Genomic DNA, 137,504 nt, shown 5'->3' on the forward strand with positions numbered 1-137,504 from the left:
ACATTACTGGTAAACTTTCATTAGCACATCCAATAAACGTCACCAGATGCATCATGATGTATACAGGAGCAGTGTGTTTCCGTCACTTTCATGTATCATCCTCGTTTGACATCATTAATTTAGATTTTTACTTGTGGTAAATCCATACAAGAGCTGAGGTATCGAGCTCATGTCACGTCAAAACGAAGACTCTTACAGGATTCTTGACTACAAATCAATAAAATCAACTCACAGAGGACAAAAAAGGTACTACTTTTAAAGCAAAAGCGTTAGATCATAGACCACAATAAATGGATTAGAAGTTTGAGACTATAATTCGCCGTTGTAAACAATATTTTGATAAAACACCATGCATAAGTGACTAAGCTGGAAATTTGGAATAAACTAAACCAAACTACTAGATTTTAAAGGATGCCGGACTCGGTGCGACGTGGGGCAGCTTATAGATATATTATCACATTTGGGGTGGTCCTCAGCTCAACCTAACAGGCCTACATTAATGCTTCTTAGTCTACTTCCAGGTATATGCAGCAAAAACTGTGTTGTTAACCGGTGTCAATACTTAGAGGACCAAACCAGTTATTTTGCACCGGTGTTAAATCGGTGGTGTCAATTTTACACCTATAGGTGTTATTACAACACCTATATGGTTGTTACATTTACACTCTTTGGTGTTATGTTCAATCTCTAGGGTGTTATTTTAACACCTCAGGGTGTGGTCCTCTATTAAAACCAATTGGTGTCAGTCTTAACACCACAGTTTTTACAGTGTACATATATGAAATTTGAACTAATTTTATGCACATATACTATAGCCTACTACAGTGTATAGTTCATTTATTTTTATTTATTCATTTATTAATTGGTTTATTTATTCATTCATTTATTTGTTTGTTTTTTATTTCTAATAATATAATAATTCATCATTGAGTTATTCATTTGTTATAATTTCAATATCAATTATGATTTTTTTTGCACCTTTCACTCATTTTGACTGAGGCCCCAATTACATATTCTCTGTTGTAGCCAAAAGAAAATTACAGAAAATATTCTTAAGGCAAAAGAAGAGGACGAAAAAAAGAAAGGAAGAGAGAGAGCCAAGGGGGAGACAAGAAAAGAAGAAAAGAAAACACTGTGAAAAAGAAAAATATGCAAAGAAAAGAAACTGTAAATGGGAAAAGAAGAGGAAAGCAAAGAAAAAAAAGAAAATTAAAAAAAAACTAAAATGAAAGAAAGGAAAACAGAATAAAAAAAATGAAAAGAAAGCTAGAAAGACAAGAAAAATGTAGGAGAAAGAAAAAAATATCATAGCTATTATTTTTTCAGAAAATAAAGCTCCAAGGGCAAAGAGCAAATAGTGGCAAAATGACTTTTTGCCAGTCAAACCAAACAAAGAAGAGAGTTGTCATAAGTACCAAGTTAACTGACTCCCGTAAGGCCACTGGTGATTTTTGTTTTGATGATTTACGAAAACACAAGTCTCAAAGAGTACCCTAACCAAAAAAAAAAATAAATAAATAAAAATGAATAATCCAAGGAGCGATTTGTGTATTTCGCCCTCTCTTTTTTTTCAACATCACGACACTGCGCATGACCAAATTTCATTAATTTTCGCTGCACTCCATGTACATATTTACCAAACCGGCTGAACTTGGAAGTACTACGAATGAAAAATAAAAACTTTACACCAGCGAAAATTCATACTAGGCCTACTGCAGTTTCTCAGCTAACGGTGAACTATATTTTTTTGAGGAATAGGACATGTTTCATCGTATATTTGGTATTAAGGTAGGTCCCAAATATTTTTGATATTAGTATATGATATAGATAGTGTCTATGAAGCAATCTGTTTGAGAAATATGTTATGAAATCAATAAGAACGTACTTTTTACAGTAAGTTTATCGTTTTAATGATTTGCAGATTGGCAGAAAAGAAATTGGGGTGCAGCGCAGATTGCAATATTTCTGCACATAATTCGGCTCATGTGCACTTTCGCACCTGGGCTGGGAGCCGTTTCATAAAGCTGTTTGGGCATTATCGTGATATTGGGAACCACCGTTCACTTCATACAGCAGCACTTTATTCAGTCACACGTAGTCTTGAGGACGCAATGATGATGATTTTTTTAGATATGTCATATATTTCTTCATCATTGACGTCTTGACACTCTCCATAGTGCCTTCAGCGAACGACCAAAACAAAGATGGATTCCCCCCAAAAATCCATCCTTTTAAACCGAATTCAAGAGCATTCATTTAATTTTATTAATTCTTACACCTTCCTACGCCTAATGCGTAGGAAGGTTTTAAATATTACTATTTAAAAAGGCAGTGTATACAGCCACACGCGTGTGTCTTTACCATCCAGCCACACGCGTGTGGTTATATCCAGAACACCTATCTGTGGATACCGCCACACGCCGCCAGTAATAACAGTAAAACACGTATGTAGGTCTGACCGTCTATATCACGATCAAAATAACCTCATTTCTTCATTAAATTCTTACATTCTAAACCCCTTTGATATCCTTAGATCGTTTCAATTTCATTCTCACCGTCTTCTCTCCTTGCTTTTCTTGTCTTGTTACAAACGGTCGTCTGTTTAACAGCAAATTCTCTTTTTCTACTTGTGTCGATTCTGGCTTCCTTCGCGGTGGCAGACCCATACAGCGTTAGCGCAGCGCAGTAGTAGACATACACAGTTTGTACCAAGCGTTAAGCATGCACGAATCCCGAGTTTCGTACGTACGCACGTACGCGCACATAGCCTAGAGTCAGTAGAGAATCGACACAAGTAGAAAAAGTGTGGAAATTTGCTATTTAACAGGCGGCCTTTTGTAACAAGACAAGAAAAGCAAGGAAAGAAGACGGTGAGAATGAAATTGAAACGATTTAAAGAAATCAGAGTGGTTTAGAATGTAAGAATTTAATGAAGAAATGAGGTTATTTTGATCGTGATATAGACGGTCAGACCTACATACGCGTTTTACTGTTATTACTGGCGGCGTGTGGCGGTATCCACAGATAGGTGTTCTGGATATAACCACACGCGTGTGGCTGGATGGTAAAGACACACGCGTGTGGCTGTATACACTGCCATTTAAAAATGTAAAAATGAAGATTTCTTACCTAACTGATGCCGCGTAGACCCCTCGTTCCACATGTAAACAACGGAAATACAATAGCGTCGACCCTTGAACCGCTTATGTATGACGTACTTCCGGAAAGCAATGCCGTCTTAACGAACAATTTAGAGATAAAAAATCTTATTTAACAAATATTAGAATTTATTTCGTGATCATAAATAATTCATATCAATATATATAAATTATTTATGATCACAAAATAAATTTTAATATTTGTTTAAATAAGATTTTTTATCTCTAAATTGTTCGTTAAGACGGCATTGCTTTCCGGAAGTACGTCATACATAAGCGGTTCAAGGGTCGACGCTATTGTATTTCCGTTGTTTACATGTGGAACGAGGGGTCTAAACGGCATCAGTTAGGTAAGAAATCTTCATTTTTTTTACATTTTTAAATAGTAATATTTAAAACCTTCCTACGCATTAGGCGTAGGAAGGTGTAAGAATTAATAAAATTAAATGAATGCTCTTGAATTCGGTTTAAAAGGATGGATTTTTTTTGGGAATCCATCTTTGTTTTGGTCGTTCGCTGAAGGCACTATGAGAGAGAGTGTCAAGACGTCAATGATGAAGAAATATATGACATATCTAAAAAAATCATCATCATTGCGTCCTCAAGACTAGTCACACGCACGGTTCCCCATTTCCACCTCTAGACCTTATCGCAAATAGCGTCTGTCACGTGAGGGCGTCTGTCATCGCAGAGGATCACGGGATGCGAAAGGGGGTAAACGCAGAATCGGCTTTTGGGAAGCCATACAACGCCATATGTTTTGTGCAGTGTCACTCAAAATCCAGGCCTTTTTAAAAGTCTGATTTCTTCGTATTTAAATTAATACTTTGGATACTTGAATGTGGATTTATAAAACAATCTATGTATCATGATTGCCAAGTGAAAGTATGAACTCAATACTCACCGTATTTTCGAAGTTTTATGGGGCTAACTTGGGAAGATTTTGTGGGAAAAGTGAGACGGTGATTGCGGGTCAATGCCGATCGACTTTAGAAAAGAGCACGTCGGCGATCCCAATTAGATAGCAAATTTTTCCATTAAAGAATATTCATGAGAATCATAATGTAGACCATATATCTCCATATAATTTAGCCAAGGCTCGACATTAGCGGTGGCCCGGTGGCCCGGGGCCACCAAAAATTCATCTCGGGCAACCATTATTGAAAAAATGTTAAGTTTTGGTGGCCCGAATCGGGCAACCAATAATTTTCGAAGTAGCGCAATTTTTCTCCCGATTTTGCATGCATTTATCAACCTTCTACAGTTAAAATTGCAAGCCAATTCGTCATGCGCCTTTTTTGTTAATCTACACACAAATACACACACACAAAGAGTGCATAGTCATGACAGTATGTAGGCCTACCGCTAGCATACAGTAACTATTATTCAGCCGGCGCCGCCGGCTGTCTGGCTGAGCTTTGCGCATATGAAACCAATGCAGCAGCTAGCTGTGCACGAGCAGACTATTCAGACCAAGGGAGCTGCGATACGAAATGTTACTGCTAAGAAATCTTCCCCAGAACTTTGGAAATGTAGGTCAAAGTCACATTTTACACCAATGAAATGCCCTTCTACAGTCCATATTACTGAAACCTGATTAATTGCAAGCATTAAAAGGAGGAATTATGACCTCTCTTTTCACTCAAAAAGACCGATTTCCAAATGCATTAATACACATAGGTGAGTACATCACAGTCCCATATGTGCATTTGTATGTATGTTGATAGTTGGTTTATTTCGAAGCTGTGTCTCTTTGAGCCAAAAATAAATAGGCCGCTCTTTCTTTCTTGTTTACAAATGACTTCTTAAACCACTCTTAAGGAAGTAAATACTTTGGGAAGGCATTTCATTGATATGACATGTGATTTTTTTTCCATCATTTTGTCAAATATAGGGAAGGAATTGTCTCACTGTTTTTTCCAGATAACTTTTGCCATTTTATTTTTTTCTTTCATTTTTTTTCAGTGATTAAACCATTTATACCCCTTCCCATTGAAAATACCTGATTAAAGAACATGTTTCTACTGAATAATAATAATTTTCCCAATTTTTTGTTAATTTTGTTTTATTTATTTTTCTTAAATTTTCTTTTGTTTTTCTCAAATTTTTTTTATGACCTGTTCTTTGTTTTTTTCTTTCTTCATTTTTTCTTTTGTTTTATGCAAAGTAAAATAACAGCAAGCACGATTTATATACAAGATGTACAAAGAATAGTGTTAGTGATTGCAGAATATTTCAGTTTGTTTTATTCATTTTTAATTAATGTTTTCTTTATAGTTTTCGGGCCACCAAACTTTATTAGTGGGCCACCAAAAAAAATTATTTGAAGGTTTTGGTGGCCCGAACGGGCCACCACCAAAAAAAGTTAATGTGGAGCCTTGGTATAGCTATATAGTTTTTGTTATTTTGGGGCAAATATAGTCCTCCTTTGCAACTCGGGCTCTTTTAGTTTGATCATACAAGCTCTATATAGGGGGTGAGACAAATCTAAAGTATATAAAAAATAAGCTATGCAGTATATCTATTTATTTATATATATATACATAATGAAGGACATATAAAAATGACATGCAGATTAAATAAATCCCTGAATTTGAAACATCCCTCCAACTCTCTCTGTAATTTTATTTTGTCTGAAACTTAGTAGATGATGGATATTTAATTCATATAAATGATATATATTCCATTCTTTTGATAAAAAAAATCTTATTTCAACATTTACATCTTCAATTTATTTCATCGCATTCAGTCACTTCTCTTACAGATCACCTTCCTCATTAATTTTCTTTTTGTATCTTATTTTTCTCTCAATATATTTTCATCTATTCTCATTTTTTCTCATTATTTCATTCATTATTTTGTCTAAGCATGCCAATAATTAAACTTCAGAATGTCCGACCACGATCCTGAATAATATGCAACTATTATGTAGCCTACTCTGTGGAGAGAAAAAGAAAACACAGCTCGGTTTTTAGGCCTACTGAATAAAATCATGATTGAGATAATTATTTATGAAACATGTATTCTTGACTATCGATTGATATTACAAACATACATAACTAGAATAAAGTAATCAAATGTACTGCAGAGTTTGTTTTATTGATCATCATTTTATTTTTGCTGAATTGGGGACTAGTTTCCTCCACTGCCTCGCCGACGTACACTGTCCCCGGGCCGAGAGTGCATGCCCACTGTCCATGCATGCAAGCACATTGCACAGCTGCTGCGCATCTCAAAACACGCACAGTGCGCGAAAATGAAAGAAAATTATACTTTTCTTCATAAAATCTGTGGTAATTCTTGCAGCTATAGACAGCACATCTATCTCTGCCACCCATGATTAAGAAGAAAAGTGATGTTAGACTCTGAAACAAATGTGACGGGCGTTTACTGGAAGTTGGCAAAATGTTGGCTGCGGGCGTCGATCGTATTTTGATACACTATGGAAATCGTACACTTTATTGTTGGCTGCTTGCGCTCGCATGGTCGCATCAGGTCGCATCAGGTCGCATGGTCGCATCACAACAGCGGCGCTATTGCCCCCTTTGCGATCCATGATCCTTTGCGTGAATCTATTTGCGATAAGGTCTATTCACTTTGTACACAAGTGCGCGTACACAAATCTATGACTATGACATTAGTATGGCAGTGAGTCCAAACTTCGCGCGTGTCCATACTTCGCGGACGGTCATTATCTAAAAACTAGCCAATATCCTTAAAATCTGACATCATCAACGTGAAAAGCGACCCACCTAAAATCACCCTTTGGTGAAAGTTTCTTTAGGATGAGTTCAGTATTCATGAAAATATTGGCAAAAGATCGGCAAATTTGTCACCGCTAGCGCCTGTTTTGAAGAAATCAACAAGCATCACCATGATCACGATATCACCATTTTGCAAGCAGAAATCTTCGAAAATGTGGTACTAACCGATTCTATAGCATTTGCCATCAACCTGATATAAATATTTCACTTTTTGAGCTTGAGTTTTTGTTTAAATCTCCACAAAAGCTTTGGGACGCGAAGTTACATGTAGGTCACACTTTTTCTGAACTGTTTTCCAGCACAGCCCGCATTCGCCGATCGGAATAGAATTTTGAGATCGCGATACCGGCGAAACCCCTTGACCTACTTCACATTTTCGTCCATGATTTTATAGTTAACGATCTTGCCGTCAATGTGGTAACTATTTCTTGTATTGGTTTTGTATAAATTATGAATATTTTGTGAAAAAAAATAAGCCTGATGAATATTTTTTAAAAGTGCGCAAAGTTTGGACACCCCATCATATGAGTGGTTCCCAAAACCAACGATTTGGCCTCTGTAAGTTAAAAGTGAGCCAAGGAAGTTAAGAACATTAGCAGATTGGTGATCCTTTCTTTACCTTTACCCAAGATTCTGGAAGAGTGCACCCATGGCTACATCTCTGCTACCGACTACAGACTAGCCTGGCCTGGAGGCGTCTGGCAAATATCTGGGGAGTGAAAGTCATAGGACCTATACATAGGCCTACTGACTGTACGTATGGTCACTCCCCACTGACGCCTGGGACCCCTACCTAGTCTTGAGGATGCAATGATGATGTTTTTTATAAGCTGTCATATACTTCTTCATCATTGACGTCTTGACACTTTAGCCATAGTGTCCTAAGCGAATTACAATAATAAAGATGGATTTCCCTAGGTCCTATGAAATCCATCTTTTCATAAGATGAGCGCTCAAAAAACGTTAATTTTATTAATTTTTACACCTTCCTACGCCTAATGCGTAGGAAGGTTTTGAAAAATGTTAAATAAAAATGTCAAAAAAAGAAGATTTCTTACCTCACTGATGCCGTGTAGACCCCTCGATCCACATGTAAGTAAACAACGAAATACAATAGCGTCGACTTTGAACCGCCTATGTATGACATACTTCCGGCTAACGACGCCGTTTTGAAAAACCATTTATAGATAAAAATTATTATTTTAGAAATAATAAAATTTATTACGTTATATAATAATTTATTAAATGCTACAAATTATAATTACGAAATAAATTTTATTATTTCTAAAATAAGTTTAACATGCCCTATCTTGAAAAAGACAACCTTTTTACATGTTTTTGGGGTCGCGCATGGTATCCACTTGTCAATGTAAGTGGCCCCCCGGGAGTATCACTGAACATCCTGTGCATGTTTCAGGTCACATGAACAAGGTCATTGGTCATTTAAGCTCAATGAACTTTAGTTGACTCATATTAGGGGTATTACATGTGGTTGAATTGTCATCAGAAAGTTAAAATATATGATGGGGGTACCTAAAGCTACGCACTTTGTTTTCAAACAATAAAAACTGTCCCAATTTTCAGATTTCACTTATTTGTGGCAAACATTAAGATCATTAACCAAGAGGAAAATATCGCAAAACTCACTAATAGGAAAATCCCGCCGTGTTTTCCGAACACCTCTTGATTTTGCTGCCCGATGTAGAAGGAGTCATAAAGCTATCGCACTCGATTTATCATGCAAAAAAATAGTATTTCCTGTGCCTCAGTTTCTAAAATAAATTCAAATTATTATAGGATAAAATGAAATTAAAGCGAATATAACTCCAAAATTCCAAACAGTTGTTGGTTTTCTCTGCATTTAAAGATTTACGGCAGCCTCTGTAGAAAAAATTGAATAGGAATCGTTCGTCATTCTGCAGTCAAAGTTCCACACACAGAGTGCGCATTTGCCATAAAAACTGCATGCGCGATGAGTGGTGCGTAGCTTTAGGACCCGCGCAGCTTTAGGACCCCCTACCATAAAAGTAACAATAAGTTGTAATATAAAAATATAGGTGGTCTTGCCTTAAGATACAAGTATCAATTGTAAGGCCTGCCACTCTGAGGGCATTTACATTTACCTCCCGCACAACAACCCACAACTCTCAATTACCCCCAGACAAGTTACTAATACCTGATTAACGTTTATGATTCTGTCTTGTTCTTGTCCCTTACCATTTCCAGATATGACTGACTTGACAGATGTAAGGAAACAAGAAAAATCTCAGATGATGTTACCCAGAGATCATGCAAAGGACATACTCCTACTTGGACTATAAACAGAAACCCTCTGATCAGTCACAATCTCTCATACTTTATATTGACTTGTGATCAGATATAAAAGGTTTTCTTTCTCCTGTTTGAGCTGAAGATAAGGAAGGGAGGGGTTCAGCATGGACTCCATCCCAGAGGTCATACCGATGAGGAGTTATAATTTTAGGAAGGTGGGTCCTTTTTCTTCATTTCAGTTACAGATTAAACATTGTAATTTTGATGTTTTCTTAACATTTATATTTAGTGTGTCTGGCAGACATGTTGTCTGTTCTCACTCTACATCGCATGTGAATTTAGATCATTAACCGTGCTTGATTTAAATACCACAACTACCACAACAAGGTTATTTAATTATTTTATTTTGCAAGGAATATTCTTGATTCATACAACTGCATTAATGGCAACTTTATAACAGACTCGATGTGCACATTGGATGATACACCATGCCACCAGGCCTAAATGGCCTTTGAAAGCATTGATTTAATATAAGCCACCAATAATTGTATTCCTAACTATAATACTTATATTTTCTACTGCAGGCCAAACTGAACTCATCTGTGGCTTGGCTCCTTAGCAAGGCTTACAGTGATAGAGAAGAACCACCTGCAGATCTTCTTGATCCACTTTATCAAGACAATGTAAGTCAAATCACATTTTAGATGGATGTTGATCAAGGCTTGTTGATGATCATGGTGATGATGTGGAGGATGAAGATGACATTGGTGATGGTGACGCTATTGATGGTGATGGTGATGGTGATGATGATGGTGATGATGATGGTGATAAAGAAGAAGATATGTTGTAATGGAATTGATTGGTGATGGTGATTATGATAGCAATGGTGATTACAAAGGTGGTACAGTAGTTGAGATGATGATGGTGCTGCTTGATGCAGATATATTATGATGTTAGTGATGGAGATAATAATCAGGGGTGTGAAAAATCAGATTTTTTTTATCTGATTTCAGCTGAATTTCAGCTTATATTTGGCTTTCCTCAGTACAAAAAGTATGGGAGCTCTTTCTTTTTCAGACTTTTCCAATACTCTTGGTCAGCTTTTTTCAGATATTTTTATTTGTGACTACTCACACCCCTGAATAATGGTTGTTCTATAGTTCATGGTGCTGTTGTTGCAATGGTGGGGGGGGGGCCACTTACATTGACGAGTGGATACCATGCGCGACCAAAAAAACACGTAAAAAGGATGTCCTTTTCACGAAAGGGCACGTTACGTACGTAACGTGAAAAGGGTGTCAAAAACACAAAAATAATGAAAAAAAGGGTATCTATTTCGCTAGTAAAATTACGTGTTTAGGGTCGAATTTGCGGGGATGATAAAACAAAATTAAAATGTTTTATAAAGGATGTCCTTTTTGCCCCAACACTACGTGTTTAGAGTCCTATTTGCGCGAGGTGTAGAAGGTGGGGTCGTACTAAACCAAATAAGGTAAAACCGACAACCATAGGACCCGTAACAATAAAAAAATTCCTTTACTTGTTTAGGGGTTCATTTCAGGAAATATTTGCCAAGAGTATCGTTTTGTTTCCAATACTTGTTAAGGGTAGTGTTTCACACGCCAATACTTGTTAAGGGGTGCATTTTCAGAATATGGAAATTACGTGTTTAGGATGCTTTTCGAGACCCCATGGTCGCGCATGGTATCCACTCGTGAATGGAAGTTGCCCCCCCGGGGATGAGTACTTAACGTCAGTTTTGTTGATGCTGCTATGACTAGTTTTGTGCTCCTTGAAGTGTGTGCCGACCGAGTAGCACACCCAAAAAATGCGAAGAGAGCTGCGCGAAGAACGGTTGTGGCTTCATGTACGCTTAAACAGTTTCATGATGCAAACTTTCAAAGCATCTTGAAAACCACATGGCAGAGTGGTTCTCCAAAGTGGTTTGCAAGACGAATATTGATTTCAAGACCGCTTCAAGCTTTCCATATTACGATAAACTGGTTTTCACTAAATTGGTATCCACTTAATTAGTTTAAGGAAGTAGATGAGAATGGGGTCCAAGCTACATTATGAATGGATATCTGGCAGGAGTAATTCCTTGCATGCACTGAGTGCTGGTGATGGTAGCTCGAGCTAAAGCCGGGGTAATAATAGCAGCGCTTTGTGTATCCTCAGGCAAAAAGTGCTTTATAAATCCAGCTGTTATTATTATTTATTAATACTGAAACATTTTTGTCACCCAACCCTATTTTGATATTGGTCCAACTCTGGACTGGTCTGGTTCAATTAGGCCTTGGCCTCTGAGGTCTGAAATCTTGAAGTATAGTACATGTACATGGCTTACATACCTACATGTACATGTAGCATTGCATAGCATTGCACTCAATCACTGACTTCTGCTGATGTTCATGATGGTCATTGTCATGAATACAGGTTGTATGATGAAGATGGTGATGATGATTGATCGTTAAAAAAACGGTCTATGGAGATGATCAGTGCTCAAATGAATTTTTGATGAAAATTGAAAATGACAATGACAGTCATCATTATGATAATGCCAACCTTTTTTTAAGTGTTTGCTGCTTTTGAAATTGGGTGTACAGTATTTCTGAGAGACATATGACCGCTTTGTAAAGGATCATGTCTGATAAAGTCTGAATTTTCAAGTAACATTGATGTGATAATGTCTTATAATTATTTTGCCTGTCTTGATAGAAGTTTCCTACCTACATTGTATACATGTACAAGTGCACATACATGTAAACCAATAGTACTGATAAATGATAATGATTCAATATATTTACAATATTATGGTTTGGTTTTGCTTCATTGAGGAAGTAGAAAAACAGAAGTCCCATACATAATAGTGCTGTGTTTACAGGATTGAAAAATGTGTGAATTTATTATATGTAACATACCCTTCATTTGAAGGGGAGACTGACCTACATACATGTAATACATATTGATTTGAATTTAAAGTATTGAATAATAGATTGCACACCCATTCTCAGAAAGAAAAATGGTTTTCCAATTTTTTACCTCGTCAAATGTTAGGGTGAAGACCATGTCAAACCATCGGTCATCTACCAACTTGCATCAGGAGAGCTGTACAGTCGAGTGTGTTCCAATATCTTTCCTCCTACCATCCATCCTTGGGATGGACATGTAGCCATCATCCAAGGTTTCTCCAGGAGAGGAATCCATGTGGTGGATGATCGGAACCAGCCAGTCACGGAATCTATACTCTCACAGACTCAAAAAATTAAACTGGTGAGTTTATAAGGATTAAGTCCTGTCTACATCTACCTAAATGTTTTGATCAACTACATGTATGCCCGTACCGTACATTATTTGTCTATTTTTAGTTCATTTGCGTGATTTGTATTTATTTATTGTAGGTAAGGTAATTCTTTTTTTTTCACTTCAGAAATTGTCAGAATTTAGTTTCATTTCCTCATTGATTTCTTCATATTTTTCTCTTTCATCATTTATTTTATTTTCTTTGAATTTTATTTCATTTATTTTATTATTATTTTTAGTGTGGGGGGGCATGAGTTGTTGTTTCCCTCTCAATTTACTGATTTGTATTCATATGCATGTAGTTATTACTATAGTTATTACATTTCAGTCATGTTATATAATCCTTGGACTGACCATTTGGTCCAGACTCCCTTTCCCCGTGCCTTATGATAAAACCCTGAAATGGGGGTTTTAGAAACTGACTACAAAGGATAAAAGGATAAAATATGGGGTCTTGGGAAATGAAAATATGGGGCAGTGTGAAAAATAGGTTCCCCCCCTTTGTAATTTGAGTGATAACATACATGTACTAGGAAAATTAATTATAAATGCAAATGCAGTTTGATTATTTATAGACATTTTGTTCAGTGATGCACAAATCCTATGGACTATGGAGCCTCTGGATACATAATGTACAGAGCTACCAAGTCTCACGAATTATGCGTGAGACTCGAGCATTTTGGACTCTTGTTCATCCCCTCAAATCTCTGTCTCACGCAACTATCACAGCCTATCCCCATATACATTGTGATCTCACTTAGATTCATAGAAAATCTCACGCATAGCTGGTCTTTGAACTTGGCATCTCTGAATGTATATCATCCCATGATACATTATCTATCCTGTCATTTCTTTAATTGTTTGGTTTCAATAGTATGTAGTTGCTTGTTCACTTTGGTTAAATTTGTAATTTTTTAAAAAGTAATTTGTACAAGGACATGAAAATTGATGCATTTTAGTGATGTAACCCTATTCTGTGGAATATGAATATGGAGGTTTCACATTTGCAAGGAAATACATATGTGTCCATGATGAACTCTATACATTTACACAAAACATGTAAGAAACGGTCAGCTGACTTAGGCCTATGTTCTGAAAGAACGAATTTGTATATTAGTTTCACTACATGTACTTGTTTACATGTAATTTTGCTACACATAGCATTACTGCATGTACATGTAATTACACATGTGTAATTAGTTATGTTTCAAAGAAAACAATGGATGGGCGTGAGTCCTTCTAAAAAGAGGCAGATGATTCTGTCTGCAGGAATTTTTTTTATTAGTAACTGTGCCTAAATTATCATCTGGCACAGCCAGCAGCCGGCTGCATAGTCAGTGTATTAGTACAAGTGTGAGAAAGAATAAAGTGAGTCATGGACGATGTGCACACACAGACATGTACACACAGGGAATATCTACATACATGTATTCTAGACATTGGAGGTACCGGTACTTGTACATTGCACATTCGGTCTTGCCTGTGAACTCAAACAGTATGGATTGCGTGGGGGTGCAAGTGCATTTTGTGCAGCATTGGTGCATACAAGACAGGGTGCAACTCACAATTTTCACTGTCATTACATGGAAAGTGCATTACGAATGTCCAAATTTGTTTGAATATTAAAATCGATCAGTCCATTGACCTACACATGTACATGTACAGTGATTTTCTGCATTCCTTGATGACCGTGTACAGTGTCGGCCTACATTATGCAATTTGTTTTGGGGCTTGATTTAAATTAAAATATTTTTTCAGGTTGTAAATTTGATTTGTTTAATGTTTTCCAAATACACAAGGTCGAAACACTTTACAACAATCAATGTATAGAAAATACGTGTAAGGCTTGAGTACAAGACAGTGTACATGTAGGCCTACATAAGTACATGCCTGTACCTTCATAATAAGATGTTTCCAGCTTCTTTCATTTCTAAGTTTTCTCCTGCAGGCTGTCATTCAACCCCCCCCCCCCACCAAATCCTGATAAAGATGCAAAGAAGCCTGGATATTTTTTTCATTTGAATTTGAGATGGAAAAAGAATGTTTGAAGAAGCTGGGAAGTCATACAATCACCCAGTATTGTTGTCTACATTGTTGAATATCAATTTTGTCTTATGTGGTACAAGAGTGTAATGCTCTTTATAATTGTCTACTGGACCTTATTGAAATCTTGATCCCTCCTGCTAGGCTTGGTACACATTTTGAATACAGAGAGGTGAATAGCCATTGATTTGTTTACTACCCAGGGGTCTGGTGGCAAGCCCCCTGCACAACCATTACATGTACATGCATCAGTATACAAATACACAAGTCATCAGTATGTCTTGTACAGTTAATATGTTGGTCAACATGACTGACATTTTATGTTTATACATTACCTGAATACTACAAACGTTGTGCATCATTCAGTGCACATTACATGTACTATTCTTACTGTTCAGTACCTTTTTTTTTCTCAAATGATTAAACTTGCCTTTGCTATTTTGGGGCCCATATATGTATATCGGCCTACTGCCTGTAATGGAGAATGAATTTATTAATATTTTTTATTATTTATTTCATGACAATTCAATATCAATACAAAATACATATGTAAGTTGCACATATACATGTACATGTAGTACTGTACAATACATACATGCCCACATGAATATTTTACATGTACATGTACATGTTAGCCTACATACAATGTAGGCATGAAAAAACGTCATACACCTACATGTACCATACCATGCAGATGCCCACATGTACTCATGATAACAAGGTTCTATTTTGTTTAATTATTGTAAGTACATTTTTGTGTCATAAGTGGTGTGGTTCACCCTATAGGCCTGCCTACGTGTACATGGAGGCCTAATACGACTTGCCTACAGTGTACTTCCCCAATTGCAGTGATATAATATAAAGTATTCATTGTAACGGTGGGGGCCTTGCCAGATGTGTGGGTGAGACTTCACACATTGTGTATGCCAGACGAACAATTGTCATGACCTTCAGATATGCTTTCTACCCCGAAATTGGTACATATTTGACACAGATTGCATAAACATTTAACATCACCTTGCATGTGTATAGACTATGCAGCTTTGTTATTCCTTTGTTTTGCTAATATTTTATTCTTTTTGTTCCTTCTAGAATTGATATTGTAGTCAAAACAAAACAAAAGCATATGTATACCTTCAAAATAAGTGTATTGAGAAATTCATTTGAAAAGAAATTTTTGTTTTGTTTTGATTAACACCTACATACTGATGTACATGTGACACTATAGAGTTTTTCTTACATTACCCTAGCACTAGGTCAGAAAACTTTTGACACTTTATAGTATAAATGACACTTTATTTAATTAGGGGAGGGGGCAAAAGTATTGATACTGAAGGTACCTAGACTAAAGTTGATTATATATATGCTTAATTTTTTTTTTTTGGGGGGGACCATTCAACTGTTAAAAAACTATGGATACAGGCAGTTGTGTTTAAACTTGAGAGGATGGGATGTAAATAAAAGGGAAAAGGTTTATTGTATGAAGTACATGTACATGGTGCACAGTAAGGTGATAATCAGATAGGCCTACATAAACTCTTTCTTGGTCAATTCACTCCCACTATGAGATAAAATTTCATATTTCCTTTAAGTCCTGAGTAAATGGCATTGACCTGTAGTCCCACAACATTATTTTGAGGAAGTGTTGATTAGAGATTAGGGTGCATTGAATGATCATTACAGTGGAACTTTACACAAGTTACACCACTACTAGATCATTTCCCTTTGGATTGCATTAATGTCAGTCAGGGCTTTCCTTTTTTACACATAGGTCACATTGAAAGATAAAAAAAATCATTGTACATACCTGTACATTGTATTTACATGATGTGTGTCCCACTGTCCTTGCCTCTTGATTTTTGGAAATTCATTTTATTGTAGTGATAAAACTTATTTTGTATATAGGCCTACATGTACATTATTCTTTTAAGAAGCCAGTAAAAGTATGGCAGATGCATAAATAATTATACGTCTGCATACATTTTATTTTAAATTTATCTTGTTTTCAAAAGAATGATAAATGGTTTTCTACAATAAAAATGATATTATTCAGATGTATATATCCCCCCTCCCAAAGTTCTCAATATTGACTTTTTTTAATATTGCAAGTGATAAAAAACATATCATGGAAAATGGTCCGATCATATACACTATTATACAGATATTGACTAATGGGGTGTGTAATATAAACATTCTTTGGACCGCCGGATTTGTATTTTCCCGAGGGCTTATATTTTCCCGAAGCGCGCAGCGCTGAGGGAAAATATGATCACGAGGGAAAATAATAATCCTTAAGGTGGTCCAAAGAATTTTTTTTTTTTACACATCCCATCAGTCAATATCTGTTATATTAGATAGCCTCTAATGATGAAGATAAAGTTAGGCCCTACGATGCGTGCAGCATGTTTATGATATTCACAATTGATTAAACTTATAGATCTAGTAACGTTAGATCTTGATCTATAGATATCTAAGTATTGTTAGTCTAACGCAGTGAATGACCCTTTTCTATTCAAATCATTAGATCTAAATCTAAGTTCGAGCCCAGTCCAGGTCCAGGACCCAAGGCAGGCCGATAATGCATGGTAACATCTAATCTAAAAGAGGGCGCCATACACGTAAAAAAAAAAATATTCACGGACCGGCTGGTCAATATATTCATCGAATTTGGACCGGCTGGGAAAATACATTGATTTCGATCATATCACGTGACGCGCTATGGACCAATCGCGCTTGGCTATCTGTCTTGGCTATCTAATATATATGAATATTGAAGTCTCCTTTGGATCACTGCACTTTAATAATATTAATGTGTTAATTATTCAAATTTCAATCATTATTTTCTCCTGGCTTTAACATACAATATAGTTTGTACAGAATGATAAACTTGAAGCACTGTATGATGCATAACATACATGTACCATAGTTTTTGTTGAATTGAAAAATGTACAGGAGAGAGAAGAGAATAATTATGTTCAAGGTTATTTCAGCTGTATAGTATTTTAGGGTTTACACTGTAGGTATTATTTCGTTACTGGATTCAATCAAACAGTATCATATGAATTTATGCATGATCAATCATTTGTGCTATTTTATTCAAATAAAATTCAGATCCACAATGGGGAAATAGTGGGCAGACTGGTTTGTGAGATATGTGGGATCACTGAATATTGTACAGAAAACCAGAAACCACATCCACTTGCTGCTTTCATACAGAAAAAGATTAATTTTTAAAATTTGTTTTGATATTAATGTTTGTTGTAACTCCCGTAAGAACTCGGCAGGACTGCATATCGCTGGTAAATGCCAAGCTGGTATATATTTTACGTCTAGGTTAATCAGTGGCTGATGGCTGACCTTATAGACGACAGATATTACTCTCGGGCCTTTTTATCAAAGTGGAGAGAATGGCAGAGTGGGGATTCGAACTCACAATCACAAACTTGTGATTATGAGTCCAATGCTCTAACCACTGGACCACACGACCCGAAATGTAGTTACATGAAGGCCTACATGTATGTACATTACATGTATATATTTTGGGAATGTTCAACATTGATGCCCCTGCCCGAGTAGTAGTGTGGTACTCTGCACGAGCATGTACATGTACATGTAATGTAATACTGTACAGACCTGTAGTATTATGCATACAGATTTTATGATGAAACTTGTCAAGATCAAAACTTTATAAGTTTTACATTAAGTAATACATACATGGTATGTACATGTATATTGTGTACACTCTGAACAGATGTGTGATTGTTTGCTTAGATTCAAAATCAGTACTTGATAATGATAATGTTGAAATATTCTTTGTTTACTTCTCTTAAAATAGTTTCAGTGATAATGAAACAAACCAGTGTGACACATCGGCCTTTCGATCTCTCAGTGTCGGGCTAGGTCCAATGATGATTTAACCCCCCCCCCCCCCCCCTTTACTGTGATGCTTTTTTTAGATTTAAGTGAAACTTCATAGAGAGGATTTTTTACAATATATGACAATTACATGTATGTAATTATTGTTATTTTTCTTCTCTGTTTCTTTCTGCAGTGTGAATCATTACCACGTGCATTTAAGTTATTGGTTGGTACTTTTTCTTTAGACATACTGTAGTTGATACATTTCTAACCGCTTCAACGAGCTTTGCAATAAAAAAAAGCAACTAATTTACATTATTGACTCCATTTTTAATAGCACCCAAAGATCATGAAGTTATCACACATTGATACATTTTATGGATTCAGGTTTTGTTTTATTCATCTTGTACATGCATGTCAGGCCACATTATGGACCTTTTCTTAAACTGCCAGTCATATTCATTTAATTGGAGCCTTGCCCTTGAACTTCAATATTGCTCAGAGTCAGAGCTCATGCTGCTATTTGAAGAAAAAGAATGAACAAGTGTTCCTCCTTTTGCCTGTGAATCTTTAACATTGAGTGTTGATACTTGTCAGACAAACACGTACATAAAAAATGCTAAAATCAACCAGATATTTCGTTGTTGTTTTTTTATACAAAGTGGAGTTCTTGTTTCCATTTCAACTATGATAGTGGATAAACTTTAACAATACTACATGTAGGCCTACATGTAAGCACCAGTATACAAATACTGTTCATTATTTATATTGGTTTTCATTTTCCCATGATTTGCTTATTACTAATACATGTAGGTATAAAAAATTGATACAGGCTTTAATAATATGTTTCTTTGAAAATTTTCAAAGTAGTCATATGACATACATGTAGCCTCACGAGCATAAAGGTGGTATTTTTAATAAGTTACTCCCTTGAATTGGAGCAAACAGACAACTGCTGAGATGGAATGTGACTTTTTGTCACCAGTTTTTCAGAAATCTTGCCAATGTTTACAGTTGTGGGATACACAAAGCTTAATGGTGTGCCAAAGGTTCATGGATGATTGAAAGAAGATAATTTCCTCAAATTTTTGTAATAGTGGAAAAAAAATTCATTTGAAAATTATGTAAATATGAAGTGTTTGCCCTCTGAATTTTCTATAATCGTAAGAATCTTTAAGTCAGAGATCAATAATATTTCTCGACAAATGTTGTTTTGTTCAAACACTTATTATTCTTATATTAGTGGAGATTCTTTTTTATAATCGTGGATTATTTATTTATTTCAGTGTGACTAGTTTTTTTTTTATTACATTTAGTGCTTTGATATATGAGGATATGCATTGTGCTTAAAGAACGAATTTGATCATCTATGGACAAAATTTATTTTTTTCCCCTCTACATTTATTCATTGCCCCATCTCCAAATGAAATTTTGGAAAATGCATTTACATGTACAGGTACATGTAGGTGTGGTATGTTTTAAAATGCCTCTTCCTTTTATTTATGAATTAATATTATTTGTACATGAATTTGTGATGTACAGAATAGAGATAATATTTGTAGTTAAACTTGAAAACTAGCAAACAATATGATGGGCATGGTAAAATTTTCTTTATAAAAATGAAGTTTTCCCATCACTTCTACATGTACAAGTACTGTAACAAATCACTCTCACTATCATTTTGTAAAAAAAAAATCCCTTATCAGTTTTCCCCAGGGTTTTCACATGGATTTCTCTTTCTTTTTCTTCTTCTTTCATTTTATTCAAATTGAGATAAATTGTTGAATTGGAAAAATAGTATTTTTGTTTTGGAATATTAACCGTTCATTATTGATAATTAACTCAAATTGATGCGTGTACAGGCAAAAGTCACCATTATTGGTATTTACAAATAATACTTGTATAGTAATCTAAACACCAAATGAAACATTTAGAAGTCAAAGTAATAATGGAATAGTGTGCTTTTTTAATTGCCTCAACATTTCCTTAGTACAGATTAGCTTGAAAATGTGTCACGTACATGTATGTTGTATGTATTTGTGTGATATCATGTAACCACTTGCAAGGTCAGCTACATGTATTTCAGAGAACTATGACATTCGCTACTGAACACGGGAATGCTGTAAAAATATGGGTGTGTTAAAATGCAGTAAAATGTACATGTTTTATAGTGGGAGTATTTAATCTGTGACAGATGTACACAATATTTCTCACCACTTTAGAAAATGGTGATGATTGAATGATGCATTGAGAAAATTAGAAGGTTTGTGATTACTGCATCATGATTAATCCAGTGATTCAGATTTAAAAATCACACCAATGCTTATCAGAAACTATAAATGGTCTCACGATAATTCATATCAATTCACTTTGATGAAGTATTCTTTTATTATTGCACATACATGTACAAGTAGACATTCACGTTATTGAATAATTATTTCTATTGTGAATTTTGATCTGAAGATGAACGTGGACTTTCTCCAGCAAGCAACTGTAAGTTAATACTTGCTTCACTTTCACAGAAAATGGTTTTGAGTGCTGTCTCTAGTCTATTAAGATTATTTTCAGAATCCATCCACCTTGTTGTGTTATTTTTAGCCCAAACCTATCCTTACACCCCCATTCCCTATTGAACTTGATATCTAAACTAAAAGAACTTGGGTTTTAGAGTCCACTTTTGAGATGTGAAGCTGAATACATTGCTTTATACAGTTCTTTATTATTGCTATTTTTAAGGGATTTTTTGTGTGAATGTGGGTGTACATATTAAGGATTTGTCCACTATCAGTTGTTGTTGTTCAACAGCTCTTTATTTGTGATGACACACGAAAAGGGGTATAAATCTCATTATGCAAAATCAATTTACTGGTAGTTTAAAACTGAAAGTGGAATGTTATAGTTGTGATATTGTTTGTGATCAATATGCACCCTTCTTTTTGTAGAAAGTTGTGTTTGATTGATCAGAACTTCCTATCTCAAATGATATGATATTAATATTTAAAATAAATAATAAATTATGATAAATTTCACAGATGAACTTCCATGATAACAATAAATTTCATGTACACCTGTATATTGCATCTGGTCATGGATGCTTGAATGGGATTGATAATGGTAGCTGTTATCATTTTACTAATAATACATTTTAATATAATTGGATTCTCTGAATGGAAGTATTCTGATGTGAAGAAAAGTTGTTTTTTTATTTCTTTAAAATCTCCTTATTTTGAAAACCCACCTTGATGCAGCACAAATCCTTTACATGAAGTGCACATTGACACTGACAGTTGTAGGTTTAGACCAAACTCAAATATTTCCAGAGTTATGTGTGTTTCTTTCACCTTTCCTCTCTACACAGGTCTTTACTTACAATTGTACAAGTTTGTTTACATGGGAAATTAGCTTTAGGGTCTTTATGATTCTATAGAAATTTGCAGGCTTTTGTGTGCCTGCGTGGAGGTGTGTCTATCCACAAATCATGACCCAAATACCATTTAGCTTGTGGACTAGACCACTTTAAAAGTTTTCAAATTCTTTCATTTTTTTCAAGTTTGCTTTCCCTCCTATCCGAGTTTGTTGTCACTGAATTTAGTTAAAGAATTCCTTCGAAGTTACAGTACATGTACAGTGTACACAGCACATTGAAGAGTGGTTGTGAGTAGGCCTACATGTACATTGTAGTTTTATACAGTATTAAACTTTTTGGGGACAGTGCTAAGTCTTCATGAAACTATAAAGCTAGCAGCGAGTCTGACGTAAAAAAAATATCTAATTTTTTACAAACTATATGTACATATCTGGGTGATGCACACAACTAGGGGATATGTTTTTCATGAATATTCTCCCAGGTATTATTAAGAATACCATTATGTGATATACATATCCAATATTCAAATAACACAGTTTCATACTAAATGGCAGAGGTTCTTCTCTGCTCATTGCTCAGATCCTAGAAAAAAAATCACTGTCATTTATTCAAACATGGAAAGTGGTAATCTTGAATGCCTGAATTATTATTGATCATAGTGCACATACAAGGATGGAACCTGTACAGGCTCATGGTCTTTTTCATGATTGAAAATGCATCCCTTTTTGGTCAAGATTGAATGAATTCTTTGTATTATCCTGTGAGCTATGCTTACACTTTAGTTATATTGACACAGCACTGTCGTTTGTTTAGGAGATCTATTCAGTCTACATTCTTGGAGTAAGATCTGACACCTCTCTGTTGTCTTCTTGTACTGACTTCAAATTGCTAAGCAAATGTTTATTAAGAGAATGGTCCTACAAGTTGAGTGACAGAATTTCTCAAATATTCATGTTGGCCTTCACAGGTAGGTTCATTGATAAACGTGAAGAAAAAAAAAAGGATTCACGGAATGGTATGTCTCACAGACTCTCACTTGATTTGTTTGTTTTTTGCCAATCTGTTTAAAAATTGCTTCCAATTGGTACATGTATAAAAAAGAGAAAAAATATGTTTCTGCTAAAACTTTGAAACCAACTCGATGTCGGGGTACACTCCCTCTTTAAAAACCACTTTGAGCTCCACCTTCCCTTCATTGTACATGTGTATGTACAACTGCATACAAATGTACATCATGTACTTGTACCCGACACACCTCTAGCAAACCCAATTAGGAAAACCAAGTTTATTATCCAAATAAACTACTAGTCTGTTTCACATGTTATATGCATTCTCGGAGGTGCAGTACCTGTAACCTTTAGGGACACGAGTGACTGACTTGGAGTAATGTCAATAGAAATATACAGTATGCATGTATGACAGATAAGGCTCATTTGTAATAAACCTGTTATTCATTTTCTATTTGCTTGTCCTGTCAACCTGATGAGTTTGAGATGAGTAAAGACAAAGAAAACAATAGGTGTTTTTACACCTGCCTATTACCAAAAAAATGCCTGGTATTTTCACCAAAAGAAAATACACACAGATTGGCAGGTACTCTTTCAAATTACAAGAAATTAATCAATGTATAATAGTTTATTGAATGAAATGACAAAAAATATGTTTGATTTGGGGAAAGAAGTAGGCCTTTGTTCATCGTCTGCTGTAGGAAATTTGAGGGGGGTTTTCAGGCTCATAACTCATAACAAAAGAACTTTATCTGGTTCAGACAGGTGTTAGAGCAATAAATTAATGAACATGCATTTTAAGGCTAAAAAAGTTCTCATAATTTACAGGTATTTGCCTGATCATGCAGATATGAATGCAATCTGATGTCTTTGTCATTTCATTCATTGAGGTTATGATTTGCATCAATCTTCATGGGTTTAGCAGGAAAATAAACAGACTGCTATCCAACTGATTGATTTTCGAAATTTGTGGTCATGCTATGCAGCTTTTTCATAACTTATTAGAACCTGTTTTCCATAGCAAGTTTGTAATGCTAACTGCTAACACCCCCTTCTATTCTTTCAGTGAAAACGTGTTCACTTTTTTTGTATGGACTGTTTTGGGATATTAATAGATTAGTCTCGTTCTTTCTGAGTTTTTCTTAAGGGTAGATGCTTCTAAATGTATTTTTGAAAAATATTATAAATGAGAATAGTGCTATAAGGGTGTTGCAATTTGCAATATCTGCAATTCACAATTGATTATAACCGTAGGCCTATTAGTATTAAAAAAATCAGGTTTCCTTTTCAACAAGCAGAGCAGCAATAAATTACAAATGGCAATTTAAACCAACACAAACTTTGGAGCCTATTAGAGAATACTTTTTAAGCCCATAATATTGCTTTAGTTCTCTATGTGCTTTGTATTGCATAAGTCAAAATATGAATTTTCTATTTAAGAAAATTTATTCTTAACAAGAAAATAGTGACAAAACAGTAAGGTAATTCATAAATTTTAACACTAATTTTTTTTTTTACAAAGCTCCCCAATAGTGAGTTGGAATATTATGTCTGTACTGTTACTTGAATATTCTTCATCAAATGCTATGAAGCACAATGCTGGGTACTTGAAAGTAAAATGGAAAATGCCCATTCCACGTGGTGCCACGCCCTTTCCCCCATCTCAATATTGATGATGTACCCAGCAATATATTAAGAAGATGCTGACTGGTAGTCCTGGGGCATCATTAATGATCAATCCAATTCCCTTTTTTTTATCTCCCTTATGTTTATAAATTCATGGAGTTGAGTAGGATGATTATATGTGCACAGTGTCTGGGAGAGTGACTCAGACCGTTGTAAAAATTAGGCGTATGGTGAGAGATGCGATTTATGAGGTTTTGATGGATGCATTCGCTGCTTCCAGGATCGCTTTATTTCTTTTAAAGATACATGTACATCTGTACGCTTTATTTCTTTTAAAGATACATGGACATGTACATTTTGCTGTAAAGAATACTTTCATGTTATTTCTAATTTAATAATTTATGGCATAGGATTATAGCTTTTCCCATCTAAAATTGTTATGAGGAATTTCAAATGTCATGATTTATTACATACATGTAGCCATAGAACAGATGATAACACAGAAACACAATGTATAATGAGGTTGTCAAAATTAAACCTTTCAGTTAGAGGGGTTAAAAACATGATGACCTTGCATTTTTACAATGTATCAAAACTAAAAAATGCCAGAACCCTTGTAAAGTATATGGATTTAGCTTCATTTTATTATTTTTTTTGTTTGTATGATACTATTGAGAAGAAAATTAATCCCATCCCTGTTGAAAAAATCTCTCATATAGGTTGCATAGTTGATCAAAGACAGTCATAGGTTGCACACATTTGGTCGCCTTTAACTCTCACTGGGGAAAAGCAAACTTCTGAAGGAGAAGGATAACTGATGCCAGGAATTATGATATGCCTACTTTGGCTTGATCATGACTGTATTTATGCACGTAAGAAGAGACCTACACATATTGACTAATGCGTGACCTGGAAGCAATCGACTCAAAGGGAAATCGGAAAGATTTGTGTTTTCCTATGCACGTCTCTCTCTGGTTTACTGAATACGAAGGCTGGGTTTGAATAGGCCTATAGAATATACGGTATGTAAATGCATTTAAGTAGATAAGCGCATATGAAGTAGATGTAAATAGTGCAGTATGAAATGTGCAGGATACATTACATATTTGATGTAGCTCACCTATTGGTAATGAATTTTGATAAATTTAGTTTACATTTAACTTTGCAAGCTGCAGGTATATTTTCTTGATCATGTAATAGTCATCAAATGAGGAAAGTCTCACCCTTGAGAATAAATCCTATTGATATCTTTCATACTGGTCAATGGTAGGCCTGAATGTTGATTATGTAGTCTATAAAATAGCACACAAGGCCTTCAAATTCAGAGAAAGACAAGACTTATGCATTTTGGTTGGATTTTTTTTCTTTTGAATTTCCGATAAATCTGATAATTACCAGACTCAAGAATGCTTGGCCATTTTATATGAAGGTTAGCAACATTTACACAGTCTAGAATACCACTACCAGAGAATATGATAAAACTGGATGATATACTTGTATTTTCATTTACGTATTTCAGTTTGTCAAACCACACAAAAACGTACCTTTAATACCTTGAAATAATTCAAATTGTTTACAGACCACAATAATCTTTAATAGCAATGTTCAAAACTTCCCCTCCACATAGTCCTCCATCAGGCCAATGTCACAAAAATTCTTGCATGTACATGTAATTGCTTAGTTTTATTGTGCAAAATTCTTCTAGTCATTTAGAAATTAATTCCATTAGTGACTGAAGGACTCTCCACTAATAATGATCCATTTGTCTCTGTCACAACAAACAATGCACATTAAATCTGACATGCATGTTTAAAGATTATAATACCTTTATATTACATGGGTATGTATGTATTTTTCTTCGTTTTCTTCATATTTTTATTTCCTTCATGATGGTTACTAACAGAATATAATTTCTGGGTGTAAAATGCTGAGGCAAGATTGTGTTTTATTATCATGGAGGTCAAAAAGTGCAACAAATAAAGACTGGGATGAGTCATTGGTTCAGAAGTAAAATAATAAAAATGAACTCACAATGACAATTTAAGCTTTTTTTTTATATGGGACCAGACACAGCTAAAAAAAAGTGAAAACTGTTTTATAAGAAAGTATGTCTTTTCTCTTGAATGTAATGATTATATTTGTATAACTAACCATGATTATCTCTTCATTTTATCAATTATTTTCCTAAATATTTTGAATTTACCAATTTATTTTTCTTTTCTTTTTCCTTATGTTGTTTTCACTATAGAATGCCCATGTAGCAATGATGGATGCAATTATGAAGGCTTATGTGAATGAGACGATATCTGTTGAAAACGTTGTACAAGCTGTCAGGTATGTTATGACGACATGATTCAAATGTGCAGTGATAAGTACATGACTACATGTATCTTCTTTCAAAAAAAGTAAACAGTCAAAACTGGTAATAACAGTGGTTGCTTCACCTTTAATTACAGCAAGTTCACCCCTTTTTCCCCTGTGACTTGGACAAATTAGAAATAATGTTTGGAGATAGAATCTTTCCATTTCATTCAGTTTGTATTTAAAGATTAAAACTACATTTTATATGCCGGCCAGGCTTACTTGATGCAGTTTGATTTAATTCTTCATAGTCGTTCCTATATTAAAAAGTTTATCATGTCTTATTAGTACATTGGGGTATCAGCTTAAGATTTTCTAATATACTATCTATGTATTTGTGGTTATTCCTGTGATTAGCTTTCACTAACAAGGTTTATCTGTTAATGCATTTGTTGCTAACAGGAAATTCACAACATTCAATGCTTCGAGTGAGTTGCCCTTTGACCTGGAGGATGCACTTCGGTTCTGGATCAACAAGGTTTGTTTGGCTGTAGAACACCAGGTAGAGAGAGATAGAAAGACACATCAGGCAAACATCATGCAATCAGCAGCACCAGCTGTAAGTTTCTGCATTGAATGTTTATTTGTGTTGACCTTGTTAAAGGTAAAGATCACCCTGATTTGATCAGGAAAAGAAGGGGGATGTTTAACACCCCTGGCTTTAGTGATCAACTGAACTTACCCATTACACCAAGTTTTTCTTTTGTTTTACTGTCAGTATGGAATATGCTGTATGTAATGTTAAATTCCATTGGTCGGCAAATTGAAGGGGGGTGGGGGATACGAAAAAAAATGCTTATAATGATAGTCGAGAGGGATTGTAGTTTAACTTAAACTTTATTCTTTATTCTGAACTTAACTCTGGTCTAAAGCTGTGGTCTTACTATCAATAGCCAACTGACACAGATCTTTGACAGTATAGGTTCCATTTGTCAGCTCGTCTATCACTAAGTTCATTCATAAATGTAATAACTGAATTAGTTTATTCTCTATTATAGCACGAAGAGAGATCACAGTGAACATAAGAAACATACAATCTTAACAAAATTGTGACATTTTTGGCTCCCCATAATTTTAGCAGAGAGTTAGACCATGGCCTATTAAAGTCAAACCACACTTGAGAATGTGTGCTTTAAATTGCAAGTAGGTCTATTGCAAATGAGAAATGGGATGAGAAGGGAACTCGATGTTGTTATAACCCATTGGACTAGTCAATAAGCTGAAGTACATTTGACAGTCTATGATATTGGAGTCTATATTAGATATTGGAGGCTATACTAATTAATCATATTACTTATTAATCATATTTAACTCTGCTGTTCCTCTTTGTGAGCATAGTTTGGTACTCATAATAAATTCAGCTTCCCTTTGAAAATGTCAGTTCCGTTTACATTTATGTATTGTTGATAATGTTTTTGGATTCTTTCCCTCTCCTTCCCCTTTCTGTATTATTTACGTTTTATTCATATAGGCCTACATGTAAATGTTCATATGTTTAAATACTTGATTTATGAATCTGTCTTTTAACACTTTGTATATATCTCTCTCTCTCTCCCCACGCACCTTCTGTCTATTTATCTGTCTCTCTGTTTACCCCCTTCCCCAACATATATATCAATATCTCCCTTTATCTGAATTTCTCACTTGCTCTGTGCCTTACTTTTTCTCTCTCTCTCTTGTCTATCCCCATTTTTTTAGCACACTAGTTCTTTAATGTTTTGAATATGTGGACTCTTTCTCTCCCTGTCATACACCTGTCATTTCCCATTTTTTTTTGGCAAACTAATTCTTTAATTCATTTAATATGTGTACGCTCTCCCTCTCTCTCACACCTGTCTATCACCATTTTTTGTGCCCTAGTTCTTAAATGTTTTTATTTTAATTTGGACTTCATAATTTATTCCATATTTTTTAATTGTGTTGATCAGATTCGAGTGAAGAGGGATCAGGTGCAACCGAAGGAGATGCTACACTTCCCCAAGATGAATGACATGATGAAGGATCTATCAGATGGATGTTGCTTAGCAACCATTATTCATCATTACTACCCTCATCTTCTATCATTGGAAGGTTAGCAAGATTTTACCCTCCTCTTGCGTATTTGTAACTTGAGACATTTTGTTAATTGCATCAATATGCCCACTGCTTCACTCTTGGAGATAACAGGATTTGAGATAGTCATATTCATAATGTTGTGCTCCAAGACTGACATTTCCAGACTACTTAAGAATCAAATCCCTATGCATACAATCAGTGACATATGCTCTCCCTCCCACCCCTCAACCTACTTGCCACTGATGATCTGTACAGAGGCCATGTCTTCATAAGGTCTAGGAATGTTATTCATTATTCATTTTACTAATATAAGTTGTACAAAGTTACACTTGAATGTGGTGAAGACTCCCTGTGGTATTTTTTATTTAGCTGGTTCATTCCCCAGATAATGATTATTGTATTTTATTCTTGACATATTTTTTTTTCATACAATGTCTACCATATAGTTCTATGACCAGACCCTCCATTCGCGAATAGTTCTCTTGATGTACACCATAAATATAGTTGCTTGATCATAAAATTGAAGATTAAAGTCCCATATAAAGCACACCTGTGTACCCCTTTGACTTCTCATTCCTCCTATATAAGAATTGTACAGCAGACAGCCTAACAGTAAAGGTGTTTTGCTCTTGTCAAAGTCTTGTGTTTTTACTCAATATTTCCAATTTTTATAGTGAAGAGTTTGTGTTTTCATCCAACTTTTCCAATTTTTATTCTGTTATTTGTTGTAGATGTGGCTCTGCATGAGTCAATGTCGTTTGCTGATTCGCTGCACAACCTACAGGTGGTGACGTCTTTCTTCCAGCGTAACCTACCCCATCTCCTTCACTTCACATTGGAAGATCTACTCTACTGCCATGAATCCATGAAATACAACATTGTGGCGTTGGTCGCTGAGATGTTCTGGTGCTTTGAGGTGGAGAAACCCAGCCATCTAGAAGCGAATCAAGGTAAGCACTTGACACCGGTTAGGTGGTTTGCGGCCCCTAGTTTTGTTTAGCCAGTGTGTAGTGTGTTTTGTGAAAGTTATGTTGAATAATGCCTGAGGTATTTGTAACACTTAGAAATTTAGAACTTAGCATTCGATGTTTGGTTTTGTGAACACACGCACCAAACAAGACAGTAGTTTAGAATTTAAAGTTCAATGTTTTACTTTGTACTGATGTGAAAGTTACATGAACTAATGCTCTAGGTATTGTACCTATTAACAACTAAAAATTAGCAGTTTAGAATTCAATGTTCAGTGTTGGTATTGATGTTGAATTTTTTTTTGTTCTTGCTCACATGAGATAGCAGAAGGTAGAGAAGTGCAGTGTTTTAAGTGTAGTTTTTTTTTTTGTGGGGGGGATGGGGGTAGAAGCAAAGTAAAAACTTTTAAACAACACTGCTACGCAGTTGTTTGATATCGATGTAAGGAAGCATTCATAGTTCTCATGATTTTTTGTGGGGTGTAAACTTTTTATGATATTGCTATAGAAAAAAAGATGTATGACTCTAATTTACTTTGGTTAAATCAAAAGATCCATCTATTAGAAGCATTCTTTATTGCAATTTAAGTTGCAGTGTCACTGTTTTTTTTTTTTTTTGCTGTTGAAATGCACTGGTAAAGTTTTATGTAAAAACAGAAGAGCAAATAAATAAAATGAAAAGAGATAAAGATCTAACCTCTGAACAGTTTTCTTGAATAGACAATTTGAATAATGAGATATTGTAAATCTGTTGTATGACTAGTAAATGTTTTTATTTTAACAGAGAAGGAAGACATTGTCAAATAAAAAGAAGTGAAAACTGCATTTGTATGTAACTTCTGTTTAGGTTATATTTTGAGGCATTTATCAATATCTTACATTCATAAAATGCCTTGCAATTAATCTACCTTCCAAAGTTGCTCAGACCTTTTGGTGTTTCCAGGCCAAACCGGCTGGCCTTGCTGGCTTAGGTAAGCACTTCCATGAAACATATCAAGCAAGAACATTGAAACTGAAAAACAAAATGATAAATGGGCACCAAATGCATGCTCCAATGGATGGCTACATAAAATCAAGATTCTTTGCAGGATTGTTCCACCGATCTTTCCTCCAGTCAATAGTATGTTTATAATATACTTTGTAAACAGCAGTAGGCATTCTATTCCATATCTGCTATTTCCTGAATTAAAGGTCCTTGCCTTGCAATGACTTAATAACATTGAAACTCAATGCTAAAGCAGAGATAATACGGTACATTTTCGTCTTTATTGCATGTTTTATCAGATAAACTGTTGAGTCTTGTCTTTCTGCATGGATTGGTACTTTTCTTCTCTGCTTGAAGTTTAGAATGTTATTGCCACTTGAATTTTTTTTCTATTTATCCTCAATTGAGGTACTTTATTATTCATAAAATATCAAAAGATACAGGTTTTTACATTAACAAAATTCACATATCACACAACAATATTTTACAAGAAATACAAAAAAATACAATAAAATATGTTACTTACACTACTTGAAATTGCATTTTTCTTTAAATATACACTTTTTGCATAGATCTGAATAATTTTTAAACTTTCTTCTTAATGCATGTTTTTCCCATGTATGGAATTTGACAGTGTAGTTTGATATGAAAAAAAGCATTGAATTGAAGAATGTTGCTTGAATGATGTATGTATTAGGCAAAAAGGTAATCTTTAATTGCATTTTAATAGGGGGTGCATGTTTTTTTTTGTCATTTTCTTGATGTAGTATTCCTTTATTTAATAAATGATAAATTTACAAACAGATCACCTAATAATTCAACTTTATTCATTTTGTGAAAAGAATTCTTTAAAACAGATTTATGAAATCATGTCTTTGTAATTCTAGCAAATCGTATACCCTAGTCTATTACTGTACTTGTACATGTAGGTAGTTCATTTTAGTAATGAGAACCTCTATTAATTACTGCAAAAATATCAGCATCCATTTCTCCTCAATTTATTTCTTCCAAGTAATAGTATTTCAGCTAGTATGTAGTATTTGAATATTTTACACACAATGGCCTACATGTATTATACAAATTACAAAATGATAATGGTTATTTTTCATAAAGCTCTTTGTTAAGTTAATCAATTTACACATGACTGGCGACCTGTTCTTGTGCCAAGAGAGAAACTTTGATTTTTCCTGTTTTAACATAATGTTCTAAATGAATTTCTTTAACCCCACTCAAATTTTGACAAATCATACACTTTGCATTCAGCTGCTTATTGAAAACAATAATCTTAATATAAAAAGATCATATATCAACTTTTGCTGATGATTCAGAATGATAAAGAATCTGATCTGCCACCATAAAACAGGTCACCATTTTCATGAAAAGCTATGCATCACTTACAGACAGCTTTATGAAACACAACAAGTTCTCTCTCAATTCAAAGCTGCTTTCCCCGAACTGCTCTCCCATTTCTCAGAACATGTTACTATTTTTGGATTGAGAATTCCAAGAATATTAATATTGAAACTCATGTTCCCCAAACTATGTAGAAATTCCTTTAACTTCAGCTTTGAAAGAGGATAATTTGTATATTTTCACTTGTGCACCATTACAAACAGCTTTATGGAACACACCAAGTTCTCTTAATTCAAAGCTGCATTGCCAAACTGCTCTCCCAATTCTAAAAAACATGTTCCTATTTTGGACTGAGAATTCCAAGAATTTTTATATGGCAACTTATGTTCCCTGAACTACATGTAGTATTTCTTTTAACTTCAGCTTTGAAAGTGTATATCTGTTCTTGCACAAAGTTAATTTACAGTCAATTTCAAATTTTGATTATAAATTCAAAATGGATTGGTGATTTTTTTAATGATACCCCCAAAATTTCATACATTCTTTTAAAAGAAACAGACCAGCACTCTGTTTAGTATTAGCAATTAATTTTTAGAATTACGATTAATTTTGACTTGCAATTGTTTGAAAGTTTCTTGCAAATGCCCCCAAGGCATACCCTATGAACTTTGGTCTTGAGCTGGTGCTGTTCTAAGTAAAAGGGGCATCCCAGCTAAAAAAATATCTGATTTGAGCTTTGTAAGATGTGTTCACTTGATTATTCATCTATTAGCGTTATTTAAACTTACTCCATTATTTTTAGGAGGGATTCAGTCATCTGCGTTTACACAGATGAACACACCACTGAACATGGCAGCAAGGCCTCCTATCCCTATCAGTGATGCAACAAAGAGAAGCTTTCATGCCCCGTCGCCCAAGGCGGAAATGCAGAGCGTCGATCTCACCAAAGTTCCTTCGAGTCCAAAGTAAGCTATTTTGATAAAAAGAAATGTTCATTTATTCAGAAAAATTAAAAATAAGCTATTTAGGTACAAGTGATGCTCATTGATTAAGAAAAGAGATGTTTGTCCTTATGAAATTGAATTTTTAATAATATTCATTTCAGAGGGCTTTATGTTTAATAGCAAGTTACCTCTTATGTTGATATTGACTTTTCAATCATACCTGTGATCTTGGTAATTCAGTCTTCTTTATAATTAAAGAAGAATCTCAAATGTTGTGAGATTAATATGTCACAGATTTATTCATATTGGCTCATGAATATGAAGGTGTTGGTTTGAATCCTGGAGTCATGATAAAGTCCTCAATAAAAATAATACCTTTTGTCTTCTTGCCAGGCACTTTGGAAGTCAGAATCGAGATGGGTAAAAAACATAGTGCGTGTATGCCAATGCAGCATTTCCTTGGAAATTTGGTGAAGTGGTTAACATTTGCGATTGAGAAGAGTTAATTGACTGTTTTGATTTTTGTGATTCCTTTAGTTTTTGTTATTGTCTTTTATTGACTCATACATTGGCTTCTATATGTACTTATAGTTCCCAGAGGAGGCTGTTGAACCGGCAGCAGCAAGAGAGAAGTTCCATCTTTGGTGATACACCTGGCGATGAGAACACTCCACCAAGTGAATACCAGAATAGATCCCTTCAACGCTCAATATCCAGGGAGCAGCAGAAACAGCATCCAGGATCACAGTCAATCCTGGCTTGGGAGGAGAAAGAAAAGGAAGAAAGAAGGTGAAGTCATTACTGTCAATAATAATAAAATATTAATTTGTTGTTATTCTGCCCTAGGGATCAGAGGTAGTTGACAGAGGCTTAGGCCCAAATTCACGAAGGTGGTTTTGAAAACGATTGGTAGAACCTATGGTTTTCACAAAGGTGGTTTTGAAAACCATCGGTTGAACCCATGGTTTTTGTAGATTTCCTGTATAAATTATGCCTAAATACAGCATCTATTAACAGAGTGTCCAATGCTGATGCGCCAAATTTATGCATGTTGTCATTGTTAAGTACGCTGTTTTATTCATGAGTCCAATGTTTTGAATTAATGATTCCACTCTTCAAAACAGTTGACTCATGAATGAAATAGCATAATATGCATAATTTATACAGGAAATCTGCATAAACCATGGGTTCAACCAATGGTTTTCAAAACCACCTTTGTGAATTTGGGCCTAAATGTTTGTGGGTTGTCTGTCCACCCTGTTCTTGTGCTTAAAATCCTATTTGCTGAATCAACTTCAGATTAGGCTCCAGTGTGCATGTAGGGATGTCTGTGAGCTGATTTTTTTTAATAAGGTCAAATGTTTAAGCTCACAAAGATCACTGCTTACTTCAGATTGTCTTGCTCTCGCAGTGATCTTAAGTGACAGTGATCTAATAGGTTTATACCTGAAAAGAGTTTGTCCTTGCGATCGTAAAGGAATGGTTGGTAGATCAACCTTCCTTAAATCAGCCATCAGTGCTCTCCAATATTCCTAAGTGTGCTTAAGATACCATTAGTCTTACCTTTGTACAATTCTATCTATTCTGTGAAACTCTAATAGGATGGTCAGATTGTTGAATGATTGAATTATCCATGTTATGTTTTTTTCAAGACCTTTCGCAATAAATGAACGTATGAATGCTTCATAGAAGTATGTGGATATTGATATTGCAAAGAGATAATTACAACACTTGAAATATTTTTTTTCACCTCAAGATTGGTGATAATTTAGCTTGGCTGGCAGAGTGGTTTTAACTGAGGCAAATCCTGTGCATTGCATGGTACACTTGTGGTAAAACACATTATTTCTAGCCCTTGGATGTATTTTCTTCCATATTATATGATTTATTTACTTCATATTGATATTTGTTTGAGAAGTTGCTGTAATGTAGTTTACTTAATTTCAGCTTGTTTTATTTATCTCACCTACTGTAGGACTCCAGATACAGCAACATTCACGAGGCCGAGAAGATTACAGGAATCTCCTACAGTGAACATGCAGTCTAGCCGGGCTGGGAGTCTCCTTGCCAACGTTAGCATCGACAGCGAGATGAACGAGAGTCAAGACTTCTCCGGTCTGGACATTGAGATCAACCCCCTCCCAGAAAGAATGGGTTCCCCAAATACCCAGGGACAGCAGCATAGTGAGGACAGGTTAATGACATTGACCCATCAACGACCTGTTACCCAGGAGGGCCAGTTGGAAAGCGAGGACTTGGAAGTTGAAAGCTTGACATCATCAAGGATGTCTCGGCAGCAAGGAGGTTTTGGCGAAACCAAGGAGTCATTCAACCCGATGCTCACCCACAGAACTGATCCTGTGATGAATGGTGTTGATGGAAGTCAGGGTGCAACATCCAGTCCAGGAACTTTTAGAGGTAGTCAGAGAGAACATTTAGACAGTGCTATGAGCCCAGCATCAGAAGCTGGCAGTGTGGATTCTTCAATATCTAGGAAGAACCTGAAGCTGGATGTCCATCCTGTTGATATTCTAGGTTCTCCCCGTGGTCCAACCAACGAGTTCATGCCTGCTGTAGTACGACCGTTAAAAGAGAAATCGCATCAGGTCAGAAAGACAGATGAAAGGGGAGATCATTTGAGGCATCGTAATAAGCACAGATCAGGTGATACTAGAATGACTGCTGCTCACCAACAATATCCTGACCAGGGAAGTGATTCCTCAGAGAGTGTGGATGCAACAACACCCCTGAGTGGAGAGAGTATTGCAGATTCCCTTGCAGGGGATCTTGCTCTGCAACGGGCTCGTATTGCAAGAGGAGTTGGGCCAGGTGGCTTTATGTTGGCTCCTGCTTCTCAGAGTAACCAACCTCAAATGGCTAAAGGTAAACATGGTGAGGCTTTCTTCATCAGTGGGAGTGAACAACCGCTTCAGGATGATGGTCACCACAGTTTTAATGCCCCCACAGGAGCTAAGAGTTTCACTATATCTGAAGGAGCCATGACGGTGGATGATGCAAAAGAGGCTGGTATCCCAGTAGTATCGGCATCCAGATCTATGCAAGGTCTGAGTGAGCAAGGTTTCCGCATGAGACCAGGTGGAATGACCAGCAGTCAATCTGACCAAGAAATCTACCAGCCACGTCCTCAACATTCCCACTCCTTCCAGAACCCAGTCTCTTCAGCCGCTGCACCGTCATCCTTGCCATATTCCATGCATGATTCATATTCCAACCCTCATAATCCTCACCAATATCAACCTAATCCACAATTCAATCCTCAGTCCTCTAACCCCCAGCATGCTAATCCTCACCACGGTAATCCCCACCATGGTAATCCTCATTCCAATCCCCATGGAAATCCTCACCATGATTTTCGCACTCACTCCCCGCACCACCACATTTCTCAACCTAACCCGTACGACCAACAGATCGACCCTGAGGCCTATGCTCACGATCAACATGGTGTCTCTACTTGGGGACACCATCAGAAGCAACAACAGCAACAGTTTCATCCTCACTCTACTAATCCAGGTATGTCACAATCCTTTACTAATCATTCTAGCACCCCTGCTAATCATCAAGACGTAGAGTCGCCCAAGCTGACTGCGGAAACGGTACAGTCTGAACATCAGGATAAAAGACCTGTAGTCATGGATTTCTCTCATAACCTCAGCCCTGTCCAGAAAGAAAATGGATATTGTCCTAGTGGTGAGAAAAATACCCCTGTCACTATGTCGCATAGTGGTGCCATACTAACACAAGACCATATTAACCATCCCAGTCCTGTTCATTCACATCCAACTATAGATCAACTGTCTGGTTCAGAAAGACCTTCCAATATGGAACATCATAATTCAGTAGAACAGAATAGAAATAGTTATACTAATCCTCACACATTTGCAGCAGATGTAGAGAACTTCCATTCTAACCAATCTGCTTTCAGGGAGCCTGCTAACCATTCTATGACCACATGGTCTGCCAAACCCAAACAATCACCTAATACTGAATTTCCCACCACTTCCACTTTTTCTGTAACACCAACTAACACAGGTGCAGCAGGCAATGGATATCACATCAGTTCTGGAGAAACAACAAAGGCTGGAGATGGGAGCGTTTCATCATCTGAATTGACTCACATAAGGCTCAGGCTGGAGGAGAAAAGGAGATTGATGGACTATGAAAGGCACAAGCTCGAACGCCAGTGGAATAAGCAAAGGCAACGGGTTGGCAAGGCTGCATTCCTGCAGGTGTTGGCAAATAAAAAGCAGGAGAAAGAAGGAAATGGCGAAGGTTACTCAAGATCAGAACATCAGAGGAACATAGAAAATGCTCGCCCACCACAAGGATTGACCACTTTTGCAGCCCTTAGTGCCAATCGTGAGAAGACATCTCAGGTGTCACAAGAGCCTCCTGTATCAGAACAAGAACAATACCAGCACCCTATCCAGGATAAGCAGTTGACACAAGCGTATTTTCTTGCACAGCAGAACCAAATGTCCCAACAAACAGCCCAGAAAACCCCTCGTAACCAACAGCCACCACCAGAGCATCGTGCTCAGCAGCCCAGCCCAAGTCACCTCAATCAGGTTCAAATGGCTGAAGGTGGACGAAGGTCCAATGAGAGTCCAAGATCAGGAAGGGACTCGGAGAGCCCACGTATGAGGTCAGAGTCACCGGGTCCCAGGAGAACTGAGAGTCCAGGATCCAGTTCTGGGTCCCATTCGCCGCATCTTACCCAAGAGGAGTACAACACTTCTCTAGAAAAATTAAATGCTAATCTTTCCCAACTCCAAAATCAAATTCTGAGGTTATCCTTGCAGCAAGAAGAGTTTAAGAAGGGTATGAATGAATCTCCAAGGCAGGTACAGGAATCACCAAGGCAGGTGGCACAAGGAGATTTTGGTGACCAGCGAGATAGTCCAGAGCACCGAGATGTCCATAGACCCCCATCCCATCCTCAGCAAGATTCAACTGGTCAAATGACTGGATTCTACATTGAAAGTGGGGATCAGAAGCTTTCAGAACAAGATTCCTATGTACTTGAAGAAAACCCTGCTTTCAATATACCCCAGGGGCAGGGAATCAGTCCCCAAGAAATGCAGCATATTCAGCAATCACCCCAAGGATTCTCATTATTACCACATAACCAACCAATTGACAATTTTAATGAAAAGCAAACAGTGAATGCACAGAGATTATCAGACGTCACTTACATAAAATCTGAAATGAACGATAACAAATATATTATTCCAGACAATCTTGAACATGATGCTGTTGTTGCCAATGCCCAAATAGAAAGAACATTCAGTGGGCAGAATCTGAATATAGACAATGAGAATCAATCACAACTCAAGCAAATGCCAACTGAAGAAGTTCATTCACCTCCTGCGAATCAGAGGAAAGGGCAGCCTGTCATGGCTTTTGACATTGATATGGGTTCTCCAAAGCAACCACGAGCACCTCCTGCAAACCAGAGAAAGAAGGAAGCAACGCCAAAGAAAGTTCAGGAGAAGAAATCATCGCCTCCTAGGACACCCGTCAAGAAGCAGGCTCCACCGTCGGTTTATGAAATTGTAGGTGAAGGAGAAGAAGATGTTCCTGTTCCAAGTGATATGGTAGTGCGCCCTCTAGAGCAGTTGAATGCAAGTAAGGATGATGATTCTGCAGATACAAGTGGGATGGCTGCAGGATTTATCATTGGAGAAGATGACAAGGTTAGTTGAATTCTTTCATGTTGATTTGTTTATTGTGATGTGAATTTATTTGAACATTGTTTTTAAATTCACAAACATAGTGACAAAAAGGCAACATCAAGCAAGAACTTAGAGGTTAACACAGATATTGACTATTATGTTTGCCGAAAGTTGCTAGTGAAAATCTGGTTTGAAATTAAATTGAAATAGGGTCTTCAGAGTTACTTACATTTTAGTTTGCCTTTAATAGAGACTTGCTTTAACTGTATGTGCAATCAGATTAGCGTAGCAGGAAGCTTTTGATAATCATTTCACAAAGTCTTAAATTCATGGTGTCTTGGAGCTTACTTCACTCCTTGGATAAAGTACAAGAGTGGACAAAGCGATAAGGAAGACCCACATAACTACTAGGGGCTAGATGAACCTTAAAGTATACTTTCACTGATAAATAGATCTTCATAATATGAAGAGTTCCATTCCTAAACCCTCTGTTACACTTCCTGATTTGAACCATTGTTAAATCCAATCATCATTCGGTTGCCATTTTCAACATAGGTATGTTAGGCTCACTCAAGATGAGTAAGCAGCAGGTAAGGGGGGTTTCTTTGTACATTTCTTCAGTGACTAATGTTAACATATATCATTTCTCAATTCAAACCATGGTATGTTAGGCTCAAGATGAGTTAGCAAAGAGGAAAGAGATGTTCTTAAAGGCTCGTCTGAAGAGAGAAGAGGAAGCTAAGATCAAGAAGGCATCAAGAGAGGCTGAAGCTGAGAGAAAGAGAGAAGAACTTAGGTAAGATACCTTTCATATCATACAGAATTAGCAACAAACAACACCAACTTTAATATTGATGTAGTGCTGATGATTTTTATGATTGATTGTGTTGCTCGCTATGTGCAATACAAATCAAGTGTACAATCAATAGCTAAGATTTGTGATACAGCTCGCGATTTATTCCTTGGATATTGTTTGTCTCAAACTAGATAAACTGACTGATATATAGGATGGACATGAAATCATTCACTAAATTGAATCACAGGCCTTGGGTCTGTCACAAAGCTTGGCAATTAATTGTAACTCTAATTTTTTTTTTAAAGATTGTTTGCACTGATCATTATGGGTAACAGTCATGCCATTCTGATCATAGACAAAACTCTGAGATACAGGGCCAAATGTGACCCTAACTTTGTTTGTTTGTTACTTGAATATTAGCCTAGATGGATCAAAACGTGCACTGCTTTACATTTACCCATGATGATGTTGTCATGAAAATGTAATCTGTACTCATGGTCATTTTGTAGGAAAAAGCAAGAGGAAGCAGAGATGAAAAAGGCAGAGCAAGCAGCCAGAAGAGAGCAGATAAGATTAGAATACCAGAGAAAGAAACAGGCAGAGTTGGTAAGTTAGCAGCAGTTTGAATCCTTGACATCTTTGAAAATCTTCAAAAATTATATTTTGTCCAATTGGAAACAACATTGATAGTTTTATATTCGCATTAAGAAGCCGATTTCAAAGAATTTTGTTATATTCGATTTTTATGAATAACTTCATTCAGTCCGAAAGGCACAGATCCTTTCCAGGTTTATATGGTTTAGGTATGAAACTTTGTTATTCCCGAGTCTGGTATATATTATCTCGTTTCCTGCGATGTGTGAGTAAAATGGTGTTTGCTTTCTGCCTATGAATCTAATAGTATCCTGTGCTTCTTTTATTCTCGAAAATTGTATATTTTTTATCATACCATTTATGTAATATTGAGCTTTTTAAAAAGAAAGAACATTTTTCTCTACTTTTTACAACAGTGTCTTCTTTATTGATTTATTGGAGAATTCAATTAATGGTTCATTCGTTTAATGGTTTATTCCATAGACATGTATCGCAGTAAAAAACTGAATTACACAAGCTTTACAGGGTATCACTTCATACCTGGTAAAAAAAAATACAGATGCGATTAAAATTAGTCACATACATAAAATTTGCACAGTAAATTATTGATAAAGATGAATACATAACAGAAGAACGCATATAATGAATTTTGAGCATTTGTTTATAAAACTAGTTAATCAAGCAGAGGAATGTTTAAAAAAAATTTAAGTCTTACTAGAAATCACATCAAATTGAAATTTCTCATTTTCATGTGGTCTATACATATTAACATATCACTACATGATATAGGGAACACTCGCTAATGCATATCCATCACTCTGTGAAACTCACCCCTTATCATTTTGATTAAATTCTATTTCTCACGTTATCATAGGATCCTGACAGTGCACCCCCACCCCCAAGAAAGCAGAAGTCATCCCGACCCCGCCCTAAGTCGCAGATGGTTACTTCAGACAAGGGACCAAGCCATAGCCATGGTTATACTGCCCTGGACAGTGCCTCAGATATCGCACTCAGTAAGTTTCATACTTTCTTCAATTGCTTTTTGAGGTTTCTTTGAGTGAAGAACAATCGGATAGAGTCAAGTAAATGGATTTTGATGGCCATTTTTTGTGATTAAATGGTAATGCAGTCATTGAGGCTGCAGACAATATAACATGCTTCCTGATTTGACGTGATCAATGTGTTTTTATACCCCGCAGACGGGGTCTCGAAGGGGCTATGACGCTGTCATGGTATATCTGTTTGACCTTCCATCTGTCCCACTATTGGCTTCTGCACAGTAACTCTACAATCATTGGATGAATTTTGAGCATTTGTTTATATGTGGTACATGATACTAAAATACAGGCAAAGTTGGAATGTGGAGTCTGCAAATCAAAGGTCACAGCTCTTAATGATAACATTTCAAATGTTCATCAAATAATGAATTATTTTTTTTGTAGATAAGTGACAATAAAATACGAGTCAATTTTGAATTTTGAATCTGTAGTTCAAAGGTCACAGGTTATATATTGAAATTAGTTTCTTTGTGGTAATTTAAAAAAAAAAGGTTGGCAGATTTTAAACTTTTTGATGTATAGATAGATGACAATAATATAAAGGTCGAATTCAGAGACCACAGGGATCATGATACACATGCACATTTGTACAGAGTCTGTATTCAATTCACTCTTACAGGTTGAATAATGGAGTAACATCTCCCCAAACATCTGCTTTTCAGAGCAAAGAACTACCAAATTCTCTGTGAGCGTGAATCACTATATTATTTATGATAAAATTCTCTTTCTCTCTCCTTAGTAAGAAAATAGTAGAAATCCTAGTAATAATCACTATCTGTCTATGTATATTGTATGCATCATGATGATGTACATAGTCCATCCAATGCTTTTTGTACCTTATGTGCAGATGAACATATTTTGGCCATTGCTTTTAGTTTGGGTACCATAGCTTGCAGGGTGCTACATATCTTGTGTAAGCGTAAACATATCACCAATTCTGCTACATTATATCCACTCATTCAAATCTTTAATCATATCAATTTCAATATCGGTGAATCTGTACCATTTACTTTTTTATTGCTTTTCTTGCTTTTGTACATTGTAGAATAAAAAAACCTAACAGACAAGGCTCTCATAGCCCATGTCTATCGAGCGAATACTTCATGTAGCACCCTGCTTTGTAATCATAGATTGCTATTTTTGTCTCTGGTGGCTGTCCCTCCAATCATAGTGCATGCAAACACCCCTACATGTCCAATGTATTCACCCATATTCAGGTGTTCAGAAGAAGTCTTATACCATAGAGTCATCGTCCGAAGGGGAGATAGCAGGTGCCGTTACAGGTGCCGCAGCAGGTGCGGCAGCGGCCCAGGGCTCTGGTATGTAGCTCCACTGTGTGTATTCATCGTCATCACCAGCATCAACGTTCCAACCTCCAATACATTGTGTTCTTACCCTCATTCCTCCCCCCAATCCTCCCTGTATTGCAGTGTTTGATGTTTTAAAAGCATTTTCATTACTTACTAACCATTTGAATTTTCACTGGTACATGTATATTCCTGCCAAAATAAATATTTGAAATAACTAACAACTTCTGAAGTGACAGCTACAAAATTCATCTTCGCTGTAGACAAACCAAAGAAATATTGTCAATATATTAAAATAACATTTATGAGAGCCTGATCTACCGTGCGTCCCACAAAAAATGAAACCGAGATTTATCAATGATTTATCATAACTTAATCACAAATACAATAAACAAATGACCTACCATTTTAAAGATTAGAATCTCCTCTTTCATCTGGAATTACTTAAATCATTTCTCATTCACGCATGAGTGAGCAAAAACAATTTGAAAAGGGAATTCCAAAAACTCACTTGGCGGGCCGTATCTGGGTTTTAAAAAGAAAACCACATTTTTAAAAAGTTCAACATTTGCTCTTTAATTTGATACCTCAATTACAGAAAATGGTCAAGGAATAACAAAGTTCTGGTTATTTGAAATAAGGCTTGAATTTCAATAATTCATAAAATGAAGAGGTTTTACAGGCTAGCGTTCAAACTCACTCGACGCTCCGTTTTGTTGACGATCAGCCATGCATTAACTCTTTTGTTACCGTGAGATAGCTTCTGTGGGAAACTGGTGAAAACACGTTTATTTCATGAAATTGTTTCGAGGGATCATAACGTTTTTACTTCTTGACCATTTTTTGTGGTTAAGGTATCAAATAAAAGAGCAGATATTGAACTTTTTAGTCATGTGACTTTTTAAAAAAATTTAGATACCTCCCGCCAAGTGAGTTTTTGGCATCCTTTCTTTGAATTTTTATGCTCACTCATGCGTGAATGAGGAATAATCTAAGTAGTATCAAGGAGTTATATCAGATGAAAGAAGAGATTCTTAGCTTTACGTTGGTAGGTCATTTGTCTATTTTATGTATGAATAAGCTTTGATAAATCATCACTAAATCTCGGTGTAGTTTTTTCTGAGACGCACTGTATTTGATGCCCAAAGTTGGATTAAAATTCATTTTCACAAAAGTGGATTTTTTTTTATTTTAAGAAGTAGAAGACAGTAGAAGAGGAAATCCACAGTTTTGGGTTTAAATATCAAATGTATGTTAAATCTAAGACACTGATGATAAGGGACTAATGTGTGGTAGTATGATGGAAACTTTTATGGAATTAGCCTTTAAAAATTTTTCGCAGCCAAATTTGAAAAGTGATGTAAGACTTGACTGTTTTTAAGTGTTTCTTTCTGTGTTTTCTTTTATTTGGTTTAGTGTAAATATATTTTTTTTACCTAGAGATGCAATATTTCTCTCTCCTAGTCACGATAAAATCCTTGTAAATCATCACTAAACCTTGTATTTTATATTGTTGTCTTTTCATTGTTTGAGTAACTATTCAATGCACTAACCACTCCCTTTCTCTTACAGACCATTATATTGATGTAATGCTGCGTTTGCAGTTTTCAAAATTGTGTGTTTCTAACTACTGTTCATTGAATTTTCAAGTTTCATTTCACTTTCCCTCAGTTTCATTTTACTTCCTTCTGCAAACCCAGTTTGATTTAATTGCAGTGGAATTTAAAGCTGTTGTGTTGCTTTGAAACTGCAGACATGACTACATTTACTGGCTTGACATGAACGTGTGAACTGTTACATGTACTTGTAATCCTTACTGACATGTACATGTTCTTTGTTCATGTATTCAGAACAAGCTCTCTTAATCTGCTGTTTTCACAATGTCTCACTACCTTTCAATGAATCATGGTGTCCTTTTTTCATTTTCCCTTTCCTTTATCATCAGTGACATAAGGATTTTTTAATGTAGATTTCTGGTGTTCATATTGTTAGTTCTCTGAGACAGAGTAACCTACTCCATTCCCTCATTCAACAAGGGAAAAACTTCTTTTTGTTTAATTTCTTGATAAGTTTATATTTTAGATAAACTTTTACATTATAATACAAAATTTTATTTTCAATGAAATATCACTTATTGTCATGAAAGGCCTTGGCATCCGCTATCCATATTCAGCACATGGGTGACACTGCATATATTGACAAATTGATGAGCAAGTGCAATGAAAAATTTATTACAATGCATGAATTTGTATATTCAAGCGAATAGATAGTTAGAGAATGAGCATTGATTTATGACTTTTTACACATGTATCAGATATATGTGTGATGTGGATAAACATTTGTCCTTTTTGTGTTATATTGTCTCTCTTACTGTTTGATTCATACCTTATGGGTAGTGTGGTTCATTAACTGGGTGGGTTTTTTATTCTTCATTTGTTTGTACTATTTTTTTCAAACATTTGTTAACATGTAACAATTCCCTCTCTCCTACTCTACATCCTTCCTTTCATTTTTCTTTCTGAATACTATCATACTCATTCACTGCCAATCAACAGAGAATCAAACAAGTGCTTCAGCTCCTTCCACTCAAGGAGAAACACCCCACCCTCCACCCCAGGGGTCTGCTGCTGCCCCTCCCCAATCCTCAGCCACACCTCAATCTGCATCTCAAGCAGCAGACCAAGGAACCAAAAAGTCCCCCTCCTCTTCTGGAAAACCAATGCCAGAGGCTGCTAAGCGCAGACCCCCTTCCCCGAGACCAAGATCTAACACCCTCCCCGGTAGTCTCCGATCCCCAGAGAAAACAAGTCCTCAAAATGCCCCTCAGATACAAGCCCCTGAATCAGGGGCGAGCGTGATGTCCCCACAAGAGGGAGCTGTTGCCAATGTTTCTCCAAGTGTCGCATCCCAGGAGAGCAGCGGGTCCGGTGGAAGTCAGGCGGCTGATTATTCTGGTTCGTTTTTATATCATCACGTATGCTCGATGTTTGCTCGCCTAAACTTGTTTTGCATGGAGTATGCAAATTGCAACAGTATTCTTCTTAAGAAAATATTTACATGTAGCTTTCCTCATGTAAGACAATCCCTGTATTATTTGGTTGCATGATTGTAATTATTTTCTACCAGCTAAACGTCTTTTCTCCTCACACAAGATCTACAGTGGTGAGATTCTTTCTATTTTCTTTTTCATTTCTTTACCATAAACCCTCCATCATTTTCTATCCATCTTAAGTCTCTCCAATCAAGTAAATAAATTCTGCAATGTTATTTCTTTTATTTTTTTGTGATGATGTGTTTCCTGTGATGTATTGGTGTGTTTGTGTATTTCTTTGTTTATGTTTGATCTTTGTAAATGTGTGAACAAAGTTTGCATGAATACTATATTTTTTAAGCATGTACTCTGTATTCATCTTGATTTTCTTTTTTATTTTTTACCTACTTTTAGTTTTATTTGCAGTCTCAATTTAATATTTGACTTATAGTGGTGCTAATCTTTACATTTTTGCTGTACTTTGTAAAGTATTTGCTAGAAATGATTCAGAAATGCAGATTTCCTTAACGGGGTGGTCCAGGCTGGAGATATTTATATCTCAATAAATAGAGTAAACTTCTCAGGGCAAAATGCTGAAAATTTCATCAAAATCGGGTGACAAATAATGAGGTTATTAAATTTGAAAGATTTGCATTATTCCGGTAAAACAGTTCTAGGCATGTCTTCATGATTATTCATTAGGTGGGCTGTTGATGTCATACCCCTCTTGTTCCTCTGTATTTTATTGTATGAAATTAGGTTTATTAAAAATTATTCTACCAATAACTAAAACAATTGAATTGACAACTGATTAAGTGCATTAGTTTTTATTGCCGCATTTTATTTCATCATAATGAAGACACATACACATGTGTGATTAAATGAAACAACTATGATTTCATGTAATAACATAATAAAAAGGAAAGTGGGGATATGACATCATCATCAGCCCACCAGCCCACCCAATGAATATTCATGACTATGTGCATATAATTGTTTTCACAAAATATTGATAAACTTTAAAATTCAATAACTTTGTTATTTGTTATCCAATTTTGATGAAATTTTCAGCATTTTGCTTTTTGAATTTTACTCTATTTATTTAGATATAAATATTTTCAGCCCGGACCATCCCTTTAAAGTCTGTTACGACATATATCTATTGTGAGAAATCAATTTTAAAAGCCCACTGTGTTTCATATTTTAAAATGATTTTTGTTCAACCCTACAAAACACTACAGAGCTCTTTTTGAGGTTGGCATCCATGCTCATGTCAGATTGATACTTGCCATTATTATATTTGCATTTACATTGATTATCCTGACTAACTTCAAATTATCATTTTGTTTTATCCCAAACATTATTCATGAACATGTTTATGACCCATATCAACCAAATGTAGGTTGTTCATTATTAAAATGTTATCTAACACTATTAGTTAAGCATGTAACCAGATGTACTAGATAACAATGATTATTTCTATAACTCATCGATACGATTCCATGAGAGTTTAATATTGATGGGATTTTAATATTTAACCATGGCATGGAGATTATGTATTTAAGTGAGGTTATTATGTCGTTTGTGGAGCAAATTTAAACAAACATGCAGGTTCCCAAAATATATGTAAGGCATAAGTAGAAGTATGAGGCTGTGAAAAAAATCAACGTCTTTCATTCCTGAAGACATTTTATTTCATAGTTTGGAGTTATAGAAGAAGAAAAAGAAATTATCCAGATTAAACGTAATTGTGACATATTGCCTTTCCTCTCTTTGGGAAAAGGGTCTAGAAACTGAAATGAAAGCCTGCAAAATTAGTTAATTTCAGCACTTTAGAACCCAATTCCTTACCTTTTCACTTTTGAATCTTCTTCTATCTATGGGTCCTTAGTTCTTCCCTCATTGCAATCCCATTCGTTGAAAACATAGCGTGTCTACTTGGTGTAGTGTTGTTTTGATCTAGTACAGACTTGTATCATTTGTGAACATGATGATTTGAGTTGATTGGGAACAAGTGACATATGTTTATTTTGGATCTTTTTTCCAACTTCAGTTTAAGATAAGCCATCAAACAGATTTTGTCGTTTTATTTTATGGAAATATAAAGAGTGATGAAACTTAATGAAGAACCAGAAACCATTGACTAAGGAAGTAAAAAAAAATCCTTGAGTGATGGTTAACTTTTCATATTACATGGAAATCACCAACAAAACACAATAACAAGATGATAATTACTAATATGTGTTTATGTTTTGAATAAAAGTCACAAATTGTTTCAGTTTGTATGTTTAAATAGTGATTTTCATCTCTTAATTAGGAGAGGTCTGTTCTTTAAAGCAGTAAAATTGATAGCTTTTGGGGAGTATGATACCATTCAGGTTCTAATTCACCCAAGTATAAAGATTTTTTTTTTTAATGAAGAAAAAAAAAACAGTGACCATTATAAATGTACTTTATTCCACATGTTGCCTAATATGGTAAAGTCATTATTAAGCTAGTTCCACTAAAGTAACTGTATTAGAGTTATATCCAGTTCTTTTCATAATTCTGGGGTCGTCAAATTATATAATTTTCTTGTCAGGATAGCTGAAGATGAGATGTCTTGTAAATGTTGGGAAGAGAAAATTAGAATCAACTATTGAGTATTGTATTCATTACATAGATTGAAATACAATATCTTGTCAAATTTAGGTTGTTTACTTTTTGGATGACACTTTGAGATTCTTTCTCCATTTCAATTTTACAGGTCCCAAGCTGTTTGTGAAACCAACCAGTAAGTCCAATCGTCACATCATCATCAATGCTATCTCTCACTGTATCCTGGCAGGTGTCGTCAATGAGAAAACCAAAGATAAAGTTCTTCAGGTATGAGTGTACATTTGTTATCATTGCTAGGGTGACTAGATCTTGTAATTTAATTGTTTTCTGAAAACTCACTTGTTGGTATTTTATAGATCATTAACATAAGGTTTTTAATCTTGGTAAAGGGGACATAAAATGTAATTGTATGGATAATTGCTGTTGAATAGCACTGAAAGATCACTATTCAATGTCAGTGTGAGAAACTTTTAATAAACGGCAAAAAAATGAATCATTTTCTTCGGCTGACTCTAAATTGATTTTGCCCAGTTTAGATTGCCATATGTCCAGTTATGAATCTATCTTCTTATGTTACATGCCCTATTCTTTAATTTTGATGATAGATGATTGAAAAAAAAATTGATTTCATTTCTCCCTCATACCTATCTACTCTCTTCCCTGACAGGAAATTGCCAAGTCAGACCAGAAGCACTTCATGATCTTGTTCAGAGATCACAGTCTTCAGTTCCGGTCACTCTATGGCTTTACCCCAGAGTCAGAGGAACTGACCAAGGTCTACGGCACTGGTCCTAGACATATCACCAACAAGATGACTGAAGCTCTCTACAAGTAAGGCAATGGCTAGGACAATGGGTCATATCATTGATTTTTTTTGTTCTTGTATATGTATAATTGAGTGATTCCCCCTGCACCTGGTCTCAGGTACAGATTTGACTCCATGTATCATGCAACAGACCTTCTTCAAACACAGGTCTAAATATTTTATCAAACTGTGTGTGAATAGATGAAGGGGGTGAGCCGAGGGGAGGGAATAAATAGATTTATGCATGTTATATGGTAGAGATATGGTTTTATTTACTGACATTTTCTTGTTATGTTATATTCAGGTACAACTCCGGTGGGAAACACTTTGCCAAGGTTCCTTCCAAGTCCTTATCAGTGCAGATCGATGGTATCACAATCAACAGTGCCTTCTGGCAGTCCAAGAGACCAGTCTCCACCAAAAAACACTGATAGTACAGGTCAAGGGTTCAGAGGTCACCAAACAGTCAAGTCCTGTTGGAATCATATAACCTTATAGAGATTGAGGTTGGCACGGTATTATTCAAACTGTGATCTATGAATAATTTCATTTAATATTCATGAAGTAAGGGGTCATGTGGTCTTAAGTCGATTCCTCCCATTACCCCTTTACCAATATGTCATCAACTTTCATCAACAGTTTCTATACAGCTGTTATATTCAACTTGATGTTTTGATTATTTTCCAAATGACAACACAGCGTTCAACATCGTACTTGAAACCACTGAAGGCATGTTTGTTTATAAGCACTGCGAACGTTTTGCCCCTAAGCTTGTCTGTGTTGCAATGCTTGAAAAACAATATATGGGGACTAAACATGCTGAGAGTGTAGGCTGTTTTATAGGCATTATTGGTGACACTTTCTTTACATAAGTTATGGAAAACTTGTCTGTATTTATGATGCAGAATTTTTATGAGATGCTATAACCCATGTGCAATGAAATGTGTTCAATATGAACACATCAACGACTGTAGTGAACACATCTACTGTAGCGTGTATATAAATATGTATATCTCTCTTTCTCTATGGTGAAATATTCCAAGCTTTTCCTATTTATTACACACAGCATATTCATTGAGTACACATACCTTTGTGTTTATGTTACTACTTAAAAAGGAATCGTTACAAGATATTGTGAGATGTAATGTTTACTATAATGTCATGGAGGAGTATATAGCCAATGTTTCTGTTTTTAAAGTTTGAATGATACCGTAATTACATGCTTCTTTATAGGCCCTGAATAGCTATGAGTGGAGAGAGGGTCAGATATATTTTCATCATAAAAAAACAAAGCCGAGAAGGATTTTGGAGGGATGGATGTAATCACACTGATAAAGTCTATACTAACCAATATGCACTATCATCTACCCTTTCCAAAGCTACTGGCCATTCTCAATGACCTTTCTAGTATATACTTACTAGCCACTTATGTTGGCATGAGAATGATACACATACCGGTATTAGGGTTCATAATGAAATGTACCCGTACTCTCGCTTTCTCGATGGTTTTCCCTTTATTAGTTTGTACATTTTGTGATCATGCCTTCTTGTTCAGTTTTATATGGAAAGTAGATTATTGTGCCTTCTTTTATTCCTATTTAATTTGATTGATTTGGTTCCTTTTGATTAATACACACAGGCCCTCATAAGGTAGTCTGTGTGTCATACTTTTTCAGATATAATCATACCTATAGACAATCCTAAATGGGCTGCCACATCTGAAAAATTCAACCAGCATATACATGTACCGACGTATCATAGCAGGTTATTTTATCATTCTTCCTGATATCAAGGATTGTCATTTGTTAACAAGACCAAACACATTATTTTGCACCCAAAACAAAATTATCAAGAAAACACCTTGCCATACATCGATGGCATATGCTAGCTAAATTGCCCATGTGTGAATGTTCTTCACTAGAGAAAATCAGATATAGCCATACTGTATAAGCTGAAATTTTCGTGGTGGTTCAATTTTCGCTAATTTCATGATCGTGTCCTTGCTAAAAATTTCCAGTCAGCAAAATGCAAATATGTTTAAGTACAGAAACAATTCAGAACATGAAAATAATGACTCGCTAATATGTCGAAACTAGTCCCAAATCGCTAAAATATGTGTACGCTAAAATATTGGCCTATACAGTACTTGATAAGGATATCACATACAATTTTCATAGGTAATATCAATGATAATAATAATAGTATTTGAAGGGGCATTTGTATGGATTTTTTAAACTTGGGGGTGGGCAAAGAAATTAGGATCAATGTATCAAATTAATAGAATTTTGTGGTATACTAGTATACGACATTCTCATGTCCTAAGCTATGTGTCCCATATTTCTCATGTCGACAGATTGAGTGGATAATGCTCTATTTCATGGCTTCTTGCAAATATTTATGACTGTATAGCCCTGTAGTTTGCAGTGCAATTATTCTTTCTTGCAACGTTGTGTTTCTTTAGTATGTCTGCTATTGCGTGTAGAGGTGCAATTTTACTTATTTGGCTGATTATGAGTGGCTAATGATGGAATCATAGGTATTCCATGAGATGCTATATGGTGTATTAAATTCAGTTTGAATTGTAGAACTTAGTTCATGCAATTACTTTCTAACCCTGCACTGCCTCCTTTATATAATGAAACATTGTAAGGTTACATATTAGGTCATATTTTAGATAGATATAGCATTTTGATACTAATTAATTTGATGAGCCTTCTTGACATTGCAAACTTACTAATGCACAAGGAAAAATGATCACACCACTAAATCATATACAATTTTTGTTTTTAATGCAAAATTGATATTTAAAGATGAGGATGAAACAATTGTAGTTTAGAAGATAAAATTGCACTTAAGTGTCATTTGTTTTCATTTGCTATATTCTCAATCTACTGTCATTCAGTCTCAGTTTTAACCAAAAAGAATTTGAAAGATGGGCATCAATATTTTGTCATATAGAAGCAATACAATTGCTATTGTGCTGCATTTGTTTTGTTGCTTTTTTTTGTCGTCATTCGTTTGTTCATGGGCTTCCATTAATTTATTTTGCTTGCAAAATGATCAAGTGTGTTATTTTCTGAGAATTATTTGTAATCTTGTTAGCCAGGAAATGCTTTTTTTTTCATGATTTCTCTTAATTATTGGAATGATTGTATATCAGATATTTTTCTCATGGTAAATCTCCAGAGTAGAAAAATGTACCCTTTTCACTCTTCATTTTCTAGACTTATCTTATTCTATTGTATCTTAATTTCTTATGTTAGCCTTTCATTTACATCTTTGAAATATCAATTATTCCCTTGATATAATTTGATAAATGTCCCTCATCCCTGTCCCCTCCTCTGTCTTTCCCTCACTCCCTCTATCTCTCCACTTTGCTAATCTACAAACCTTTGGCGTTTCAGACAATTCTATTATTGCCTATCCTTTTGGTATGGTTTTGATCAGTAGACATTCTCCTAGTTTGACAATCTTTTGAGTAATATTTTTTGTTAATTTGAATGAAATATCTATTTAAGGTCAGTGATGCAACCAAACTTGTGTGTATATTTGTTTCAGATTATACATATTCATTCATCTTCTATCATTTTTGGTACATTGAAGTTATCATTTTACATACGTTTGACATGATTTGTCTTTCTATCTCTCTTCTCTTTTTCCTCTTCCTCTCTCTCTCTCTCTTACTTTGTGATGAATACTGATTTGGCTTTCTACTTGCTATGTGACATTCCATCATTTTTTTTCCTTCTGTTTTTTGTGTTATTAGATTCAATTTAGTCTCAGTTTGTTTCCTTTTTTCTCAGCAGTCTTGTGCATCTTAATAGTCAAAGAGTAATATATGTGGTTCAAAACATATGCACATTTTTACCTGTATCTCCGTAAAGATATTGAATGTTGTAAAGTGGCGATGTGATGTTGTTTGTGGTATTATCTTTTTTTTTAATATTGATGTTTCATAACCTCGTACAAATTCATCAATGAAGTCTGTATATAGTGCTGTACATAATATATTAATTTGTACATAGTATAGTGTCGAATTTGTGTTTGGTACTATAAAAACTTGAATTGAATTTACTTGCTGGTGTACAGATGAATGTATTTAAGGCCTTGTATAGTCCTAGATAAAGGGAAAAGCAAAAACTTGCTGAAATTCATATTAAAATTAACAACACCATTGAAAGGTTTTAAACAAGAGTTTATATTGCCTATTTGCCTTTAGCGTAGATTATTTTATCAAATATATTTAGAGTTGATTTATGGAGAAAATATGATTTGAGATTCTGCATATGAGCGATTTATTTTTTTCTTTGAGATTCCATTAAGTTGGATATATTGATTTTTATGTACATGTCTATGTTAGCCTTAGACAGGCTGGTCAATATTTGTATTTTGAAATTCTTTTCACTTGAGATTTTGGTGATATGTAATATGAACAAAATGAATACCATTTTAGAATCAAGTTTAGATTAGGAATCAGAATGTTCATGGTTGTAGCAATTTACCTGGTAAACTATGGTAGTTTCAAATTGCCTAGAAAACTAGATCATAATTGGGGAATGATAGTGATATTGAAGACATAACAATTTGAAGTAGCAGTGAATTCTAGAAATTAAAGGTTTTAAACAATTATGATTTCATGTAATACCCTAAGACAATAGAAAGTGGGGATGTGACATCATAAGCCCATCTAATGAATATTCATGACGACTTACATTTAACTTCAAAATATATTGCTTAACTTAAAACTTCAATAACTTTGCCATTTGTTGTAAGATTTTGATGAAATTTTCAGCATTTTTCTCTGATAATTTTACTCTATTTATTTAGATACAAATATTTTCAGTGCCAATAATCCCTATTATGCATAGCTAGACATGCATTTTCTTATCAAATTAAGCATTGTTTTAATATCTTATCTAATGCTTGATTTAAAGAATGCAATTTGTGTCAATGCAAAAGTTATTTGATATAGCATGCCAATTATTTGTGACATTAATTCACCCATAGAGAAATAGGTCAGTTTCATCCTATCTTCTAAAGAATGTTGAATCCTGAAAATGTAGAAGTGGTGTCAATTATGGACTATTCAAAGTGTGGATAGATATTTATGTAATATAATTTAAAAAATGCAATGATAACAATGAGCTGTATTCACTTCAAATAAGGTTACAGTTTGATTTATATCAAATTCCATTAAGAGATAAATGTTCATGTTCGTGAAGGATTGATTTGTCTGATTTAATACACACAAGTTCGTTTAATCTTGTCCGATGAAGTGAATCTTTTATATAACACGCTGCCAAAATGCTTGTATGAAAATGAATTGATTTTTCATACATCTGATTAAAATAGAGCTATCTTGTTGTGTTTTGTCTTTCTCAAAAATGATTATGCTCAAGTTACAATACTACATGCGTAAATACAATGCCATGTTTTTCCAGAAATAAATGGATGTCCGAGTGTTCAGGAAATGACAGATAATGTGCTTATTGATGTTAAAGATTTTAATTGTCATTTCTTTGTTTGTAAAAAGTCCCACTTGTTGTGTGCATACAATGTATAATTATTGTAAACAAAATGGCTGGATACATGTGTGCAGCATTAAAGTATGGAAAACAACTATGAACAGAAACAAAATAATATGTTTACTTATGTTTTTATTTGTTTCAACAGTCTTAAATGTTTTCTTATAAACATTATTTTTCAACGTCATACACATACACTTTGGCTTGAACTGTTTTATATTTAGTACAGAGTCATGCTTTAAAATATATGGATTGTATTTAATTACATTTATATCGTAGTTTGTATGTATCCATTATCTAAGTTGTTCCTTCAATGAATTAATTATGTAAACACAAGCATTATGATCACCATATAATTTCAATACGAATATTGCAAACAATCCAAATGAAAAATAAGATATTTTTGTAATCATGGTAGCATCACACACATAGCGCAAAGTTTATATTGTAACCATACACACAAGTAAACCTGTGAAAAGTCTTGACAAAGAATGAGAGTACAGTTATGCAAAGTAAGTACCAAGGTAATGGATGCAATTGATGGCTTTCCCTATAAAAAAAAATATTTTTTTGATCAGTTAATAATATTCTTTCCATCTGAAAAACAGGAGACCAAGACATGCATTGAAGCTGATATGTGATGTGTTCATTCAAGGGTTCATACATAACTGATGTTGAAAATATTTGTTTTCACCATCTTGTATCTTGACCCAGCATGAACAGTATCTGAAGGAAGTGACAAAAGTAACTTTTTTTTACAAGAGCAAATTTCATGTCAGATACTTTTTCAATTCAATGTTTTCTTCAATTCCAATAAAAGATCAATGGAGTATATTAGAATACAGTAATAACAAATACAATATACTAGTATACCTCAATGCAGTATGGTGATGGTTTATCAATATCAGAATTTGCCTGAATAAATTTTACATCTGTATATTAAATATATGTGGGCGCGTGGTGGTCTAGTGGTTCTGACTCTCGCCTTTCAAACAGAGGGCCGTGGGTTCGAATCCTAGCCATGGCGTATTTTCCTTCAGCAAGAAATTTATCCACACTGCTGCACTCGACCCAGGTGAGGTAAATGGGTACCAGGCAGGATTAATTCCTTGAATTCACCAAGCGCCTTTATAGCAGCTGGAGCTACAGCCGGGTAATATATAGCGCGCCACTGAATAGGCAACTAGATAGATCGGCGCCTCATAAATGCTATATATTATTATTATTAAATATGAAAACATCAAAAACTTGAATTTGCCTGAAGTACACTTACTTCCTTTTGTCAGTTATCCATGGCAGTGTGAAGCTACCGGCCTATCATTTTAATTACCCAAAGAAATCAAATAAGATATTCAGTCCTTTATTTTCCCGAGGAAGACCGACCGATATCAGATTGACAAGGGCAGTGGGAAAATAGGGGGATTATGTCATGGTCCGACCTACACAGCTTCAATAGTCAATACCCTTCTTTTTCTGATTTTCTCTACTTTTTCTCCCTTCTATACTCTTTTTTTTAGGGGGAGGGTCAGTCACTTGGTAAGAACTCTTGGGAATTAGAGTGTTATTCACTCTTGGCATTAACACTCCAGATTGAAATGCACTTCTTGCGGGTGAATATCATATCAACAGCGAACATAATAGTGAAATCTGAAATCATTTCTCTATTTCAAAAATATTTTATTTTGCGGACAAACTGAAAATTGTCACCATCATTGTTCCATCATTGAAATGATAACATGATCATCCCTCCGTTGCCATAGCATTTCTCCTTCAAAATCGATCAGTCCTTGCTTTCTGGCACGCATCAAAATCCCCACGAGTTTATTTGAGATTTTCGAGTACAAATCAAAGAGCTTCCCGAAATGAATCCAGTAATAGACGCTCCCGTCGTCGGCTGTCTCTCGATGACCGGACTGTTTCATAATGGCGACCAGTTGCTTGATCTCGCCACTGATGCGTTCCCCCGCCATCTGACCTCGTATGGCCGTCATCGAACCTTCCACGGGGCGGGCATAGTTGGGGTCGTCTTTGTCCAGTTTCGCCCTGGTCGACGCCCCCGCCCATTCTGAGAATGGGTTGATGAGTTGTTTGTTCTTGTGCTCATTCTCGACATTTTTCCATTTTGCTATCCTACTGCTCAAGCTTCCACCCGACTCTCGATCTATCCCGTCGTCTATGTCGAGATCCATGTTTCAAGATCAGCAATCTAGCTCCTTTTGATGCGTAATACTATCTGCCAATGATTAGAAATTTGAAGAAATACATATTTAATAAAGAAAATAAAACTATAATCGAGGGAGCTTCTAGGGGAGGCACAAAAACCAGGCAGATTTTCATAGGCGGATTCAGGGAGGCTGAGCCCCCCCCCCCCCCCCTATTGGCGGAGCAAAGAAAAAGAAAAAAGGGGAAAGAAAGAAAATAAAAAGAAAAAAGAGGGGATTAAAAAGGAGAGGTAAAATAAGACGAGTGAATAAAAGAAGGTCATGGGAAGACTTTAAAAAAAAAATGTCAGTAAAATTTTCGTGCTCGCATTGCCTGTTCGATGAGAAACATATCTTGCTCAATAGGCTGATATGAATTAAATATACCAAACATATTTCAGCTCAGATATCGAGATTTCAGTTTTGTTTGCGATTTAAAATGTCCGTTTTATGGTGTGACTATCAACATTTTCAGCTCGCGCTGTGCGCTCGCGTTATTTGATTTGCCAAGTAACTATTGTCTTTGTGTATTCTGTAAAGTCCTTAAAATATCCCTTTTTAGGTGTCAAAACGTAGGCCTATATATGAGATTGCGCTTTGCGCTCACATATTGATTGGCGAGTTGACCTCTATATCATGTCTCAACGACTGAAAAATCCCCTTTTTATGACAGTTTATCAATTAAAAATCTCGGCTCACGGTTTGCGCTCGCATTAATTGTTAACAATTGACCCATGCATCCTATTCAAATTACAAAAGTGCTTAAAATCAAAATGTCGAGTTTTCAGGCATCAATATCAACAAATCACGCTCTCATTAGGCTTATCTTAGATTAATAACCCGGGGCACAATCCATTGACGAGTGGTACCATGTGCGACCATGGGGTCTCGAAATGCACCCTTAACACGTATTTTCCATATTCTGAAAATGCATCCCTTAACAAGTAGTCCTATTGGCGTTATATTGGAAATAAAACGATACTAGATTGGCAAGTATTCCCTGAAATGAACTGTTATGTCACGGGTCCGTCGGTCGTTGGTTTCACCTTTACACGTCAGTGATTTAGTACGGCCCCACCTTCCATACCTCGCGCAAATCGGACTCGAATGACACGTTGGGTTGGGGCAAAAAGGACATCTTATAAAACATTTTAATTTTGTTGCATCATCCCCGCAAATTTGACCCTAAACACGTAGCTTCCTAGCAAAAAAGATACCCTTTTTTTATTATTTTCATGTTTTTGACACCCTTTTCACGTTACGTACGTTAAACACAGAATATAACTCTTTGCCCATTTTTCATTTTCCTCTTCTTTTTCGTTGTTTCTCCCCCCCCCCCCCCCCCCTCTCTTCTGCATTGTCTCTTTTTTATATTTCTTTCCTTCTTTTTTACCTTTCTTTTTTCTCTCTTTCCTCTGTTTTCTTTGTTTACAAATTAGTGAAATTAAGAAAACAGATTTCATATTCTATTCGGATCGGCCTTCTCTTTGTTTTAATTATCTCAGTCATGTATGTAGGCCTACTTTTTAGTTTCTATTTTTCATGAAGGGCCTATCTAGGCCACTATCTGCCCCCCCCCCCCCCAATTTCATGTATATGCATGCAGGGGCGATCCATTTTTTCTCTAAACGGATTGCAGGGGTATGCACAACTGATACGTCTTTCATTTCTCTCTCTTTTGTAATTACTACCGTAGGACGGTCGCCCCAGGCCGCCCCTTGCGTGTTATATGGTGCCGCCCTCTAATGTATACTACCCTGCATTCACAGTACAGCTGGACTTCATGTTTTGTTGAAATCATGCAAGTTTTTGATCACCATAAAAAGGGCACCATACTTCATTTTAATTGTCACCATTAATTATATTGCAATCATTATTATTGTAATATAATTTATTATAATTATCATTATCAATATTATTATTATCATCATCATCATAATATCATCATCATTACCATCATCATAGGGCCTATAATCATTTCCGGAATCATCTTCATCATCATCATAATCGTCACTATAATTATCATCATATATTTTTCTTAATCATAATACAATTATCCTCATAATTATATGATGATCATTGTTTTTAGTTCGAATCAAGGTATAGAATCATCACCCATAGTCATTTTATTAGTGTTATTTTATCATATTTTGACCTATACTTTATAATATATGCAGACATTATGAGGCCTATATATATATCCCGGAATCACTCCTAGCTATAATCACTTCAGTTCAAATTCTTTATTGCGTTCTCAATTTTGGTCTTATATTCTCTCATCTCGGGCCTAAACGTCAAACAATTCAAGCTACGTCACATCGATCACAATATTGCAGTATTATAGGCGTACGATGGCTCGTTTGCATATTTATCCCATTTATCCCTATAAATTACCCCGTAAATTACCAACTATTTTTTGTCCGAGGCAACTAACTCCACTCGTCACTGACTGTGTCTAACAACACGGAAATAAACATTGACCAATCTATTGTAATAGACTATCGAAAAATTCACAAACAAAATAGCGCGCTACATGGCTTCTTTTAAACCCCAGGCCAGTGAAGTGTCAGCTGTGAACCAGTGAGAACTGGTTTTCTAAGAGAACAATAAAACTAAGAATACGTACCGTATAAGGGGGCGTGTCATGTCGTCGATGATGACGAAATAAGCAAACATACACATCAGAACGAAACGTTGGCAATCTAAATCTTGACGATTGCTTGTGAATTTTTTTATTTCAATTAGTATATAAAAGGCTATATTTTTTCTGTTTGATAATTATAATAAAATGTTTGAGTTCAAAATATTTATTTTGTTATTATTTGATATATTTAAAAGTTACAATATCCCTTATTTATAATGATCATTATTCAGTATTATTCTTCCTCAGATTGTTCGTCGATGACTACACGACCTTGGTGACGAATGAGAAAATGCGTGTACGATAAACGAGAGAATATCACCGTGCTAACTATACACTATACTGGCGCGATTTTTCTTCCCACCCTAGATCGTAACATGGGGACTGGTGACTGCCATTTCTATTGCGGGGACGCTGAAACGGGCCTGACGGGGTCAGGGCAGGAGCCGGGGGTGGCTGGATGGGCTTCAGCCCCCCTTTTTATATATTTTTTATCCAAAACCGTATTCAAAAATGTAAAAATGACCATCATTGTTTAAATGGTCAGAACCCCCCCCCTCCCACTTTTCCGCCGCGTTCGCCCTGCATGCAGTGTTTCTATTTAGGGCACACTTGGATTCATTTTTGTCAGAATTATAGCGCGAACCCCGAATTGAACTTTTACGATCGTATACCCCACTCCTTGGTCATACAAAGACACATTAAATTCTGAGTGTTTGTGGACAATCCTATAAAAATGGCAATACGCTAGTTACGGCACAGATCGACCTGCATCAAGGGCCCCGGCTCAAAAATCATTAGAGAATTATTACTCATGTAGGCCTACCGATTCCAGTGCTCTGCTATTATTTTGGTAACCTTATACTCTTGATGAATTTGTTTGCTTTGCCAAACATTATTCCTACAAGAGTCTTAGCAAAACGAAAAAATAGCGTAGACCAATTTGTCGTTTGTGACAAGAATGATCGCCACCCAAAACCAATGGAAAAGCAATGGAGAAAATTTTACTTTTAATTGCCTTTATACGTGACATTAAAGTTCAATTTTGGTTTAGACCGTTTTAAGCTGAAGAATCCTGAGACGGCCGCCCAAAGGCCCGCAAAGTGTGCATGGTACTTATTCAATTATCAAAACCTAACGGATATCAAACCCAATTTGTGTATTTTCCCAGGGTATTTTAGGAGATCATAATTATGGCTCGAGTGGGGGGAGTGCTCCCAGCCCCCCCCCCACCTTGAGATCTCGACCGTCGATCGCGCGATCGTGCCGAAAATTGGCACGCAGGTTGTCTGGGACGCCTGAGACATAATCTACAAAATTCTGCATTGATTTATTTCATGCAAACTGCTATTAATTGATTACTATGCATAAGTATAGTATGCAATCATACTTTTCCCCTTATAATTCCCTAAATAAAGCTCCAAATGTTTTATGATTTTTTTTGTAGAAACTCTTTGCGATGTTCAAATGGACGTGAAAAATATCGATATCAGATCAATTTCTTATGTATTGGGGTACATTTCTTTTTCAATTTATTTCTTCGTTTTGGGGGAACTTTTGTTTTTTTTTTTTTCGATACCAGCAATATTAGAAATAGCCATACATTTATGATTAAGTTTGGTTGAAAAGGGCACACTTTTCGCATTGACTTTGTAAACGAAATCACGTTTGAGCAATTTTTGGTCTGACATTAATTTACTAAATGTTGCGTAATTTCGAAACCGCCGCGGGTACCCGGCGTCGCAATTTGGTCTCAAACGATGCACAAGGCTTGAGAGTAAAAAAAAAAAAAAAAAAAAAACTATTACGCGAATCGTTGAGGGGGGCTCCAAGGCCCCGCCCCCTGCCTATCATCGGAGTGTTAAATGAGTAGGCCTACCAACCCCTCAATGCCCAAGGGTCACGATAGTCATTTTTTTACTGCTTGATAATGACATATTTTTTCATCTCCATTTCAATTCACTAACATATTTTTGGGGGAGGGGTCACGAAGGTCGGGCCCGATAGGCCTACATGAGAATTAAGCGAGTTTCCCACTGATTTTTTATGATAGTAGTACATCAATATGGCATGTCCCATCATAGACAGCTGGCAGCCGTCTGTTTCGAGGAGTTTTTTAACATTTTTTTTTTATTTCTCCTCGTACACAGACGGCTCGCTATCGTGCAGCCACCGTTAGGGGACTTGCAATTAATGCAAAATCCCCCCGTAGGGGCTTTTCAATTTTTGTCTCTAACGAATAAAAATTTCGAAAATTATAGTGACCAGATTGCAAATTTATATTCCCTCTTGGCATCAATTGCCAAAAACGGAGAAAAATGAACAAAAACAGTGACTTACCTCGGCTGTCGCGCAAATTCACTTCCCCGTTTTATCCGATCTTAAGTACCGGTACATAAACATGGCCATTGAGTCCCCTGTACAGATCGCGCTAGAACTTCGGTCTCTGTTTTAGTGGTGAGTGAAGCCAACGAAGTTCAGCTGAACAACCAACAAAACAGAGACCGAAGCTTTTGGTCTAGTCCCATCACTATACAGATCAGTGGTCCCACTGATGTACAGATGGGAGTTGGGTTTGGGGCCATCCCCCCCGGGCCCCGCCGCCCCACCCCTGATGCGATCGACGAATAAAGAAAAAGGAGAAATAAAGATTAGGAAAGGGGAGCAAGAAATATAATATTATTTTCTAAACATTGTGTCATATTCTATCTAAACTTTGTGTGTGTGTGTTTTGTAGTGTTCCTCCTATAGCTTGCAATGCCATTCTTTTGATTTTACGGGCATTTAGATGCCCAATGATTTATGATCGTTGTCACTCTCGATCTCTTCTCCCCAATCTCTGGTAGGAAAAGAAATTGGTCAAGAACCGGCCTGCCAAATCCGGAAATGTACGTACAGCTGTTTCATTGGTTGGATCAAGGGGCTTGTCGACGACACACATGTGTGTATAGGACTGACTAGGCTGCGAACTCACCGCGATCTCCTGGCATCTCTCGCCTGACCTGGCCGCCTAGACTGCACCTGGCGCAAGCAAGTACCGTCTAGACTGCAATACGGGCAATTCGGGTTCCGATATTCGAGAACGATGGCGCCGTCTTTAACAGATATTCTCCGCAGTGTGCTAACTGTATTTTGTTTGTTTTCAACAGAAAATAGCAGATTATGGACAGAAGCAGGTAATGAGATTGAGAGAGATGAATAACAATGAGTCTGTGAAAAAAATGGGACTGATGATGGATGGCTTGTGTTGTCGATGTTGCCTCAGACTCAGAGACAGAGTCCTGCTTGGCGTATGTAGGCCTAGGCCCTATATGATTTATGAAGTATGATGATTGAATTTGAAGTGGCGAATGATATTGCTTGCAAGAATACAACTGTAGATGCTTGGCGATTTCAGGGCTGCCTATATTGGATAATTAAATTAGTTGAGTGTGAGACACCCATTATACGTCAATAATTTTAGGCAGAGGTCAAAATGGTTGAGACTTAATTTAAGAAAGGCATAGGCCTACCGGTACCAATTGAACATGGCCAAGGAAACAGTAAGAAAGCACCACAATGAGTGAGAATGAGGCCTTGAGGGTGTGTTCAATTTTGGTTTCTAAATAAAAAAAACTGCACCTTGAATCATCAGATCATAATTGCAAACGCTGTCGCTACAAAACACGGTTAGCATGGTTAATTTGGCCTAGGTGTGTTAAACAATGTCCTCCATTCCTGGTCATTAAAGTAAGGCAGTGTATACAGCCACACGCGTGTGTCTTTACCATCCAGCCACACGCGTGTGGTTATATCCAGAACACCTATCTGTGGATACCGCCACACGCCGCCAGTAATAACAGTAAAACACGTATGTAGGTCTGACCGTCTATATCACGATCAAAATAACCTCATTTCTTCATTAAATTCTTACATTCTAAACCACTCTGATTTCTTTAAATCGTTTCAATTTCATTCTCACCGTCTTCTTTCCTTGCTTTTCTTGTCTTGTTACAAAAGGCCGCCTGTTAAATAGCAAATTTCCACACTTTCTACTTGTGTCGATTCTCTACTGACTCTAGGCTATGTGCGCGTACGTACGAAACCCAAACTGTGTATGTCTACTACTGCGCTGCGCTAACGCTGTATGGGTCTGCCACCGCGAAGGAAGCCAGAATCGACACAAGTAGAAAAAGAGAATTTGCTGTTAAACAGACGACCGTTTGTAACAAGACAAGAAAAGCAAGGAGAGAAGACGGTGAGAATGAAATTGAAACGATCTAAGGATATCAAAGGGGTTTAGAATGTAAGAATTTAATGAAGAAATGAGGTTATTTTGATCGTGATATAGACGGTCAGACCTACATACGTGTTTTACTGTTATTACTGGCAGCGTGTGGCGGTATCCACAGATAGGTGTTCTGGATATAACCACACGCGTGTGGCTGGATGGTAAAGACACACGCGTGTGGCTGTATACACTGCCTTAAAGTAAAGGTCTTTCAAGTCACTAGACCCTATTTATATTCAGAAGAAGATTTAACAGTAGATCTTCAGCATCATGGATGTGACATTGAGAGCAAAGTTGGCTCAGTCGGTAAAGCGTCTGCCTGTCGAACCAAAGATCGTGGAATTGAGTCCACCCCGGATGGATGACTGAATCCAGTGCGGTGTGTGTAAACGTCTTTTCCCTGCTCCATAGACGCATGCTATATCACACTTTCAGTGGAAAACACTCCATCCCTCGGATAGCATGTTAAATGAAGGCCCCATGTACATGTAGAGGAGAGTCACCACCTTTGCACATTAAGAACCCACTGCACTTTTCGTATTTAAGAGTATAAAAAAGGAAAATTGATTTTGAACTTTTGCCTTTTTGGACATGTTGGTTGACGTCTGCTCTCTGAGTGGTAGCTGCAGCTTTAACCTGAAGCTGATGAAGCCTCCTGGCTATGGCTAGGTGTCACATAACATAACACTAAGCTGATGCTGATTGCTGAACAGCCTGCAGGTTATGACTGTCTTTGCTTTTTCTGCAAAATGTCAGTAAAAAGACTATAAAGCTTGGCTGCAAAGAACATGTAACTACCACCTAAGTCTTGTGCTAATTCTTATTGTTTTTTTTTTAACAAATGCCCAGTTGCAGTTTTTCATAACGAAGAACCCGCAGCAATCCTGGTTGACAAAAAAGCAACAAGAACACTTTGCATACATTTTTAGCCATTTCATGCATTTGGTCCCTTGCTCTAGATGCAAGATTTCTGGAATTTATGTTGTAGACGTACATCCGACTTGCACTATACTGCTGATGGGAGATGAAAAAAAAAATTGAGACAAAGTGGGGGGGGGGGGGTAAATGTCAGTGCCAGTTAACGAGTTCATTAACAGAGTGATGGTTTGCCCAATAGGTTTATTTTTTTGAGGTCTTTTTAATAGTGTTTTTTTTTTCTCTACAGCACAAATGGAATACGAGTATGTGACCTGTGGATCAATAGTAAAGCTTATCAACCAAAAATATGGTGCCAGATTACATTCACATGATATACATTATGGTTCTGGAAGTGGTCAACAAGTAAGTATGATAACCTGAAAATTATTTTGGTGACTGAGGTGGAATGACATTCCAAATTAATTTCCAAAGTGATCTCTGGATTTAATTTGAAGGGCAAGTCCACCCCAATGAAAAGTTGATTTGAATAAGAAGATAAAAATATATACCAGCATAACACTGACAATTTCTTCAAAATCGCATGTAAAATGAGAAAGTTAAGACATTTTAAAGTTTTGCTTAATTTAACAAAACAGTAATGTGCACATCCTGGTCGGCATGCGTATGAGACTGAGTGATGACGTCATCCACTCACTATTTCTTTTGTATTTTATTATATGAAATGTCAAATATTCAAATTTTCTCATTGTCAAGTGAAACAAAGATTAATTCCTCCCTGAACATCTTGAATTAGCATTATTCTAATATGGTTCAGTCAAGTTGGCCCTTCATGTCAAATCTGTAAAAAAATAAATATTTTGTAATTCAGACAATAAAAACAATAGATGAGGGACATCGTCGACTGTCTTATTTGCATGTCACTGAATTATGCATATAATTGTTTCGTTAAAAATAATCGAAACTTTAAAAATGTCAAAACTTTCTTATTTTACATCCGATTTGACGAAATTTTCAGCAATATGCTAGTTTGATTTTTCCCTATTCAAATCAACATTTTTCTGGGGTGGACTTGACCTTTAAAGGATATTCAAGGTCAGACATTCCAGCTTTTAATATTGTTAAACGTGATATTATTATCAGACCTCCTGGCGCCTAGTAATTGTTTTTAGGTGCAGTGGTGTTGCTGTCCATCAGACATGTAGTGTCTTTTAAATTTAAGAAACAAAATAAAAGATGGGGCAACAGCACCACATTAGAATACATGTTTGAATCTACATTTTAAAAGATCACAGAGTATTATAACTTGATTGATTGAATCTTACAAATAAGTTTTATTTCATAAATATTGATCATTTAGCATGGCTAGGGAAAACACAAAGTCGACAATAGTATGCCTCATTTATTTTCTTTTGTGCATCTGAAAACATCACTCAAACGTATATAACAGAACTGAATGAGTCAAAGTACAGTTCATCTCATAATTAATTCTTAATTAGAATTGTGGAATAAATATTAAGATCTAAATAAATATTAAATCTAAAAATGCTGAATATGATTTTTCTGTCTTTCATAAATGTCAGCATAGCATGGCTAGAGGAAACAAATTCATTATTTTGATATCTTATTTTGTTTCATTTCCTGAAACAAAATGTCTATTTTATTTACATTATATGTAGATAAAAACCGTCAGTTATACACAGCACTCAGATCTGTCACACTATGTCACTGTGTACAGTTCATCATAAGATAAATTTCAACCACCCGTAAAGCAAGATTCTTGATTTATGTGGAATATAAATTAAAAATGTGTTATGAACACGATACAGCCTGTGAAGCACTTGAGGCATGTGTATGTTCTATCATTATTTCCTGTTATGAATGGCTTGTCTTTATATTGAAAATGAAATGTGTTTGTCAAAATAATTCAATAAGCTGTAAATGTAAACATATCCTCCATTTCCTACATGAAATCAATATGAAACGACTTTGCCATAAGCCTAATCAATAGATTGCCTGTATGTGGCATGTATTTTAGTTCTTTATTGAGCCATTAACTAAGCACACAATGTGTAGGTGAGAGTGGGTTTAATAGGTTAATGATTAATTCCATCATTGTGCAGCTTCAAAGTTAATTAACCATTAAAAGAAAAGTTGACCCCCTTGTTGATCTAATAATTATTTTCTGGCTGTTAAGTTAAATGTATTTTCCTTTCCCTAGTCGTACAAATCTTTCCTTGCACATAATTTTGCAACCTATATTATAGGTAGCCATGATTACTGTTCTGCTTTTGCACAGATCTAATCTAAATGATTTTTTTGTCCTATTTTCTTCTTGTAGTCTGTTACAGCTGTCGATTCAACTACAGATCAAAATAGTTATTGGCAAATAAAAGGCAAACTTGATAAGAATTGTGTTAGAGGGTAAGTATTTATGGAGTATTTTTTTTCAGTTGAACTTTTCAGATTTTTTATTGTGATTTTTCAAAACCATTATTTATTCATGTTCCCTTTTTCTTCATTATTTCTGCAATTCAATAGGTTATGATATGAATGATGTGTATGAATGCTGAAATAGATATTAATCTCATCCAGTAGTTTTGGGGGGATGGATATTAAAACTCATCTTGTGAGTGTTTCTAAATTCTCATTATTTGGCAATGTTTTTGTATTAATATCAGTATGTTGAAAGGGACTACAAATTGAGGATTACTTGATGTTGAGAGAAAGAAAAGTGGTTGTAGGAGCTTTAAAAAAGGGTTGAAATTCAGAAAATTTTCAAGAAAAAAAACAAAGAAATAAATGTACATGTAGGAGAAAAGAGATACTAGGCCTCCATGCATCATAGTGTTTAGTGCTCAATCTGCACATCAAGTTCAACTCAAGTTCAACCCAGAATATTTGAATTTTCTGTCAATTGGTTGTAACTTCATTTCAAATCCAAGTGTCCTCTTCAGATAATCTACAGACACCTTAACTATGAAGTTATAGGAAAAATATAAATAGTGATGATCATTGCAACAAAATTCAAAGCTCAGACAAACTAGAAAGAGGCTGTTTGGGTTTTCAAGGATCTGTAGTTTCGATCTTTCAGGGAGAACTGATTTACCTTAGAATAGCCTCTTTCCTAGGATAAATTCTGTCTTCCTGTGGTCCTTGGGTCCATGAGTTCACCAGGGTCAAATGTCTGCTACATGTATGATGTAGTTGATATTACCAATGAGGTTTAGCTTTACATGTTAATCGTTAAAGACTGTCGGGTATGATGCTCCTAGAGCCCTCCAATTTTTTTACCCTGGCTTTAGCATCTATAGCTGCTAATTGATGTACCTTACATTTGATTTTCAAGGAATAAATTCCTGCCAAGGTCTCCTTTCACCTCTGTGTAGTGTATAAATGGAGGTCAATCATGCCTTGCCAAAGTGCATGTGAATTCTGTACCTTGTGATCTATTTTCCAGAGACCTACATGATAGGGACATGATAACAGATTTATGCAATGACCAATATCAAATGATTAATATCAAGTGACCTGTACAAACACACTCTTCAATCTCATCTTCCGACAAACACTGTTCATAGCCATCAGGTCTGAAGCCTTTGAATGACCCCCCACTGAATGAGGCACAATAGCACCTATGATACTAGGCATTGTCTGGGTTCCTTTGTGTTATCTTGCGCTCCCTTTTAATGGATGGTCACATGTACTTCCATGAGTGTAGTAGACATGAAACCTTTCATGTGCACCTGGATCAAGAGTGTAAACATACATGTACATGCACACACATGATATGAGTGTATGTGTGTGTGTGTAGATCAGGGACTCACACATGTTAGGGTAAAATGTACAAGGACAGTGGATAATACATGTAGCTTTCTGTATTGGCTGTGTTACATAATACATGTACATACCAAGAAAAATCTGCTATTATCGTCTCCAGGGTTGCATAATATTTGTGATGGGTGATAAGGGATTATAAGCCTAGTGGTGGTTGTAAAGTCATGTAGGGCCTTTTCACACTTTAATCTTGACTCATCATTGTAATGATTGCTATCGTAATCGTTAATGTGATTAGTAATCGGTATTTTAATCATGTGCTAGTTTGGTTTTACATAGGTAAATGTTCGTCATTAACCTTATTTTTCACTGGAATCATTCAAATTATGAATTTTTTTTACCATGTGAAAGCCTCAAAGGGCGGCTAGTGAACCTTCTGATTATACGAAGGGGTATAGAATGTCTCTCTAAAAAAAGTTTGATCTGCTCGATGTTAAAACTAGAAAAGACGGGGGGGGGGGTGGTATAAGAAAAGGTAGACACAGGTAGCACACTATTGAAAATCTTTATTGAATGGAAAGGTTACACACTGTCACACACAAAACCATGTTCATAAATTTGTTGTAAAAAAATCACATAATTTTATGAGCTGTTTTTCCTTCATGAAAGCAGAAAGGGGAGACCTAGTCTATCTCAAGTTTTAAATGAGACATGAAGTATTCAATGATAATATTTGGATACAATTTCAAAAAATGGATTTAAAATTCATGATAATTGATTATTTACCATACAAAATTAACATTTCCCATCTGTATTTATTTGCTGCACAATCAAGAGTCTCTTCCTGTTTTATGTATCTTTAATTCAAAGCAATATGATGTCAAGTTTTGGTTTAAATTATAAATCATGTAGCTATTAAAGCCGTTGCTTCATGTCTAGGTATAGAATATTAACCATATTATCATCCTAACCATTTCTCGCTCTTTATTGTATCATTGATCAGAGAACCAATTAAATGTGGAAGCACGATACGACTTCAACACATAGCAACCAAACGCAATCTTCACAGTCATCATTTCCAGTCACCACTTTCATCAAACCAGGAGGTTAGCAGCTTTGGAGAAAATGGGGATGGAGATGAAGGTATGCCTCATTAAGACCTTATGAATTTCTGAATGAAATTTAAGAAATAGACATAGATGAGTGTTCCAATGATCTTATATTGCACATTTGATTAAAAATGAATAGGGGAGCAAAGAATTTGACAAGAAAGAAATGTAGTATGATGCCATATCAAACTTACTTTATAGCTTGATATTAATAACAAAGATAAAGACAGAGATTCCAACACTATCAATTCCATCGTAAGGCTCCTGAAAAATGGCCCCAACTCCCGCCCTTATGATCTACACCATAAACCTTCTGGTGGGGGGGGGGGGTGAAAAATACATGTGCAATATATTTTTGTAATATTTTTGTTTTTGAAAAATTAGAATTTGAAACTATTTTGTTTATTGAAAATGTCATCTACTTCAAAACAGGACCGAATTTGCACCTGATGGCATCTAGCAACCCAAATCTTTCAGAGTCTTAGTTGGGACCTGGACACTGGCCATAAGGGTTGAGCTGTCCATGCGCGATGTAACTTGCAAATGCTCCCTGATTCTAAATTCCAAAAGTATGCATCTCTCTATAAAGATGACCAGAGCTTGTGGAAAAAGATAACTATGCCTAAATGACATGTACATGTAGTTTATACTAAAAGACATTCAAGTTTCATTTGCATGATACCAATTTGGCAGTGCTTTCGAATTGAAAAAGAAATCCATACCCTTCCAATATTTGGTTGTTTCATCACCATATTCTGTTTGGAGAACCCTGGAGAGATCCATTTCTGTTTTGTCTGAATAATGTTATAAAAAATCCATCATGTGCAGAAGGAATGTTCAATTATTTTTTGAATAATCAGTAATGTTTTCCAAAACATTGCTTTATTATAAAACTGTTGTCAAAACTCGACATTATCACTGAACATAGAGGAAGAATTTGAGAAATTTCACCTATAGCAGCTTTCTCAGCTACAATGTAAAAACAAAATAGATTTTTAAAAATGAAACTGATTGATATAAGTATTTCTTGTGTGATTTATGTTTTGTAGGTGATAACTGGGCAGTGGTATGTTCTACGTCAAACTGGAAGAGGAGTGAACCAGTCAGATTTAAACATGTAGCTACAGAAAAGTAAGTTTTGTTTTCTACTTTATGTTAGGATTCCATTGTTAATAAATTTTATTCATACCACCAGAAAAGCTGCAAAGGACTTTTCAAATGGTGTTAAGATATTTTTTTTTAAATAAAAATGCTTGTCAGTGTTAATTCAATTTCAGCACTTTTAAGAAACACTGACCTGTAATGCACAGAACAATGTGTTTGAATATTGGCATTATGTTTTTTGGTAGAATTAAATCAGGAAACATATCCATGGTGACCACCTGCATTTATTTAGAGGTTTTTCTGGTTTCCCTCAAATATGATTTACACACACACACACATGTACTTACTGTATATCATCAAGCCCCTTCAGACCCTTTTTGTCTCGCCCACAAGAGGTGAAGGCGAGACTTAGGGATCCAAATGTCGTTCGTCGTCCGTCCGTCAAAAATCTACAACCGTTAGTCGCTTTTCAACTAAACTTGGATGGTAGATGGACTTGGGGGACCTGCATGTTATGCTGCAGTCGGAGGTCACATGATAAGGTCAAAGGTCATTTTCAGGTCAACGTTAAAGTTTACATGCAAGACTCTCTTATGACACCTAACTCCGCAACCGTAAGTCACTTTTCAACCAAACTTGGATAGTATATGGACTTGGGGGACCTGCATGTTATGCTGCAGTCGGAGGTCACATGGTAAGGTCAAAGGTCATTTTCAGGTCAACGTTAAAGTTTACATGCAAGACTCTCTTACATGACACCTTACTCCGCAACTGGAAGTCACTTTTCAACCAAACTTGGATAGTATATGGACTTGGGGGACCTGCATGTTATGCTGCAGTGGAGGTCACATGGTAAGGTCAAAGGTCATTTTCAGGTCAACGTTAAAGTTTACATGCAAGACTCTCTTATGACATCTAACTCTGCAACCGTAAGTCACTTTTCAACCAAACTTGGGGACCTGCATGTTTTGCTGCAGTGGGAGGCCACATGGTAAGGTCAAAGGTCATCCTTAAATTTTACGTGCAAGGCTCTTATGACAAGTATTATTCCATCCCAGTCATTTCACAATGAAGTTTTCGATACAAATCTGTTGCGTGCCCTCGCAAATCACGATATTTCTGGTTATTTTCATAAGTGGGCGAGACACAAAATCGCTTTTGCCTTGTCTGCGTTACCCTTGGAGAAAAAAAAAATGGACCTACCTTCCAAGGAAGCCAATCACAAATAATAATAATTATACTTGTTTATATAGCGCTAAATACTTACTTTGTCAGAAGTCTCTAAGCGCTCTACAGTATATGCAGCATAATTACCCTGGCTTTAGCAGTGCAGCTGTTACGCGTGCTGCGTTTCAAGGAATAAATTCCTGCCAGGTACCCATTTACCTCACCTGGGTTGAGTGCAGCACATTGTGGATCAATTTCTTGCTGAAGGAAATTACGCCATGGTTGGGATTCGAACCCACGACCCTCTGTTTCAGAGTCCGGAGACTAATCCACTGGGCCACAATGCTGTGTACTGTCAGGGACTCATTATTTTTATTGAAACTCTTGATTCTTCTATATTTTTCTACAACAGTGATACAAATTTTCAATCATTTTCAGGCAATATGTTTCAGGTTTATGTGTACATCTTGAATGATTTTGAGTATTTTAGGGACTTTAGCTGATGCCAATCAAAGTAGCTGCGGCACTTTGGTTTTCATTTTGGAGCACCATCTACAAAGGTCATTCCTCTTGTGTGACCTCCAGTGAGCAGCCTTTATATAGATGTATATACAGCTTACTCTGTATGTTAATACAGAGTTTCTTCTTTCTTCTTTCAATCTCCAGTTATCTCAGTATGTCAGGGCAAGTCTATGGTAGACCCATCCATGGCCAGAAAGAGGTATGTGCTTTATCATCACTGAGCAATGCCAACCAATGGAAGGTTATGGAAGGCATCTTTGTGAAGCCATCAGAAAGTTTCAGAGCGAGCTAATGGATATCACCGATTCTATTCTACAGACTATTGGCATTGTAAGCATTATTTGGGTCAAGAAATTTGATTTCTTTGATGAACAAACTGTCTTTAGATTCAGAAGGGCGTGAATTCTATTTATGTACTTTTTACCTAAATATATGATTAAATCTAAACATGCCAAACTTACAATTTGGCGCTTCATAACATAAAGATTTGATACAAGGATTTTGGTGAGGGAGGAAAAAAAATTCTTGAAATTTAATGTATACAATTGACTTTGCAAAAACTGTGGCATTTGAGGAATAACCTCTAGATTCAGGTTAACATTTTTGATCAATGGATCCTAAAGATTTTTTCTTTCCTTTAATCAGGGTTATGGGAATATTATGAATTTAAAAAACATCTCAATACTGGTGCTTTATGTACACAGCATTCCCCTTCTCATTTACCCCCCCCCCCCTTATGTATTATTTTTGCTGCATTTACAACATTTGCACCACTTATGGTTGCAGGGGTAGAAAGTTTACATTTTTGTTTTTCATAGCATTTTAAGCTAGTGTGAGTTGTTTCCTAGTCACAGAGAACCAGGTCATTTTTTAGGAAAATTGTGGTTTTGTTTATTAGGAGTGAGAAAAATATTCTCTCTCTGGTTTGCAAGCCAACACCCTTCTTATGCCAAGTAAACAGTAAGTGGATACATGTATGTTGTCTATGGAGAAGTTGTCTCCATGTTTTAAGTCTGGCTGTCTTCAGTTTTCATGGGAAGTACTAGTAGAAACAAAATCTGCTTCATGGTGAACCTTCTGATGGTGTTGAAATCCTAATGAAAACTGAAACTAGAGAGTAATCTGTATAAAAAGGAGTATGATTGTTAATGATTCTACAATATGTGTTATGTTGCCAAATGTCATTCAACCTTTGACATTCCTTATCTCGTAAAATTCACAACACATTACTTGTTTTTAACGATCATTAAATTCTTAGCTCCTTTGATTATTCAGCATTGTCAGGGTCTTTTAAAAAACTTTTGACATCCATTATTCGGTAGAAAGTAGCCGTTATTTTGCAAACAAATGACATCTGGGCAAGTGTACACACAATATGAATCGACCACTTTTCCTGTCTTTTGACCTGAAAATGATATCTTTCATATCTTTCATTCCTTTCATATGTCAAATTAATTATTTGACTTCAAATATTTTACTGCTTTTCCGAATTGAATGCGTATGTGTAAATATTCACATTAGTCAGGTTTCTTTCTCCAAAAGGCTTTACCACTAAATTAAAGTTTAAGTATGTCCTATATATTACATTCCCGACTCCCCATCTCTCACTAGTAATATAAGAATACATTATTATTGATAATGATAATAATCTCAAGTCCTTCTATATATCAGAATGTTTAAAAACTAAAAATCTCTTATAACAGGAGAAAATGCACTTCATGATTAATTAGCCAATGAAAATGAAGGTTGCCACTGTCTGCCATGTGTAGATAACATCCTTTGCAAAAATACAGTTTTGTGCAACTGGTCTCTGAATTGTCCCTCGTCCCTGATAGGTCACTTGTGAGATATGTAGTGTGAACGTGAATCGTAAAGTTTTTACTCAATTACTGTTGCAATTTGAAAGATCAAATTTGATTACTAAGGTAAATTAATGTATGAAAATTGTTTTCACCTATTTATAGAGCAAAATATTCAACTTTATTCTGTACTCATAATTGTACTTTCACTTTGCCTTCAAATTTTGCATAATTCATGTTGATTTTTCTTGTCTATCAACAAACAAGAAATCTACATAGTTGCACAGTGTGTCAGATGACGAGATTGAGAATGGTGTTAATGCATTGTTCAGTAAGAAGGGTGTTCCGGATTGTGTAATTGTGTTGTGTAAATATCACTGTACATGTATATGCTATGCACAAAATATGAAGGTTGGTGTTAAGGTAAACACTGATGTTTGACTCCATGATCTTCTGTGTTTTAGCTCTATGAAAGGCATTATAAGCGAGTGTTGTACTTTGATTCTCTCTCAAGCATGAAACAGATGAAGCAAAAGGATATGAATGTAATAATCTACATGTAAACTCTGGTGCTTCAGTGTGATATTCAAGTTTGTGTCACTTTTGTGATGAATTTTCAATGCTTGTATGGAACTGTGAAGAGATGTATGGTGTGGTACTAGAAGAATAGTCCAGTTTCTTGACCAGAAACATGCTATTTAGTAGTAAATCAAATATGATTTCTCATTTTCAGTCCATGAAGTCATTTCAAATAAACCATTCATGCTTGACAGTAATGTCTGTACTTTGTAGAGTGTAAATTACTTTAATTAACCTCTGTCATTTTTTTGTCAAGGAAGATGAATGTTATTTGGACAACACTTTGTGTACCAAGAAGTGTACACTTAAAAGTATGAACTAAAAATTTGTATAACAATTTGAATCATCACATTGGATATGTATCAGTATATAAGTTATCACCATTTTGTACATGTAGTAACAAATGAACATTACCAGTAAAGATTGAAGCATGGGGGAGGGGGGTCTAAAATAAGCAGTGACTATCGAGGGGCATTGCATTGCCGGTTTAGATGGCGGGGAACAGCATTTTAATAGAGTTGGCCAGTTTGTTTTACAATGGGTCACATGGTATGTATTGCTATGTTAGGCAAGCACACGTCAAGAGAAGTAGCAAAACTTTATAAGCCACCGAAAGCGAAATGGCCAAACTATTTAATGCTTCAATTGCATCGAACTTTAAGGGGGCATCCCGCCATGAACCGCCATCTAGACCGGACATGTCTGATCGACCCTAAAGAATATGAAAACCCTAAGGGATATGAAGAGGAACATCTACATGAACTTTTGTATTGTTAAATTCCTTACATTTATTTTTTAACAGATAATATTCAAGATTTCTATCAGTGTGAGCCCTTTGCTTTATTTATTTATGCTTAAGCTGAATGATTAAGAATTTTTTTTCATTAAGAACATTTTTGTCAAGACAATGTAGGAAAGGAATGTATGGAATACAAAAGACCATGTAGAGCTTCTCATCATTGAAAAGGCGTTTCATCATATGAAATAAAGGATAGTTGTGTTTTCGAACGTGATGCTATGTGATTCACCTTTTTTCACAAGTATGCTGTATTGTAGAAAGTGTTTTAAAGTGTTAATTATTTAGAATCACTTATGTTGGGGGTTTCTCATAAATATTTAATCACTTTTAGTGGACACAGTGCCAGGTATATGCTGTCAATTTATGGATGATGTTTCAGTACATAATGAACACTTGTCTATCTGGAATTTATATAAAAATGGGGGGGGGATTATGAAGTTATTTTATTGTTATTGTGCCTTCAATGTGATAAATTTTTTTCATTTGTTTCAATGATTTTTATTACTGCAAAGATAATTGCATTAAATCATTAACACGTCACATGAAGAAAAGTGTTAAACCTTTTTGTTTTGTTTTGTGTTATTCGGAAGGGGGAGTGCTTAATGATGTGTGATGTGATTACTCAGGAATTGTAATGGTTTCAGTCAGTTTTACAGAACAAGGATGGAAAAGAGGAAGAATAATGGGAGAGATGTCATGGGATAGTAAAAGAAAAAATGTGAAATTGAGGATGATCAGAGGAAACATTACGATGGGGACCTTTACTTTTCATGTTAACTATGTTAGTGGACTGCTATGGAAGTACATCATATATGTAATATTTTCTTTGTGTTCACTTCATACAAACTTTGGGGAAGGAGATCAGGTTAAATTTCATAATTGCACAAAATATTTATGAATACAGAAATGAGAGAAAGTGAATACAAAAGACAACATGATTTCAAGAAAGAGAGTGATACTGAAATTCAAGATATTTCTTAGAATGATGAGGATTATTCCTTTACATCACTAATCTTTCCTGGAAGTGACCTTTCTAATACTCTGCTCTATTTCATTACAACATGGTGAGGGCGCTTTCTTTATTCTGCAATCCGCAAATACAATATCGATGAAGCCACAGTGTTTTCAATGAACATTACTCCAATTACTAGGAATGTTACTGCAAAGACCTATACATGTAAAGAAAATACTTGTATATAGACTTATGGTTTCTGTTTAAAATTGCAAACAAATAAAATGATAATAAATAAAGAACCTGGTGGGTGTTTCATAAAGCTGTTAGCAAGATATAAATGACTTTACGAATGACTGGTGACCCTATCTTCAAAGCTAATATCAGAGATTTGGTTCACTGGTATATCATAATAAAGAGTCATCAGTCGTTCATAAAGTCGCTCTTAACTTACGAACAACTTTGTGAAACACCTGCCAGACCAAAATTCTTAAGAAAATTACCTTGAAGGGGAAGTTCACCCTGACATAAAGTTTAATGAAAAAATAGCAAAAAAATAAAAAATATTGGTGAAAGTTTGAGGAAACTCCAAAGATTTTTAAAATTATTAGACTTTGTGACGTCATATAAAACAGCTTCCCATGTACCGCGTACCATGAATTAACAAAAAGTAATTTTCTCAAAAAAGAATATGCGTTTTATTGTATCTTCGTTATATCAATAAGCAAATACTTTTTAACACCCTCTACTGAAAGAAGAAAAAATCATCAAGAACCATTGACAAAATTCATTTATATGACATATCTTATGAGGCAGCTGCTCGTATTCTGAAATTCTAAGAACTTTCTCAATCTTTATGGATTTTCTTCAAATCTTCAGCAATATATTTTTTTCTGGTATTTTTCTAACAAACTTATCGCCAGGGTGAAATTCCCCTTTAAGAGACACAGATCCGGAGCTTCCTATTTGAAGATGATTGAAGATTAAAAGGGCCAAGGAAAGTTTATCATATTAATTGTCTGCTTATTAACAAAAAAGTTAAAGGGGAGGTTCACCCTGACAAAAGTTTATTGTAAAAATAATAAATAACAGAAAAAGTAACAAAAATATTGGTAAAGGCTTTACGAAAATCCATTGATTAAATACACAAAAGACTTTATGTATATATTAAGTATTTTCCTTCGAGAAGTATGTTGCTATGACAGCACACTGATAGCAAATTGAGTGTGAGTGTCGACTAATTAACTATAGATGCAAACCAAAAACGTTATTAATATGCAGACGATCGTGGCACCCTCGACAGTGCGGGTGATTGCGTGGTAATGATTTGTAGCCTTGCAGCCTTGCAGCCCATCAAGCACCTGTTTCACGATCCGGCTGAAATCAATACTGCGTTGCTATGGCGCGCTATCAACCCTATTGTTTACGTAGCACACACGCGCTTAATCCACCAACCTGCAACCCGACTTACGTACAACACACAGGCTAGGGAAAAGACACGCACAACAGACAGAAAAACACCGGTAAATCCTTCGCGAAGTACATAAATTGGGGGAGATATCTATTAATTTCTGAAACTTTAGGACGCTAACTGTAAATATGGCCGACCAAGAGCAAGAAGAGGTATGTATTGACTTTTAGAGTGAGTTTTCTTACTTACAAAAAGCAAGTCTTGAATTAAGAAAGAAATTAAGTTGTTGAAGAAATTACTCATTTACCGATATAGTGTCATGTGTAGTATACATGTGGTACAGGTATTGCCGAATACTCTGCTGCTGCTACATGAAGAAAGACATTCATCTCCAAAAAGAATAAACCTCTATTCTGAAGAAATATAGATCTACAAGTAATAGGATCTGTAGTCCAATATTTGCTTCTGAATGATATACTTCTGAAAATAAGCTCGGAATAGGGTTGGTAATTCTTGAAATACATGTACACGTACATGTAGGCTCTTATGGAAACTGGCAGATTTGTAAAATAGTCCTGAATACAGGCTTGCATTTAACAATTACATTTTTGCACATATCCTTAATATTATATATTCTTTTTAAACATACCCACATGTAGAGGTCTACTTATTGTTAGGACAAATATATGAATAGACACTTGAATTCCATTCATATTCTTAGGATTTTATTGAGGTGAATCAATAAAAGTCCATGAAATATCCCCTTAGATCTAATTCCTTTGTGTTGTATAGTTGTATGAAAATTCATATAAATATTTATTACTTACCAAGCAGGTTAGTCAACAACAAGAAGTACAAGAAGAACAAAAAGAAGAAGAAAAGAAAGAAGAAAAGAAAAAGGACAAAAACAAAGGTAAATAAATCAGTGTTTTCATGGTCGTCAGTGCTGAGGATCATTTTTTTTGTGGGGGGGGAGGGGAGGGGTTACACATTGATAGATGTTCCCCACTGTAAAAAAAACTAACAACTACTAAAGGTAATCCTTTGCGCTGACTTCCAATAGTGTTCTACATGTCCATGGTAGAAATTAATGTTAATTTTTAGATGTATGGTACGTACTGAACATTAAATTTGAAACTTACATTAGAGAAGAAAACTACAATGTAGACATATTAGTGTCCAATGTCAACTTAATAGATTTATATGTTTGGTATAATTAGTTTGGCAAATTACTACAAAGTAGTAATTACTACAAACTACCTCTGATTTTGTTATTCTAAACTCATGAGTAGGCCTGTAGATCATCATTTTACAATGAATTGTAAATTGAATAGAATACACCCACTTCTCATCAGTCAAATGAATAACAAACAAGATTTTTTTAATGTAGAACAATTTTTTTTAAACAAAGAAAATTATTATTACGGTACTTCAATAAGTGGAATCCCTCTTCGCAAGAGGTAGGCACACTGAAAAATTGGACAAAATGATGATGGTAGGCCGGGGGTACATATTTTACTGGATACCATGCTTGCAGTGTAACTCATCATGTCATTTCTTTCCAGCACTTACAGTATAGGTTTAACATTGGAGATTCCGTTTATTTCTTTATTTCAGAGGGAGGAAGTGATAAAGGATTAAGCCCGAGAGATAAGAGAAACAAAGCTTTCATTGCCGCTGAGTTCAATAGGTTGAGAGAGAGTTTGGATGTAGAGAAGACGAAAATAACAAAACCAGAATGGTGAGTTGATGTAATTAAAATGTTATTTGCTCTTCAGTATTATACCTGTATTTATTTCCGTATTTGTATAGGTTCTGAATTGAAAATTACTGAAAATTAAATGAAATGATATTCATGTTAGTTAATATTCTATTTTTGCATGTATCTGAATAGAAACAATAATATTGAGCATTAAGCATATTGTTTTTTGAGTTTATTATAGTAAGTGTTTGAAAATATGAACATTTCTGTTGTTAGCAATGAATTTAAAACACTCTTTTAAAAATGTAGCTTTATGACTGGAGTTGGTCTATAAGAATGGATTGTCGTACCAGTTTCCTTGTTGCTTTAAACACAATAAGTATTTGTAAGCTATACCATGGCTGTAGTAATACATTTGCTTTTAAAATTGCTCTAAGAAAATTTACTGCTATTCAAACTAGCATAAAACAATGTCTTGGGTCATGAAGACTTACATGTATGATTTGCTAATCAGATGTTTTTCGTGATGGGTTGACTTATCATTTTTTTTTATTTACTTCTACAGCAAAGAATATTCCCCTTTTATCTGGACAAGTTTAGAACCTTACCACAATACATATACAGTCAACTATCTTCTAGATTATGTAAGTATATCCATTATTCCCCATCTTTTTTTAAAATAAAATAATATGAAGGTCTTTGAATAGGTCTCTAATTCTCGCTCAAAGGGAAATATTGTCGCTACGATAAGGCACAGTAACATAAGCTATTTGTCATTAATTAGCAGGAATTCTATTTGGCATCTTTTCTGAACAACTTTTCTGCACTCCCCATTATTGTCCATTGATAATGAAATGGGAGAAATAACAATGAAATGAGCAGAGTGGGTTTCCTGTACAAAGATGTGTCTTTGTATTTCATAAAGAGCTGAGGTGTATTTAAACAGGTCGTTCTGCAATATTACAATAAAAATACGAATCATATTGAAGCCAATGTATGTTATTTGCAGTACTGATTTTTTGCACATGTACCATTATATTTATACCATGAGTTTGTGAATGTCAGTTTATTGGTTTTGCTGATTTATGTGTGTTTAAACAATCAAACCCAAAATTGGTGAATTATATGAAAATGAAGCAGCTACGAAAATTTCAGCTCATTTGGTATCAATAAAGAACTGAATTACAGAAGACATTAACAGATGCTGAAACCTTGCATCTAAATTTGAAAAAAAATGAATTATCAGGAGAGAGATAAAAAATGACTGCAATATTTCATGGCCCTGGGAAGCAGGGGTGATGTGTTATTATTTTCTATAGGCAACACCCCCATGAATTTTTTTTTTTGCCTCTCAAATTTACATCAGCACCCCCAGTTAAAAAAATTGTCCCTAGGGCCCTGCAATATGTGTAACACATATAGAAATAGGATAGTTTGCCCTTTGACTTGAGGATATACATTTTTACATGTAGTCAGGACATGGAAAGGACATTGATTAAAAATAATAATTTTTACCAATTGTGAAAAAGATGATTAAAAATCAAGCTTGTATTAACCCATCAACAATTAATAAAATCAATTTCTACACTGCGACGAAAGTCAAAAAGGCCGTGTTTCGTCTGTATACATACATGTAATCATATCAAGGTCCCCAAAGATTCAAACTGTTTTCTATATGAATTCCCTTCATATAGCCTGAACATGTTCAACATGGGTACATCACGCGGAAGACAGCCATTGGCATCGTCGACCCTGAAGTCTCACATAACATGGATGTGTAAGTCTGCAACTATTTAGTTTCTTAGATGGTAAATTTGTTTGTGTTGAAGAATTTCATACTTATCCCTTCCCTCCCCTGATACTTCAAAATTCTTTGAATACTTTTTTTCGTTAAACTTGTGATGTAAGCTTCGTGTAGGAGAGTAAAAAGATCAATACCTTTGTTTAGCATTGTTGTTCAGGAGGCTAAAATGTGTTACCTCTGTACTTATCCAGGGGGTGGTTCCCTTGCCCATGCCATACATGTAAGTGTTTCTGGGTAATCTGGGATATGACCATACTACCCACAATATCTTCATTTTTATGCTCAAAATCCTTCAATTTCACTTTAGAAATTCAAAAGCACCCTAATGACAAGCTCAGTCGCTCTGCTGTTCACTCTCTTTTGATATATTTTTTTAAATATTAGACGTCTTGCCCGTCCCCCTGCTCCCAGGAAAAGAAGTCTGCATGTGGCCTTTTTTTATGGTTTTTACACATGTCAGGACACATAGAATATTTAGAATGATAATGCCATTGTCATGCAGTCAGTATTTTTACATGTTATTATAATCTGAATTATGTGTAAAAGATTTTTATGCTACTTGTAAATGATAAGTACAATGTACAATTTGTATGAACATGTATTTTATTCACTTCAATTAGTTTGATTGTTGGTGATTTTTTAATTACTTTATTTCTTTCTTCCAATAGATCATTAGATGAGGTTCCAAAGTCCAGTCCAAGATCACCAAGGGAAGAGTATGTTGTGTAAGTATCATGTCCAGTGCCAGGAATGTCTGCATGTTACGGATGGGGGAGGGGTGGAAAATGGTGAAAAAAGTCAAAATAGTATTCTCATGCCAAGTTTAGTGGTTATTTTGCTTTCCAATGCTTTTTAAAACATATACATAGCATGTTATGAATTTTTCAAGTTGTCAACATTTTTTAAGGGGGGGGGTAGAAGTAGTAGTAGTAGTAGTAGTAGTAGCAATAGTTGTACTAGTAGTAGTGTGGTGGTAGTAGAAGTGGAAGGAGTAGTAGTAGTCGTCGTTGTAGTACTGGTAGTAGAAGTGGTAGGAGTAGTAGTAGTAGAAGTAGTCATGGTGGTGGTGGCGGTGGTGGTGGGAGTAGTAGTAGTAGTCGTCGTAGTAGTAGTATATGAAGTAGTAGTAGAAATGTAGCATTTGGAAGAGGGGAGGAGCAGGAAACATTCTTCATAATAGTGTTGGTTGAAGCCGTCACAGTAGCATCAGTAGTAGAAGAAGCTACCATTGCGATTGTAGCAGTTCATCGTCATAGTTAGTGTTGGTCATGGTCATAGTACATATAATGCAAGAAGTTAGAGTAGGAGGAGTAATAGCAGTGTTGTAGTAGCAACAGTAGTATTGGAGGTGGTGATGGTAATTGTCTTTAGATCTGTTCTAGTTTATTTCATTTAGTATGTCTTATATTTTCATAAATCCCAGACCAAAGATCCACAGAGGAGAGAAGGCCAAGGCAGCCAAGGGAAGTACCAGATTACCCCAATGGCCGGTCGTCAAGTATAACAGACCTTCTATGGCTAACGAGAGGCAGCTGAATTGGGGCGATGTTCCCAAATTAAGGTAGGCCTACAACATCATTTGTTTTTTGATGGATCCTACCAGGGATGAATCCAGCAGAGTTTGACATGACCATCTCATGACCCATATTATTTGTGCACACTGGTAGGCCGTGCAAATGTGTCTATCAGGTTGGATCCGCTTCTGGATCAGAGCTATCTTGATTATCGTTGGCAATATTTTGTCCTTAAATAAGTAGTGAAGTGATTTTGAATTTTGTGTATATTTTTCTTGCAAGAAGATAAAATTAATGCTTTGCATGATCAGTAGAATTACATGTATGAATATATCTAAGGGAATGAAATGTACATCTATGGTCTTTACATGTGAGGAATCTCTGTTCGTAGATCTCTTCTAACTAAATCTGATGTATCTTATTGGCTCAAATGTCTTTCTTTGATTGTTATTTGATGCTATTTTACTGCATTTTTTTTGTCTTGCCTGACTGCCATATTGTAATGTCCATCTCAAGATTTATATTTTCCACTGATAACTGTTAAAGTCCAACTGAACAAATTTTGTGGAAGATTTTGTAAAATATAAAAGTGACAAATTGTATCATTTTCTAAACTGCATGTAGGATGTGTGTATGTATCCCATCATATTTGCTAATGCACATAATCATTATATGTTTGCATAATGGCATGATATACTAATTTTGGGGTATTCATTGTTTTATCTTTTCAGAGAGGACCTGCACATGAAGTACAGCAGTAATGCCCAGGACAGAATGAAATATGACTCTAAGCGGACCAAGCACGACTGGTATCGGATGGATCTAGCAGAACTCAAAGACATCAATGAAGTCAGCCGTAGCCACATGAAAATAACCTGCCACGCCTACCTAGGGACCTCAGCAGGCTCTAAGAAAGCCATCGCCTCTTTGGCTAAAGTCCTTGAATGAAGCTCTGATCGGCCAATCACTGATGCTGTTATATATATAAAAAGACTCTTTTAAAATCCTGTAAATAGCTGGAATATTTTATTAAAGGATTGTATTTTGATGTCTCTTCCAAATCTTTTTCTTACCTCAAAGGTGTCTTCATGTGTTGAGTCTTCTCATTGGCTGATTGGTTTCTGGCCAACCGAAACGCATTAGAGAACACTAGTGGATCCATGAGATGGGGAATGGGGCAAATTAGCTGCGATTCTAATTTTGATGAAGCTTTATGAAATGCTTTCTCAAAGCTCATCCCTATTTTCCTTTCCTTTCACCGATAGTTGCCATTTTCTCTCTTTGCTATGGGTGTGTCAATCAGGAGAAAATTCCTTGACTCCCAGAATTATCTTGGATCCACTGCATATGAATAAAAATTGGGGTCTACATGAGATAGAGGCTTCAATATAGATATTGAGTTCAGGGGAGCGTTTCATGAAAGGACTTGTCAGACGTTTTATCCGACAAGTACCATTTTATCCAATAGTTACCATAGTAACAGTGCCTCACAGCCAATCAGAGTCAGGGAAAAGATGTCAGATCTGACAACTTGTCGGACAAAAATGTTGATGAAACGGTCCCCTGGAGTTTGGTCTCACAGCAATTCAAAGAAGCCTTATGACAGGAATGGCAACGGTTGTCAGCAGTACAAGTCTCCTGCTCCAACCAACTGATTAATGCCTTGCATGAGGATCTCTTGTTTGGAACCATTGCTAAACTCCAGTTCAGTACTGTATAGGAATCCTGTTTCACCTATGCATATACCGAAACCTGGCTAGTGCTTGCCAGACAGACAAAATTTCTATTTGGTGTACTGTATTCATTTATGTAAGACTATGCAACTTTTCTACATGTGTAGAACAATAATTGTATGGATATTCTGTATTGTCTTCAATTCTTATGATTTGCGCTTTCATTTTTTTTCCTTCAATTGTTTTTGTGTTGGCAATCGTGAGTGAGTTGGTAAAACTTGCCCAAAGTGATGTCGTGATTGGTTTTTCCTTTCAGAGAAGCAAACTACAGTCTTAATCTCACAGGAGAGCTGTATGCAATGTCAAAGAAATCATATCACTTCTTATACTAAAACTACTTACGTCTGTAAGACTACGTCTGTTTTCAAACTGGGATGTTGTAAGAAAATTCCAGTTTGTAATTCACTGTTTCTGTTCTTATTTTCTTATGGTAGTGGTGGGGGGTGGCTCAAATTTTTCAGATTGAGTCATAAAACAGCAGCTGATCAACAGAATTCACAGCTTATTTTAAGGTTGATAATATTATTGGACAAATAATAAATCTTCTCTGCTGTGGAACTTTTAGAGATGTCCTAGAGTACTTCAGGATCATGATGCAGTGTTGCACATATTTCATATGACAATAAAACAGATGCTTCGTTGGCATGGTAACAATAAACATTCAATTGATTGTACAGTTGTGTGTAATCACAAAACGTCTGTAGCAAACAAGCATTTACGATCAATTATAAATATTAATTGTATATCTTTATTTTACAGGGTCAAGGGGGCCAAGGAATTATCTCAAGTTTTATTTTCATTTCAAATATTTGTAACACTGCATGAAAATCCTGAAAATGTGTTTTTAACACATTTCAGAAACATATTAATTTTAAAAACATTTTTGTGTCAAACAATTTAATTAAAGGGCATTTTATATATATTTCATGCATATGATTTTTGCAAACCCCTCCCAGTGTGTGAATATATAAAATTCTCAAGTGTTCTTTTTTTTTTAAGAGAATCATTCACATCACATTAAAGTATGTGTATGGTGCTTTATATGACATGGGACTTGTAATTTGATTTCTTCCAGTTGAAAAATATAATTGTATTGGGATTTTCTTCTCTAAGTTTTCTTCCATTATATTAATTTTTTAAAGTTTGAATGTCAGTGTTTTTAAGCAATATTGATAATACACTGGTGTCTTCAAATTGAAATCCAGCGTTTTCCTTTGTGTATGACAATATAAAGACACATTCCCATTCAAACCATTGTTCTTACTACATTATTTTGCATTTTTGTTATTACACTTATAGCGTTCATTCCAAATCTTCTGTATAATTATGTTCCTGTATTTTTGTTTATACTTCAATTTTTGTGATTCTTGAAAATGTATTATCCCATGTATGAACTCCGTCCATTTCATATTTGGGTCTTATGTAACAATATTATGTGGTTAACACCGTCCATACTGTTTGTACTGGTATTTGAGATGCATAATGTTTTAGAAATTGATTGGTAAATATGTAATGTGAATCAATGAAGTATTAATGTAGTTTATTATGTGAATCCATATTTAAATATGTTTATTGGTAAATTCATTTTGAAAAAGAAATGAAATTGAATAATGCTTCTCTTATATGTTGTTGTTGAAACATTGTGTACTTTGCAAAGATTTGGTTGTTGGGTTGGTAAAGCTGCCTGAAGAGAGAGCTTGAATGTTAATGCAAGAAAAGAAAAGGAAGTTGGAGATGCAAGAGATTAAGAAAATGACTTGTGCTTATGTGTGACAGAGATACCGAGAATGTAATTGTTCGGGAGAAACGGGGGCGCTAAACGACGGAGATACAAAGATTTGATAAAGTATAAGGGGAGGGAAAAGGGCAGTGAGTAATATTCTTTTGATAAAGAAACCACAGAGATAAGAAAAAAAGTCAAAACTTTAAAACGAAAATCTAATGTGTGCGAGCAATTTATGCCATTGGCCTAAAAAAGTAGACCGACGCCCATGATCACAGAGGCACTTGTTAGCCCGTGTAAGCAGGTTGTCGAATGACTCGGTCTTGTATCATCAAAATAAATACAACAAATTTCCTTTTTTGTAATATCTCACCAATTGTACCTTGTATTGTTATCTACTTCCGTTTGTGTATATGTATATATATATTATTTTCGGGGGTATATTACACCTTATCGAGGAATGTGCTTTCCAAATATTTTTCTTTCTATGCCAAGAAGAAAAGAAGGATATAACAATATTGATATATTATACCACCGTCAATGGAATCGTTAATACATTTTATATGCGACTCCTGTGATGATTGGTCATGTAGGGAACACAATATATGATAAGAAGAATTAGGAAACATATAAAATCAAATAATACAACTCTAATAATGAAGAGAGAGAAAAAGGAAACCCTTTATTATATATCAATTTTTATAGTTCATAGTTATTTTCTTGAGTAATTTTGAAATATTGAATCTCCGTGAGTGCAAAATAGATAATGAAAACGATAATAACAACGCAAAGTACAATAATAGATAATAATGATGATAATTATTATCATAATTATAATATGATGAACCCGTCAACTTACTATAACTACAAACAAATTCTATCGTCTGAACATGATCAATAATTTATTATCATACCAAAATATTATCAAAATATAATTCAAATCAAACGTATTAGGTTCAGTTATTATTATATAAGTAAATTATTATAGTATCAACTTTATCAAACACTATGTACAGTGGATTATATCTATCATTAATTTAAGAATAAAGATCAAGATACCAAAATAATTGAAATATTCATAAGATGATAAAAGGCATACAATCACCAAAATTTAAAATAAAACTGTAGAGATATCGAACAACCAAAGTAACCACGCTTGTTTCCGGGTAAAACACTCGTCATCAAAATCATATAAAGTTTTTTTCAAAATGAGTAGCCTATATATGCATGTTTATATACAGACATTAAATACAAAGACCACCCGACAACAAGATCATTTTGATACATCGATAAAATAAAAGATTTCCACTAAAAATAATTAAATCTCGTGAAAGTATCAAAGAAAGTTCAGACATTTAAATAATTATTATCATACAAAATGGTTTAAACCACAACATTTGTGCAAACGAGAGAGTATATAGATGAGACCACACGCTCGCTCTTTCTTTTTCATTTCATTTATAATGAATTTCATTTTTTCTATTTTGTACATCTTGATTGACTGATAACTAGTTGAAGTATAATGGAAAGTTCGCCTATTTACAGAGCGGTCAAACCATAATTATTTTACATCGAATAAAGAAACACTTAACTATTTCACATCATATAGAATACAAAAGGAATATTAAGCTTGTGCGCCAACTGTTCTCTCATTTCCTATTACCGCCAGAGTTATGCAAATTAGGCAAAATGTTATAAATTTCTTATATTACATACGAATTGGATGAAACTATTTTTAGCTTTATACTTGATCAATTTGCCCTGTAAAATCGTAATGAAATATTGTGAACACACATTTTCTAAATACATATTCAAACGCAGACGATAATCTCATGACGTAACAAATTGTAAAGTTTCCTGATCTAATACAAACCAACACACAAAAGGAATGAAAACGCTGAAAACAAAGAAAAGTGAAGTGTATTTATATGCATATGTGAATTTGATGTTTGTTTAATTGTATATTTACAAGGGGTGTTTAGAAAAAAACACCTATATTATTGTGTACTATTTGATACATGTTTTCATCAAAATTTATGTTAATATTTATGCAATGTATTTTGCATTTAGAATGGTCAGCAAATTTGTATTACCAAATAAGAATAATTACGATATCATATATATATATATATAAAATATATATATATATATATATATAATATATATATATATATATATATATATATATATATATATATATATATATATATATATATATATATATATATATATTAATCGCAAGACAAGTCTGGTGCCCCACTTTACTTATTGAAAACTATTTTTGATATATCTTGAATAAGGCCGCATTTATATACATTCGTAATTCCGAAGCCTCGTTATTCCGAAGGTTCGTATTTCTGTAGGCTCGTAAGTTCAAAAACGAAATGAGGTTCGTAATTCCGAAGATTCGTTAATCCGAAAACGAAATGAGGTTCGCAATTCCGAAGGTTCGTTAGTCCGAAAACATAATGATTAACGAACGTTATTTCGTTCTCGGACTAACGAACCTTATTTTGTTTTTGGATTAACGAAACGTCGGAACATCGAACCTTATTTCCTTTTCGGATTATCGAACCTTCGGAATAGCGCCACAAATTTTCGGATTAACGAACCCTTTTACGTTTTCGGATTAAAGAACATCGAGGTATAGGAAATTTCCTTGTTTCGGAATTACGAACCTTCGGAATAAAGAACTTTCGGAATTACGAAGTGTAACCTGTTCTATCTCTTAAAAACACAAATATATATATATATATATATATATATATAGTTGAAGCGCAAACAAAAAAAAATTTAAATGTCTAAGAATTCCAGTCTTTCTTTTATATATCACAATTGGCCAGTCGCCGTTCCGATCAAATGGAACTCCTAATATCATAACAAATTAATTTTCAACCAATAAATTCAAATGCACGCATTACATACCTGCTCTTGAATTTTTAACTTAGTTATACACCTTCATATATAAAAACGGGCCCTATATAGGGCATCATCTTACAGACAGGTGCGATAGATTAAAACCATATTAAAATCGACAATTTTGTCAATTCCTATGTTTTCACTAAACAATTATTTGTGATCCATCCCAGCATCTAAGTTTGATTTGATATGCCAGAATTCTTGGTGAGACAGGCCCATTGATGCATAATCATTAAATACTAACTTGTAAACTTTCTCAGCAGCCATATATTCATTCTATTTTTATATGCTAATTCTATGAAGCATAGTAGTTTATATACATTAGTGCAGTAATTAAATTTGAAAAAGGTACGTAGTTGTAAATCTTTACAACCTTCAATCTTGAAACAATTAAGTATTATTTATTAATTTCCAACAAGAATGGCATAGGCATTTATAACGTTACAGAACAGATGAATATACAAGTTATTTTTGTATTTTTACAAGTAAGTCAAGTCTATATTCAAGTCTTGAATATACTCACTTTTGTTATAATGTATTTTATTGAAATATTTATTCTTCTTGATTTGTATGTTTTTAAGATTGTGGTAAATAAAGTTTCAAAAGTTTCAATATATCCATGCGTGTTAATCGGTGTTTTTCGGGGGGGGGGGGGGCTGACCCAAATTCTATTCTCTGTAAGGGATTTTTTTAAAGTTTAGGGAGGGGACAATACTAATGAGTCAAAAGAAAATTAAGGGGGGCAGATTTGACGTAAAAGCAAATTTATTTTTAAAAGATTATAAAGCTGCGAGCGAGCAAAGCGAGCGAGCTGTCTATCAAATGCACATTGATTAACTAGCCTTCGCTGTAAAAGTATTAAACCCTTTGCTCATGCACAGGGGCCAACAAATTTGAATATTCATTCATATCAAAATTTATCATTATGCTAAGTAGAAAATACAAATAATGCCCGCTGCCCGTTATTAATTTATCTTTAAGGGACTCGTATTCCTATTATTCTAAATCTATATGGACATTGCAAACATTGAATTTTTAATTTTTTATAGAGAAAATGTATCAGTACTTATTTCCATTTTAAAATTTCAGTTAATCCTTTAAGATGAATTATTGACGAGCTTTCAAATATATTCTGCGAGATTCTTTCTTGTCATTTGATAGGTGGAGTCATTAAGAATGATCCGAAACATGAACAAAAAAAATGTTTCTCAAATTCTAGGGTTGAGTTATTATGTAATATTAAAGATAGTCACCTGGTCATTTCCAATCAAACGTCCATTATCGTGCTGTATGCACTGGACTGAGTCTAGGTTCATAAGATTTGTCAGAATGTTGTGTTATAAAAATAAAAAATAATTGTATCAACCAATTTTTGAAGCACTGAAAGTGACCTTTTTACGCAAGAAAAATGCCCCCTCATGAACGTGTACTGTGCCCCTTTCACCCGAGGACCCGTTTTAGGTGTTAATAAATGACCTTTCTCGTATAAGTGCCAGTTTTTGCAATAAATGCACCCTCTCGAATTTATTCTGTGCCCCTTTCACCTGAAAAGGACCTGATTTGTGTGTTAGCATGTGCCATTTCTCATATCTGCCAATTTCACCAAAACATGCCCCTCACGAAAGTATTCTTCCACTTTTACACGAGAATATGACCCGCTTTATGTGTGAGCAATAAAAGTGCCCATTGTTTCTTTTTAGTGCCCTTTTTTAATCAGAGCCCCCTTTTACCCAAGAATGTGCCCCTTTACCTAAAAAGGACCCGTTTTATGTGTACACAAGTGCACCTTTCCTTTTTGTAAGTGCCCCTTTTTCGTATCAGTACCCCCTTTTCCCCTAGAAAAGTGCCTCTCACGAACGTGTTCTGCCCCCTTTTCTATTTGAGGACTCGTTTTATGCCGTTTGCAAGTGCCCCTTGTCTTCTTATAGGTGCCCTTTCTCATATTTTCACCCGAGAAGGGCTCATTTTTAACGAGTGCCCCTTTGGAACAAGAAAACAATATTCTAAGTTTTATATTTTACTATACTTATGAAGGAAAAAAACTTGTAAGGAAAATCCTACGTGCCTTATGAAAGTTTAACGAGTCATGTGAGAGGTGGTAGATAAGCAGTGGCGTACATTATAGAGGGGGTCTTGCCCCCTCCTCATATTTTTAAAGACCAAGCGAAAACAAGAGAAAAAAAGAGAAGGGTGAAATATGTTTTTTTCTGATTATTAGTTGTCAAAATCTATCACAAAATTGGAATTTCGTCATAAAAATGTCAAAATTTTTGCTCGCTCGCAACCTCTTATAAATTTACGTGATACGACATATCTAGCCCCCTCAAATTCCTCAAGCTCATTACACCACTGTAGATTAGACATTTTTTCTTTGTTTTAAGATAGTGCCTTTTCGAAAGAAAATGGGCCCTTTTTTCCTGTACCCCCTTCCCCCAAAGCTTAACTTCGCTCCGACGCCCCTGTGTCACGTTCCTCGCAAGCAAGTTCAACTTCTTCAATAGCTTTGAGTAACTTGGTTAGACTCTCCTGGTTCTCATTTATCTGCTTTTCTTTGGCATCATAAGCTTGTTTAGTCTCCTCCTGGACCTTATCCAAGGCCGCGTGGACACGAGCACGATGTTCTTCGATGTTCTTAATCCCGTTCGGGTTTTCCTTAATTTTGGCCATCGTGGCCCTGAACTGCTGCATGATGTCACCCACCTTCAGCCGCATGTCTTCCTCGATGTCATCCACCGAAGGATTAACAAAGTTGATATTCTTGAGGATCTCGTTCAACAGTTGTATCTCGTGTCCTATGAACCCGGACTTCTTCTGATGGCTCTCCAAGCATTGCTTACACATGAACTTCTCACAATTTCTGCAGAGATACTTCGCCAGTACCTCAAGCTCGCAAGTATCGCATTTGACAGTCCGCTGCTGAGGTCGTCGCGACGGCCCTCCAGATTTTCCGTAGAGGCCGTATATGAAATCATTGAGGGCGTGGTTGGACGAGAGTGCATCCACTCGCTTTCTCTTCCAAGGTGTGAGCTTCCTACAGACCGGACACACAATGTGATTGAGTTGATAGTTGGCCATGTCGTATCGTTTCAGACATCTTCGACAAAAGCTGTGACCGCAGCCGGTTAGGAGCGTGGCGTCTTTGAAGATATCAAGGCACATAGGACAAGTCAGCCCCTTCGTATAGCTATCACCAGAACCCTGGTTGCGTTCCGCCATGATGTATATACACGCTGTAATAACTTATACTATTCAGGTGTTCAGATAGAAACACTGTTTTTACTATGGCATGAATCAGGGAATTCCCTGTTTACTATTGCACAATCCAGATGCGAACTTAACAGTTAAATACCTGTGAACCTCACGCAGTAATAACCCAATGAGAGAGATACCACTCCGTCAGTACTCTTCTGTATGTCCGACTGGGTAATGGATGTATCAACAATGAAAGATCAGTGAATCACAATCACACATTCTGTTGAATAGGCCTTTTTAACGAGAACACACATAAACAACCTCGAGTTACATTCTCCCGTATATACGTACTGCGCAATGTTGAACTTGTGAAATATATACATTGAATGGTATGCGCACTTGACCCGGATCTGAATCTCATCGCCCGGGGATTCCCCTAAATTTCAATCGCACTGAACACTGAACATATACATGTATATTTATATATAACTCACGATATATACTGTATTGGCATTTCGAGTTTTCACTTCATGCGTAAAATTTATGTTTCATTAATGATAATGAAGATAATGTTTATAAAGACAACACAATCAGTGATGATGATGTCTTAAAAACTTGGGCAAACGACGTTTGATTGTTAACAACTTTACATTATTAAAGTAAGGTATCAATTATTAAGTATTCTAGTAATCACGTCTTTTTAAAACATAATTAACGTTATAATGGCTAGCATATAAAAAACTGATTGTAATGACTATACCCCTGAATTATTATATCGATTGCATGGAAGAACAGTGGAATAATTGGAAAGTGGTATTTTTTAAATTCACTATTAGCAAATAAACACTGTTGAAGCTATGTCGGGCAATATAATACGAAGGTATTAGTATGTTTTGTATAAATCAACATTCTCTCCCTGTCTTCGCTCTTTTCACTCTCTCTCCTTTTGTCACTTTTATTCCCTTTCTTTACCCTTTTCATTACCTCTTCTTTGTTTCATCTTTTCACTCTCTCTCTCTCCCTCTTTTCGTCTCCCCTCCCTCCCTTACCCCGTCCACTCTCTTTCTCTCCCTCTCTCTCTTCTCCCAACCCCTTCCCTTCAACTGTCTTATTACTCAATTACATTAAAAAAAAATCACCTTGTAAAAATATGGAAGATAGATAAAACATTTGATCTGACACCCCCCCCCCCGAATATATACACCACTGGTATGAGATATATTTCCAATACTATTTATCTAAACTAATCACACCCTGTTTTTCAGTCAAGTTTCCCAATTCATAAGGAGATATTCGAGATTGGATGAGCGATTCCTTTCTCATCCCCTATAAGGCTACTTATTTACAGTTTCATTGTTAAATCTAAGTTAAAAAGAATGTACATAAATGAATATGCAAAATAATTTGTTTCCTTTCTCCTTGCTTAAATCTCAAATATTTACCACCCCACCCTCCCTGTGTGTTCGCTGGTGTTTGTTGATGCTGTGTGTGCATTTTTTTATTCAATATTCATGTGATTTAATGTACTGGGAACTACTACTTACAAGTTATTACAAACTTTTCTGTAGTTTCCAATTTTCTCTGATACTATTTGTCATTCCTGTACATATCATTTTTTTTTATGCTGAGAAAATAAATAAATTGAACTGAACTGAGACCATGCAGCTGAACATTCTCATTAAAGATTCACTTAATCGGCATTGGATCTTGATTCAATCAAATAAAGAATCGCATCGAGTGTCCATCCATTATAAGACCTTGTTTCAGGTATGCCAACAAAGGATATTTTATACACTGACAGCATAGCAACGCATCTGGCTAATTGCACAATCCATCGAAATTGCTTTTGTATTTCTTTGTAAGCCCCCACCTCCCAGTTACGACCGCCATTACCTACATAGTCCACCGAAGTCAAATTCATCCGAAGTCGAAGCGCCATGCATGGTGTTGTTGATTCTCTTCTCTTAATCAGAGAATCGTTGATTCGATTCATTCTCAAGAAATAAGGTAATTTAAAGCCTCTTTTTCATTTCGCAATATGTTATTGAAATGTCAGTTGATGCAGGGTTTAGCTAAATTGAAATGCAGTTTTACGTTAATTTTTAGTACGTTGAGGATTACAAAGTTACTTTGTATCACTCATTCAATGAACAAGGTTATAATATAACCTTGTTCTCAATTATATCTCCATGTGTGGCAAAATAATGGTTGCAATGTTTGGCTTAATTTCTCTTTTTATATGGGACAAATGCTTGATTTTCTTACACTGTCAGTTTTCATTACAGGCATTCATCATATAACTTGGCTCTTATGTAAATTTAATTCTTGAAATTATTTTTTTCTTAATTAAATATAGAGATTGAAAAATGAAAATTTTCTTGCCATATTACTTTCCACCAAAAGAAGGGCGTACACAAAAATATGCCCAAAATTCAAGTTTTTGAGCACTCTGGTGAATACAAAAATTATTCCCAAGTTACTAATGAAAAATAAATTGCAACTGTGTGGAAATCAGTAAATGTGGTCACAAAAGTGATATCTTAATGATTTTTCGAAGTGTGTGCTCTGTAAAGCATTGGCATACCATAGTCCTACCTGTAGATTCCCCACAGGCAGGATGGTTGCAGTGAACAAGTGTTTTGTATATACTTTTTCGATCAGTTTTATTGATACACAACTTTGCATTGATGTGCTATAATGTTTAACCCCTCTGATCTTTAATCGGATTTGTTTATACACAATTTCGCATTAATATAATATTGCATTGCAGCACTTCAAGTTGCCGTTTTACACTGTAAACAAAAATAAATTACTCAATAAAATTGTGGCAAAAATTCCCCTAATTTTTTCAAGTATTTATGAGTTTGGCAGTTTTAAGTCAAATTTAATTATTTTCTTTACATCCATTTTACTCAAGAAAATTAAGTTACAATAACTCGATTCAATTAAGTAAAAGGTGCCGTGGCCGAGTGGTCTAAGGCGCCTTGCTATACATAAAAGAGTCCGGGGTTCGATCCCCGGCCGCGGCACCTATGCCTGTGAGCAAGGCATTTAATCTACAATGCTCTTTTATCCTGCTTTCAAATAAATGGAAATGCTATATGCATTATTGGTAACTAGGTGTGAAATTGTTTAAAAAAAATAAATAAATAAAAAAAATAAAAAATAATAAAGGGTATTTATATTGCGCACATTCCACCTTGTTAGGTGCTCAAGGCGCTCCGATATTACCCGGCTAAGCTGGGCGTTCATAGCGCACACAGCTTTTTAAGGAATAACTTGATTTGATTTGATTTATTTCCACATTCCAATAAAATCATATACAAGTGAAATCATTTTTTTTTCTTAGCATAACATAGGTAAATGATATAATCAATAAAATCTACATATATATACAATCTAATCAGAATATATTTTTACCTGATATTTTTTTTATTGTTACAAAAAATAGCAGAAAATATCATATATATATATATATATATATATATCAACATAGTACATTTTGAAATGTGGGAGACCTTCATCTTAAGCTTAGAGCTTGAAATTGATGAAGGTCTCATCACGTTTTGCTTCCTACCGGTACCCATTTATCTCACCTGGGTTGAGTGGAGCACATTGTGGATCAGTTTCTTGCTGAAGGAAATTACGCCATGGCTGGGATTCGAACCCACGACTCTCTGTTTCAAAGTCCGAAGACTAATCCACTGGGCCACAACGCTCCACAAAGAATCTTAAAACAATCACTAAAGTATATAAAAACAAATCAAACGGGGAGTGGACTATCGTGATTCGGAAGTCCCCTTTCCCATCGTCCCATTTTTTGTGGCATCATTTTCATCTTAGACATCTTTTATCGAAATATTAGACTCTGTGCATTGTCACTTACCTGTATAGGTACTGACATTGATATTTCTACGCGATCGTTTCATTCTTACAAAATAAAACAGTGAGAATAATATAAGCATTTTTCCGAAAACCTAAAAAGAAATCTGAAATTATCGGCTACAGGACTATTTAATGTTGCTCTTTCTTTGATTCAACAAAAGAGTTAAATAGCACACCCTTATTCAAAACAATTTCAAACACAAATAGATATGACAGTTATTAAATAAATTTATTTACTTGCTCTAATGAATATTCATGCCTTATTTAAATAAGGCGTTAATTGAAAAATATAATACATTCGACATTATTTTATGAGTAATAATCATCTTTTGCCTATTTGAGTTAGCAAGCTAGCAATACGTGAATTTTCTTAAATGTATATTGAACCCAAATAAATCAAAGAAATAAAAAAATGAAACACTCCCCTAATTATCAAAACTACTAAGCTAGCATTTCTTATAAATATTCCTATACAGCTTTGCCCAAAACATAATTCTGATAGTTGACTATTTATGAATGTATATGGAGTCATTTTAGCAGTTGAAAACATCATAATCAAATTTGATACGTTGAAAACATTAAATTGTAACAATTGAATTCGTAATCGTTATTGAACAAACAACATCTTATATGTCCCTTCAAATTAAGCTTATACTACTCGTTGAATTACATGAATGATTTAATTAAAAATCATTTCCTTCATGCCTTCCTAAGTGAAATATGTTCACATTATATCCCTTCAAATGAAGATTATACAATCGTTGAATTACAAGAATGATTTCATAAAAATCATTTCCTTCATGCCTTCCTAATGCAATATGTTCACATTTTTACAACATGAATTATTAGTCATATTGTTGAAATGTTAACTACCATCTTTTATTTTTTAAAAATCATAAATGTATGTCTATTTCGTGACTCCATATTATTGTTATCGAAGAATTCTTTTTTTTTCGAAAAATTAATAATTTCAATTTGGCAATTTAGTTAGGGTTTACTTAGTGTTCATTGCATTGACCATGGACGTACAATGCATTGACTCACCAAACAATCCAAGCATCACTTATACCTCGTCTACAAAAGAAACCTCTTTCTAACATTGTATAGGTAACCTCAATTCATCCATGTTAGTATCATAATGATAAAGATCTAACGATCCTCTTGATTGCATTGTTAATGTAAAATATGAACTTATAGGCCCGTATTCTGAAGTCAGGTTTAACTGAGACCATGGACTAACTGTGCTAAAATTGTGGGAAGCCAAAAGTGTCAAAATTTTTATTAAGTTGTATGTTTTATAATGTTTAATGTGCTCTTTCCTGATTCATCGATGGTAAAGACAATTATCTATTTTTACTTCCTAGTCAATTATGAATGATTTGAGAGCCAAATGAGCTGAAATATGATATTTCTACCGTTTGTGATTTATGTAACAATCGGCTATCCATACCTTAACCAGAACTTTAAACCCGACTTCAAAATACGGGCCATAGTCTTGAAATTAAGCAAGTGGAACGCCTCCGGCAGTCTCACCTGCATCGCGCTATTCATGATAGCAGCAGTACTGACTTTGGAAACTACTGTAAAATAATTGTTCAAAAAAAAACAGCATTCATATAATGATACAATACTACTTTCATTGACAATAAATGACATTTGACCTTGATCACGCGACATGCGACTTGATCAAGACTTGTCAGTGATACTCGATTACCCCTGTATCCACATTTTATAAAATTTATCTATAAACTTTGAAAGTAATGACAGCAGTCTAATAATTACCTCCAGAATAGCTAAAGTTCAATGACCTTAAATGACATTGGAATTTGGTCATGTGACCTGAAACTCGCACAGGATGTTCAGTGATACTTGATTACTCTTATGTCCAAGTTTCATGAATCAGATTCATAAACTTTCCAGTTGTGAAGGTAATTCAATAGATACCCCCAACATGGTCAAAGTTCATTGACCTTTGACCTTGGTCATGTGACCTGAAATTCGCACAGGATGTACAGTGATACTTGATTTTACTCTTATATCCAAGTTTTATGAACCAGACCAATGAACTTTCAAAGTTATAATACTAATTCAACAGATACCCTCAACTTGGCCAAAGTTCATTGACTCTAAATGACATTTGACCTTGGTCATGTGACTTGAAACTCAGGCAGGACGTTTAGTAATACTTTTTTAAATCTTATGGCCAAGTTTCATGAACTAGGTCTATATACTTTCTAAGTTATGCTGTGATTTCTAAAACTTAACCTTCGGTTAAGATTGATGTTGACGTCGCCGCCGCCGAGGTCGTCGGAAAAGCGGGGCCTGTAGTTTCACTCTGCTTTGCAGGTGAGACAAAAATGAGGGTTTGGAAGTTCAAATTAATGGTTTTAGAACTTTTCATTTATTAGTAATGAACAGATCATAAATCGTAGAGTCCGTAACACCACACAAAAACGCTGATTTGTTTTACGAAACTTCCACTGAATGTCAAATTACTGTGATGAAATCTATTTAGGATTTCGCATCTTTAATTTTATAAGACCTGCTTAGAATCTATTAAAAAAAAAAGATGTCATAATCATTAAAAACAACAATGCTATGAAACAACTATGGTATATGAAATAATAATCTAACTTAAAAAAATCAATATTGGACATTTCGATATCGATCACGCTACAACAAAGAGCTTTATGCCGCCGGATTAATACACCAGATGAACAATTGAATTTAGTTTCATGGAGGTTAATACTATATTCTTCCTTATGGTATAAAACCGAATAACAATAATAAACTGGACTAAGATCGCGTCACATCCAATACATAGGTGGAGGTGCCGTGACCGAGTGGTCAAAGGCGACCTGAAAGTCCGCGGTTCAGTCCCCGGCCACATGCCCATAGCATCAATGCCCGTGAGCAAGGAATTTATTCGACAGTGCTCTTTCATCCTCTTTTATTTCAAATAATTTAAATGCCTTATGCAATCTTGGTAACTAGGTATGCGCATTGTTATTTTCAATAAAATATATCTAGAGAGTATGTTCGTAGCGAAAGCATAGCAATCATACGACAGTCCACAAAAATCAGTATACTACATTGGTGGCGGAAGCCAAAATTTTTAGGAGGGGACAACCAAAAAAATTTTGACAAGCAAAAAAAAAGTTCTCTACCCAAAAATTTTTGGGAGGACGTAGGAAAATAAATTGACAAGCAAAAAAAAAAAAGGTCATCAACAACAAATTCAGGGGGGGGGGCGTCCCCCCTCCTCAAATTCTCAAATTTAGAGGTGGACGCGTTCCCCCCGCCTATGGTATACTAAATTGCCTTTCCCCGAACTGGAGGCTATTATCAATGATAATTCATTATCAGTTTAATGTTCATCTCAAGTTGAAAACAGAAAAAATAAAACACATGATTTCCCAAATCAAGATGTACAACGTGTGCGGTTGCTATCAATTTCAATCTCCATCCGACGAGTTCGCGGTCATTCTCCTGCGATAGGCGGCATAAAACATCGATGTAGTTATCGTGTTTAGGACGAATACACCTCCCAGAACTAGAAACACGGTAGTGAAGGACCGACTGGCATCTTTTATGAACCCTGCATGCAAAGTGAAGTGACATTAGTATAGTGAAAGATTGTTAGTTAAAGTGGAACATTATATAAATTTATTCTTCGTTGTTCCTCATCTTTGACCATTTAAAAAATGTCAGTGTTATTGAAACAGGATTAGAAAATACCACAGGAGCTGAATTCTAAGAAATCTGTATTATGGGTTTGGTATTTGTTATGTATTGCTTATTTGGCGATTTTAGTATATGATTTTGGCAAAGGCCGCAAATTCAGAGCTTTCTTCAGCTTCACCGTAAATGAACAAAATCCAATCCGTTTCCTTATAAGGAGACGGATGTTCATCCTATTGGAATTTCAGAAGTATTGGGCTCATATTTTCTTTCAATCGTGTGTTTTCTCATTCTCGAGGATACTTAATTTGTAGTGATATTTTACGTGATTGCAAAGACGAAGCAAGCAACCAGAGGACTAAAAGCTTATTATCCCCTCCAAGTGGTATTGAGGGCAAATGCTTTACCAAATGACACTAGCACACCGAGTAGGAATGAAACACGGGTAACCGGATTGTGAAACTACGGCTCTACGAATGAGCTATCACGCACTCTTAACCTAGAATGTGTGCGCTATATAGGAATAGACCAGTTCGTATACTTCGTGGGCAATTTTGGTCAAATGACCTTTTATTTCTTTTTTCAAGATAGGCAGATTTCAAAGCAAGATATTACGTAAGCTTGCCTTACATAGCAGGATGAAGAAATTGAATAGACCAGGTGACTAGAATAGCACACCAATGAATACTTAATGAATGAAGGTATTTGTTGCATTCCTACTTTGAATGCATATCTTAGCATGTTGCACAATGTACTTGACAAACTGTGAAATATCAGTCTTTCGTGGAAGCATTGTTGTTTTTGTGGATATAAATGAAAACGACAATTCAAAAGAATATATGAATAATCAAAACATCAAAGTTGGTGCTTATCTCATTAGATTTTAAAGCATGCGCACCATGTCACTTTAGTACAAATGACCTTCTAATCATGCGTAGAATCTTTTGATCATGCGCAGAAAGGAACTACGAACTGGCTTATTAGAAAACCCTGATCCATAAGAAATTTAAGATAATTAACATCAATAATTGATATTGAAGGGGGTTGCGCGATTCGAGTTCATGTATATTATCATCTTTTGATCCCCCAAAAATATATATATATATAATAAAATAAAGATGACAAGATTGAGGATCTTACTCAAATGATATTAGACAACAAGATTTGATATCTTTGATGTTATCCTCTTAATTCAGGGTAAATTAGACGAAAATACTTTAATCTTCGAATTTCATCTTCTTAATTCAAAGGAAATTGAATTACGAGACTTGAGATCTTCAAATGTTAATTGAATGACTTGATTTGATATCGTCGAATGTTAATTGAATCAAGAAATTTGAAATTCTTAAATCAGAGTAAATTGGGTGACAGGTTTCATATTTTCGAATAAATGTAATCTTTTCCCTCAATGGCAATTAGATGACAAGGTCTTTGAATTCCATATTCAAAATACAAAGACACTGGAAGACGAGATTAGAGATCTTTGAATTCCATCTTCAAAATAAAAAGACACTGGATGACGACATTTGAGATCTTTGAATTCCATATTCAAAATACAAAGACAGTGGATGACGAGATTAGAGATCTTTGAATTCCATCTTCAAAATACAAAGACACTGGAAGACGAGATTAGAGATCTTTGAATTCCATATTCAACATACAAAGACACTGGAAGACGAGATTAGAGATCTTTGAATTCCATCTTCAAAATACAAAGACAGTGGATGACGAGATTAGAGATCTTTGAATTCCATCTTCAAAATAGAAAGACACTAGATGACGAGATTAGAGATCTTTGAATTCCATCTTCAAAATAGAAAGACACTGGATGACGAGGTTAGAGATCTTTGAATTCCATCTTCAAAATACAAAGACAAAGGATGACGACATTTGAGATATTTGAATTCCATCTTCAAAATACAAAGACACTGAATGACGAGATTAGAGATCTTTGAATTCCATCTTCAAAATAGAAAGACACTGGATGACGAGATTAGAGATCTTTGAATTACATCTTCAAAATACAAAGACACTGGATGACGACATTTGAGATCTTTGAATTCCATATTCAAATAGAAAGACACTGGATGACGAGATTAGAGATCTTTGAATTGCATCTTCAAAATACAAAGACACTGGATGACGAGATTAGAGATCTTTGAATTGCATCTTCAAAATACATAGACAGTGGATGACGAGATGAGAGATCTTTGAATTCCATCTTCAAAATAGAAAGACACTAGATGACGAGATTAGAGATCTTTGAATTCCATCTTCAAAATAGAAAGACACTGGATGACGAGGTTAGAGATCTTTGAATTCCATCTTCAAAATACAAAGACAAAGGATGACGACATTTGAGATATTTGAATTCCATCTTCAAAATACAAAGACACTGGATGACGAGATTAGAGATCTTTGAATTCCATCTTCAAAATAGAAAGACACTGGATGACGAGATTAGAGATCTTTGAATTACATCTTCAAAATACAAAGACACTGGATGACGACATTTGAGATCTTTGAATTCCATATTCAAATAGAAAGACACTGGATGACGAGATTAGAGATCTTTGAATTGCATCTTCAAAATACAAAGACACTGGATGACGAGATTAGAGATCTTTGAATTGCATCTTCAAAATACAAAGACACTGGATGACGAGATTAGAGATATTTGAATTCCATCTTCAAAATACAAAGACACTGGATGACGAGATTAGAGATCTTTGAATTGCACATTCAAAATAGAAAGACACTGGATGACGAGATTAGAGATCTTTGAATTCCATCTTCAAAATAGAAAGACACTGGATGACGAGATTAGAGATCTTTGAATTCCATCTTCAAAATACAAAGACACTGGATGACGAGATTAGAGATCTTTGAATTCCATCTTCAAAATACAAAGACACTGGATGACGAGATTAGATATCTTTGAATTCCATCTTCAAAATACAAAGACACTGGATAACGAGATTAGAGATCTTTGAATTCCATCTTCAAAATAGAAAGACACTGGATGACAAGATTAGATATCTTTGAATTCCATCTTCAAAATACAAAGACAGTGGATGACGAGATTAGAGATCTTTGAATTCCATCTTCAAAATACAAAGACACTGGATGACGAGATTAGAGATCTTTGAATTCCATCTTCAAAATACAAAGACACTGGATGACGAGATTAGAGATCTTTGAATTCCATCTTCAAAGTAGAAAGACACTGGAAGACGAGATTAGAGATCTTTGAATTCCATCTTCAAAATACAAAGACACTGTATGACGAGATTAGAGATCTTTGAATTGCATCTTCAAAATACAAAGACAAAGGATGACGAGATTAGAGATCTTTGAATTACATCTTCAAAATATAAAGACAGTTGATGACGAGATTAGAGATCTTTGAATTACATCGTCAAAATAGAAAGACACTGGATGACGAGATTAGAGATCTTTGAATTACATCTTCAAAATAAAAAGACACTGGATGACGACATTTGAGATCTTTGAATTCCATATTCAAATAGAAAGACACTGGATGACGAGATTAGAGATCTTTGAATTGCATCTTCAAAATACAAAGACACTGGATGACGAGATTAGAGATCTTTGAATTGCATCTTCAAAATACAAAGACACTGGATGACGAGATTAGAGATATTTGAATTCCATCTTCAAAATACAAAGACACTGGATGACGAGATTAGAGATCTTTGAATTGCACATTCAAAATAGAAAGACACTGGATGACGAGATTAGAGATCTTTGAATTCCATCTTCAAAATAGAAAGACACTGGATGACGAGATTAGAGATCTTTGAATTGCATCTTCAAAATACAAAGACACTGGATGACGAGATTAGAGATCTTTGAATTACATCTTCAAAATATAAAGACAGTTGATGACGAGATTAGAGATCTTTGAATTACATCTTCAAAATACAAAGACACTGGATGACGAGATTAGAGATCTTTGAATTGCATCTTCAAAATACAAAGACACTGGATGACGAGATTAGAGATATTTGAATTCCATCTTCAAAATACAAAGACACTGGATGACGAGATTAGAGATCTTTGAATTGCATCTTCAAAATACAAAGACAAAGGATGACGAGATTAGAGATCTTTGAATTACATCTTCAAAATATAAAGACAGTTGATGACGAGATTAGAGATCTTTGAATTACATCGTCAAAATAGAAAGACACTGGATGACGAGATTAGAGATCTTTGAATTACATCTTCAAAATAAAAAGACACTGGATGACGAGATTAGAGATCTTTGAATTCCATCTTCAAAATACAAAGACAGTGGATGGCGACATTTGAGATCTTTGAATGTTATCTTCTTCCTCAAAGTTGGATGATGAGGTCTTTGAATTTCATATTCAAATAGAAAGACTGTGGATGACGAGATTTGAGATCTTTGAATGTCATCCTTTTTGTCAATAAAAGTTGGATGACGAGATTAAAGATCTTTGAATTCCATATTAAAAAAACAAAGAGTGTGGATGACGAGATTTCAGATCTTTGCATGCGACCTTCTTCCTTAAATTAACTTAAATAACGAGATTTTGAAAATATTAATTGAATTACAAATTTTGAGATCTTCCATCTTATCAATGAAAACAAATTGGGTGACTGTATTTATATTTTCCAATGTCACCTTCTTCCTCGAAGGAACTTGAATAACGAGATTTGAGATATTGAAATAATGACGGAATTTTAGATCCTTAAATTTCACCTTTTTTATTAAAGCAAACTGAGTGACGATATTTCAAATTTTGAAATTTCATCATTATGTTCTACCTCAAAGGATGACGAGATTTGAGACCTTTGAATCTCATTTTCTTAATCTTAAGATATTCGAATGACAAAGTTTGAGGTTTCTGAATGTCATCTTTTTAATCGCAAGGTAATTGAATAACGACATTTTCCAATCTTTGAATGTCACCTTCTTCCTTCAATGGAAATTGAATCACAAGATTTAAGATCTTTGAATAACATCTTCTTCCTCGATTGAAATTGATTAACGAGAAGTAAGACCTTTGGAATTCATCTTCTTAAATCAAAGGTTATTGGATGACGAGATTGAAGATCTTCGAATGTTAATTGAATGAAGGGATTCTAAATCATCGAAGGTTAATTGAATGAAGAAATTTAAGACCTTTTAATTTCATATTTTTAAATCAAAGGATATTGGATGACGAGGTTTGAGTTCTTTGATTTTTATCTTCTTAATTCAAAAGAAATTGGATGATAACTTTGATATCTCTGACTTTATCTGTAAACGTGGATGGTGGAATTTGAGAATTTGGATGTCTTCTTCCTCGAATGAAATTAGATGACGAGATTTTAGATGTTTAAATTTAATCTTCTTCCTCAAAGGACATTGGATGATGATATTTGAGATCTTTGAGTTTCATTTTTCTTCCTTAACTGAAATTCGATGAACATTTTTTATCTTTTATCTTTTTTTAAATGAAAAGAAATTGAATAAAATATTTATCTTTTCGAATGTCATCTCCCTCAAAGGAAAGTGGGTGACGAGATTTGAGATCTTTGGATGTCATCTTCTTCCCGAAATGAACTTGAACAACGAAATTTGAAACACTCAAATGTTAACTGAATTACGAGATTTGAGATCCTTGAATTCCATCTTATCAATCAAAGCAACATGGATGACGAGATCTATGATCTTTAAATTTCATCATCTTATTTAAAAGAAATTGGATGACGAGAAAAGGGATCTTTTAATTCATCTCCTTAAAAAAATGAATGACGAGATTTGAAATCTTTTAATGTCACCTTCTTCCTCAATGGAAGTTGGATGATGAAATCTTTGAAATCCATATTCAAAATACAAAAGACATTGGATGACGAAATTAGAGATCTTTCAATTTCATCTTCAAATACAAAGACAGTAGATGACGAGATTTTATATTTTTAAATGCCATCTTCTACCAATGTTAATTTCAAACCCTGACCTAAGCATGCACTTATTTAAAATTATCATTTAATTGTCAGCTTTAAGTCACACGAAGCAGATAATTTTCCAAATCAAATTACTTTAACTGAACATCTACGTGAGTAACATTTGAGCATAACATAATAACATTAGCATATTTACCAGACATGAAACCGCCAATCATTCCTCCCATTCCAGCCAACAGACCCTGAAGACCAACAGCGAAAGTAAAGTTTTCGGGAGCGACAGCATACTTCGGATAGGCAGACGTCGAAATGAGACAGGTAAAGATACACCAACCTTGAGCAAATGCCACAGCGCCCATCTCGGGAAAGGTATTAATAAGTGGATCAAGCAGAAATGTAATTGCTGTGATGAGGTTGAAGGCGAGCGATATGACTATGGCGTTACAACCTGCGTAGATCAACGCGATGTAAACCAACCGTCCCACGATACCCCCTGCACCGGCAAGAGTTGATAATATCACCGCCTTTGAGCCTGGGATACCGTGCCATTCAGCCCTCGGCACCAAGAAGAGAATCCAAGTAGTCAGTCCATACATGGTCAAGAAAATAGAAGGAGAAGAAACGCACATGAGAGGTTCTTTTATACAAATGCAACTCTGAAGCCATGATCTGAATTTGTCTCTGGTTGTATCGTGACTATTTTCAAGGTCCGCTTCAGGAATTAGATGTCGGTCGTCTCCATCTTCGATGAGTCTACGATAAGAGTGCGTCCGCTTTCTTGACTTCAAGGAAGAACTTAGAGATGGCATTTTTTCTTCCGGAATCACTGTAGGCATCTTCCCTACCTCCTTATTTCTATTCTCTTCTATACCATCTGTGCGATTTCTCAAGGCAACGCTCGCTGGAATGGCGTGCAAACTAAGACCGCCTAGAATGACCATAGCTCCGACGTAGCCATATGCGCTAAGAGCTCTCTCCACAATGTAAGGTGCGATAAGGGCGCCAGCGGTGTTCCCCATGTTGGCGATTCCAGCAGCCAGAACGTAACTCTCTATGAAATATTCGTTCAGCATTATTTTCGACGACAGGTAACCCATAGACAACCCAGTGCCTGGATAAAAAAAAATGAATGTTAGGTAGTTTTAAGTAGACATTGAGCACATTTAGAAATGCACGTCGACATAGACGACCGATACGAGATGACGTCATTTTTTGGCGTTCCATTATGCCTAAGGTCCTCACACACGTCCACTATCAGAATCGAGAACCTCGCCACATTTATTTTGCGGTTCTCCAAAATCATAGTCGACGTGCACGTGGGTGGCGTCATTTTTACCGTTCAAGCCCAGCACTTCAAGATCAACATTTCCCTTTTAAAACACAGTTTCGCATCAGTAGTGAACAAGGGCAGACGACGACGTTGACTCGAACGATCTGACGACTGCTACGTAGTTCTCGTTCACTGCTCCTAAAAGTCTCTGTTATCTAACAAGATACACAGTATATGTTTTATCACATCTTTATTTCAGATCGATATTATGATATACCCCTTGGCCCAATAAATTCATTTTATTGCCGCATAGTTAGACTAATCTATTCGGATTACAACTAGATGCCGAACTTATTGACATGATTGACACTGGTACCTATGATTAGAATTCCCTCATCTACAAGATTTGGTCAATATATGGTAGAGGAATCTCTTACATCGTTAATGAGTTAGATAGAATATGGGATATAAGTTCTTAGTATTTTTTTCACTAGAGTAGTTATTATTCTTGCCTTATACAGTCTATATATATCTATTTTTTGTACTGTAACCATGTCAATCTGTCTTCAATTAAAATGTTACATGTGGGAAGCAGTGCTATAGTCATATCTGACTGAACTTACGAAAGAGTTTACCCACAACAGCATGGTGTCAGAAGGTTTCAAGCATGGATGGACAAGCCGTTGAGTGGCAAGAAAGGTTCGCCCTTCCTACCCCTTGCCTTTTCAATTTTTTTTAGACGCTACCGTTTGTGGGTTCCCCTAAGAAAGCATATGCAGACACAAGATTTGAGAAGCAAACCACCGTGTCCTCTTTGACCCATAGCCCTAAACTTTCCAACGCCATCGTCGATAAGCGAAGGCGGAAGGACCTACCTGTGATTGCAAGACTCAAGGAAAGTGCTGGAATGGATGAGATCATCCCACCGGTCACAAGACAAGCAGATGAGAAGATTGCACCGAGCAGAGCGCACATCCGTGGTGACATCCAACCCTTATCCAAGGTATAGGCAACGATGGGACCTGTGATATCGTGAACATACGCAACGACTGAATGTTAAGTCATAGAAAAAGAGTGTCAGCACAAACAATTTTGACTCTGAAAAGGGGGAAGTCATTTTAAAATGTAACTCTTAAAATCAACCAATGGTTTGGTTGATTGTGGTGTCTGACCATCATCTTGATCATGGGGAAATCGCCAAGACGCAATATCAACCCATTGTCGTGTTAACCAACAGGCTGGTAATAATGACCATCATAATTGGCCATTCTTAGCAAATATTGTCAAATCGGACGATATTTTATTTTCAACAGTTTCGCAGTTTTGTCCAAACAATTGTGAGAGTATCGCCGACGTCTGATTCTTTGCTTGTGGGAAACGAACATAATGTGATTATTCCTTTAATGGCATTTTTCTGCAGGAGTTTCTGCATTTTATTCATAAATCAATAACAAATTAAACAAAAAACTTGATACAATAATAATAATAATAACATGAATGATCATATTTTTGTGTGACAATCGAAATAATAAATAATGTATTATACTGAAAATTAAATGAAGCATGTAAAATAGTAAAGTGGGTAAAAATCCAGGGACCAGCTATAATAATCAGGTAACTGCTTGAAGCAATAGCATTCACGAGGGAGGGCTACAAGGGAACCGTAATATAATTCGATGAAATGATGTCACGAAATAGAAAGTATGAAAGTTTAGATATTTAGTGGGGAGGATAAGATAAAGATAAAAAATAATAAAAAGTGCGAGTGAGTGCTAGTGGGTGAGTGCACATTCAATTGCTATTCAAAAAATAATATAAATACTTATAAACTATTCTCTCACGTATTTTAGAGATACCCAGTAATAAAGAAATCTCGTTAGTATTTGTTGGATTAAAAAATAAAGAATGTTCTGGAAAATCATTTAAATATTCAAAAAAGTCATCATCATTAGATGTTATTTTTGAAGCTAGTTTTGGGCCAATATTATTGAAGAAATTATTAAATGCATAATAAACATCAATGGGGTCTTGCGTTTGTTGACCCTTGTGTACGAAATTAACGTTATCACATGTTTCCTTTTTCTTACCTAATATTTCTTTTATATATTTCCATAATGTATAATTATTATCTTTATTATTTTCAATTTTATCAAAAAAGTAATATTTACGAGATTGGCGTATAACTAATGTTAATTTGTTGCGGTATTTTTTGCATTTATTTATATTTTTAGTTGTAGGCGATTTAATTGATTTTATATTATCTATTTCTAGTAAATGTGGATTTGATTATACTTTGGGTAATCCAAGGTTGTTTGCTCTTCTTTTTACTCGATTTGATTTTTATTGATGGCACATTTTTTTTTCGTAATAATAAAGAAGTTTGTCCAATAATCTTTCATAAGAGTCATTAACATTATGTTCAAGATAAATATCTTGCCATGATTCTTCAGCCAAATCTACCATGTCTACCTTCAAGGATTCAATATTACGATGGGTTCTTTTCCTTCGCATAGTATTTGATTTGTCAGTAGCTTTGAGTTGGCGTTATCGTTTGGATACATTGCAAAAATAGGCAGATGGTCTGAAATTTCATCGTAAAGTATTCCATTATTGTTATCAGGTGCGATAGCAAGCTATTAGGTATTGTATTGGATACGTTTGTAAAAGATGTTGAAGTCCAAAAGATGATAATAAATTTGTAAAATGTCGACCGACTGTGTTGTAGAGAAATGATAGATCAATGTTAAAGTCGCCCATGATATAAATATCTTTGTTTTCACGCGAAATTGAATCAAGACTGACTACCAATTTATTTGAAAATGTTTCAGCTAAACTGATTGGGGACCTCTAAATAACACCGATTATTTTATTTTTATTTTTAGCATAAGTACTTTCTTTGAATAAGTATTCTTCATTTTCCAGCTCAATATCATGTCTTAGTTTGAAATTCAAATCGTTATGAATATAGAAAGCGACGCCACCCCCTTACCAATTTTACGATCAATGTGGAGAAAGTTGTAATTATCGATATTGAGAATGGAAGGTGAGGTTGAATGCAACCAAGTCGCTGTGAGGCCTATGATAAATATTGGAAATGTATCAAGAATGGATAAAAGTTCGCAAAGCGTATCAATTTTTTTTAAACAAAAGTAATCTGGAATAGAAATTGGAACTGTCTTGTTGAAAGCATTATTGAATTCGTTAGCTGTATAGTACCGTAAGGGCACTAGTATTCAACCCGTTTTGAGAATTTCTTCAAATATAAAGAAATATATAGAATTTACATAGGTATGAATTTCAGACCCGTCTTATTTCAAAGAGCAAATGCTGGTTATTCTTTTTGCGTTATTTTTTTCTTCAACCAGTCGACTGTGTGCGTGGGCGATCGAATTATACGGCGACGGTTTTTGGCACTAGTATTCAATCCGTCGGCACTAGCATTCAACCTAGCGATGAAAGATGGCCCTGTTTCTCAATCTGCCCTCGGACGTACGTCCCAACCGAATATGGACTAGACCATTTGAGATGCGACCAAACAGGGAATTAATCGAAGCCAGAGACTTACATAGATCTAGATCTAATTTTAGTCGGGTCCAGATTAAAAAAAATGTGCTCAGAAAAAGTGCTTTAGGCATTTTGTGTTAATGCTGATTTATCAATTGTTTTAAGGTAATCAGGGGTGCTGAATCCAAAAATGCTGTTTGCCAAACTTGATTCCGACGTTTTCATCCTCAAATCGGCAAAAAACAAAATGGCGGCATTTTTAATGCAGTTTCCCATATCAAACGATTTTTATGGGTGATTATATTTCAAAAATTGGGATATATGCGTTTTTTTTTTATACCCAGGATTGCAAACATAATGTGTCCGATTGATTCGTCAGCCATCTTTAATTCAAAGATGGCTGCCATGATTCACAGCTGCTGATTTGATAAATAATATGGCCAAATGTTTGACAATTTGGGGCGATGCTGGCATATTCACATTGAGATATCTTTAACGTGTCCGCCATTTTTTCCTCGCCTGCATAGCAGAAGCAAGACATGGACGTCGCTTTTCTGACGGCGGCGGCAAAGTCAACATCAAATCTTAACCGAGGTTAAGTTTTTGAAATTTCGTAACTTTAAGAGTTTAGATGTCTATTTCATGAATCTTAGGCATGTTAGGATTAAACAAAGTCTATTTACACAGGTTATAGTTACAAAACGTTGTCAAGGTTACCTGGAAATCCAACATAGCGTCCACAACGGCAGTCGTTGTACCATCAACTCCAAAATAAAGTAAATCCTCAAAATCAAAATCATCAAGAAGCTTTCAAGGCAAATAATGAATCAGGACATGTTTACGAGATAGTCAGTGAGTGTGTCATAGAATCCAAGGTAACCTTCCAAAATGGCGTCTATAATGGACGTTGTAACCTTGAAATGGTCCAAATTCATATAATATCCACCTGGTAGAAATAACTTTGGGGTCTACCGAGAATAAAATAAATCATATAAATAATAATAATAATGATGGCTTACAAAAAAGTTGTTATTTCTTAAAAATCTGGCTGCAAAGTTCATATACTATCTACCTACAATGTAAGAACATTTTTGCGCCTTTCTCATGATCTAAAGGGTCATATGATATAAGTGAAGACAGATTACAGATTACACTGTTGTCCATTTTGTCAAAAAATTGAAGAACGCTCCAAAAATTACATTCAAATTGGCCACCATTGTTACAAAAATGACAATACTTCATATCCGATCTAGTGCCACTATTTTGGTGACTCTGTTTCTAAGACTCATGAAAATATGTTTTACAAGAATTAGTGACATAATTAGGTGGTGGTGCAACAATAAGTAAACATAAAAAAAACAATTAAAAAATTTCCATAATTCACTGATAAGTATTTCAAGACACATCATTTTTGTGTTCAGGACTATCCAGTCACACGCAATTTTAGAAGTCGCTTTGCTTCCGATTTATTATATCAGCCTTCAAACTACAATACATGTAGTGTAGATTTTGTTCACCTAATTATGACTATGTTTAGCTGATGGAAGTCTTATAAATAAGACTCACTTTGAAAGCCAACTTTAAATAAGAGATAAAATGGACCGCTTCATACAATTGTAACTAATCCAAAAGTATTATTCAACCCTCGAAACCATAGTGTAGACACTAACATCATATTTCCCAAATGGATTTTAAATAGATTATGTCAATTTTTTAGTATCAGCAGCCATTTTAGACTCCTTAATTGGAAGCCATCTTGGATTTTTAGACATACAGGACCATTGATTACCCTTGTAACTTATCATAATGTATTACTTGACCGTTTAAACCAAGGGTTAGACAACATAATCATATAACCCAGGCGGATATTAAACGATCTATGACAGTTTTTAGGTAACAATAGCCATTTTAGACTCCAATTTTGGAAGCCTTTTTTGGATTCTTGGACATGCTGAACCTCTGACTGTCCCGTAACTTGTCCTTATTTATTACTTGACCCTTTAAACCATGGGTTAAACACCAAAATCATATACCCCGGGCTGATACTAAACAAACTATGTCAGTTTTCGGTGAGAATGGCCTATATAGGCTCCACTTTTTGAAGCCATTATGGATTTTTGGACATAATGGAACCACTAACTGTCCTTGTAACTTTTTCTTATCTAATACTTGACCCTTTAAACCATGCGTTACACTAAAAAATAATATTCTCCAGGCGCTTATAAAACAAACTGTGTCGGTTTGTAATTAACGACAGACATTTTATACTCCCTTTTTGCAAACCATCCTGGATTTTTGGACATGGAGGACCATAGACTGTCTTTTTTACTTGTCCCAACATATTTCTTGACCCATTAAACCATGGGTTAGACACCAACATCATATGCCCAAGGCAGGTATTAAACAAACATGTCAGGTTTGGGGGGTTTTAGATAACAACAGCTATTTTAGACTCCAATTTGGAAAGCCATCTTGGATTTTTGGACATAGTGGACTGTTGACTTTCTTGTAACTTGTCCCGGTTTACTTCTTGACCCTTGAAATCACCAATGAATACAACCCAAATAAAAGACACTAAAATACGTAGAAGATGAATAATGAATTTTTAGGCCATGGCAGCCATTTTTACGCAATCTTGGATTTTCAGGTACCCTTGAGTGCTTATGTTCACTCTCCTTTTTTCGCCCTCCACCATTGAATACATGTATGCACCGAAAAAGGTGTCTAGGGTAGATAACGTGCCGGTTATTTTAATTTTCAGTTAATGGCGGCCATCTTAGACGCCATCTTGAAAATAACCACTTTCCCGGATACGGATTTTGGTGGATTTTTAGTATGTTATTTTTTAGATCAAATAATACCAAAAACCGTTGACAAACATTTTTGTTACAAGTTGTGGGGGTCAGAATAGAGTAAAAATGGGTGTAGAATGGCGGCCATTTTGTTTTTGCCAATTTGAGGATTTTAACTTTAAAATCAAGGTTGGCAAACAGCAAATTTGGACTCAGCGCCCTCAGATTATGTTAAAGCACTTCTCAATTCAGCATTAACACGATTTGCCTAAGGCAGTCTACTTTTCTCAAATCTGGACCAGACTATTTAGCAATCTAAACCCTTTTGAGATTTGCTATCTATCCTCACTAGGTTGAATACTAGTGCCATTCAGTGCAAAAGGCCATCGCCGCATAATTCGATCCTCCGCGCATACAGTCGACAGATTGATAAAGAAATTACCGACAACAGATTACCCTGGAAATAACATAGGTATGAAATTAAGATAGATTCCATATTTTTAAGTATTTTGGGGAATATGTCAAAATCTTTGAATTATGCCGGGTTGAATACAAATGCCCTTACGGTATTTACTTTGGGGTGAATAGATTTCGGCATTCAGTAAATCTGTTGAATAAAGCATGAAAGAACAATGTTTGGTATGTGCAAGAGGTGTATGCTAAAAGCAATGAATAAAGAGTCCGTATACAATCATGTACAGCTTTGCGTGACGATCTGACAGACTCGGGGACAGTGCATTAATTAATCATTGTCATAAAAAAAATTAATTAAAACCCCATATACATGCACATGATGTAACCAAATCATGCTGAACGAATATGGGAATATAATAATCAGAGTAGATCCTGTACATGTACATTCGTAAACTGGTGTCAAACAGCATTTTGGAATGAAAAAAATCCAGCTTTCTTAGAAAAAAGAGAAAAGGATGTCATTGACACAGTGGCGGACCGTGACCCGGAGGAGACAAAGCATCGGGGGGGGGGGGGCACAGCATTGTTCACAGACAATGCAGTGTCCCTCCCCCAATGCTTTGTCTCTTCCGGGTCACGGTCCGCTACTGCATTCACAAATAAATGTGGTTGGAATGTAAAGCAGTGGAAGATAGAGAATGTAACAGAGCAATTATCAGTTAACATTTTAATTGTACAAAATGGAAGTAAGGGCCAATGAACGGTAAAACAAGATGTAGAAACGAGCAACAAAGATCCTCAATTACATGGGAATTCGACATATTCACGTGCTGTAAATTGTAACCTATTAAAAAAACCCGAATTAATTATAATGTCATCTGAGTGCAATTAATATTTTTTGCAATACATCTGACAAAATAATCAATGAATGGTTTCATTTAAAATGGAAGAGAAAAATGTATAAAAAGCAGAGTAGACGAAACGTGTACTGTATCGGAGACGCAATTATATGAGATCCCTGTCATGCATGAATTTACGTTAAGAATAGGGCAAATATAAATGGACCCTGTGCCAAATGAGGTGGAATTTTGACTCTGAAAAGGGGAAGCCATTTTAAAATGTAACAGCTGAATAATCTCATTTGCACTGGTATAATGTAGAAATGCGCATGTAAACCAAGGATGATAGAAATATTTGCTTTTACATGATAAAAACAGGGGAACAACGTACATAACAAGGTCTCCTTTATAACAAGTGTTGGAATTCATACGACATGTAAGCCCGAGGGGGGGGCACTCAGTATATATCGTAGTGGGTATTTGCTGCATCAGAGGGAACTCCCATTTTTACACTCAAATTTCCGTTCCAAGGCATAGTATTTTTTGTCTTATTGAGAAAAAGAACAAAGTAAGCCGCTACAAAGCATAGCATTTTCTTCTTATGGAGAAAAAAAGAAGAAAGAAATTCGCTCCAAAGCTTTGCATATTTTCCGTTACACCGTTCCAGCCGAAATGATCTTCTACAATGAGCCGCAATTTTGGTGAAAAGCGGCCGCAGAGCGATGCACGTATGCATGCCCGTTCCACTTTATACGCACTCAGGCGACCCGTTCTAAGGAATGTATTCGTAAGGCAACCTGTTCTAGAAAGAAGAAAGAAAAAAAAAGATAGTCGTAGAAAATACAACATTAGCTTCCTATGTCTTCTGAGCAATATCAGTAAATGCATTCGGTGATAACAAAGTAATACTTCATTAAGAACAAAAATGCTTTATGTTAAATAAAAACTTTTTTTTCTAAATAAACATAGCAAGTTTCTTTACCAGAAATGCAGAAAAATGACATGTTGCGCATTGATATTAAAGAGACTTTCTTTTCAAGCCAATTATTTTCTTCGTTTTTCTTCCTCCTTTTTCTTTTCTTATCCCTTTCCATTTCGATATACTAATTGATATATTGTATGGGATTTAACCCCCTGCATTTCACTTCAAAGTTACCCTTTGCGCCTGGTATTCTTTTGAATGAGGGGAGCAAATAATACCAACAGGTCACGTATTATTTTCAGATATCGCTGTTGTATTGTTACAAAACAAAGCCATAGGGCCCACACCATTTTACGGGTTTTAGTATTTTTATCTTTCTAAGAAAAATCAAACAAGTATATAATGCTGAACATTTCATAGAAATCGGATGTAAAATAAAAGTGATGACATTTTAAATTTTCGCCGCGTGATTTTCTTTGTTTTTCCAAAAAGTGTTACGTGCACAACTCAGAGATGTGCAAATGGGAGAATTGATGATGTCCCTCACTCACTATTTCTTTTGTTTTGTATCGTTTGAATTATATAATATTTCAATTTTTACAGATTTGACAATAAGGACTCTCTTTTTGAACCCCCAAATGTTAAAGCAGTGATAATAAGTCATGTTCAGGAACGAATCAAACTTTGTTTCACATGACAATGGACAGAAAATAAGAATATTTCATACTTTGTGTAATGAAATACAAGGGATAGTAAGTTGATGTCATCAGTTCCATCATTTGCATACTGACCAGATGTGAATATAGCTGTTTGGCGAAATTAAGCGAAACTTTAAAATGCCATCGAAAAGTGGCTTTCTTATTTTTACATCCGATTTTGATGAAATTTTCAGTGTTATGCTTACTGGATTTTTTTCTGTTTATTCAAATCATCTTTTTGTTCCGGTGGACTCGTCCTTTTAGAATAAAAAAATCAAAATAAGCAAGTGGCAAAAGATCATCTAAACTATAGTGGATATTGAATAAAAGTGTTGATTTCCTCATTCATTAAAAAACTTGATTTTTCAAGAAGGCAAAGGGTTTGTTAATTGGGCATGTCTTTATATGAAATATGGAATAGAGCTATTGTTCAACATCATAATTGGTTGGTACTAGCGCCAAATAATATACACGCTGCGATCATTTTGTTTAAACATCGATACATGTACATCATTTTGAATTAACTTGAATCGAATTGAATTTATACTTACTTGCCAGATATATGAGAGATGACGGGAGACTGCACACGAAACCCAACGCTTGTACATCGGTTTGAAGAACCACTACCATGACAGGAATCAGAACTCCGAATGATTTGGAGATTGAGACATCGATACAGCTAAATGTAAACTGACTGAGGAGAATGGCATACCTCCATTTGTCACGTGAGTCCTGCATTTCTCTCCCCATCTTCCTTTTAAATATAAACCCAGAGCTAAGGTGAATAGAAGATAGAACATAAAAAGTATACTAGTATAGTAAATACTTTACTACTTTCGTTATCATTCTAACTCTTCTTCCTCCCACCCCTCCTTCTCCTCCTCCGCCTATTACTACTACTACTACTAATAATACTTGGCTACTGCTATTACTACTACTATTGATAATAATACTTGGCTACTGCTAATACTACTACTACTACTACTACTACTACTACTACTACTACTACTACTACTACTACTACTACTACTACTACTACTACTACTACTACTACTACTGATACTACTACTTCTACTACTGCGACTACTGCTACTACGGCTACGATTACTACTACTACTACTACTTCTAATTATGATAATAATGATAATACTTGGCCACTGCTATTACTACTACTACTACTACTACTACTACTACTAGTACACTACTACTACTAGTACTAGTACTACTCTTACTTCTACTGCTTCTACTACTAATAATAAATACTTGGCTACTGATATTACTACTACTACTACGACTACTACTACTACATCTACTGATACTACTACTATTACTACCTACTACTACTACCAACTACTACTACTACTACTGCTGCTGCTACTACTACTACTACTACTGATACTGATACTACTACTTCTACTACTACTTCTACTACTACTGCGACTACTGCTACTATGGCTACGATTACTACTACTACTATTACTACTACTACTATTACTACTACTACTTCTACTTCTACTACTACTACTACTACTACTTCTACTACCACTTCTACTACTACTACTACTGCGACTACTGCTACTATGGCTACGATTACTACTACTACTACTAATTATGATAAAATACTTGGCCACTTCTACTACTACTACTACTACTACTAAAAAATAAAACTTGGCTACTGCTATTAATATTGCTACTACTACTACTACTACTACTGATACTAGTACTGATACTACTACTACTTCTACTACTCCTACTACTACTACTACTACTACTACTACTACTACTACTAATTATAATAATAATAATAGTAATAAATGGTAATAATAATAATAATACTTGGCCACTGCTACTACTACTACTACTACTAATAATAATAATAATACTTGGCTACTGCTATTAATATTGCTACTACTACTACTACTACTACTACTACTACTACTACTACAACTACTACTACTACTACTATACTTCAACTACTATACTACTAATGTTATTACTACTACTAATACTATACTCCAACTACTATACTCCAATTACTACTAATACTATATACTACTACATATATTACTACTTGCTACTATCACAAATTCTTCTATTTGAACTCGATTGCTCACTAGCAGGTTTAAGGATCGGAACTGAATTAATGTAAACCAATAAAACGATAGGAAATAATCGAAGTTGATTCTCAAAACTCAACTTACCTATTGCTGACTTGATCAATAATGTACCAATAAAGTCTTCCACTAACACAAAACCCCTCCTTAATATTTTCACAATGTCTAGTCAAGTGAAACTAACCCTCTTTTCAATACCACATCAGCATCTCTACAAATGTTTATCCGAATACCAGTAGGTGTGCGTAGATATTGAACAACTCAGATAAGATTACATAAAGTCACACAGCCGGTACGAAAGAATATAGTATTCATGATATTTCTTCTCATTAAAACTGAATATTTGACCCGGTTTTTTAGATCGCATAACCCCCTTCATTTCCATGCTATTCATGAATGTACCATTCGGGACAATAGAATGTGATGAGCATAGATAAACACTATTTCGCAGAGCTGCGTTCAAAGCTCAATGCCTTTATTAATAGTTTGAATTGATTTATTCTCTTACATTTTTATTTGGTTTTGTTAGATGCAACACCAGTTTAAAATGGGGTTCAACCAGTCAAGATTTTAGCTTGTGTTGTAACACCTTTGTATGTTGATTATTTCCTTGTGTTTTATATGTATTTATACACTGTGAACATGCATTAATAAATAAATAAACATGCTTTTTTTATTTGATTTATTGTTTCACATTCCACAAAAACATACATCTTGAACACAATTATGAATACATGATGACAAAAAATACATAGTCGTAGTATTTAACAAGAAAATACAATTACGTGAAATATGAGGAACCTATTTAAAAGCAAAGCTTGTAGACATATAGGTTCCCAGAAGAAAATAATCAAGGATTAAAAACTCCTAACGCAATGAAGCGACATCAATAAAATGAAAATACTCAATACATTATAAAGAGATCTACAAGATAGTCACTGGAGCAAGGCGCTTAACCGCTGGCTAGCATACGATTGTAAAAGAAATGTTTACAGCCTACATTTAAAAGAATATAGAGAGAGCGCCTGAATAATATGGGTGTCTAAATTATTCCAAAAGGAAGGCCCTGTAAAAGCAAATGATTTAAGGGCAAGAACAGTGCGCACTGGGAAATGTGGAAATTGTGTACTTATCGAGTTGGGTAAGAATGGATTTCTTGATTTTGAACAAGCAAATCAGAGAATACACTTGGTAATTCCTGTTTACTTAGTTGATACATAAATATACCAACAAAATAATGATATAAATCGGTTACTTTCAATAACTTGTTTGAATAAAATAGCGGATTAGTATGAGCCAAAAAGTCAGAAGAAGAAATTATCCTCACGGCTCTTCTTTGAATTTTAAGTATGGATTCAAGTTTTGTCTTAGAGGCATTTCCCCAGGCTAAAATTCCATTATTCAGATATGGTAACAATAAAGTGGAATACAATAGTTTCAAAATGTGATGCGGAAAATGAGGCTTAAGTTTAGTTATGACTCCAACATTCTTGAGAGCAATTTACAAAGGTGATCAATGTGAACTTTCCATGATAATTTACAATCAATAAAGATACCAAGAAATTTTGTTGATTCAATTTGTTCTAAAACATTACCATTCATATAAACAAGACCTGGCAATGTGTGTAATGAGTTGCTAAAAACCATATAATGTGTCTTTTTGAAATTTAGGGATAACTTATTAGCTTGTATCCAATCACACACAGAGCAAAATTCAACATTTAGTCTTTCAAGAAGGATTTGAGGATTGCTGTGTGTAAACAATAAGCTCGTGTCATCTGCGAAAAGAAGAAACGATAATAAAGAGGATGAGCTTTGGAAATCATTGATGTATAAAATAAATAGCAATGGACCCAAAAGGGAACCCTGAGGCACGCCACATGAAATTTGCTGTATCTGAGAATCGGAGTTATTAATGACCACAAATTGAGTTATGTTTATAAGGTAACTTCTGAACCACTCCAAGGCCTTTCCACGAATCCCATAATGAGAAAGCTTGTATAAAAGTATTTCATGGTTGATCGTATCAATGGCCTTGGAGAAGTCCAGAAAAATACCAGCAACATAAGATTTGTTATCAATTGCCTTCGTAACTTTATCGATTAATAACATTATTGCATGAACTGTTGAATGCTTTTTTACGAAAGCCAAATTGTGAATTAATAAAAATATTACAATTCGTAAGAAATTTTATTGTACGAGAATACACCTTTTTTCTGAAATCTTGGAGAAAGTAGTCAGTAGTGAAATAGGGCGATAGTTACCCAATTCATCCTCTGAACCCTTTTTATGGATAGGTATAACTTTAACAACCTTCATTTTATTAGGGACAATACCACACTGTAGAGAAAGATTGCATACGTGCGTCAAGGGCATCACAATTTTATCAATAATTTTAATGAGAAAATCATAAGAAATACCATCATAACCAGAACTTTTTTTGCCGGTAGATTTTTAACTGTTTCTATAATTTCGTGCTCGGAAACGGGTGAAAAAGAATATGGTACGAGGATTACGGTTTGGCAAAATAGAATGAAAGGGTTTGTTACTATTAGGTATAGCATTAGCCAAATTTGGGCCAATGTTTACAAAGAAGGAATTGAATGCTTCGGCATCATCTGTAATTTCCTTGTTTTGGTCGAAGATCCTATTAATATTCTTTTTTGATCCTTCCTTCTTAAAAACTTGATTTATCACTTTCCAGGTTGACCTTGTATCTTTTTTATGAGTTTCAAATAAAGAGAAAAAATAGTTTCTTTTGGCTTGTCTCAGCACTGATGTTAGGGTATTTCTATAAATTGAATATTTAGATTTAGTGTCATCTGTACCTGTGGATTTATATTTATAGTATAGTTTATTTTTCTTGTTTATTGATTTAAGTAGAGACCGTGTGATCCAGGGAGAGCGTGGTACTTTTTTATAATTTGATTTTGATAATGTTCTTACTGGAAAATAATGGTCAAATAAAGGTAGAATAATATTTAGAAATTCATCATAAGCTTGGTTAGCATCAGTTGTATTTAGTACCGTGGGCCAGTCAACCTGAGACAAGCATTCTGTAAAACGTCTAGTATTTTGTTCTGACATTCTTCTTGAACCTCGAAATGTTGAATAGTTTTGTTTAGTATTAAAAATGTGGGGAGAAGAAACAAATACAGGCAAGTGATCTGTTAGATCAGATACTATTATACTCATGTCTAAATAACCGTGGATGTTTGTGAAAACATTATCAGTGAGCGTCGTAGTAACACCAAAATTATTTATTTACTCTATTATTGACAACGATTGCATAATCATCAAAATGAACAAGAGAAGTAAGTTGATCGGATAACCAGGTTTCGCATAAACCTACGACAGATATTTCTTCATTCAGTGAGTTGAGAAACAATTGTAAATGGTCAAAATTTTTACACAAGCTTCTTATATTATAATGTAGAGCTGAAAAATTTGAAGATGCTAATTTTTTACATTTTAAATCCTGAGGCAATACATAATCAGAAGATGTGTCTTTTATTGATAAGTCATTTGTATCATAAGTAAGATTTAGATCAGGCATCCTTTCATTATAAATATCCGTGACAGTTGGATTTGTACTTTGTATGTGTTCAGGACTTACATTAAGATGGGGAAGAACATTAGGCACGTCATGGATACTACTCATTAAAGAGAGCAGATGTCACGGGAAGAGAAAAAGCGCCTCTGAAAGGCAAACAGTAATTGGCATATCTTGGTGATAGTAAGAAATTCAAATCGAATTTAGATATCAAATAGAACAATAGCAGTTGGAAACGCATTGCCCGAGTGACCATTATGAACATCATGTCGATAGAATCAGACCAAACAACCAATGTGATAATGGCAACAGGAGTTACGTAATTTGTAAAAGAGTTTGTCTGCATAACGAATGAGAAGCATATTCTTTTTTCTGTAAATGTCATAACTTTTTTGTAGAATATAACAGGTTGGAATGTATGTATGTGGATCATTAAAAATGTGAAAACAAATAGCAAGATACATGCCATTGATTTAGCCAATACCACTTAACAAAAAGAGACAGAATATCATCCGGTTACATACTTGCACCGCAAGATAAAAATTATAATTTACATAAAGCTTCCACAAAAAAACAGCCTATAGCAACTTGCTTAATTCGTCTTAATGACATGCAATGCACAGTGGTAAACAAATAGAAAAACGGGAATACAATGAGTCGCATACCAACCAAGTGTTTGGATAAACTATCGATACATTAAAAAAAGAAGACATGTACATTCTATCTCAGAAGAAATGGCAGTGTTTATTTCAAGATATCACAATGTTCTAGCTTAATCTAGAAATACCGCAAAGCATGCAGAAAAATAAATGAATAAAACTTTAGAAGCTTGTATAACTGTACATAAAAATAATATGCTGCTGAGTTTTTTCCCACGCAATGGTTGTAGACTTTGCTAGTCGCAAATTGCAATAAAAACATAACAAGTGAACCCTTTTTGTTATTGCTTAAAGGTTTCTCATGAACTGTCAAAAACCCTGAACAGAAACTGTAATTTTGGCTTCCAATATATAATTTACATGTTGACTCTGTCAATTAATCTATTCTTGTTTACTACAAAATGACTAGCCATGACAATATAATTTTGTAGTTTGTCTGCTAAGAATATTAATACAAGCAAATATTCTTATTATAAAACCCTCATGGTTTACACTAAAAAATTATATTTTGCCCTTGTTTTAAAAGAAATATGCAGTAAAGATACTTGAGAAAAATTCAGTGAAGAAATACTGAGGTACTCAGTGAAATAAAAAGAAAAAAAAATCTTTTTCTGTGTTAGTATCATTGACCACACATGGTACTACTTTGGTTCTCAATTTTATATGTTTAAATTCAACTAGCTTCTGGGGAAAGAAAAAAAAAAGAATTTCCATATGAATTGAATTTAAAAACATGATTTAAGAAAAAAATAAATGTTGACTTATTGTCAAAACCCTTAACAGAAACTGCAGTTTTGACTTCCAAAATACATTTTTCATGTTGACTCTGTCAATTAATTTATTCTTATATACAAAGTGACTAGCCATGGCAAAGAAATTCTGTACTCTGTCTGCTAAGAAGATCAAAACAAGCAAATATAAACACATGCACATGATTTGTTGCACTACTTGACTATATTTTGTCCTTATTAAATACAAATATGCTGTAAATATACATGAAGAAAAACTGAGGTATTCAGTGAGATATAAAGAAAAAATCATTCGTTTTTGTGTCAGTATCATTGACCACACATGGTTATACTTTGGTTCTCAATTAGCTTTTCAGGGCATGCAAAAATGAATTTCCATATGAACTGAATTTCAAAACATGATTTCAGAAAAAATCAAATAATTTTGGCTTATTTTCAAAATCCTGAACTGTCAAAACCCTGAACAAAAAATGTAATTCGGCTTCCAATATACAATTTTAACGATGCATGACTCTGTCAATTAATAATCTTATTTGTTACAAAGTGACTAGCCGTGATATAACAATATTGTGTAATATGTCTGCTAAGGATATTAGTACAAACAAATATTCTTAATAAAAACACACATGATTTGTTTCACTACTTGTTTATATTTTGATCTTATTCGATGTAAGAATGTGCTGTAAATATACTTGAGAAAAATTCAGGGAAGAAAAAACTGAGGTATTCAGTGAAATAAGAATAATTCTGTTTCTAAGTCAGTACATGTATAATCATTGAACACACATAATATACTTTGGTTCTCAAGTTCATGTTGCATCTTAAATTAAAAAGCTCTTTGGGGCAGGCTAAAATGAATTTTAATGTGTAAAGAATAAAATAAATTTATATTGTTGATTAAAGGTAAAATACAAGAGAGATTCCTGCTGGGTAATATAATCTAATAGAAGAGCGTTTGACAATGACAAGAGCTGCTTTGGACAAGCAATAGTACATTTCTCATAGTTGGCTACTAATTTGTAGTCTAAAAAATGTTTATGCAAAAATCATCGGGTATTAATCACTGGGTTAGAAAATCTGCCAGGTATTACAGACAGCACCATTGGCTGGTTGCAGTTTCGTTTCACATTTCAAGTTATCAAAGATTTTTTCTGAGTAAAATATATTTAATTTTCATATGTCATAAAAGAAAATAAGTTGCAGATGATAGACATGACGGATGTAACAAAATTCAAGAGAAAAAGGAATCATCGAATTCGTCGACCAAGGGTCATCACTCTCCTACTCAGTATATTCATTCCATTTCGTTGAGCCCTTTTGCATCCACTTCAGGCAAACAGAGGTATTCTGAAGTACAATCTTGGTAGAAACTCCATCTTTCTTTCTCATTTTATATGCGATATTGCTAGATGGCCCTCTTGGCCTTCAATTCCGGAGAAGGTCCGTGCGAACAGAGACCCGCTGTTGGTTGGTTCCCAGAGTAGCAGCAGAAGCATCGCGATCTCGTGGTCGACGATCACCATTTTCGTAGGCCGCTAAGACTTTGTTCCTGTCAGCCATATAGACAAACTTCACTATTATCGCATTAGGTGCTTGTGGTTGATTGGTGTCGCTTACCCGAGAACGCCGTGGAAGACGTGGACGTTCACAAACGCCATATTATTGGCCTCGTCTACATCGACTCCGAGGTTGCATGACGATGGTACTGCGGACGACTTTACTCACATCTTCGTTGTTGATCTCTTGAATACCGTAGAAGAGGAGGTTTGCTCGACGATTGTAGATCTCCATACCCGTAATCTTAGACTGTAAATCTGTTAATTTTTGTTTCAAGGTCATCCTTCACTTTAGGAATTATCTCCTTTTCTATTTCCTTTACTTTTTTGAAATTGAAGGCAACCGCCCCTTCAATTTCATTAACTTTTATTCTGATAGCTGTGGTCTCTGAGAAGAGGTGATCCAACTTGTCGAATACTTTGGAAAACGAAGCCTGTATATTCCTGTCCAGCGATCCAAGGGCATCGGGATTCAAAGCACCGGTACCAGTCGCGGCGCTGCTGTCAGACATGGTTGCTTTTGAACTGGATTGAGAACGTAGTTCGTAGTGGGTCATTTTACCAAGTGCAATGCTTGAGAAAGTTGTTGGATTCCGGGAAAAATATATGGATAAATTCAATTTTAATATTACCAATGCGGACTATAGTATTTCAGGATAATGTTAATCGACAATTTTGTGCTACAAAATCATGATTTGAGCAATATGCGAAAGGAAAGTAAAAAATAAGGCAGTGCAATATTACCGGATAGCGAATTACACGTCCGTCTCCATTGCGTTCGTGGCGTAAAACAAATACAAACAAGTTGGTATTATATGCATTTTTGCAAAGGTTAACTTTGAGAGTGTGAATATTTAGAATCCAATGGATGCTACCTTGGCATCTCGAGGAATGTTATTTTTCTGACGTCATAAACCACACCAACTTTCAGTAACATTCCTCTTAAATATGAGCTTTCGATTTAGCGGAATAAACATACACATTAACTAAAATGAAAAATGAAATCCACGTAATATGAATCGCTAAATACGCATTTAAAACGAGTCCAGTGCAATTAAAGGTCATATAAGGTCATAAAAGGTCAAATTGGGTCGCAAATATGTAGTAATGCAATAAATAGTGTGGAATATATCATGTTTGGAATACAACCAAATTGGGAATTATTTATGTAGGTCTATTTTTAGCTGAAAGTTATGTTGAGGATGTGCTGATTAGTATCACTGAACAACCTGTGCGAGTTTCAGGTCACATGACCAAGGTCAAAGGTCAGTTAACTTTGGCCATGTTGGGAGTATTCATTTAATAACCATCATAACTCTAACAGTGTATGGATTTAGTTCACACAACTTAGATATGAGAGTAATCAAGTATCACTGAACATCTCAAGCGAGTTTGAAGTCACGTGACCAAAATCAAAGGTCATTCAAGGTCAATGAAATTTGGCCATTTTAGAGGTAAATATTAGACTGCTGTCATTACTTTCAAAGTTTATAGATATAGTTTATGGAATTTGGATATATAGGGATAATCAAGTATCACTGACAATTAGGTCGAATGATCAAGGTCAAATGTCATTTATTGTCAATAAACATAGTGTTGTATCATTATATGAATGATGTTTTTTTTTTAATAATTATTTCATAGTAGTTTTCAAAGTCAGCACTGCTGCTACATTGAATCGTGTGATGTAGGATAGACTGCTAGAGGCGCTTCAATTGCCTGATAAACCACACCATCCTTTTTACATAGGTCAACCTCTTAATTATGACTTATGTAGTGTACAAAATAAACGTATCATGTTTGATATCAAATTAAAGCTTATGAAAAATGGAATGTACGTTTAAAGATTAGAAAAAAATGAAGCACAATAATGTAAGGCTGACCGTTAGGTCATTTACACGCATGAAATGTTGATGATAGCTCGAGTTTCAGGACTTTATACAAAACGTTTAATTTATAATTTTGTATCAAATCAAATATGGGATCCCAAATAATCTACATCAATTGAACATTTCACACAATGTCCAGTTATATAACCTCTCACAACTACCCTCTATATACCATACCTCTTCTACCAGATGTTCATAGGATTCCCCTTCACCAACAATCTCAACTACATGGCTTTGCCACATCTGTGTTACTTCGATTCACACTTGCAGTATGAACTATGAAATACATGACTCGACGGCCGACCATCAACTGCAGTATCCCTTTAAATTTATAGAACAGGGTGACGATGTGGCTTGTATCGACTCACTATAGGAAGTTCTCTTAATTCCTTGGGAACAACCATTGTGTCAGTACGGGTATGCCCAATGTCCTGTTCCATATACTATCAGCTATCTTCTGAAGATGTAATGGCAGGAGATGCATGTATATTTTTTTTCTCTGACGACACTAACATTTCCGTTCTACTAGTGTTCTCATTTTGGGTTTACATGTCTTTTGCATAATGATGAAAATGTACTTGACATTGACAATACATTATAAAGTAATTGGCTTTGACAATACATTATTTACTGTGTATGACTTTGTCCTTGATTATAGTAAATATGTTTTTACAGAAAACTAAAAAAAAACACTGTGCAGTTTTATTTCACGTAGGAAAGTGGACGATATCATACCAAGCTTATGTTACATGTTTTGATTAAAGCTTTGTTACATTGCCTGACATCATTTGACCTACCATAATCATTAATGCACGTTAGGTGATCTTGCCATGTATTATAATCTCTTGTAACTTTTATAATTGCATATACTTGCCATAAACTTAAATTAATTGCCAACCATGATATGTTTATTCTATAAAGTGTTCCACTCCGTCACATTTATAGGCCATAGTAGTGGGCGTGGTTTATTACGTCAGAAAATAGAAAATTGCCACCAAAGGGTGAGGAGGTAGAACCCGTCACATCCTTAATATACAGACCCTCAACCAAACTTAAGCAATTCCACATTGTATGTTGCATTTATTACATTTGTGGTCCAGTTTGACCTTTTATAACCTTTAATTTTCCTTGAAAAGATTTAAATGCCCAGTGATTCATATATGTGGATTTTATTTTGAATTTAATTACAAAAAATATATGTTTATTCCGCTAGATATTTAAGAGGAATGTAAGAAAGCCTGTGTGGTTTATGTCGTCGGAAAAATAAGATTCCGCAAGATGCCAATGTAAAGCCGGTCGGATTCTTGATATGCACACCATCAACTTAACCTTTGTCAATATATTCACCTAATATCCAACTTGTTTGTATTTAAAACATTATGTTCCACATTATATGTATTACTTACATTTGCAAAGCAGTTTGACATTTTATGAACTTAAAGGGGAATCCAGCCTTAGCCATAAAATGTTGTGCTTGGAAGGAGAAAATTAAATTAAACAGAATGGTGAAAGTTTGAAAGAAATCGGACCAGCAACAAGAAAGTTATAGTCGCTTTAAAATTGAGATCACTAATACTATGTAGATTTCAAATTGGCAACTGAGTAAGTAAATTATGACAAGGGACAAGGACAACTTTCCCATAGGCCATGTACTTTATTTTCATGGATTTGTGGTTTTCTCCTAAGCACCCATTCCCCTGGGGCTGTGATCTAAATATAACCCAGGTAGTATATTGTTGTATGTCGCAATGAAAGAAAAATATAATTTGAAATAAAACTTTTGGGGAAAATGACATTTTAGCCATAATATGTATTGGAGTACATGGAAGAGTAGTCCTTGCCTTCCATCACTATGACATCCCATATGCTGCCAGTTTGAAGTCTCCATGGGTATAGTGATTACCAATATTTACATCTTTTAAAAATTCATAACTTTCTTGTTTGTCCAATATTGTTCAAACTTTCACCTATCAACTTGTCTGATTTTTCTTTTCCTTATAAAACAAGTATTTATTTGGGTTGGATTCCCCTTTAAATGACATTTAAGTGACCTATGCGTGATTTTAATGATTTTTCTTTAGCTTTAATTTGATACCAAACATGACATTTTAATTGCGTAAAATATGAAAATCATATTTAAGATATATGTGAAAAAGTGGGCGTGGCGTATGACGTCAATAAAAAAAGAAATGTCCAAGGGTGCCCAGGTGGCACCCGTCGGATTCTTGAAGTAGACACCCCATACTACAACTTCCAGCAAAAAAGTCGCAGTCATACCCGAATAAAATAATATACATATTTGTAAATTGACGCCTTCAGCCTGTGCTACAATATTGTTATGAAAGTAGCAAATATTGACGGAGCAGATGTCGGCGGAGCAGATATCGGCGGAGCAATTGTCGCGGAGCAATTTTCGGCGGAGCAGATGTCGGCGAGAAAATTTCGGCAAGCAATTATCGTATAATCGGAGCAGATGTCGTCGGAACAATTTTCAGCGGAACAGATGTCGGCAGAGCAAGTATCGGCGGAGCAAATATCAGAAGAGCAAATATATCGGCGGAGCAAATACAGTGCGTCCCAGAATAAACGAAACCGAGATTTAGCGATCATTTATCATAACTTAATCATAAATAAAATAGACAAATGACCTACCAATTTAAAGCTTAGAATCTCCTCTTTCATCTGATATTATTTAGGTTATTTCTTATTCACGCATGAGTGAGCAAAAACAATTTGAAGAAAGGATACCAAAAACTCATTTGGCGGGGGTTATCTGGGTTTCAAAAAGAAAACCACATTTCTCAAAAGTTCAATATCTGCTCTTTAATTTGGTACCAAAATTACATAAAATGGTCAAGAAATAAAAAAGTTCTGTTCATTTGAAATAAGGCTTGTATTTCCATAATTTCATGAGATAAACGTGTTTTCACCGGTTTCCCACAGAAGCTTTCGCATGGTGAACAAAAGATTTAATGCATGGCTGATCTTCAACAAAACAGAGTGTCCACAGAGTTTGAAAGCCATCCTGGAGAACCTCTTCATTTTATGAAATTATTGAAATTCAAGCCTTATTTCAAATGACCAGAACTTTGTTATTTCGTGACCATTTTCTGTAATTTAGGTATCACATTAAAGAAAAGATATTGAACTTTTCAAAAATGTGGTTTTCTTTTTGAAACCCAGATACCCCCCGCCAAATGATTTTTTGATATCCTTTCTTCAAATTGCATTTGCTCACTCATGCGTGAATGAGAAATAATCTAAGTAATATTAGATGAAAGAGGAGATTCTAAGCTTTAAATTGGTAGGTCATTTGTCTATTTTATTTATGATTAAGTAATGATAAATGATCGCTAAATCTCGGTTTCGTTTTTTCTGGGACGCACTGTATATCGGCGGAGTAAGTGTCGACGGAGCAAATATCGGCGAAGCAATTGTCCGGAGCAATTGTCGGAGGAGCAATTGTCGGCGGAGCAGATTTTTTTTTGCTTGTCATTTTTGGTCCAAATAACCATGGTTACATTAATTTTGGGGTGATAACCTTTTCTTTTTGGGGGGGGGGTTGGCAAATTTTTCAGCCCCTGGTTGTCGCTCGTTTTCAGAGCACAATAGCCCCTTGAACATGTTGAATACTGTAAGTAATCAGCCTAGATTTAGAATAATAAAGCCCACCATCAAATCAAAGCAGATGTAACGTAAATTTCAATGTATATAAATGTATTTTATTCCCGGACTTTTGATAATCGGATCAAACTTTGGGCTTCATATTCAGGCATGATATTCATGCTAATTGTAAATTCATTCCTAACTTTACGATCAGTTTTTATGAAATACATCCCGATGAGCCAGACGCCTATAATATTTACTGGCGTATTCACCTGACCCATCACCCCTTTCCATACAAAAGAGAGAATGTTTGTTTAATCATCACCCAAGGAGGAAGTTTTGTTGTTAGAAAAAATATTGCACAGAAACACAAAGGTGTCACTTCATTGTCCACAAGCTTGCTATTGTCTCATGTTTTGAATTGAAACCCGCTACCCTAGATGGTACCAGAAATACACACGAAAAAGTTAAATTATACTCTTGTTTCCAAAATCGTTTTCAATTATACCAAGTTTTAATAGTTATATAGGTCTAGTTAGAAAATTAGCAGGGGAGTAAAAAAAAATAGCCCTTAATTATGCGTCCTTTTCTTGTTTTGAACTTTTCTTAATAGCACTAAAGTGAATCATTACCATGATTTGGGATGATGAAAAAGGAATTCCTGCAAAAATGTCTGACAACGGAGAAAAGAGAAGATTGGACAATACAAACATGGTAAGTGTTGTATCTGTATGCAATCTGTTTCGTACCCAGTAAGGCATGTGTTATAGTTTTTGTGTGATTTATCGGTGATTTTATTTGAAATAGATAAATTGTTGTCTATTAACCAAAACTTGTAAGGATGCTCATAATTCTTGATCGCAAATGTGAACGCAGAGCTGACACAGAGAATCAAACTAAGGAATAATCCTTAAAAAAAACCCACACATTACCCCCCCCCCCCCACAGGACTTACGTCATCAGCGAAGCAACGATCCTGAGAGCATCTCCTCCATCGAGATAACAGGTCTGGCGTCGATGATAAGTCATAGGGGCTTGAAATCATGGGACACGACATCATCGTACAGCGTCAGTGTGGTCAACGGTAATGATGATGACGTCGATAGGGAACATGAGAAGTGCAATTCGTTGGCAAGACGACGAATTCCTCGATGGGTTTTCTGCAGTGCTCTGATTGTTACATCGCTTCTTGTTGCCTCTCTACTTGTTACTCTCTCGGGTAAATATTGTATTTCAGACATTGCAACCTGGTCATCCTAAAATTCATCACTGAGACCAATTAATTTCTAATTAAATAATAAAAAATCACCTTAAAGAAAATTCATCACTTTGGGCAGAAAATAGCAAGGAATTGATTTATGATGATTTTCTGAACTCCCCCCTCAAAGTTTCTCTATCTTTGAAATAACCCCCCCCCTGCATGGAGGATTCATGATCGCATAAGGCCCCCATCTCACTAGGATGGCGATCATGGCGACCAAGGCGACCATGGCGATCTGATTAAAATCCCGCAAAGCGTAGCAGAATCGTCCTCGAATTCTATTTTAGCCTGCGAGGCGATTGCACTACAACTCACTGCGACGGACCTGCGCTGAAGGCGATGGTAATACGCTGGTAGTACGACGCTGCCACTCTCTTGCCGCGATTTGAGGCAGATGTGATGCGCTCTTCTGCGATCAAAGCGACCGTACAACGAGGCATACGCTAATTAGGACCTCGGTACGGTGGTGCTACGGATGGAACGATTGTGTTACGTTCATGATGGGCTCTTGAAACGATTTCAAGCAATCGGCATATTGATCGCGGCACATGAGACAATTTTTCAGTCGATTGCCAACCTCCGACCAAGATGGATGTCCAGAATTTGGGTTGGACTTATACATCTATACAACAACTTCAATTAGAAGTTGAATACGAGGACCTGATACGAGGACAGTAGGAGGAGGCCCAAAAGATACTGGGTCCGATCCTGGCTGTCACTTAAGTCATAATATACAATATATATTACAATTTCACTCAAAAGATGTCGATGCCTAATAGTTAATATGAGGGATGCATCAGAATTTCATAAAAGAGCATAAAAATGTTTTATATTTTGTTTATTTTTTTCCACAAAGTTTGTCACTCAAAATTGTTAGGTAAATTCCTTTCAAATTTGCTTTCAAGAAGTAGTCTACTGATGTGAGAGCACTCATAAGGGGGGGGGGCACAATGCCAGAATCCCCTAAAGTGTGCTTTTTTCCAATCAATACATCAGTGATCGAATCATTAAATTTTAATATTGTTTACTGTCACTGTAGTTAGAATTCATTCTATTTTTAAAACATATTCAATTTATATATTTTTGCGGAGGTAACCCATTTCTTCATCAAGACATGCGAGCGTTTTTTTTTCTCTTTCAAGCTGGCTCAGCAGTTAGATTTTTATCTTCCTACTATACCTCCTCCTTTTCCTCCTCCTCCTCTACCACCACCATAACCTCTTGTTCGCTTCCTCTTGGGACCGCCGGCATAACAGATAGGGCAGCTTCCCTTTTTATGGAAGCTTAAAAGTGCCACGAGATGTTGATATAATTATCTCGGGAAGTCGACATCTTGATAGCAAAAGATAAGATGACGAGATCCCAGATCTCATCATGTCGACATCTTTTAAAGAGATGATGAGATGACAAGATCCCGATCTCATCATGTTGACATCTTGTAGAAGAGATGATGAGATGACAAGATCCCAGATCTCATCATGTTGACATCTTGTAGAAGAGATGATGAGATGACAAGATCCCGGATCTCATCTTGTCAACATCTTAAGAAGAGATGATGAGATGACAAGATCCTGGATCTCATCATGTTGACATCTTTTAGAAGAGATGATGAGATGACAAGATCCCAGATCTCATCATGTGACATCTTGTAGAAGAGATGATGAGATGACGATCCCGGATCTCATCATGTCAACATCTTTAGAAGAGATGATGAGATGACAAGATCCTGGATCTCATCATGTTGACATCTTTTAGAGAGATGATGAGATGACAAGATCCCGATCTCATCATGTTGACATCTTGTAGAAGAGACGATGAGATGACAAGATCTTGGATCTCGTCATGTCTACATCTTTAAGAAGAGATGATAAATGACATGATCATGGATCGAAGATCTTGTCATCTGATCATCTCTTCTACAAGATGTTGACATGATCAGATCCTGGATCTTGTCATGTCATCATCTCTTCTAAAAGATGACGAGATCGGGATCTTGTCATCTCATCATCTCTTCTAAAAGATGTTGAACATGATGAGATCCGGGATCTTGTCATCTCAACATCTCTTCTAAAAGATGTTGACATGATGAGATCCGGGATCGTGTGTCATCTCAACATCTCTTCTAAAAGATGTCAACATGATGAAATCCGGGATCTTGTCATCTCATCATCTCTTCCAGAAGATGTTGACATGATGAGATCTGGGATCTTGTCATCTCATCATCTCTTCTAAAAGATGTTGACATGATGAGATCCGGGATCTTGTCATCTCATCATCTCTTCTAAAAGATGTCGACATGATGAGATCTGGGATCTCGTCATCTTATCTTTTGCTATCAAGATGTCGACTTCCCGAGTAATTTTTTCAACATCTCGGTGGCACTTTTAAGCTTCCATACTTTTTGGTCCTTTTTTCTGGGAAGTATATTTGAAAACGTCGTGGTGTCGCCTCGTAATCTGTTGAAAATGTGATAATCCGCTACCATCGGCACGTTGTTTCATAGCAGCGCAGACGGTCGCTGCTCAATCGCTGGCCAGTCATCAGCGGCGCAGCAAAAGCGCAACGCGAATGCCTGCAGCGGGCTGAGAACGTGTGCCCACATGCACCCAAAGGGAAGCGTCGTGGTGGAAACGGTGTGAAGCGTGTCGAGCGCAAGGCGGTCGCCTCCTAAACGGAAGCAGCGTAGCAGAATTGTCTTGGGAACGGGCCTGAAAAACACGGGCGATCGGTGCCGCTTTTAATGCGCTTCTACCACGCTTGTGCGGTTGGAGCTTCGTTACAGCTACGAATATGTCGTTTGTAATACGCTCTTGACTCAATTATGATGCGCTTTAGCACCTCCGCGATCTCGCTACGTAAGTTTTGAACATGTCAAAATTTTGTGGCGACCAGGAAGATGGTGGCGATCCTTGCCGCTTCAGAAAAGATCAAGGTACGACGGAGAAGATTGAAAAGATCAAGCCACGTTCAAGCTACGATATACCACGCTTTGTCGATTTTTGACGATCGCAGCAGAATCGCCATCTAGTGAGATGGGGGTATTATGGAGAATTCAAGAAAATTAGAATGATGTGGTATACAAGCCATCAGCATGTCTTATCATTATTATTTTATTTAAAGGCTATTACTCAATGGTACTTATGTTTCTGAAAATATACACTTTTGATGTATTACTTTTGTTCATGAGTATTATTGATATGTTTCAGTAATACCAATGCTTGGGCTTGAAACAACAACGAAGATGACAATGACGACTCTGAACTCGACCAATACTCAAGCCCCCATTGTAACAGGTATGCGTATTGACTTAAAACCATTAGACCTTGATGCTGATTTCCATTCATGTTATTCAAATGTATCAAATAAGATGCAATCGTAGAAGTCAACATTATTTGAATCAAAATTAATGACATGATCTTGAGAGTAAAAAAGGGGAAGAAATCAAAATGCATGGTGTTATCAAATGCTAAATATATTCAGCGACTCTAAAGGGGTGGTCCGGGCTGAAAATATATCTTAATACATTAAGTAGAATTCACTGAGCAAAATGCCGAAAAATTCATCAAATTCGGATAAATAATAAAGTTATTGAAGTTTAAAGTTTAGCAATATTTTGTGAAAACAGTCATGAATATTCATTAGGTGGGCTGATGATGTCACCATTTCCATCCCCATTTCCCCCTATTTATTTAGCTATGGACACTTCCAGCCCGGACCATCCCTTTAAGAACGAATGATGATCCTTTCTTACGTGCTTTATAATAACTTAACTTATACGAACAGCTTTATGAAACTGAATCCAACGTTGTTACTTGATTTTGATAATAATTAAAGTCCTCCCAAATGTTTGAGAGGAACGAAATAATTTGGTTTAAGAAGTACATCATGACAATGTCCAATGCAGGCGGGAGTAGCTGAATCGTTGGTAGAAGCCTATATATAGGTCAAATTATTTTTTTGTTAGTGATATTCAGATTGTTTTACTGGTAAATATGCTTGTCGTGATAAGCTATGGAACAGTGTTGTGTAACTCCATATTTATTTCTTAGATGAAGAAGCAAACGCTTGTTCATCCGGCGAGTTCTGGTGTGGTGATGATGCTAACATACCCGAGTGTATCCCTGACGAATGGCGATGTGATGGAGAACCGATTGCAATACTGGACGAGATGAAAAATATTGTAAAGGTAAATTAGAACCGATTTCGTGCTTTTGCATTTCAGGCCCCAAAAGATTTTTTTTGTTTATTCATGCACCCAATAACAATTATACAGAAGGGGAATGTTTCACCAAGTTCTTCCTGTATCACAGTCAAGTCGCTCTGAGCTTGATCTCAGATACGTCTTTCTCTAGCCCCCCCCCCCCCAACACCCTTCCACATCTCTCTCCCTCTCGCTCCTTCCCCTAATTCCAACACTTTCTTTTCTGATTTCAGATTCTTCTGTGATCACCAACACGACTAAGGAGCCACGCCCATGCGTTGCATGGCAACAAACTTTCAACGAATCGTGTGGAGGGCAGAACTCATCGGCGGGATGCGTGTACATCCCCCAGTGCCATGTCGACGGTTCCCGATGGAAAAGCACCACAGTGCACGTCGGATAGACGGTCGTGTTGGTGTGTAGACCAAAACGATGGGCGTACTATAGATGGGACATTCACTGGGGTAGATGTGTTAATTGATGGAGAAGTTCTGGATTGTCCTAATTCAGATCAATAACAATGACAATATGACAAAAATGTAGACAAGTTCTTCTGACTTTACCTTGAGACCTAAAATTCATATCTCATATATCAACCATATAATTAGTGTGGTTTACCTTGAGAGACCCCCCCTCCCTGAGAGCAGAGCCCCCCCCCTCCCTGCACACAGATCTCATGATACCCCATGAGAAAAAGTTCTATGTAAAGATTACTTTCAATAAGGAATAACTTTAAAAAAATCATCCAAAATTCTCTAGTGTTGATATGTGGGTTTGCTTGGACTTCAAGCATTGTCCCCCCCCCATCCTCAATGGAGTCAGCTTTAGAGATATCAATCTCCCATTTTAGCAGGAGGGGAATTTTCATTTTAATTTTGCTTATCACTATTACATTTTACACTTGGCCTACCATTTGAAAAAGCTCTGGATTTACCACTAGTCTTGCCAAACTCCAAACTGTCCTTCTCCAGCACAATTTGATTCACTATATATTGAAATGGTAAGGAAGACATTTCTTGACCATTATACAGTGCGTATCAAAAGAACGGGACAGATCTTAAAAGTCTATGACATTTTGTTTCAAATTATGATCCCGATTATGATCTCTATATTTTGGGGTCAATACGTGCTCTGGAGTCTTATCCTTCAATTGCCATTAAAATAATTTAGTTTCGTTCATGCTTGAGCAAACACGGAATGTTTTTGTCTGGGGTAAAAAAGGAGGCTTGCGCCAAAATGGCCTAAAATGATAAATATGATGGTCGGACTTCTTGCTAATTAGCAGACTTCCTCTTAACCTTTTCATTAACTTTGCCACAATTTTCATATTATGCGGTCAAAATTCATTTCCAAATCTACTTATTTGCTTGAATATTTCTGTTGTTCCTTTTTAATATGTTCTCTTTTAGCTTTGAATATTCCTTCTTTAGGCAAGAACATTAAAAAAAACAAAGTATGGGAGAGCATGTTTTTTTTTCAAATCCTTTCATTGTGTGCTACAAAGGTTATGGTGCCTTTGAACAGTGGCATACTGAGGGGTGGGGGCTCAGGATGCCCCCCCCCCCAATAAAAATTATGACCAAGGAAAAAAAGTGGAAAGGAAAATAACAGAAAACATAGAAAGTGAAATATGATATCATTTTCTGAATATTATGCCAAAATCACAAAACTGGATATTTTAATGAATAAAGTGAAATTTTTTGC

General features: G+C 35.4%; 7 protein-coding genes across 18 annotated transcripts; 4 read left to right on the forward strand and 3 right to left on the reverse strand.

Annotated features, from left to right (window-relative positions):
* Window positions 1-1,679: 1,679 nt before the first annotated feature.
* Window positions 1,680-54,571, forward strand: LOC121424507 (calmodulin-regulated spectrin-associated protein 1-like). Of its 8 annotated transcripts, XM_041620277.1 has the most exons (22): window positions 1,680-1,788; window positions 9,149-9,408; window positions 9,778-9,876; window positions 12,251-12,466; window positions 18,591-18,623; window positions 26,646-26,731; window positions 27,161-27,317; window positions 28,687-28,828; window positions 29,545-29,763; window positions 30,699-30,752; window positions 32,922-33,084; window positions 33,655-33,852; window positions 35,039-36,594; window positions 37,114-38,777; window positions 39,428-39,552; window positions 40,062-40,158; window positions 41,021-41,162; window positions 42,425-42,526; window positions 45,070-45,468; window positions 48,292-48,410; window positions 48,811-48,974; window positions 49,253-54,571. In XM_041620277.1, exons 2-22 carry the CDS (start codon window positions 9,358-9,360, stop codon window positions 49,377-49,379), a joined length of 5,913 nt encoding a protein of 1,970 aa, XP_041476211.1. In that variant the 5' UTR covers window positions 1,680-1,788; window positions 9,149-9,357; the 3' UTR covers window positions 49,380-54,571. The 8 variants fall into 8 exon arrangements, with proteins under 8 accessions (XP_041476211.1, XP_041476156.1, XP_041476164.1 ...); XM_041620222.1 differs by having other exon boundaries at window positions 35,039-38,777; XM_041620230.1 differs by lacking the exon at window positions 18,591-18,623 and adding an exon at window positions 20,861-20,890 and having other exon boundaries at window positions 35,039-38,777.
* A 1,597-nt stretch (window positions 54,572-56,168) lies between these two features.
* LOC121406565 (actin-binding Rho-activating protein-like) lies at window positions 56,169-59,436 on the reverse strand. Its single transcript, XM_041597576.1, has 2 exons — window positions 59,301-59,436; window positions 56,169-56,706 (listed from the first exon to the last, which is right to left on the reverse strand). The coding sequence occupies exon 2, from the start codon at window positions 56,660-56,662 to the stop codon at window positions 56,183-56,185; it is 480 nt and encodes a 159-aa protein (XP_041453510.1). The 5' UTR covers window positions 56,663-56,706; window positions 59,301-59,436; the 3' UTR covers window positions 56,169-56,182.
* A 2,760-nt stretch (window positions 59,437-62,196) lies between these two features.
* Window positions 62,197-75,853, forward strand: LOC121424557 (stromal cell-derived factor 2-like). Its single transcript, XM_041620288.1, has 6 exons — window positions 62,197-62,491; window positions 64,751-64,866; window positions 66,803-66,885; window positions 69,242-69,381; window positions 70,397-70,478; window positions 72,285-75,853. Exons 1-6 carry the CDS (start codon window positions 62,401-62,403, stop codon window positions 72,430-72,432), a joined length of 660 nt encoding a protein of 219 aa, XP_041476222.1. The 5' UTR covers window positions 62,197-62,400; the 3' UTR covers window positions 72,433-75,853.
* A 1,769-nt stretch (window positions 75,854-77,622) lies between these two features.
* Window positions 77,623-88,130, forward strand: LOC121424567. Of its 2 annotated transcripts, none has more exons than XM_041620299.1 (8): window positions 77,623-77,892; window positions 78,512-78,593; window positions 79,298-79,421; window positions 79,948-80,026; window positions 81,077-81,159; window positions 81,855-81,911; window positions 82,610-82,747; window positions 83,432-88,130. In XM_041620299.1, exons 1-8 carry the CDS (start codon window positions 77,869-77,871, stop codon window positions 83,646-83,648), a joined length of 804 nt encoding a protein of 267 aa, XP_041476233.1. In that variant the 5' UTR covers window positions 77,623-77,868; the 3' UTR covers window positions 83,649-88,130. The 2 variants fall into 2 exon arrangements, with proteins under 2 accessions (XP_041476233.1, XP_041476243.1); XM_041620309.1 differs by having other exon boundaries at window positions 77,624-77,892; window positions 78,515-78,593.
* Window positions 88,131-90,586: 2,456 nt separating this feature from the next.
* Window positions 90,587-93,072, reverse strand: LOC121424575 (E3 ubiquitin-protein ligase Midline-1-like). Its single transcript, XM_041620320.1, has one exon. It carries the CDS (start codon window positions 92,289-92,291, stop codon window positions 91,515-91,517), a length of 777 nt encoding a protein of 258 aa, XP_041476254.1. The 5' UTR covers window positions 92,292-93,072; the 3' UTR covers window positions 90,587-91,514.
* Window positions 93,073-99,347: 6,275 nt separating this feature from the next.
* On the reverse strand, window positions 99,348-118,625 carry LOC121424586 (monocarboxylate transporter 4-like). 3 transcript variants are annotated; one of them, XM_041620339.1, is made up of 5 exons: window positions 118,414-118,625; window positions 116,764-116,987; window positions 107,919-108,065; window positions 105,970-106,884; window positions 99,348-99,750 (listed from the first exon to the last, which is right to left on the reverse strand). In XM_041620339.1, the coding sequence occupies exons 2-5, from the start codon at window positions 116,960-116,962 to the stop codon at window positions 99,608-99,610; spliced, it is 1,404 nt and encodes a 467-aa protein (XP_041476273.1). In that variant the 5' UTR covers window positions 116,963-116,987; window positions 118,414-118,625; the 3' UTR covers window positions 99,348-99,607. The 3 variants fall into 3 exon arrangements, with proteins under 3 accessions (XP_041476273.1, XP_041476281.1, XP_041476264.1); XM_041620347.1 differs by lacking the exon at window positions 118,414-118,625 and adding an exon at window positions 116,419-116,469 and having other exon boundaries at window positions 116,764-116,853; XM_041620330.1 differs by lacking the exon at window positions 118,414-118,625 and having other exon boundaries at window positions 116,764-117,038.
* On the forward strand, window positions 116,859-136,428 carry LOC121424604. Of its 2 annotated transcripts, XM_041620354.1 has the most exons (6): window positions 116,859-116,937; window positions 130,952-131,052; window positions 131,287-131,557; window positions 134,806-134,892; window positions 135,649-135,785; window positions 136,034-136,428. In XM_041620354.1, exons 2-6 carry the CDS (start codon window positions 130,972-130,974, stop codon window positions 136,043-136,045), a joined length of 588 nt encoding a protein of 195 aa, XP_041476288.1. In that variant the 5' UTR covers window positions 116,859-116,937; window positions 130,952-130,971; the 3' UTR covers window positions 136,046-136,428. The 2 variants fall into 2 exon arrangements, with proteins under 2 accessions (XP_041476288.1, XP_041476287.1); XM_041620353.1 differs by lacking the exon at window positions 116,859-116,937 and having other exon boundaries at window positions 130,775-131,052.
* Window positions 136,429-137,504: the final 1,076 nt, after the last annotated feature.

The sequence above is a fragment of the Lytechinus variegatus genome, chromosome 1, assembly GCF_018143015.1.
Source record: "Lytechinus variegatus isolate NC3 chromosome 1, Lvar_3.0, whole genome shotgun sequence".
In the NCBI taxonomy this organism is placed as follows: Eukaryota; Metazoa; Echinodermata; class Echinoidea; order Temnopleuroida; family Toxopneustidae; genus Lytechinus; species Lytechinus variegatus.

Coding starts and splice junctions, on each gene's coding strand:
- LOC121424507 (XM_041620222.1), top strand. CDS start 9,358: ATGGACTCCATCCCAGAGGTCATACCGATGAGGAGTTATAATTTTAGG. Junction 9,877..12,250: donor ATCCACTTTATCAAGACAAT/GTAAGTCAAATC, acceptor GTCAAATGTTAG/GGTGAAGACCATGTCAAACC. Junction 38,778..39,427: donor TCATTGGAGAAGATGACAAG/GTTAGTTGAATT, acceptor ATGGTATGTTAG/GCTCAAGATGAGTTAGCAAA.
- LOC121406565 (XM_041597576.1), bottom strand. CDS start 56,662: ATGGATCTCGACATAGACGACGGGATAGATCGAGAGTCGGGTGGAAGC.
- LOC121424557 (XM_041620288.1), top strand. CDS start 62,401: ATGGCGCCGTCTTTAACAGATATTCTCCGCAGTGTGCTAACTGTATTT. Junction 69,382..70,396: donor AAATGGGGATGGAGATGAAG/GTATGCCTCATT, acceptor TATGTTTTGTAG/GTGATAACTGGGCAGTGGTA. Junction 70,479..72,284: donor AAACATGTAGCTACAGAAAA/GTAAGTTTTGTT, acceptor TTCAATCTCCAG/TTATCTCAGTATGTCAGGGC.
- LOC121424567 (XM_041620299.1), top strand. CDS start 77,869: ATGGCCGACCAAGAGCAAGAAGAG. Junction 77,893..78,511: donor CCGACCAAGAGCAAGAAGAG/GTATGTATTGAC, acceptor TTACTTACCAAG/CAGGTTAGTCAACAACAAGA. Junction 82,748..83,431: donor GGCGATGTTCCCAAATTAAG/GTAGGCCTACAA, acceptor TTATCTTTTCAG/AGAGGACCTGCACATGAAGT.
- LOC121424575 (XM_041620320.1), bottom strand. CDS start 92,291: ATGGCGGAACGCAACCAGGGTTCTGGTGATAGCTATACGAAGGGGCTG.
- LOC121424586 (XM_041620339.1), bottom strand. CDS start 116,962: ATGGGGAGAGAAATGCAGGACTCACGTGACAAATGGAGGTATGCCATT. Junction 106,885..107,918: donor CTTGAGTCTTGCAATCACAG/GTAGGTCCTTCC, acceptor TTTTTTATCCAG/GCACTGGGTTGTCTATGGGT. Junction 99,751..105,969: donor GATTGGCGGTTTCATGTCTG/GTAAATATGCTA, acceptor CTTTGCATGCAG/GGTTCATAAAAGATGCCAGT.
- LOC121424604 (XM_041620354.1), top strand. CDS start 130,972: ATGATTTGGGATGATGAAAAAGGAATTCCTGCAAAAATGTCTGACAAC. Junction 131,558..134,805: donor TCTACTTGTTACTCTCTCGG/GTAAATATTGTA, acceptor GATATGTTTCAG/TAATACCAATGCTTGGGCTT. Junction 134,893..135,648: donor TCAAGCCCCCATTGTAACAG/GTATGCGTATTG, acceptor TTTATTTCTTAG/ATGAAGAAGCAAACGCTTGT.